A 110631-nucleotide genomic window follows, 5' to 3' on the forward strand; every position below is an offset into this window, starting at 1 on the left:
TCCAATTTATGGGTGTGGATGCTCTAATAGCCTGAATAAATCACCAATCCAAGTATCCTGATTTTTGGGTGATGCACTAGATTGGAAGGTGTAAATTTGAACATTGGACCAATTCTGCAGATTAAGTTGGGAACTCATGGGAAGAAATACAGACGCAAAATTTTCCCAAACAAATGTGGAATTTAAGAATTCCACATCATCAATTAGTTAGCTCCAGACTGAAGGAAAATGGCAATAACACGGAAATGGAACACGAAAATATCATATTGGATCCAAAGAGAATGGGAAATAACAAAAGGAAAATTTGATAAAAGGAGATGCGTGTTCTCTAAAAGGCTTTAAATTCCTACCAAAGAGCAACACCAATATCAATTCTATAGGGAATGCCACCACGAGTTCTCTACAAGAAAGATCAACATCCAATAAAAGTAAGATCGTATGAAACAAGCCAAATATATCGGCAAACAGGGAGGGTCATAAAAGCATGATCCTTTATAATGATCCAAGGTAAAATGACAAGGGTCATATACAACACATAACATGAGGTAAGGTGTCGTCCTAAACCCCCACAACCAACTACATATTAGTTTTTGTTGACATAGAACTACCAAAGCAGCCACTCAAACATATAGGTTCTATAACATAACATATCATAAGATATACGACAAACCAGGGACACTTGTTCAAAACGAATAAGAAACAACGACATAACTTGGAAACTGATGTCATCATTAGCCAAGTCGCCATTCCACAATGTATAAACATTCCACTCAAGTAACATAGGCTGAAAGGAAGAAATCCCAACCAGATATCCTATGTTATATATTTAGCTGGCACGGCTCTTGATGACATCAAGGTGAATCTCAGATGGATCAGTTGCCTGCAACTCGATCTGAATTCCATCAAGCTCTCTCTTGAATCTGTCCTTTGAGCTCGCGTAGATCATCTTGTTCCTCACCCTTGATGTATCGGGAGACCTTCATGAAAAAGCAAATGCCTTAATTAAATGAAACAAAAGAAGTAATAAATACAGCCGAAAGTGATTTACAAGTTAAGAAATGAGATCTACCATGCGATGAAGAATATCCGGCTTTTTGGGACACCCTCTGGTGTAAGAAAATCAAAATCAAAAATTGCATAACGGCATTCATCAGAAGGAAGGCTATCTGTGAAAGCTTCATAGGTTTGTGCAGGATCACCAGTTGCTTCCACAATGACTTGCTTTTGTTTCTCCTCAATCTTGAACACTATTGATCGGTAGGCCCTTTTTGTCTTGAGCTCCAGAAACTTCAACTTGCACTCATCGTGCACAGCCATACCAGATGCTGCATTGGCCTGTGAATTGCAAGAAAGTAACATTGTAAGTCCCACTTGTACAGCAGAACCATATTTAAATAAAAAAACCACTGGACAATTAAAAAAACACAAGACAAGTAAAGAATATTTCAATAATAATCAACATATGAGAGAGAGATTAATTAAACCCGGTCCATGTCCAATTTGCATTACATGTAGGTAAAATTTATATCTGTAGATTTTAATTGGAGAAGATTTTATGCCACAAAATGAAAATTAAAGCTTTCGCCTGTGTTCCTTACAATGCCCTACCCTAAAACGCACTAAAGAAACAATGAATATACCACATCCATATTTGTAGCAACCCCCTCTAACTATATATTACATATACACGCATCAAAATATAACAAGAGAACAAATTAGTGATCTGTGTTATTCATTTTTGATCAGACTTATTCCGTAACCAAAACCCATGGACTAAAACTACATGCATATGCATCCATCATCTAAAATAACAGATCGACGCATAACCTATCTCACTGCCAAGTAAAACCTGGACAATAAAAGCTACCACGAACCATATCAACACCTCTGCTATACACACCAGATCCACAATATAGCCAAACCAGCATAGTATTATAACCTTTGCTCCTAAAACTACCACATACAGTATACAAAACGATAGTCCAGCACGAATCAAGATCAAAACGTTCATCATCAAAAACAATACCACAGTCATAACAGATCTGGAAGCTAAAGACTCATATACAAACAGTAACCGAGCTATCCATTCCATCCAACTCAGTTCTAACCACCAGATCGACCACAGATCGACCTACACCGTCCAAAACTCGAATCCGATCATCCATTTCCAACCTTAGTCATCTCAATCGGAGCACAAAGTTCGAAATCGGAGAGCTATTAGTCTCAGCTTTTCTCAGCAGCTAAAATAGATTAAGAGTCATAAAAAGAAAAACCGATCGGAGAAAAATAGTAGACTCACCATTTTCGGGGTTCAGCCGAGGAGCGACGGAGTAGGAGGTGGAGAGGATATAGGGGTTTCTGTTCTCCGATGACGACGACTTGCAGAAATGGAAAAATGTAAAAGAAGGGGGCTTTATATATGAGGGCTCGGTGAACGCCAGAGGGAGTAATAACGTGGAGGAGGTCGTATGACAGATGAGCGTGTAATAGATGATTGAGCCAATGGCGTGCAGCCACGTCTTGTGCGGCAACCTGTCCCGTGAAAGGCTAGAGCCAGCTGATTGACTCCGATTGCTCATCACGGCTTGAGCCGCTGCACACCACACATATTTTTGATATTTTTTTTCTAGAGAATAACATTTTGATAAGCATTGTCCGAATATCGAAAAAAAAAATAGAACATAAATAGTCTGGTAATAATGACTGAACTGCTCAAGCATGTGAGATATCATCATCTTTACATATTGAAGAGTGATTTGGTTGATTGATTTTGAAATATATATAGTGGAACTGGTTTTTCCAGAGCTCCTCCTTTTATTGTGTAGTCTCGTGGCATGTTAGTCTCGTCTAGTTCCAATGAATGTAATTACAACAAAATTATCACAACTAGTGTTTCTCTTTTCCATTTGATAAAATGGTTATATAGATTTAAACGTCAAATTAATGGGAACATTTTAGAGCTCATGAGTCTGGTTATATGAGAATATCATATAATAACTCAAAGTGGTGTGTAAGAAAACATCACATTTTTTTAGCATCGTGAATTATTATCTTAATGAAGTAAGTCGCTAAAGTCTTTACTCATTCTTTAGAACTTTAACTTTTGATTTAGATATAGTAAATATTTACTTGTTAAGTCATAATTAAAATTTTGTGGTTCATTAAAAACTTTAAGCTTAAGGGATACAATCATTCGCAAGCACGTCTAGAATGAGTCTAGAGATCTTGTTGTGTCCAGATGCTACCAGAAGCGGCCTCATAACCTATTAACCTATAGCCGCAAAATTAGGATTTGTGGATCATAATATTAAGTGATATTTATGCTACTACTTTGAGATTTTACAATAATCTCGCTATCAACATGACATTAAGGTAGCAACACATTACATGGTTGTTTTAAGACAATCCACAAGAGACTGTATTGTGAGACTATATTGTATACATTCAATAACTAAAAGAAAATTAGTTGAGAAATTAGGTTATCATATCTCCTAAAAATGTGTACAAATTATTTGATTTTGTGGTCTTACTTGCTTTTGGAATTCGAATATATATAAAATGTATAATATGATAACCTGTGTGATTGTAAAGTCTTCTTTTGTTGGAAATGTCAGTATTGTACAATAATTTGGATAGAGAGGGTTTGGCTGAGCTGGTAGTAAGCTCAGTAAACAAGTTGCTTGGATATTTTGGTCGTTGATGCACTGTAATTGTTTGATTCAGGCATTATTTCCCTGATATTTTTGAACAATTTGCCAACTCTAATATCGAAGAAATAAAATTAGCATGGAAAAGAAAGGGCGTGTGGTCCAATGAGATTCTTTTAAGCGTCGATACAACGCAACCACTTTTAAGATGTAACTTTGAATTATTAATCGGCTATGTACTAACATTCTACCTTTTAAGAAATAAATTTGAAAGAAAAAGAAAAAAAGGGGGAAATTATGGACCTGCACATAATCACATTCTTCCACATGATCCACTCGTTCTCTAGGTCCTTTTCCTGAGGCGCACAAGTGTTCTCCATTATTCCATTCTATTGCCAAGTCTGGATCTCCTATTTTTCTCTTATTTTGGTTGTCCTATTTATACGAACCTTAATCAAGTACCAACTACTCGTACTATACAAATCCTTATGATCATTAATTGGGGTACAAAATGTTGGTTCTCTGATTCACTGATTTACTCTAGAGTAAATTAGTTGGGCTTTATTTTGTGAACGTTGTTGACTTGTTATATATATGATCGGAAATGTCATTGTTCATGAACATTTTGTAAAGCATATGCATGTTTTGCCGACCATAAATCTTGAGGACCCTCAAGTATGAATGGATATAGACTAATGTAGCTGTTCGTAATCATTATGACGTGTGGATAGGTGGTGTGGCAAGGGCTAGGAGAAGCTTGTCACAAATCTATTAGTGCCACTTATATACTTGCCATCAATATGCAATTGTTGTAGCATGTACGTACATTTTTATAATCGAGTCTTGAGTGTGATTTGTATTTGAAGAAGATATCAATCTCATTAATACGTAGTACATTGTTTGGCTAAGGAGGGAGGGGTTATCATGGAGACCACGGTTTCTTAGCTCGTTGATTTCTCTTATTGTGACCACAATAGGTATTTAATTATGAAGGAGTTGAGTGTACTTCTAAAGTGTAGCAATCATGCTAATTTGAACCAAATAGTGCTCCACGCTTAGTTGTTGACTCAATCGGTATTGATAATTTCGTATGCCGTTCAATTCGTATTTGTTTTCATCGCTCAACGAATTAAACATCAGATCGTGATGAGTTATACGTGAAAACAACTCAGCCTGCTTGCTAACTCGTGTCAATCGATCCTTCCATTTTCAATGAGACTGTTAACCAACTCTTTGGTGATCGACCATCGGGCAATGCCACATTTGTTTGTCAATTATTTGATTCTTAGCAATGGATCAAATTCATTTCCAAAAACAAAATATAGCAATGGATCAAATAATTCGAAAAACAAACAGTTCGATCTTTTAACATTACAACTGTTGGGGTGAGAAGATGATCAATAAAGGATTGAAAGGACTCAAAATAGTGAGTCCAAGAAAACACCAAAGCTTTAATGAAGACTCAGATTGTCCAAGATGCTCCAAGAAACTGGAAAAGCTGGTTTATGTATTTAAGGAAAAGCATGAAGTGAAGAACCCAAGTACGATCTTATTGTGTACGTGTTTCTGAAATGGACCACATATTACTCCATGCTTATCCAACATTATGGGGCCATTCCTCTGCTGGGTCAGGTCGACCAATGCCCAACGGTCGACACAAGGAAGGAGATATTAACATGCACGTACCTTGAGAAATTTTATATACACCTGTTAAACTCTTAATACACACCATTTACTAATATAAGTTAAGAAAAAAGACAATAAAAATGTGTATTAAGATATTAATTGAGTGTATATACAATTTCTCACGTACTATTTATTAAATAAAACACATACACACGTATTACACTCCTATAGTAATTATTTATGCAGTAAAAATTAGTAACCAATTAACAATCAAAACTCATCACACATGAGAAAATTAGTAGGATATCTTTTTTTTGTTAGTAAAATAGTGGCCGAGTGAGCTACCACTTTGGAGTTGTTGAGCAATATAGGTATGAGTGACCCCTCTCCAATGAGAGTTTTTCATAAGCTAAGGTTCGAACGATAGATATTATATTACCAGGAGTATCAATTCAACGTCTGCCCTACTTATAGCTTAGCATGCTTCCATTAGATTGACTCTATTAAGTGCAAGATATATTCGTTTGTTTCAAGTAATATATATTTCAAGCAAAATAATGAGGTGCTTGTTAACGATCTTCAAATTATGTTATTGCTTTGTTTAGATTTATTCGTTAATATTTCATTAAAGTCTTTTAACATACACATAAGTTAACAGCCGAAAACATCATAATGCACACTCAAGGCTATAAATTTTGTGAATATCATTGCATCAAAATTGTGATTAGAAAAAAAAAAGTTCTGAGTTCCAAATAAAAGAATGAAACAGATTTCTAGAAACTAGCACTAATAATTAGGTATTCCAAACCCATCTGCCCATCATCTACCACTACAGAGTCAACCATCACCAATGTAAAAGTCACTACCATGTTCCCAACCCAAATTATAATCCAAAACAGTCGATCACACTGATATCTCAGTCGTAAATTACACCACAACAACTCTCCTTACATTTGCAGCAAAGCCTGCAACTCTCCTTGCATATGCTCATTCCCCAATTCAACCCTCCCCACTCTTTTTAGAGCCCTCACCAGTTAAATTTCTCCTCCTAAATCCCAATTTCCAAATATACAAAGTAGAAGCTTATAGAATATTATCCCTTTTTATAAGAATCAATGTTGTTGGACACGTATATATTGAATTATTACAAAGTTAGATATACAATACAATACAATGTAGTTCACGCAGTTTAATATAGTTGAAATCTTGTCACAATAAATAAAAACATTAGCAATACACATATAAGACAGTTTTTCGACTTCGTTAGAAAAAGAGACCGGTGAAATTAACCATATATTTTTCAACTTTGGATATAACAATTGATTTTGCAATAAATAAGAAAAAAGGTAAAGTGAAAAATCAATCTACCATCAAAGCTGAATCAGAAGAAAGTATTTTCTAGGAGTAAATCGAGCATCTCTAATCTATATTTTGACATACGATCGCCATACGCGACATTGGATCCAACCAAGCCATAATGCCATATTGTAAGCAATAATTTATGGCATACATTGGATCCCAGAGTATCCTTTTAATCAAAAACAAAGCATTAACTCAGATGAATATGAATTATATACGCAGGAACAAGAACCACAAGAACACGTAAATTAAGATCAAAGAAAATATCTTCCCATCAACGATTTTGTTTCCTCAATTTTCCGGATCATGAAAAAATGCTCAATATCTGAGACATCCACATTTTCCATGGCAAACACATAACCAACACCGATTGACATAAAACGAAAACACATAAGATTTTTCCATGACCAAATTACAGTATTTGGTTCTCCTAGTTATTGGCTGCGTCTATCGCTGTTGACTTGCTCTCCTTGGCATTCTCGGACCCTGTTTTCGCTGCCTCCAAGGACGGCGGAAGAGGAGGGGAGATCAGATGGGATGGCGGAGCCTGGTTGGTTGGTGCACCTTCTGCAGCAGCGGCCACCTTGTCTCCAGCCACGACATCTTCGGATAAGAGGAAGTCCGGGGCCATGAACATGCTCTGGGATGGCCTTCTCTGGTGGCGATTTGGCCTCTGAGACATGATTGTTCGGGATAAGAAGCAGAAGGTAACGGAGGAGGAGGAGAGTATTAGTATATAGTGATAGTGGTGTTGTCTGAGCTAGTTAGGTATAAGAAGAGAGCACAAGGTGTTGACTGGTTTATATAGTGAGGGAATGGGTTAAAAGCTGTTAGGTTGGGTTAAATGGGAAGGTTATCCAACTCTTGCAATCACATCATTACCCCCCTCGTCCCAATGAGGAGGTTGGTAGAAATGGAATATCACTAAATTGATTCTTATCTTGGAGGGTTGTAATTGTCTTTGCATCAATTCAGGTTAATTCTTTAAGTGAACATCACGTAAAAAGATAGTAACGTTGCGAGATGACTTGTGTAAAAATAATTACATTGCATGTAGTGTTATTAGTCGAGTACAAGGTTGATAATCGTAAGTAAATTCTCTGATTCTCTAATTTAGAAATTGTATCTATTTTTTATTTTAACAGATCTATTTTTATTACGTACTTATATGACTACTCAGTGTTCGCTTACAAATGAATGAAAAATGTGTAATGATATTTGTAAAGACTAAGGAGTACTAGGTTCCTTGTGATCTCAATCATCTCATTGTGTGGAAAAGCATTGGTGGCTGCAAAAACTTTCCTTCAAAACCGAACATCTCGTCTCATATAAACAATATGAGAAAGATTTTTTTTAATCTTTTAATGTAGGAGTGGTCTTTTAATGTAATGTTTGTATTATCCCTTTGAAAGAAAAATGTTTGTATTAATTGTGAAATAAAGTTATAAAAAGAGAGAAAATTAATAATATTTTGAGATTAAAATCTGTAATTTGTCTAATATAAACATATTTGGTAAGAATTCATGTGATTTGATTTGATGGAACAATAATAATGAGGGTATGAGGCGTGGGTGGGTGCGCGCATAGTACTTGGAACCTTCGGTACGAGTTTCAGATCCACATGAATCTTGTGGATAGACTTTACCTTTTACTTTTGTTTATTTATTTTTTTGTTTTCTGTAGCTAGTTAGTTCGATGAACCTATTGACTTTTTTTTTAAAACTTTGTTTATTTATTTAATAAAGGAGTGAGGCAAAAAATTTGATCTCATATGTCTGATAAACTCCAATAAAGAGGATAAATAAAAGTTCAATCTGACATGTGTACAACCACACATACAAAACCATAGATATAAAAACCTCTAGTAAATAGCAAACTCTAAGCTAATAAACCTTTAATCAAAAGACGGGATGAAGCTGGTAGCATTGGCAAACAGTTGTGAGATACCAAGAATAGAAAAAATAGACATCTCATGATGTTTCTTGTAAGGATAAAAGAATGCATATCAGACTCTCTGAACAATTCCAAAGATGACGTTGGGCTTCAAACACATTAAAAATCTTACATTCGAAACGCACCGGATTCCTAGTGATTCAAATAAACCAAATTAGATTACAGGAGACTAGAAACCAAAGTTGATGTTTAGGTTTTGGGAACGCTTAAATACCAACACCATTAAACACTTCATCAAGGGTATCCCAAGGCGAGAATGAATGAGAAAATAGAAGGCAAACTAATTTCCATAAAGCCACAATTTCAGAACAATGCAAAAGAAGATGTGTACCCGATTCCGCATGACTTTCACAAAAGGAGCAACGAGATAGAAGTGAAAAACATCACTGTTGTAAAACATCATCAGTTAGTAAACGTCCATGAAGAGCCTTCCAAACAACAAGAGTTTTGCGGGGTTGAATTACTTTACTCCATATCACTTTACCCCAATCTTTATGCTCTCCATGATTTGAGTAGAAAACAAAATCTTCTTTTGTCGTCAGAATTCTTGAGGAGGAGTGCGGCCATAAAAGAGAGTCAGATGTGTCTGCATCAGACATAACAATGCGCTCAATTTTTTCTGCTGCTCGAGAGAATGAAGAAATAAAATCTGGTGGGAGAACCCAATGAGAATCAACAATAACATCATTCACCTTAGCATGAAGTAGAATAGAGCCACTTACTCCAACACTAGTAGCAAGAGGCTCACCCAACCAATTATCTTGCCAAAAATATATCATTTTATCATCACCAACACTCAAATGCAAAGAATTTAAAAACATTGGCCAAACTTTTTTGAGACCCAACCAGACTGAAGATCTCTTGTAAGACTTTATAGGTTGGAAATCATCTTTCAAAAAACGAGCTATAAGCAAAATAGAGGCTGTAGAGAAAGAAAAGAGCATCTCCTAACATCTCTTTATTAGAATAACACGATTAGCCTAAATAGATCACGTAACTCCAAGCCTCATTCCTCTTTGAGTTTACAACAATGACGCCAAGCAACAAGAGACATGCCTATTTTCAAAGGGTCTCCAGTTCACAAAAAAAAATTCCTGATCCAAGATTGAAGGTCATGAAGTAAACCAGTCGGCCACTCATAAATTTGAAAACTATAAATCAAAATGCCTTGAATCACTGACTGAATAAGTTATAACCTACCCGCATGCGACAACAGAGAACCTTTCCAAGAGGACAACTTGCATCTCACTCTATATGTAATAACCTGAAAATACACCATCTTGGGACGTCCCTGGAAAATCGGAACCCCAAGGTATGTGAATGGAAGAGACCCCTGCTTGACACCCAAAATTTTCCAGATAATAAAGCATCTACAATGAGCATATGTCCCAAGGAACACAAGCGATTTAGATTTTATTGACTCTTTGCCCTGAATTCAAGCCTTATTCCTCCATAAACTTCATTAGATTATTCAAAGATCTCTTGGTACCCCGCATAAAAACCATAATGTCATATGCAAATAGAACATGTGAGGGTTGAGTAATACCAAGAGGAGCTGACAGTAAATCAATAAGTCCATCCTCAGCCAGCTTAGTGAGACCTCTACTTAAAACCTCTTCCGCAAGACAAAAGAGAATAGGTGACAAAAGATTTCCTTGGCGAGCACCACGAGAACAAGGAAAAAACCATTCAATCTCACCATTAACTAAAATTGATAAGTGTGCAGACCTCAAAATTGCTTTAATCCAGTTACAAAAAAGATCTGAAAAACTAAAAGCCTTCAAAACCCGAAGTAAGAAACCTCAATCAAGCGTGTCAAATGCCTTTTGCACATCAAACTTAATTGCAATGTTACCGCCCTTACAATTATGATCCAGGAGGTTAATGCATTCTGAAGTCAATATAATAGGGCTTGCAATAGTGTGGCCTCTAAGAAAAGCACTTTGGTTAGGTGAAATAATCTGAGTATCAATACTTCCCAAATGGCCAGCTAAAATCTTTGGGATAAGCTTGAAAATAAAATTCGCCATAGCAATAGGACGCAATTGCATTACGGTGTCTGTTCCAAGGACTTTAGGAATCAAGATCATTAAATTGGAATTGAAGTGGGGAAGAATGTATCCAGTATTAAAAAAACTCTGAACAACTTGGACTACTTCTGCACCAACAACTGACCAACACTTCATTAAAAAAATTCCACCAAAACCATCTGGACCAGGAGAACTATTATGATCCATGAAACACATAGTCTGAAATATTTTCTCAGATGTGGGAATGGCTGTTAACATAACATTATCCTCAGTAGTCACGAGATTAGGAATAAAGATGTCGGACTTTAACCATTGCATGAAAGAAATAAGAGTTTTGGTCACTTTCAATAAGCCATTTTATCTTTGATTTATCACATAAAAATTTCTCTTGAAGCAAAAGAGCCTCATGAACTTGAACATTGGCAACACTATCTCTGGAAAGCAAGTCATCAGAAGGACACAAGTTAGCAATTTCCCACTGAATTATATGCAAATCATCAAATGACTTCTCCACCATTATTTTACATCTTGCATAGTTTTAAAACTATTCTGTTTTAATGACCAATTGAGTAGTTTATTTTCACGCAAAGTCTACAACCAGCTTCTCTGCTCCCATGGCAACGTTGTGACGGCTAACGCCGAACGACCACCAATTATGTATGTACTTTGCATGCTGAGTTCGGCAACGGATTTGGGTCTCCTTCTTCACCACTACGCACCCAACAATTTGCTGTTCTGGTCTGCACCTCTCGCTTCTGGTAATTCCAGCTTCATTTTACAATGATCAATCCGTATTTACTGTTCCTTACGTGATAGTGAATTAGTGATGCCCATGTGTTAGATTTTGGATGTGAACGATATACCCTTGTCAAATGTTGCTTGCTTTAATTGTTGAAGATGTAAAATTTCGGTTCATTTGAAACTTGGAAGGTCTTGGTTTCCGGTTCATGTTTAGTTGCTTGTATTCAAGTTCATGTCAACTAGTGCACTATAAACAATGCCAATGCAAAAGAAGAGAAGTGCAAGATATGCTTCATGTGATTTTCTAGTTTTGGGAGCAAAGTTGGTTAGGAACTGTAATTAAATTTGTGCAATTGCCAGCTACTTGGCTGCTGGGCAGTGTTCAATAAAGCCTCTGTATCCACATAAATTCAGTGCTGAGGGAAGTGTCGAATTATCATACTAAGTTGTCACTGCCTCCTTGTACCTTGCAGACAAGGAGGTGGCTCCAACATGGTGTTTGGTGTGTTTAGCTTGATTTAGGGAAAGTTGGTTTGATGTTACTGTTATAATTATTTGAAAAAGATTTTTGGTCTTTTTCAAATTTTGGCTTGAGTTCTGGATGCAATATCCAGCAAGTTTCCTCCTGATGAGTGGAAGAACCACAGTGAGCACACTTCCAATCAGCTTTCTTTCCCTTGAAACCACCATTAGGTCTCTGATTTGCAGCAAAAACTCTAGATTCAGAACTGCTTGCCTTGAATTCAACCTTCATCACTTTTCTGCGTACTTCCTCTCTTCGAATAATGGTGCAGACATTTGAGAAAGTTGGCAAATCAGTATTCATCAGCAGGTGACTTCTCAAATCTTCATGCTGAGAACCAAGGCTTCCAAGCAGCTGAAAAACCTTGTCCTCATCTGCTCTCTTGAGCAAAATAGTGTTGTCAGTGGTCTGAGGTCTATAAAGACTGAGCTCATTCCACTTGACTTAAGACAACCTAGATGCTGAATGAATGAGTTTTCACTTTTCACCTTGTTTAATCTTAGCAATTTCTTGCATCAATTGATAGACACGTGCAGCATTATTTTGATTTTCATACATATGTAGCAATGATTGCCATAAATCTAGAGCAGAAGTGCAATATTGAAAAATTTCTTGGATATGAGGTTCCATAGGGTTGAGAATCCATGCTCTTACCAACAGATCCTTGCTTAACCAACCATCACAATCTGGCTCACTTGCTGCTGGTGCTGTGATGGTTCCCCGGATTAAACAAGCCTTTGTCTGCCTCCTAATGCTAGTGTGACAGCCATTGGACCATCTGAGATAGTTGAATTCATTCAACAAAACAGAAACTAGTTTGCTGCTTGTGTTGGAATCAGCTTCAGACATAACTGGTGACATAGTTCCAGCAGACAGTGTTCCAGCAACAATAGAGAGATTTCCACTGCTTGGATTGCTGCCTGGATTGCTACTGGAACTTGAGGTGGAAGAATCTCTAGCCATAGCTTAAAGAGAAATAGATGCAAATAAAATTTGCGGAATGAAGAATAAAAAAGACGGGCTTAGAAAAGGTCCTGCTCTGATACCATGAAGAAATATGGAGACAGATTCAAGCCAAAATTTAAACTCTTTGTATTGAATTGTGTGATTTACACAGCTTCAATCTACATTATATAGAACCAACAACTAAACTTTACAAGAAAAAAATCCCACTAAATCTGGAGCTAAAGTATGCTCTCCTTGATTTAGCAAAAGTAGCAGCAGTAATATCAAACCAACTTTCTCTAAAATCCTAAATCAAGCTAAACACACCAAACATCATGTTGGAGCCACCTCCTTGTCTGCAAGGTACACAGAGGCAGTGACAACTTAGTATGATAATTCAACAGGAAGTAAACCAGGGATAATTCGTCTTTTGTTCTGCATCAGTACTTTTGCTTAAACATTATTTTAACAAATCAAACTGGTACTAAGACATAGGGTTATTCTATTCCACTCCTATATTAGTTAAGAATTATACTGAGATAGTACAAATAAAGTGAGTTGCAATGTACTCAAGCTTTGATAGTTTTATTGAATGACAATATCTATTCCAATTTTTTTTTCCTTTCAGGTTTAGTTAGCAACATATGGGCAATACTCTATCCTTGTACAGGTATGCACAAGTTCCTCTCCTCCTGGGTGATATTTTTTTCTTTTCACAAGTAGATAGTTACGTACTTTTCCTTTTGATTTAAGGGATGGTTAAGCGACTTGGAATACCTGATGAGAGAATTATTGCTTATGCTGGCAGATGACAAAGCCTGTAATGTTAGAAATAAGTTTTCTGCCTATGTTTATTATAATAAAAACCACAAACTCAACTTGAATGGAGACATTGTTGAGGTGAGATTTATTGTTCCTGGTTAGCTTATTATAGTACTCGGAACATATCAGTTTTCGAATTAGATTTTTATCAAACTCCAACCACACCTGCTCGTTAACATTTCCTCTGACTGTACTTTTCTGTTTCATGGATACAATGTTTGGGTCTGAATACTCGATGTAATTGTGGCACAGATTGAATCATATAGTCAGGGAAAAGTGTATGTGAAAGTTGCATATGTATTTGGCTCTTGCACTATAGTGGCTCATCTCATTGAACAATATATCATACATCAGCTGAGGCCCTTTGTTATTGTTTTGCAGTCTTTGTAATTCATATTACCCAAGTTCTTGATGTCGACTGCATATTACCGAACAGACCTATACCAGCATCACCTTGGGGAGGTACCTAAACATAGACTTGTCTTCTCAATCTTAGCTTCAGGAGTTGCTTGTGTCATGTATGGTAATTGTGTGACCACTTATTACCTGAAACTAGTGGCTAGCTTCTCATGAATCTAGATGAAATTTTTGTTTGATCTTTAGAGTAATATATTTTCTTGATGTTATATCAAACTGCTTTTCGAAGTTCAGAGGCTATAATTACAAACTAGCTTCTCAATTTTTTTTTCCTAAGGCGACTGAGCTAAATTTAGGATTAAAACCAGCTATATGTTTCCTTGATGAATTTTATTGACTTAAACTATACTAGCATTTGCATTTGTGCATTTTCACTTGGAACACGGTGGCACAATATAGCAATATAGGGGGTTGGAATACTTCTACTAAATTTTATACTTGCTTCCAGGTCTTCCAGGTACCTGCCACAAGCATAAGCATACACCTGATTACTTTCAAAATGGAAAAGCAGTGCAACAGTAATATAGAACCTAAAAAGAATGTTGACATGCATGTAGAAACCATTTTCCCAAACAAGGATTTCTAAGTTATGAACTATTCAGGCATTTCTTTTGTGATCACATAGCCTAAACGTTATTAGTTTGAATGATAAGAAGTCACCCCTTTCAGTTTTTGCATTTCTATGTTCTTCTACATTACACACTGGCAAAGGATATATGTTCACACTCAGACTTGTAACCCCTGTTCAGTTCTTGTGCACTGTGTTCCTAGCTACTATATTGTGCTTATTCTAGTTTCTATCATGGACTCGATCTAGTTTTTATTTTATGGTTGAAAGTAAGAATTCTTATGTGCCTATGTTATTTCTGCATCTAGGTTGTCAGAGACGAGGACTACCCTGCTTTGGATTTGCTAGCTTTGCTAACCCTTCAAACCTGGCTGGAGCGCTCAAGGAAATGAATGAAAATATAACATATTTCTTAACTAGTTTTCGATCTGCTTATGTTTTTGTTGTATTGACTGCTTTTACTGTATGCGGATCAATTTATTATCGCGGTGTAGGATCTTTGCAAATATGTGACCTTTAAACTAGCTAGAATAGACTTAGATCTGTGAACCAGAAGTAGAGTCTTTTAAAGAACTTCAGCAGGAAATTGTATCGGTTACCGAATAATAAGACAGCAAATATAACATGTAGGTTGAGATCATACATTGTTTCAATATTACAAAAATTGATTCTTCACTTTTCTTTTTTAACATTGGCCTCGCTTCCTCACGACAAAGGACAAGTACAAGTATGCTACTTCCCACTCATCTTCTGAAATTGTACTCTGACCACCTAATACACCTATAGTCCTCATCTCCTTATACTTCGGTAGCTTCATATAATGGTGCACAAACTCATGAAAGTTCTTCACAAAAACTAACTCCATGTCATACTCTTTTACCAATGACTCGAATACATCGAATGGAACGAGGCTTTCAGGGCAGTCCACAACGCCTTCTAGGTGAAACATGTACTGGATACCAAAGGGGCTTGACGACTTGAATTTCTTTTCAGAAAATTCTTCATCAAATCTCACAGAATAAACACTATTTCCGAAGCACAATCCTCGAGTCTCTCTCAGCTTTCTGATTATCACATTAGCGTCTGGTATAGTTCCAATGCAAGTTCCCCCCGGGCGAAGTGTTGCCGAAATATTAGCTATGGCTCTTCTCGCACGCGCTTCCGTGGTCCATGAATAGTGCAATGCGAACTGGCAACTGCAAATATCGAAGGGTAGCTCATCTGCTAGGGCTTGATCGAGTCGCATTTCTGCAATGTCTCCACATATAAGCCGTGCAGGGAACCGGAACCGTGCATTGGTGTATCGGGCATGGCAATCTTGAATAGAACCTTGAGCAATATCAATGCCAACGTAGTACGTGATTCCGGCCTTGTCCCATTTGTAGAGATCACCCCCCTTGCCACATCCTAGATCAAGAACAACATCCCCACGGTGAGCGTAGAGCTGAATTAAGACGCTCTTGATCCAGTTGTTAAGTTTTCTCAAATGAACGATCGGGCTCACTTCTCGTTCTTCAAAAGTTTGGTTTCTCCTGGCGCTGTAGTGATTTGCAACCGTTCTTGCAGCATCAACAGAGGTTGATGACGAGCCGTACCGTCGGTTCATGGCTAGTTTGCAGAGAAAGAAAGAAAATGGGGTGATCTGATCGGAATGGAATGGTTTACACTTAGATAGAAAGAAAGAGAAGAGGAACTGTTCAAAAGGGTTTGCAGAATCGGATTGGTTCGCCGAGAAAGGAAAGAAATCGGAGGAACTGAAGATTGGATATAGCCATTTGTCGATCAGGGTCCTATTTATAATCAACGCGTATAGAGTCGGTTAGTGATTCCTAAATCCTATTGGATAAAGGAAACGGTGCGTGGTGAATACACCTTCAGCGTAGGGACACTGGAAGCGTGCAAATCACGTGCTTCACCGTACTTTCCCGGCGGCGAATGACAGTTGCGGTTACGAATTCACTCCTGGCGCCACCATCGGTCTCCACAATCCCTGGGATGCCGCCACCTGGACCATCAGGCGGTCCAAAATCAACCCATGATGTAATATCCGAAAACTAATAAAAAAACCGCGGGAGTGGTAACCACGCCACCATCACACGTGTCCTCGAGGTGACAGTTCCCTCCAGCCACTTGGCCTAATGTGGTAGGCCAGGTGTTCGGGCCCATGGACCTGCCTTCTCGTGTCTTCCAAAGTTGTGTGTTTTCCTGAAATAAATAAATAAAAGGAGGGAGAGATAGTCTCTCAGTGTTGTTGTTCCCTCAAAAGTTGAATCTGAGCGCGAGCCAAGCTTTTCGTTTCGCTATTTTGCCGCTCTCGGGCTGGAACAGAATTGAAAAACCCTAACCCTTTCCCTCATCCCGCTTTAAATTTTCACTTCTTCTGATCTCACTCCCTCTATTTCTCTCTCCATCTCAAAATTTCCAGATCTTTCTACTCTCCAGATTCTGTTAGACGGTTAGAATTCCCCTCTGGATCTCTCTCACCTTTTTTTTTTCGCCATCTTCTGATTCGTCGGGCTCGTTCGATTTGATCATCTCTGGACTCAGATTTAGATCAGTAAGCTTCCTCTCTACCTTTTCCTTTCGAATTTCGTTTATATATTTCGGTTTTTTGTTTTAATTTGCGTGGTTTTGGTTGTAGTTGTTGATTCTGTGATCGAATTGATAAGGATTAATTCATTTCTGGGTGTGGATTAGGGTTTGTACATCGGACGATATGGTTTATTGAAATTGAATGCTGTATAAGACGATTGGTGTTTCAAAGGAGTGTGTATTGATTGGGAGTGGTATTGGATTTGGAGTGGAGTTGTATGGGAGAAGAGGACAGATTGGAAAATGGGGGAGTGGAAATTGAGAGCTCTCCGAGAACTGAATTGAAGCGAGACCATCAGTGTCTTGCTGAGGACACCGAGCCGGATTCCTTGCCGAACAAGAAGCAAGCCAAAGAGGTTTCGAATGATGATATACGCTCCGAAGTTTCGAATCCTGTTGTGTCTCCCAAAGAGAATAACTCCAGCTTTCAGGACATTACTAGCCAGCCGGTGGAGTTGGTGAATAGTAATCAAGTAGAGTCTGGAGAGGTTACTTCTTCCAGTTTGGGGGATTCGAGCTCAGAGGAGGAGAGTTTGAGTGTTGGACTGCCTGCTGAGAATGATAATGGCCAGGTTGAGACGGAGACTAGTGATACAACTCGTGTTGTAGTTGAGATTCCTAAGCCGCCTAGCTCATCTGGGATTCGGAAGATTACTTTTAAGTTCAGTAAAAGAAAGGAGGAGGATTACGAGAGCCAGTCGTTTGATGATTCCCCGAGGCAGACACTACATAATGGGTTTGGTTATGATTTGCCGTACAGAGGTGGGCATGAGACTAGCTTTCGAGAAATGGCTAATACAAGTTGGGGTTTTCGAGAGAGGTCATATGCACCCAAGGAGTTGGATTTAAACAAAGTTCCGGAATCCTATCCTAATAATGTTAAAAAGCTACTAGCTACTGGTATTCTTGATGGAGCTCGAGTGAAGTATATCTCCACTGGCTCACAGGTAAATTATATGGTAGACAATTATATAATCTATCGGATATGGTTGTTGTTTGAGTTTTTCTTTTCTTTATAGGCTGAATAGTAATTCTATGCTTGGCAGGTGAAGCTAGATGGAATTATAAGTGGAGGTGGTTATTTATGTGGCTGTTCATCGTGCAATTATACCAATGTAAGATTAATCATTGTGCAACTTGTTTATAGTTTAATTCCAATATGATTATAGCTGATTGGTTCCATTATATGAACAGGTACTCAGTGCGTTTGAGTTTGAGCAGCATGCTGGTGTCACAACTCGCCATCCCAATAATCACATTTTCTTGGAGAATGGGAAGCCAGTTTATAATGTCATCCAAGAGTTGAAGACTGCTCCACTCAACAAGCTGGATGAAGTGATAGAGGCAGTTGCTGGTTCTGCTATTAATGAAGGCTTCTTCAGGATCTGGAAAGGTGAGAAAATCTATACCCAGGAAGTATGCAGGCATATTAGATATCTAAGTGACTTGCTCAAAACTTAAGCAGGATGAAGATCTAAAAATATATATATTTATTTTAATGTGCAGAATCTCTTTACCGATTTGATGGGGATGAAGTGGATATAAGACATTCTGTGAAGCTTCCTAAAGTACCTCGGATTCCTAAGAAGCCCAAGCTCCCTAAATTCCATCATTCACTTCCCAGGTACGAACCATGCAAATCAGGATTTTCTTATTCCTCACTGCATGTTTCACTTTTATTTTTTAATGTGGCATTCTAGGTTCTATTTCACTGATATCGGTTTATTCAGCTCTGTGAAAAGCAGACAAATGTGCCTACTTTTGCATGGGTAAAACTGAAACTGTATCTGTTGTGCAGACCAAGCTTCCATACTCCTTACTCCGTGATGCACCAGAAGAAAACTGCTGGACGTGGCAATAAGAAAAGGTATTATTCTCTGGCTTCTTCTTTTCGTTTTGCACTTGGGATTCTTATAAGTAGCTGTTTCAATATGTTATCATTTTTTTTACCCATTGGGTAATTTGTGTTTTTAGTAGGGATAATGATCTTCATCGGCTACTATTCATGCCAAATGGGCTTCCGGATGGGGCCAAGTTGGCATACTATATGAAAGGACAGGTATTTTGTTGGAAAGATTTTTATTCTTTTTTTTCATTTTGAAGTTGTTTAAGGCTTTAGAACATGCTTTAGAACATGCCATACCCAAATTTTAGTAATCTGGCGATTTGATGATTATTTTCAGAGAATACTTGGAGGCTACAAGCACAGAAATGGTATCGTTTGTAATTGCTGTAACACAGAGGTAAAATTCCGAGCCGCCCATACCATAGTAAATATTTAGACATTTATGGTAGCCTCTCTCTCCTTAATCTCACATGTGCTATTTGTTTTGGAACAGATAAGCCCTTCACAGTTTGAAGCTCATGCTGGAATGTCCGCAAGGCGACAACCGTGAGTATCTTCCAATTAACTGTTGTAGTTTATTTTAGTTTATAATGTCTGATGTGGTGAAAAACCCGTGTGTTTTTGTAGCTACCGTCATATCTATATATCCAATGGATTGACACTTCATGATATAGCCATGTCATTGGCCAATGGACAGAACCTTACTACTGGTGCCAGTGATGTAAGTGATGATATGTGTTCAGTATGTGGACGTGATTCTGGGAAGATGATTCTTTGTGATGGATGTCCTCGTGCTTTTCATGAAGGTTGAGACTCATTCCTGAATAATATTGTTAGACATAGTTTCATTTTTGCTAAAAAATTGCCCATCAGTGATTACTTTTGGGCTTTTGTCACAACATCAAATCTCGAAATTTTATCTTGAATTCTTTTGTCACAAGTAGACAATGTGGTATTCCAAAGGGTCTTTGCAATCCAACCATGTTGGCTGGGCTAGTATCAGTAGCACGCCTTTCATACTTCACCTCTTTTGTCATTCCCTTGTAATAGTATTTAATTGATTTTTTTTCTAGTGGCTTTGTATAGTTTTTGCTACATATGACATTATCATGTTTTCTTACTTATGAAGCACAAAACCCTTGCTTCCTTCTTACTCTCCCTCACTCTTTATCCTTTTGTGGGTCTCATTACTTCAATATTGCAGCTTGCTTGGATTCAGAGTGGATTCCTGAAAGTGATTGGCATTGTCCAAATTGTAGGGATAATTTTGAAAATGCATGTAAAACTGCTGCTGGAGGATCTTCTAGTATTGCAAGACCAATTGTCATACGGCTCACACGGGAATTCAAAGCACCTGAAATTGAAATCGGTGGATGCGTACTCTGCAGGTGTGTTGCTCTAGCTTGTATATTTCTTTAATTTTTCTGTGCATATAAGGTTGTTATAAAGTAAGGATTCTTTTTGGGAAGTGCAAGATTTTTAATGGTTGGGTCAAAAAGGGGCATAAGGGTGGAGGAACTTGATGAGATTAATTAGTCTGACTGCATCACCTCTTTCAACATAATGCTATGGCTACATTCAGTTTCTGGGAATACCACTTTCTTTTTTTGGTTATTTGGTTTGTTACCTTGGAAGTGAAGTATGTAGATTGTAGGCGTGCTCTGGAGAATTGATGTCTTTGATTGATAAACTCATTTTTAGTATAACTGCTAATTGTTTATTCTATTTTTATTAGGAGCAATGACTTCAGTACAGCTATATTTGATGAGCGAACAGTTATAATCTGTGACCAAGTATGACTATGACTTGCATTTCCTTTCTTCTGTTCATATTTACCTTGGATTTATGTCAATTATTTTTACCACTTATGTCATTGTTGATCTCACATATGTTTCTTTTTCAGTGTGAGAAGGAGTTTCATGTTGGTTGTTTACGGGACAATGGATTATGCGACTTAAAAGTGAGTATTCAATAATGCAATGGTTTGTACTGTACTTTTCTGTTATTAGGGTAATAATTAGTTTTCATTCACTCACTGCAGGAACTCCCCAAGGATAAGTGGTTTTGCTGTGGTGACTGTAATAGGATTTTTGATTCTTTAAAGTATTTAGTATTCAAGGAAGCAGAGAGGGTTCCAGCTCCACTGTCGGGTCCAATAGTCAGGAAGCAAGCAGATAGAGGTACATTTATTGATGGAGTGGCAGATGATGTTCAATGGAGAATTTTTAGCGGAAAAAGTCGCTGTCCAGAACATCTACCGTTTTTATCAAGTGCTGCTGCAATTTTTCGAGTAAGTATATGTGATGTATTCCCTGATTATATCTTCTCTTTGTCAAATATCCAAAGCACTCTGTAGATTGATGCTCTTTCACAAACTGGGACTTGGTTTTTTTTTTCTTTTTCTTTTTCTTTTTTTTTCTGTTTTTTCTTTCCTAATGTTAGTTGCAATTACCCAATAAGAGATTCACCTGTGTGCGGATCTCTAAGTTGATGCTTCGTATATGTTCTTTCGTGCTCTCAGATGCAGAGATGCTACTCTTAGATTAAATCTTTGCTATTACAAGGATTGACTCAGCTTTCATATACCGAATTCTACTTCGTATATGTTGTTGCCTCTTGTGTGGTTATCAGAGAAAATCTACTTTAAACAGTTAATAATTTCACTGTTTCCCTAATTATATGTTGGGGTTTTTAATTGTCGGGAGTGCTTTGATCCCATTGTTGCGAAATCTGGTCGTGACTTGATTCCTGTTATGGTATATGGGTAAGTTTTTTTTTCCAATGACATCCTAATTAATCTGCAAAACTTGTATAGCATTCGTTATCCGAGTCCAGATATAAACATTAACTGTTGTGGTTAAGTTTATTCATATAGACTTGTGAGGTTTCAAAAATTTGAGTTGGTGATATAATTTCCAGCACAAATGTTGTAAAAAAATTGAAGTAATATTTTGTCCGTTGGTCCCAAGTATTTCAATTGTTCCAATTGAATTGACAAATTTACAAGATGGTACGTGTATTGATTTTGGTCATTCTAGTGTGTACTATAATCAGCTTTGGTAGCGCAATTTTTTTAATTCTGCTAAAAAACTCTGTAACGATTTTTTTCATGGCATCTTTCAGGAGAAATATTTCAGGTCAAGAGTTTGGAGGAATGTTTTGTGTTGTTTTGACTGTGAGGTATGTTGCAGTTCGGGTATTATTGTTAATTCTGTTCTCACTATCTTGTTTTCTGATAATCTGTATTTTGAACAGGTCTGTTGTTGTATCTGCCGGTCTTCTTAGGATATTTGGTAGGGAAGTTGCTGAGCTTCCGATTGTGGCTACAAGTAGAGAACATCAAGGAAAAGTAAGTACGGATTTCTGTTCTGAAATCCTCACATGTCCGGTTGATGTTAGTATTTAAGAACAAATTGCTTCTTTGTGTTGGACCTCATATGTCTGTTCTTCATATAGGGTTATTTCCAAGCATTATTTTCCTGTATAGAGATGTTACTCCTTTCCCTGAAAGTGGAAAAATTGGTTCTACCAGCTGCTGAGGAAGCTGAGTCAATCTGGACGAGGAAATTTGGATTTCGAAAGATGAGGGACGAGCAAGTAAGTGAATCACGATAGTTGTTTACACGGTTTACCTAGTTGGAATGGCCTGTTGGCCTTTCAATTGTGGAATGGACTCTCTAACAGTTGAATTTGGTTTTGCTGTCTCAGTTATCAAAATACATGAAGGAGGTTCAGCTGACGATTTTCATGGGGACGTCAATGTTAGAAAAGGTGGTCGGGGCGATGGATTGACATCTTGTCAAATTCTTCCGAAGTTCTCGATGATAGATTTTAGAAAAGTGTTGCCTTTTTATTTATTTATTTTTGATAGTGATTCAAGGCTTTGGTATATCTCCTGGAAGTGATTTACCCCTCCTTCGAAGCATTCGATAAGTAGGGAAATGAGGAGAAGATAAATTTGTAAAAAGAAAAGAAAAAGTAGCGCATGCTGACCTTTTATTACGCATGCATCCTGCATTTTTTTTTTGCTTTATTGTTATTTTTACATTTCAGGATAATGTATCACGAAATGTTGTGTGTTTTGGAAATGGAAAAAAAGAAATATCCACTTTTTCTTGTCGTAAGAAAATAAATTTAATGAGCTGTTTATCCTCTCCGGAGAAATGTATTCTTCGATTTCTTTCTTATTCTTTGGCTGTTCTTGCTCTTTGTTCGCAACAGTATAGGCTATAGACGGATTTGCAGAAAATGGCAACTTCACTTGTCAAATGAGGATCCTCAATAGCGAACATGGGCATACGATCATCTCTTCGAGTTAAAAAGAAACGAAGTAACATTCAAAAACAGAAGGGAAGGAAGGAACAGGACTTTGTCTCGTTTTTGCGTCGTGTAGGTAAAAACAATTAATCAACAATCACCTCCGATTCTGAAGGATTTATCAAAGGGTTTTTAACAGCTTTTTCTAGTTGGCCACCCAACCAAACCTTTGCATGGTTAATAAACCCTAACCCCAAAAACCCCCCAACATCGAATTCAGATAATCTGAGATGGCGTTCATGTCTAGCTTCCGTCGCGTTCTCGGCGGATCAGCCTCTGCTCTTCCGTCCCAATTAGCCGCCGTTCGTCACAATACAACCCTCACTTCCCCTAAGCTATTCATCAGCGGTACATTTCTTTCTTCTCCTTCTATCTCTATTCCCTTTTTGCTTAATGATTTATCTTCCTGTGGTTTCCCGCTAAAAATTCGAATGAATTTGCTGGATTGGTTTGCTTATTGGATTGGGTAATCATTGTGATAGGTTTCTTTTACAGAAAATTTCAGTATATAATGCGCGCTGTGTTTAGCCGTGTTTTGTGGTTTATGAGCATTAGGTATCTGTGTGTAATGCAAATCCTTGTGCCTGTCTGTTTAAGTATTTATAGTGCTTGAACCAGGCTGTCCTGAATTTAGAGGCTCGATCAAAGCACAGCGTTTAGTTTTGCATATCTGTGTTCATTTTATGCTGTTTTGGTTTGTCAATTTTGCTTGATTAGAATCTTCATACTAATGGGTTCCAACTTTTTGGTTGATTGATGTAAAGATTTATGCCATCTGTTTACTGAAAAAAAATACTTGTTAACTATGAAATTTGTGGTTTTCAAGCTGTTTTGAATCCTCCGATTCTAGTCCTTATCAATCTGGCATAGTTATTTGGCCACACCAACACTTACTGGATTTGAGACTGCCAAAAGTTAGAGCATTCAACCCAAGTTGTTAGGCATGAACCTTCCCATGTTATCCTAAGATACTGTTATATCATCTTTACTAAAATTGGAAGAGAGATTCTTTTAGAGGGTAATATTTCTAGAGGTCTGCTGAAGATTGTACTCAATTATTCATTGCATTGCTTTTGTATCACATGCAAGAGTCTTGAAACAGAACTGTTCTTTTGCAACGAACAGGACTTTCGAGATTAACAACTGATGAAAAACTTAAACAGACGTTTTCTGAATTTGGGCAGATTGAACACGGTAAGTACTGAAGTCACTTGTTTCTTTTCTCTTACATTGTCTTCCTTTCTTGGATTGCTTCTGTTGTTAATGTGTTGCACTTGCATTAATAAATCTGCAGCAAAAGTGATAACCGATAGGGAGACCGGAAGATCAAAGGGGTTTGCTTTCATTACATACTCATCGATTGAAGAAGCTGAGAAGGCTAAAGAAGGAATGAACGGCAAGTTCCTGGATGGGTGGGTAATTTTCGTTGACCCTGCCAAGCCTAGGGAGTATAGACCCCCACCTCAAGCACAGCAAGAACCCGCTAATAGTGGTTACAAAGTAAACAAGACTATTGGATGGTGTGGATGATTGCATAGATTACTTGGTGAATCTCATTGTGCTGCAAGGAAGGCAGTATAAACACTATACCTCATTGCTGTTCTTGTTAGTGTGAAAAAACTTGTAAGTTTGATTAATTTGAACAGGGAGAGACCTTGGTAACCTTGTTCTGTGGGACTACTACATCCATTCATCCAATGCTTCAATCTATATGCCAACCCTTTCGGCCTTAAGGTCTACTACCACAATCAAAGTCGGCACTATTTTTTGTTCAAATTGAATTCGATTCAGCTACTTTGTTGTTCAACAGATTGAATGTGATGATTAAATCCAATTTATCTTTTTTTTTAAAAAAAAATCACATTCTTCATAAGTTTCGGAACTATTAACCATGGTTTTAGTTTGTAACTTTTTTTTTCTCTAAAAAACAAAACCCATATTTGCATGCGGGTCGGACTTTCTTACCCGGCGGCGTCAGGGTCACGTGCTGCTCCACTATACTATATATAGCTGAGTTTAAAGTTTAAACCCTTTAAAGTCGGTAAACCCAGGAACCGCAGCACGCCGTTTACCAAATTCAACAGTAACTTTCCGACTCCAGTGCAGATAGTCTTCCTCATTGCGTCTCCATCAAATTAATTGCATTCCAGTCTTCACAGGTCGATTTTTACTTTTCACTCCAAAACTTTTTACTATCTGAATCATCTATCACTCTTCTTCATTCTGAGCTCGTTTTGGTTTCGTCTCAGAGGGACTTCAAGCTTCGCGCCGTTTCGATGTCCGCAACTGAAGTCGCCAATTACGTTCCGGCGGCTCCGATTTCGCTCCCTCAAGGGCCTTGGAAGCAGGTGAAGTTCTCTAAACGGCGTCGTTTTGGATTCACTGCCTTTTTTGAGTTGCTAGTCGTTTTTTGATGCATTATAGTATGATTTTGTAGATTCCCGGCGGAGTACAGCGGCGGAGGGGTTCAAAGCGGCGGGTTTATATGGCGGCTTGCGCGCCAAAGGTGACAAGCCTGATCTTGCACTTGTGACCTGTGACGTTGACGCCATTTCTGCTGGTGAGCTATGCCTTCTGATTTTTGTATTTTAATTCAAATTAATAATATTGTGACCTGATTAATATATCGAATCAATAGTCATGGTGTTTTTGTTTTTGTTCTACTTCTAGGAGCATTTACTACAAATGTAGTGGCAGCTGCACCGGTGTTATACTGCAAAAGTGTATTAAACACTTCAAAGACGGTATGCCCGGTGCTTTAAATGCTTCTTTACTCTATTGTTCGATGATGATGATAGTGATCAATTTGTTGTTTGGGGTAATAATTGGTCTCCCTTTTGCTTATACTAACTAATTTGAATGATTTTAACCTTTAGTGGAGTTTAGAACTTTCAGTACCCTGATAAGAGTGCTTTATTATGTGATGAATCATAATCATACTCTCCAGGATCCATCCACCTTGAAGCCTGCGTGATACTCATCAGCTGCATACTAATTTTTTCTGTCATTCTGGCAAATAACTTATTTGTAGAGTCTATGTATTTGTAATGTGTTTAATTATCCTTCGTCTTCCGTTTGTCATATATCTGCTAACGATAAATCTTTACAACTTGTTAGGCGCGAGCAGTTTTGATAAATGCTGGCCAAGCCAATGCAGCAACGGTAAGCTTATCTTTTCTTTTCTCATTGTGTTTCCATTATCAAGCTTTAGGATACCTCTGCTCAGTTTATCCTTTATTCTGTCCTCCATGTATCTGGGATTTGCGTCACTCTCAAATATGCTGTTACAATTGTTCGTACATGGCTGAGAAACCTTCAAATTTTGTCCAGGGTGATGCAGGTTATCAAGATGTATTAGAAAGTGCCAGCAGCCTTGCTAAAGTATGTAACATTTAGGGTGACAGATCTCTTAGAAATTCCTGGAAAGGCTGGTTTGAAAATTTCAATGTAATTCTGAATCTTTGTCGTCTAGCTACTTCAAATAAGGCCAGAGGAAGTACTGATTGAATCAACTGGAGTGATTGGACATAGAATAAAAAAGGTAACATATATTAACTCCATCCCTATTTTCTTATTATGCTAATCAAAATATTGGTAAAAATATCAGTTAAAATATTGTTGAATATTTTGTAGACATATTATTATATTACCTGTTGTGTACAACAATGATTCATTCTCTAGGTCTGATATGCCGGAAGGACTTTTAAAGTCTCTACCCAACCTGGTGAAATCACTATCACCCGAAACTAAGGGGTAAATGTTATTTTATCAACTTATATTATCTTGCATTAATTACCTGTTTGTTTATATTTTCCCCAGTACCTCCCATTTAGTTCTTTAACATACTTCTTTGTTGTGAGGCAAAGGGGATTAATGAGTCAGTTGGTCTTGGTCTGCAGAGCAGATGATGCAGCAGTTGCAATCACGACTACTGACTTGTTAGCAAGAGTGTAGCAATTCAATCTCAGGTCTGTAATAGCTCTGTCTTGAGAAGATTATATCCTGTTCCATTTTAGTTATGACCATCCTAGAAACCAATCAATCATAACAGAAGCTTGTGAACTCATCAGGTTAGAGGGACAAGCATTAGAATTGGGGGAATGGCAAAAGGTTCTGGGATGATCCACCCAAATATGGCTACCATGCTTGGTGTATGTGTCTTCTGATGCTTTGTTGATGTTGTTGAGTAGCATAAAACATCAGCTCAGTAGAATAATAATATCAGCTGGAACAGGTAGTAACAACTGATGCCGTGGTTAGCAGCATTGTATGGAGAAAAATGGTTCAAATTGCTGTGAATAGGAGTTTCAACCAGATAACAGTACGTAGAGAAAGTGCTCCTAACTTGATTGCTTATCATAATTTAGTGAGGCTATACCTAAGATGGTGCAACTATTTCCCACCTTGTTGCAATTTGTTTCTTAGTGTGATAACCCACTTGAGGTATGGTTTGCTGCAGGTAGACGGAGATACCAGTACCAATGATACTGTCATTGCCTTAGCTAGTGGATTATCTGGATCAACCAAGATATCAACCTTTAACAGTAATGAGGCAGTACAACTTCAAGCATGCCTTGATGTGGTGAGATTATCATCATTTGACTGTACCTTGCTTGAAATTAAGTCTTCAGCTTCAATTCTTGTGATTTGGTTTATCTAAATCGTAATCTATTCATTTTTCAGGTTATGCAAGGTCTTGCCAAATCAATAGCTTGGGATGGAGAAGGCGCAACCTGCCTAATTGAGGTTAGCAATCTTTTGAAGGACATTTATAGTAACTGGACATCAATTAATAGTGTAATAACTTTTCTTCTGAGTTTAACTAAAAGCTAAGCAATTAGAACAGAAGTGTGTAGGAGTTGAGATCTGAAGCTAAATTGTGACTTTTTAAATGATCAAACTTAAATATTTTGTGATCCTCTAGGTTTTTATCCATTTCATTTGCAACTTAATCTTAGCCATCAAGATGTTTTCCACATTGCAATTTTCCTAGTTGTTGTAGGTTTGCTGTTCTTTTGAATTTGGTATTTGAAATTTATATCTTGTGAGTTAAGAAGCGCAGTAAGAGTTGCTTGTACGTGAGTACTAGATGTGAAATTATCTGTGCTCTTTTTAGTTGATGTATTCCGTATAAAATTTCATAACTTTCATAAATCATAACACATATTTAGATTTGTAGGTCACAGTGACTGGTGCAGGCAGTGAGGCTGAAGCAGCAAAGATTGCGCGGTCTGTGGCATCTTCTTCACTTGTCAAGGCATGATATCCCAACTCTATCTTTTGATGTTTATATATTCAATATTTACTGACTTTTGAAATGTCAACATGCTGCAGTATATGGAAGAGATCCAAACTGGGGACGCATAGCCGCTGCAGCCGGCTATGCAGGCATTTCTTTTGATCAAACTAGGCTTCGAGTATTGCTAGGGGATACGCTGCTGATGGATGGTGGGGAGCCACAATTGTTTGACAGGTAACGAAAAGAATTCTTGTTCATTTTTTTTCTATCAAATATTTGGACTAGGCAAAGAACTAAGTTCTTTTGGTTACATATTTGTGCCATATTGCTACTTCTCTAACTTATTTGGACTACATACATATAATGCCGGTCACCACATAGAACTTGTGTACCATTCCAATTGGAGATATTTATTTTTGGAACAAATCATGAATATTTTGTACCACAAGTACTTGTGTGATGAAGTTCCAAGTGGACTATTTCACACTTGATTGGAAATGTTTTATCGTTCAATTGGGCTCAATTATGAAGTGTTGGTTGCTGTTTGTGCGACAGCTAATACATCATTCAATTTGGATTTCTTTTCAGGGATGTGGCTAGTGCCTACCTCAGGAAAGCCGGTGAGATCCATGGCACAGTTGTAATCAACGTAGCTGTAGGTAAGTTTCTGATCAGTGTTTAGCTTATGCAAAGTTAATGTCTGGTTGGACCTAGCAAACATAGATGCAATATTTCTTTTATCTGCCTGAGAACTAGTTTGACAGGAACCTCAAACATCAACTCGCTTTGTAGTTCCTTTCATTTTTTCACAACTCTCATCGTTTCTGATATGCCTCTTCCTTCCCAACAGGTGATGGACCGGGACGTGGCCAAGCCTGGGGTTGTGACCTGAGCTGCGATTATGTCAAAATCAATGCCGAGTACACAACATAGATTTACTCATTTTCTAGTTACACTAATCGTTTTCAATCCAAAGCAGTCCATAGACTTGAATGTGGAACACTCGCAGCCTTTTTGCACAGGCATATAGTATTCAGTCTCTTAAGAATTTATGATTAAGAACTTCACCTCTAGTTAAACTTAAATAGCTTAAACCATGTGCATAAATAAATAAATAAATAAGCCTCTGTTTGAAGTCTCAAATTTTAGTAATTATCTTGAATATTAGCCATTGCACAGCTCTTCATACTATGAATAGTAGTGCACACTGGAATGATCAATTGATCATTTACTTAACCTAGAGTTTTTTCATATTCTCTGACAAGGTAAAACCACCCTTACCTGATCTCATCCATAGATTAAACGTGACTCTTTGACGCGGTAAAAACACTCCTTTTATCTTATCCCAATCGTTTTTCTCGGAAATCTGTTCGGCGTAAAAATGGAAAGAACAGTAAAACGTGACTCTTTCACCAGGTAAAATCTTCTTTATCTGGTCTCATTTATCTATTTCCGATTTTCATTCCGCTACAAAAAAAATAGAAGGATTAAACGTCGAGTAAGTGTTCTATCCGTAAATTTTGCCAAGACGAAAAATCTAGACGCAAGTGTGAGTCGAACGTTGACCCGGCCACTCACCTAAAAATCTTCCCTCTTGGACTGACCGGCGGATACAAATCCACGCAGGCAACGTGGACGGCCCCGATTCGATCCCACAAACCGCCATCTGTCTCGGGCATAATAATTGACCCATTGACCCAAATATCCCTCCTTCTTCCTATAAACACCAAACCAAAACCCCCAAAATCCCCCAATTGGATCTCCTCTCATCCATTCCTCCGACCGCCTCAGACTATGCCTCTCTGACCCGGAAACCCGACCCGTCTGTGCTGCTCCCAACTGAACACCACAAAGCTAGCTTCTTTTTAACCTCCCAAATCTTGTAGGCCTATTGCTTTCGAGATCTGGATATCCAACGAGCTTAGGGTTTCGGAGAGCATTAAGAATGCCTTCGGTGCCCAGTCAACTCCTTCTTCGACCCTCGGTCGCTTCTTTGACTTCTCTTCACGGCGGTTCATGCTCTCATCGTCTCAAACGTCTCGAAAAAGGTGATCGGCGCGGCAATCTTAGTTAACATTAGGCTTTCTTATTTCATCTGTTCGGATCTTAGAGTGTTTCGTACTGTTCCCGGGATTCTCCCTTGGATTTTTTAGAAGCTTTTTGCAGAGATATCGTTGCAAGTTTTGAGATCCAAGAATCTCTAAGGCTCTCCGGAAAGCTTTTGGTTTCGGTGTTTTGAGTTGTTGATCTCAAGGGTTTTGTAGCTCTTCAGATTTACGAGGTGAAGTTCTTAGCTTTATGTACTTTGACTCATTGTTTAGGGTTTAGTTACATATCTGTGAACTGTTATGAGCTGATGAACATGTGTTTAGCTTTATGTCAAGTTAATTGCCGGTTTGTGTATATTATGGAATTAGTTTGAGCTAAGTTGGGGTTTTATTTTATTTTATGCAGAATTTGATATTGTAGATGGACATTAGTTCTCTTTGTGGTAAGTCGGTGTTGGAAAATGTAGGCTGCTCTCTGGGTTTGCAGTGCTCCGCGAACCAAACGCAACATCCGAGCAGCTCTTTCTGCCGGGATTTGGTTGCTGCTCTTGACGAGTCTTTGAATCTCAGAGAAGTTGGGGAAAAGTCGTTGAATGGCGGAGGTGTTGGAAAAGAGTCCTCTGCTGTTAAAGCTGATGGAGATGTGGGACGTGGTTGTAGTAGGGGTGATGTTGGAGGTGTGGAGAAGGGTAACATGTGCGCAAATGGGGAAGGACGTGAGGGGAAATGCAAGCCCAAGTGCCTGAACAAGTGTGCAACCTTTCCTAGTAGTCAGGTGCTGCCTCCTGATGGTTCCTCAGATAGGGAAGTGGAGGAACCTGAAACAGCTCTGCTGTGGCTATTTGGGGAGGAACATACTATCCAAGGATACTCACGCTCGGTGTCCTTGCCCGTAAGTTATATATCTGAAGGGCTATCTTTATTTCCTTGATACTATGTTTCATGCTTTGATTCCGATTTTCATTTCTGTTAGCATCTTGAGTTTACATCTTTTTGTTTATGTGAATATGCATATCATGAGCTCTATTTTATTGGTCTTCCTAGTCATATTTAGTAGCCTCTCCCGTTTTGTAATGAAGACATTATTCTTAATATCATGATTTTTCATAAAGCTACTTTCCTTTATTAAATTATTCAGAGAAATTGCAAGATGAATGATACTTGATCTTTAAATAGAGAACACTTATGTAATCAATAACTTTGACGTGGGTAGGAGGTCTGTATGCCATCTAGAGTAGTTTAGATGGCTTCAGGTGGCTATGTTGAAGAAATATTGGTATCAGATTTGCATACGTCTATTGTCCAATCTCTGTAGGAATGCAACGTACAATTATTGAAAAGCTTCCTCAGGTCTCGGGCTGATTGATTGATCTTGTTTTATACTTTGTGTAGTCTCCTTTGAAGCTTCTTTCTGCAATGAAAGGCAGTAGAGAGAAAGAGGGTTTATCTACTGAAAAGCTCACTGTTAAATGGGCCCCTGATGTATATGATCCCCCAGTTACCTTGATGTCGCACACTGTTAATAGAAACAAACAGCAGAAGACTAGAAACAAGAAAAATTGGAAGAGAGATGGAAAGAAGGGGCAAAGGAGCAACAATTCACGAGGAAAGGACAAGAAGCAATATCGCAAAGGTGGGGCATCTGAGAGGAGTCACAGGTCCCTGGATTCCCATGAAATGATAACTGAAACTAACGATGAATATGGTGACCTTGTTGGCAACCGAGAGCCACATTCTTATTGTGGGAGTTCCTTCTTGAAAGATTCCCTTACCAACATGCATTATCCAGTTGCGGAGGCCTTGTGAGCAATAGATTTTCTGGAGCATCTCTCATCTTCGTGCATTGTACATAAATAATTTATCGAACAGGTTTTGTTGATTGGTGATCGAAAAACTTGTAACAATCCACTACTCCATGTGTGTCCATGAAATCTGACTCTGGTGCTCTCTTTCTTGAGTTTATGTATATTGCTCGTGTTGTTGAACAGATTTTTGTTGCCATTTGGATTGGTATTTTTACTGATGATGAAATGCATATATTTTATGTGAACTGTGGGCAGCTTGATTGTGTTCTTCTGGAACTGCAAATTGTTGTTTTTCAAGTGTCATTAGTACTTCTACAGATAATTAAGTGGCTTAAGAAGGTTGGTTTTGATCCGGACAGGTAATGAAAAATGGGTGAAAATTATAGTGTTCTTTCAGGGAAGCTTTCTGTAGTGTCCATTTTCTGGTGGCAGAACAGGGTATTCTGAATCTAATTTTAATAAGAATCTGAAACTCGCAATATAACAGGTTGAATCCAAGTGTAATGTGCGAATATACCAGAGGTTATATAGTGTGAGGATGCAAGTCTAAGCCTTTTGAGCGGTTATCGTATATAGAATTTAAGTTTAAGCTTAATCTAAAGTGATTATTTTTGTAATGTGCGAAAATACTAGAGGTTCTATAGTGTGAGAATGCAAGTTTAAGCCTATTATGCGGTTATCGTATGTTAAACACTTGTGGTACAGCTGATAATGGGTCATGTCGGGTCAATGTGTTTTACGTGTTATAAAATATAACTTAAACCCAATCCATTTAATAATTGTTTCAAAAATTTAAACTCAAACACAATTTATTTATTAAACGAGTTACCTGTTTTTTAATCCGTTTAACCTATTTAATATATATATCGTGCAATTTTACATAAAATAAGCAATTAAAATAAATATTTAAATAAAATAGTAAAATAATTTATCTTATTACTTATATTTTAGTTCAAAATGAGTAAAGAATTATTAAAACTGTATTATAGATGATGCTACTTTCTTAAATTGGTCATGCATATGTTTTTTATATATAATTTTGCTTGCTTTTATATTAATCATATCATGCGGGTTCATTTCGGGTTAACAGGTTGACCCAATTAATAATCAGGTCATGGCGGGTTAATCCTCTGCTGACCCGCTTTCTAATCGTGCGGGTTCATCCCACTTTATTTCGTGCGGATTTCAAGTCGTGTTATCGGGTCGTATCGGAATTAACATAGTTAACTTGTGATACATATAATTTAAGTGTAAGCCTACTTTATTTTAAGATAATTGTTTTTCACAAGCTGTGAGTTCGAACCAGTTCTCTTATTACCACTATACAGGAGTAAAGGAAGTCATTGAAAAGTTGTAAGAGTTCTTTCATTCTTTATTTAATTTTCTTCCTTCATCGATAAAAAATCTTTTCTGATCAGCAATTCCAATTTGTTTTAAAATTAGAAAGGGAAAAAGTAAGTTTTCAGGAAAAATAAAATAAAAGGATGAAGTAAGAAGTAAAAACGACAGTAGAACTGTGAATAAAACGGCCCCTTGGAAAACATGTAAGAAGCACGACCACATGTCACTATTCCGATCCCCCGTTACTCAAAACCTCACCATACTCGTACCTCGCCAAATCAGTTTCATCCACAGCCGTTGATCTCTCCCAATCAAACGGCCCACCGTCCCCGACCCCCAAACCATGGTTGATCCTCTAACCACACACAAGTATATTATATATGATCCACTGACTCCACTCCCCCTCAGATTTTCACTTTATTACTTTTTTTTCGCTGTTGAATTCTAGGGGTTGAGCTATGGAGACCGGAGGCAAGTTCAAGAAGGGTGCCGGAGGGAGGAAGGCCGGCGGTCCCAAGAAGAAGCCGGTGACGCGTTCGACAAAGGCCGGTCTCCAGTTCCCGGTGGGAAGAATCGGCCGGTACTTGAAGAACGGCCGCTATGCTCAGCGGGTCGGATCCGGAGCTCCTGTTTACCTTGCTGCTGTGCTCGAGTACCTTGCTGCTGAGGTAATTTCACTTTTTGAGGTTCTGCTCTGCTTTTGATTGATGTGATCAGTTGGTTTGTAAATTTTAGGGTTTGTGTTTTTGGATTAGGAGTTGAGATCTGTGTGGTTGGTTTGGAAATGTGGGAGAATTTGAGAGGGGGAGTTAGGGGTTTGTGATTGAGGAACTATTCAGGTTGATGAGAGGTGTGTTTAGGTTACTTCAACTGTTAACAGAACATTGTAACCAGGTTTATGGATTTAGAAATGAAGTTAAATATGAATGATTTGAATTTGACATGAAAATAGGCTATATGAGGTGTTTAGCATGCAGCTGAGCTTATACTTAGGTCTGAGTTAGAGGGTTGAAAACCTGCATTAAGATTATTGTGTTGCATGCTTGCATTCCCTCAATTTTTGGAAAGGATGAGTGATCTTGCTAACAACTCTTATGAGTTATGATACGAATAGAAAGGGATTGCATGGCTGGGGCCACGCGGCAATGTGAGTCAAGAATCTGAGCTTCCTGTTGTTATGGATCCCCATTTAGGAATCATTCTGCCCATAGTAAGCAGAAATTGGAAATTAGGTATCCATTTGGTTGTTATCGCAGTTATTTCCGTACTTTTGGAAACTCACCTGGACATAGTTAGATGGCTAGATGATGGCCGATTTGGTAGATTTTTTGTAAGGATGATCCCCAAGTAGAGACGTAACAAATGGATGATATTCGTATCATTGAGTCGCATTCAAATCTGGGCCCACAGGTATACGTTTCTTGTTTTTCTTGAAATAATATCGCTGTGATTGGGGAATGTAAATTTAATACCAGATTGATGAGTAAGTTGCTTTCACTTTTGCATGTCTATGTCATGGAGTTTATGTGTGGCGAAATCGGGTTCTCAATGGGATTTAACATCCAGTACATCTTTGCACAATTGTATATAGCATGAAGCAAGTAATTTAAGTTGGTGATGACTGATGGACTGTTTTGTTTAGGTTTTGGAACTGGCTGGAAATGCTGCAAGAGACAACAAGAAGAATCGCATTATCCCAAGGCATGTGTTGTTGGCTGTGAGGAATGATGAAGAACTTGGAAAGCTGCTTGCTGGTGTGACAATTGCTCATGGTGGTGTGCTTCCCAACATCAACCCTGTGCTTCTCCCAAAGAACACTGGGAAGACGGCTGCTAAGGAGCCCAAGTCACCATCCAAAGCCACCAAGTCCCCGAAGAAGGCGGCTTAGGATCAACATCTCTCAGTACTTTGATCTGATCGGTAGTGTATGTCGTAGTCATGTATCTCTCTGTATGGAATCTGCGTGTCTGTATCTCATTTCTAGGGTCGTCATGCGCTTAGGATTTCATATCGTTGTACAAACTTTGTTTCCATTTCCTGTAGAACTTTGATCCTTCGTTTCAGATCAAATGAAATTTGCCGACTTTCAAGTCAGCGCCTGTGAAATTTGCAGTTATAACTAGTGTTCTTTTAGGTTTGGGGATGATTCTTTCATTGTTGCTCATATTTGCTTCTAGTAAATTAATTGCTGATAACAAAAGAAGAGAGCAGGTTTTCAATTGAAGTTCAAAAATAGCATTCTTGATCGACAATAAAGTGGTAACAAATTTACTTGCTTTTTTTTCTGGGAACAAACAAGATTAATTGAAACCCAAGATAAGATGTTTGGAACAAATGACTACAATGAGAAGCCACTGGAACATGAGGGGCAGTCAGTTCGGAGAAGCCCATTCTTCCAGCGTCTACTATCTATCAGATCACGATACCAATTTGGCGAAGAGCGTCTGCTGTAACGTCAGCTTCAATGGAAAACGTGTTTGAAGGAAATTGTATCGTGTTTAAGACACTACCAAACGGTTTAGGTGCAATCACTTCAACCTCCATGGAGTGCAGCATTAATCAGTAATATCGTAGTTAAGAAGAAGAATCACTTATGGAGTCTCCTTACCTCGAGAATTAGACCAGCAGCAGGAGCATCCTTTAAGGCCTTGCCTTCCCAACTTGACGCACTAGCTAGCTAGTGCCCCCAAGTTTTGGCACAATGGCACTATTGCAGCGCGTTCCATTTCAGTTCACTATCACTAAACCATAAGTTTTATCACTTCCATAAAATGCAGTCAGTCTTAGAAACTTCTGAGGGGGTTTTACAAGGTTTTGCCGATCCAAATTTCAGATTCATATTAAAAGAGTGATTTGACATGCAACTTTTTTTCTGAAACCAAAAGGCTTCGATGCGAATTAAAGTGAGGGCAAGGGTGCATTGCAGTATTTTGATCAGTGATGTTCTTGGCATGATCTCAAAGCATTCAACACCAATGCAGTATAGAATGTCCAACATGTAGATACTCCTTCCCAGTTCAGCCACTCGGGATGGCAAACGAGTTTGAATCGAAAGTGCCTTTCCTTTCATTCATCGTAATACTTTTTTTCCGGCAGAAATATTAAGCTAAGAATTATGAGTTTTCGATTTTCTAGTTTTCTTTAAAAAGTCAATTTAGCCTGATCATCCATACCAAGAGCTAGATATATACACATACCCCTGAATGGCTGAATATTCAATTTATAAAAAGTCTAAGAAACAAAATGTGAGCTCCAACAAATTAGAAATTTCGACGTTATTCTGAAATGAGATTCATTGGAACAAAATGATTAGACGACGAACAATTCCTCCCTATCTTATCAGACTTGAATAGTTTGCATTCTTCATCTTAATCAAAAACGCAATTATTTTTCATCAATTTATTGCATGCATCATTTCCGGTTGCACCCAACCAAAACCAGAATTCCATTTCATTATGTTTCCAGACGTCAATCCCAATCTAGAAAAACAAACAACTCAGAAACTCCATCACTGCTACAATATCAAACGCAAACGCCGAAACAAAAATAAAACAAAAGAAATAATCAACAGCTCGTAAACTTGGTGACCGCTTTGGTTCCCTCAGAAACTGCATGCTTGGCCAGCTCTCCCGGAAGCACCAACCTAACAGCAGTCTGGATCTCCCTCGACGTAATCGTCGGCTTCTTGTTATACCTAGCCAACCTCGACGCCTCCTGCGCCAGCTTCTCAAATATATCATTGATAAAACTGTTCATGATCCCCATTGCCTTGCTCGAGATCCCAATGTCGGGATGCACCTGCTTCAAAACCTTGAAGATGTAGATCTTGTAGGTCTCTACGCTCTTCTTCACCTTCTTCTTCTTCTTAACCTCCACGCCGCCCTCCTTCGGGATCTTCTTCTCGGCCTTCGGCTTCTTCTCCGCCGCCGGGGACTTCTCCGCCACCGGCTTCTTCTCGGCCTTCGTCGGAGCCATTGGTGATGTGATGATGGTGATCGAGAGAGAGAGAGAATGAGAGTGAATGTAGGGGTTTCGGTGGAGAGTGCGGGGAATGTTTATATAGGGAGGGGAGGTGGGTTGTGATTGGAGGAGGGGTTCAGGACGAGGATCAGTGACGTGGCGGATTTGGAAAACCGAGGTTGATTTTGTTGCGGTATTCACTCTCAGCCGCACGATTGCGAGAGAGATATAAATGATTTGATACGGACCAATCTTTGGTAAATGAATTGATTTTCCTATTTCAAGAAATACATGAGAAGCTGAATGGCTAAGTTCATGCTCTAGTAGCGCCAATGAAGAAGGTATATAATAAGCTGTGCTATAGCATGCAAGATATCAGTTTTCCCTGTTAGTTAAATAGTCAAGGAAATGTACCAAATCAGCAAATCTTAGTAGTTTTGTCATTTGTCTTTGCTGTATTTTTAGTTATGTTTAAGACCGTAGACGGCCTCATGTAGCATATTCATAAAGGAGATTGGAAAAAGGTGGTGTCGACATGCTCGTGTTGTTAAAAAGTATCCAGAGGCACCCATGCATATTGCTACAGGTATATAATTTCCTCTCAATTACATTTCCAAAGAAAAAATTTCACTCCAATATATAATAGGCTTTCTTTACCTGTATGTTGAGACGTTGAGTTGCAGACATTTTGATTTAGCACTCATACTTCTGCAATATCATTTTCTCTACTGCAGATGAGAAGTAATATTGCTGAGGCAGGTTATTGGATTGAAGCGCTTGCTATTATTTCTGTGCGTCTGTGCCGAAAGTGGTTAGAGGCTTAGAGCAAGGCATATATTGACCATGATAAATTCAGTACAGTTGATTTTTTTTTTTGTGATAATAGATACTTGTATCACCCAAGAAGAGCAAACATACAGCAAACAACACACAAAAAAATTACAGGGAAAAGCTAAGCAAGGAAAAAAAAAACAAGCAAGTACTAGAAGGAAAAAATCAGATGAAAAGACAGAACTTAAGGAGGAGGGCCTTCTGCATCAAATTGTGAAACTTCTTCAAGTGCTATTTGCCTAGCTAACATGCCGTCAAAGGATGCTAGACTATATGGAATTCTGCACTGCAAGTTTTTGGACAAACCAGGCCTGGGGACTGTTCGTTTAGGTTACAAGTGCTACTATACTGAACCAGGTTTCCTAAATGATGTTTTTGATGTATCACGGTATTGGACTATTGGAATTTCTGCAAGTTTCTTCAGCCAAACTGCTAGGCTCCAAAGTCGGCTGAGAAGGGAAATCCAAGCTCTTATTCAGGAAGATGTTGACATCATCAAGCATCACACACTTGGCGTGATTAAATCCCTAATGAGTGAGAAAAAAGGTCAGACGAAAACATCTGAAGCAAAACAGAGAATTTCAAGAGACAATCAACGAAGCAGCAAGGCCTTTACTAGCTACAAGAAGTCAAGAACTGAACAATTTGTAAATGAGGTGGAACTATTTCTTTCTTCGGATTTAAACGTTGAAGCATATGATACTGTGTGCATGCAGCGCTTAGGAAGCAGTGCTCGTGAAGTAACTACAGAGGCCGCTGCAGGAGAGCTTGCCATTGTGGTACTATTTCTATCACTCTGGAAGACAATGTGAAAGGAAAAACCGTAACACTTCTGGGATATACTATTCCATCAGCATTATGGCAGGTATTGTAAAAGATAGTAAGATATAAGAGATTATGCAGTCGTTTGTCAAAACTGCTAACAAACTACATAAAGAGATTATATGTTTCACAATACATTCTTTCCATTCTTTCCATTCTTTTGTACTGTCCACAAGTATTGGAAATCCCAAGAAAAACTAGAGAAAGCAGCATACAGGCGCCATGTAAACTGATAAACAATCTTGATCCCAAACTTCCAGTACCAAAGGCAACAAGAAGCTCAATGCAGCTCGCTCATTAACATTCCAAACTGCTTATGGGTGACCTAGGCCTTTCGTCTCAACTAAATCCTGTAAGAGAAAAGACAGAAGAGAACATGCAAAAAATATTAGTTTAGTGCAGAATGGCATGATTTGCATGACGCTATATCATAAGCACACCCTTCAATTAAGATCACCATATCAATGCTAAGATACCATGCAAATTTAATGACAAAACAAAGATTCCTAAGCAATTTCTCTGTGGACTGTGTCCCCACTATTCAGAATTGAATCAAAGCACCCAATGATTAAGAGGGAACAATGCAGGTTAGTATAAGTTTGTGAGGAAAAAGTACATGAAGGCCTGAATTTTTTTTGGTGAGGACAGCAGAAAGGATCGCATAATATATATCACAACTACAGCAATCTGTATTTCCGCATTTGATGTCGCGGAACACTTCACGAATCCACTTGACCAGATTGGAGCCAGATCCGATGTTTAAGATAGCAAAAACTGGTGCCAGAATGGTACAAGACATAAAAAGTGTAAACAAAACAATGGTAAACCTGCAAATGAATGTGACAATTCAAGGTACAAGTAGCAGCAGAATCATCAAGGCCTCATACATCGTCAATTCAAGATAACTGGTCTAATGACAATACTTGGTCATACTTCTTTTCCTCAGCCTATTGACAGAACTTGGTGATACTTCTGTGTTCACAATAAACTGTAATCTCATGAGAACAGGTCTGCAGAGCTAAGACAGTAGGTGGTCAACCTTCTTTTACTCAGCCTCTAAAACACCCCTTTAGCTTTGTCATTAATACTTAAAACTTCAAAAGCTGGAACTCCCTGAGCAAATAAGCCTCTTATGGTTAAATTCTAATCCCACTTGCTTATCTCTTCAATGAACTCCTAGTCCAATCATGACCTATATCTGAGGTGTCGACCTGATCTAGATCAGTTAAATCAAGCTTCAACCTCTGACCAGAAGTTATGCATAACAGGTCAAACACAACGCAAAGGAGGGTCCAGTCAGAAACCCTACCTATTAGAAATTCTAACTACAATCTACGCATCATCATGCCACTAATACTTGAATGTAACCTTTCTCCGAATTTAGCTAACTAAATTTTATTGAGCACAAAATTGCAATTGAACTAACACACAAGTAGCATGATCAAATTGCATAGACATTTCTAAACAATTGCAAGCATCTTGAAACTAGTTCGCAAATGCGAGACAGGGCTGATCAGAAGAAACCTTGTAGTAGTTGTAGAACCGGCATTGGCATTGATATTCCGATGAACAATCCTCACCTGACCCGAATCCTCCACACCATCAATCAACTCCCTTAGCCCCATATTCCCCACCACCTCTTTCTCCTCCTCTTCTTCCTCCTCCTTCACCTCCTCACCGCCACCGCCACCGCCGCGCTTCCCAGCCAATCTCTCAAAGTAATTCCCATAAATATACTCAGGCGTGTAACCATTCTCTTCATCAAAGAGCATAATATGACCGTGCCACTCCCAGACCCGATAATCCGAACCCGTTTCCTCGTGGAACCCGACGCAAATGTGGTGCTCGCCGACCGTGACGGCCTGGCCGGAATTGGGCTTGAGGGAGTCGGTGCTGCCGGTGAGGATGACGCGGATGATGTCCCTCTCGAGCTTGGATTCTTCTCGGGCGAGCTGGGTCTTGCTCTCGTCGTCGTCGGGGGAGAAGTTGGCGGCGTCGAAGAGGAGGTCTTCGAGGGTTTGGGAGAGGAAGGCGTGGTTGTGGGCGGCGGTGGAGGTGGTGGTGGAGGTGGTGGTGGGTGGGGGTCGGATTTGGAGGCGGCCCATGAGGGTTTGGAGCATGAGGTTGTCGAAGTTGGTGGTGCTGCTGAAGGAGCTCATGGTCGCGTTTTTTGAGGTTGGGGATTTTGATGTGAAGGGTTTTAGGCTCTAGAGGACATCGCCCACAAAGTGAAAGGGTTTTTTGAGGGTTTATGACTTTTTGATGGCTTTCATCATTTTCGGTATATTCTTTGATTTGGAGTTTGAGACGATAAGCAACACTACAATTTAGTGACGTGGATGGTTATGTTCGCTTTGGATTGTAGGCTCTCTCATAATAGTTACAGTCCACAATTCGCCCACTCTTACCAACTCTCGACTGACCGGTTGAGCAAGAGCTTTCCTATAATTCTGCGCGTTACTGAATGTAAAAGTTGCACATTCAAGAGATTGTGACAGTAGGAAGATTTGATTCCTATTAGCAAATTGTGATACAATGTTTAGCACGTATAACTTCTAAAGGGCACAAAAGATGGTGAAAGTAGTGTCGAAAAATGATTTAACAGTGCTAAGAACCGATTATAAAAATATATATATAGCTTTGAAGCAGTCATGTCCAAATTTTTGAAATTTGATTCGAGTTCTGTGACGTTTTTATAAAAGAACAGTGACAATTGCTTCATTACACAAAGAAATTAAAGAATACATATATAAAGAATACATTCATTTTATGATTAACCGTAACATCTTCGCTTTGTGACTGCCTGAAACCCATGATCGGCTAATACAAAAAAATGGAGAACAGATCTATGCCTTTCAACATTCACCACTCACCACTGTATATAATACTTGATACTTGTTATATAGGCAAATTAACATCTAGAAATCGTAGTATAGGCATATATATATTGCGAACAATGTATGTATGCAAAAACGACTAATTTGTAGAGTTATTTTCATCATCATCACCATTACAAAGATAAGGACAATATAATAGGATAACACTGAGGATTCATTGCTCGCACAAACTACCGCCTGAGGCTCTCCACAATGTAGTCCGCATACAGATCCCTATACATCACAACAACAATGTTGAGAGATTAAGAACATACTCTATGAATGTATCCAAGGATACGCGATGTGCACATTGAGTTTAGATTATGATGCATGCAAATTGAACAATAAGAAACTGAAGAAAACTTGAACCACTAAAACCTCTTTAATGGAAGCATAATTATCTAACCAGTTTATGAGGGTAGAAACATCAAGTCATTAACTTACATTGACTGCTGGATACTTTCAAAGGCAGCAGATGCAGGAAGAAAGTCATCAACTAAAACCTCCTTGTTCTCATTTTTCTTGTCTGTTTTTGTTTTGGTTGAGGAAACATTTTACATTTGTAAATCTTTGGAGAAAGAAAATTGAACATAATTATCAAGATATACTTTAAATCCAAGTAAATTTTCAAGAAGGATACAGTCCTCAAAAAAGCGACGGATCTCAGCCAAACGATGTGGTGGTAAGTCCTTGATGTCATTGTAGTCACGGTATTCAGGATCATCAGCACAAACAGCAATGATCTTGTCGTCTTTCTCACCCTGTTTTTATAAGAATTTAGAAACATGTGAAAAGTATAAGAAGTCAACAATTTCTATCTGAATATGTACCTGATCAATCATGGGCATCAGGCCAATAGCTTTAGCCCGAAGAAAGCATCCAGGAAGAACTGGCTCCTGTCAGATTTTGCAGAATGAATATAGATTAGATAAGAACAAATACTTCCAAATACACAAACAATTCTGATATCATTATTTCACAAGCGCAACTTAAGCATGGGTTAAAGGTGGTATCCCACAAACCCTTTTCTACAAGTGTATATTTATAGGACAAAATTATGATTTTATTCGACGGAATACATAAGATTTAAATAATATACATGTTTACCAACTTGTCAACGAAAATTTCAAAGGATTCCACTGTGTGATGCACAAATAAAAACTCCACAAGCATCTAGAAATGAAGCGTAGATTACCTGCATAATAACCAAGCAATCCAAAGGATCATTGTCCTCACAAAGTGTACGAGGGATGAAGCCATAGTTGTGGGGGTAGACAACAGATGAGTACAGTATACGGTCGACCTGTGCAATACAATCACTGATTAGCAATCTCATATTACCTATACAAGAGAACCAGACGTTAAGTGGCACAGATATTTACCTTGATAAGTCCGGTTTTTTTGTCAAGTTCATATTTCACCTTGCTTCCTTTTCCAATTTCAACAACCTGCATGGATTTTGTTTCCAGGAGGACAATGGTGAGTAGGATCCAAAAGTAATGTAAATCATAATTTGACCATTCTTCTGAACAAGTTCTGTCTAAACTGGGATTTGAACTGTACTGACAATCCATAAATTATTTAGTTAACATGAGTTTATCACAGGCCTGGCAAGTGAAAATTTTGGACAGGCACATCAGCAGATATATAATAACAAAATTATATAAAATATAAGGGATCAGATGATTATGAGTACTTACACAGTTGAAGATCTTTGGAGCTCCAGGGCCTGCACTTGCATAACAGAGGTGTACACATAGGTTAATAACAACTTAAGAAAGACAGCAGGCTCAAATGGTTAACAGAGGTCAATAAGGTAAGCACTTACCAATTTCAAGATCGTGCCAAGGGTGTGCGGCAATAGACCTCCTGGTCATTGAAGACAGTATCCTCTCATTAAGAGGTGGATGCGAGGAATAATGGTTGTTACCCTTCTTAGGAGCATCAGCCACCTTTTGGGGAATTTCCATAACTTTTTGGGGAATCTCAGTAACTGTCTGAGTAGCCTCAGTGGGTGGAGCCATCACTACAAGATCAAACACATTAAGTTCACAAAAGCCAAACTACTTAAATGCTATCAGCAATTCGACAAAGCAAAGTTTGTGAAATTGGTTAAACAAGTATCATGCCTTTCAAGCATTTCATACAACTCCCAAATGTCAAAAGTCAACTAACAAAATTATAGACACAAATGCAACAAATATGTACACTATGTTAGTCTATCTGACAAATTACTCGAATAAGCTTCAATTGACAAGTATCAGTTGTCGAACACATGGCATTGTGGATCAAGCAACAAGATATCTAACTAACTTTTAAGAAACGCTTTACTTCCTATCTTCTTTAGCGTTTCTCCCTCTCTTCCCACGCACAAATTATTACAGCATAGCAACAGTTTCATTGTTCGGGCAACATATAAACACATTCATGATGCACAACAGATAAAGCACTAAAAATCTGAAGATCACATAAAACTAATATATTATGTAAAGGACCTCAGCTATCAGATCCAAAATTATTTTAGGAGATGATAAGCAGAGCAAAAGGTCAAAATTACGCACCGAAAACCACAGATTCCAACCGCCTCAAAATTGTAAAATACTGTTTTCACTTCCAAAATCTAAATTTCAACTTGCAAAATCCAAATTATATCAAAGAAAATTCAGGTAAAAAGTTTCCAGCATAAGCGTGTGTTCAACACTAAACCGAGTCTCCGAGCAAACGCAACAGCACCGACACCTATTTTTTTAATCTAAAATATACAGCGAAAACGAGCCAGATCTGCCTAACCTTAGCTGTGAAATTACGAAAATAGCTTATAATCCACACCAACACAAAGTCTCCGTGAACAGTCGTCACACCAAAAACACTGCCACCTCTCAACACCTCTGATCTCACAAATATCATTTTCAATATTACATATAACATACTAAAGACGCAAACTAAGAGACAAACCGCGCTACAAAAAAAAACGCACTCAACAAAAAAAAACAGATCCACAATCACAGTAAAACGACGCAAGAATCAGCTCAAAATGCAACACAAATTCAACAAAACGACGCTAAAATCAGGCACAAATTCTGTTAAAAACGCGATTGAACAATCAAGCCTCCGGAGAAGAAAAACAAGCAAAAGAAATACACACCTGCAAAACGATCGGAGCAACTCGCCGGAGACGAAGAATAACGCAGATCTCAAAAAGGAGAGAGAGGAAATGGGAGTTATGGGGGAGGCGCTCAAGTAGAGGAGGAAAGCAATAAGGAGAGGAGAGCTGTACGTGTGTGTTTGTTCCCGCTCTCTTTCTTCTCTCCCATTTAAAGGCCCCAAAAATACCCACAACTTAAACAAGCAACTTCGCTGTGTAAAATGCTTTATCGCATCCCGCATATTCCGCCCAACCGAATATAACGTGTATCCAACTGGACCTTTTCCTCCTTACGTGTCACCACCTCATTGGCCCCACGATGGACCCCACCACCGGACAAAGACGGTGTCCTAACGGTCGTGTGGCGCATCTCTTTTCCTCTCGACGGTGAGTGGTGATGCGCTGCAATCAGGTACGCTACGGTGCAGGCCTTATGCGCGGGGTGCCAGGTCGGCAGTGGGCCCGGGAGGCGGGTGGAGATTGGTGGGGGAGGAGTGTCGTAGAAGCAACGTGGAGGAATGAGAGGGGACGGCTTCCCTTATCCTTGGGCATGTGGATTGTGCGGAAGAGGTGTGTGCGTAGGAATGCCTATCCATTACTCCTTCCCCAAAGGAAGATTGACTTTTTTACCTACCGGTCTTTGTTATTTTAGGTAATTCTAGATTCTCTTTGACTTCGGGTATGGCGATTATTTTATTTATTACCGTTCATACTTACGTTGGGATATTTTGATTGACGTGGCCAATGGTCAATTTTCATCTAGAACATATTCAGCATGGTTTTACTGAACGTGACTTGACCTTGTCAATGTACGAGGACTTGTTCTTCATGGCAGCCAGCCAACTACGTACCATTTGTTCTCAACTAGGGTTCATCGAGTCATCTTATTGCTTTCTCACTTAATATAAGCAAAAAATTAGCAAATTAGAATTACCTACTGCGATTATAATTAACGAATACGTGAGTCATATGCATAGATCTCGATTATGTCATGTTAGAATGGTCTCCTCGTTAACTATCACAGTAGTGTCACAAGAGCTTTTGAATAATTGAACAATAAATTACCACGCAAGAAAATGAAGGATGAAATTTATGTTTATGTGTATAAATTTAGTGTCGTCGCATTTATTCAAAAAGTTCGCATTAACATTAATGAAAATAGTTATCAGTATGAGATTTGATAGGATATAATCGAGATTACTGTGTATCAATAGATCACTACACAATTGTTAGATTTTGAAGGAAGATTGGATACGTAATTGACATTCTCAATTAGTGCATATCACGAGTTCGCTATACAATCGTTTGCTTTAGAGGAGCCAAATCAACCGATTAAAAGATAATGGCTTCTTAGGTTGCTATAATACAACCAATGTTTGCATCATTAACTTTAGGGAAGTCGCATTTACATTAATATAGATTTAACAGTTACCATCGCGACTAATTTTCTTCGACCACTTTCACAAATATATGAGAATGATGCAATCAAAAGTGGCCAAAGAGGAAGATATATATGGTATCTTCATCGATTCGTCCTAATAGCATTTGGCATAAGAATCTTAGTAGCACAATTTCACTTGGACTCTTCCTTATCATGCAAGCATCGATACTTCGGGATTCAAACGCCAGTTTTCCTTTTCAGAACCTGTTGCTTCATTTTTATTCTTTTGGCGTTAAAGATGCATCCAAATTTTGAAGTTTCTGCGCTTGATTTTCCTTACCGACAAAACAAGATTCCTCTTAGCACTTTAGCAGGCATCTAAGTAGCATTCTTAGGATCATTCCATGTCCTTTTTAGGAAAAATTAATTTAATTACTTTGAGTTATTAAATTAGATAATGTAATCTTTTTGACACAGACGCAGTTATAACTTATAACCAAATCGTTTGGATCGTTGAATACATTTTTGGGGTCATTTATCTAAGAATGGGGAACTAAAGTCGCGGTTTAATTTTGTTGTTATGATCCAAAGCAATTATGTTCATGAAGCTCTTTGAGTAAAGAAGAATAAAGTTGTAAACTTTGTCCAAAGACCAAAGGAAAAAAGAAATATCATGAGTTAGAAGTGCTCTCAAGGCACTTGTGTAAACTACATGGACGATTTTGTTTGAATACTTAAAATGAAAGTTTGAACCAACTAGATGATGACGGCTGATCAATAGTGATTGAGCAAGCGACAATATGCTAAATTAGGCCATTTCATGGGCAATGTGCTAAGAGTAATGGAGAGTGACGAGTTAATGTATATAACAAGTCATTTATGTGTTATGTACTTATGTTATCTTGTTTATTTTCAATAAAAATACTTTCGTCTGAAATACATAACATTTACTCATCACCCCTAACGTCGCAGCTAATACATATCACAACATTTCATTATATGATGTGTTTGTGCCACATTAGCTCTCACATAAGGTGGAATACATGTACCATGAAAAGATAGTTCAGTAAACTTTACTCGAAACAAAACATGTGAGGTTGTACTTTTTGGGCAAAGATATAATTAATTAGTCAAATTGTACATGTTTAAAGTGTATTTTCCCATTTACAGGTGGAAAATATGAGTGATCGATGTAACTCATGGTTTCTAACTTAGATTTTCTAATTTACAACGTCTTATAAGATAAGTTTCATATCGGAGTATGTGAAATGACTAGGCATTAAATCTACGTAACTATGTGCAGAATAGAACCAAAAGGAAATGTAACATCAATCAAATCCTCCGGAAAGGAAGTGAAAGGAAGAAACAAAGTACGAATGTTAGTTACAATCTCGTGTGGTGCACTTTCATTGCGCAAATGGGCGAATCAAAACTACTAGCAAATCACTCTTCGAATTCTCCTCCTTCAGCGCATCCGTACCCATAAAATGATTTTGCTCAAGCAAAAGGTGGTCCCAGAAGCAAATTTTGCTTCGAGCAAATCGATTTCATATTTTGTTCAAGCAAATCGATTTTTTCACACACCCATTTACAATTTGGTTGAGCAATTCAATATTGTCTTGTTGTGAAATGATTAATTTTTTTTACCAGATATATTTACAACTAATAATAATGTGCCATGTGTCATTACCGACACGATATTATCCAAAATTTCCGATAAGATTTTCGACTAATAGATAATTGACAGGTGTCAATGCCACGTGTCATTGTCGGTAAAATAATTGGAGCAGATTTCCGATAAGATTTCGACTAGTAGAGAATTGACACGTGTCACTGTCGGCAAAATAATTTGACCAAATTTCTGATAAGATTTTCGACCAATTTGCTATAAAACGGCTAATATCACTCATTCTATACTCACACCATTGTGAAGAATCCGAGCATATAACTCATCCTTCAATCTAAACACTTAGCAACATTTCCTTGTTCATCACTCTGATGAATCCTTTCAGCTTCCACAATTTTTTCAAGCGGAGACAACGTCAACAAGAAGAGGATGACGATATGGAGCAATCATTCGTGAATCAGGTGGTCATGGCGGAAGCACAACACGGTGATGAATCAACATGACCAAGAGGTTCACGTCGCGGTAAAAAACCGAATAAGCCACGTCAGAGGCTATCCATGGGACGCAATCTCATGGAAGATTACTTCATCGAACGTCCAATTTTCGACACTCAAGACTTTCGTCAGAGGTACAGGATGAGCAGAGACCGATTCAACATTATCATGACGGACCTCTACAACGACGACATGTCTTGGCATCAAAGAAAAGACGCCACTGGTTTGCTAGGGCTACTTCCCCAACAAAAGATGACCGGGGCTCTACGAATGCTAGCGTACGGGTCAGCCGCAGATCAGTGTACTGAAATTACAAGGATGGGGGAATCGACTACCCTGGAATGTATGAAGGAGTTTTGCAGCCAAGTGGTTCATCTCTATGGTCCAAGATACCTCTGCAGTCCAACACGGACAGACCTCACGCGACTACTAGCTAAAGGCGAACGCCGAGGTTTTCCAAGTATGATTGGAAGCATCGACTGCATGCATTAGGAGTGGAAGAACTGCCCAACCGCCTATCAAGGGGCATACTCGGGGCGAAAGGGTCGCCCAACGGTTATCCTAGAGGCAGTGGCCTCGTATGATACGTAGATATGGCACAGTTTTTTTGGGTGTCTTGGAGCTAAAAATGACATTAATGTGCTCCACCTATCAAATGTGTTCCCACTTCCCAGAGATCCTTGCCAGAAGAGGCCCAACTGTCGTCTACAAAGTCCACGGACAGAGGTACACCACAACTTATTATTTGGCTGACGGAATATATCAAAGGTACTATACATTTGTCAAAACAATTTTCAATCCCCAGACGCCGCAAGATAAACTCTTCACAAAGAAACAAGAGGCATACTGGAAAGATGTGGAGAGGGCATTTGGCATCTTGCAATCTCGATGGGCAATTATACGTCATAGTTGTACATTGCACCACAAATCGGTAATGACTACCATCATGTTAGCTTGCATTATATTGCATAACATGATTGTTAAGGAAAAGTATGTGGATGATGAGGAAGAAGAAGAAGACTTGCAAAACCCATCGAGGGCTTTCCGGGGGTATGATGGGTCGGTGAATGCACAAGGGAATCGAGTTCTTTTTGAGCCAATCAGTAGAGATTGAGCTAATATACAACGGTTTCACGACCGTGTTGCCGATCTCGAATTCGCTTACATCCATCGAGAGCTCTAGAGAGACTTGGTGAAACACATTTGGAGAGTGGAAACCGGTGAAATACTTTAAATATGTTTTATTGTGTGTTTTCATGATGTTTGTGTTTAATTATTAAGCTTGTGTTTGATTTCAGTATGTGTTTTAATTTAATATGTATTTCAATTTCAACTTAATAAATAAATTGCATTTTATTTCTCGAAAAATTTAAATTACATAAAATGACGAGCTAAGCCCATATTTATTCTTAGTACAATACTATAACTACTATGGAAAAAGCACGCGACTTGGGTGATAACAATCCGAATATGTTTCATCGGTATGTTGATCTTGACTAGCTTCTACTTCATTAAGAATTGCTAGTTTCCTCTTGGTAAAATACATTTTCGAGATTGGGGTCATAGCCTCCAAATCCATTGTCATGATCCTTGTGTCATTCTCTTGTTTCTTCAATCATAACTCTTCTTCCACCCTTGCTTCTTTCCGCTTTTGAATGTCTATGTACTTCGCATAATAATTAAGCTCACTTTCATTATGGGCTAGCATCTTGGTATGCCATGATGCTTGGTCACTTGCAATGATATGCAAAACCTCCACCCGTTGCTCAATATGAGTCTTACCATGTTTCTTTTGGCGCCTAGCTTCCTTTGCCGCCTTGGTTCCCATTGGTCTAGGTGGACTCGATGGAGCTGCCGTGTTGCTTTGAGGTGTCTCATTCAATTGGTCGTCATCCAAATTGATGGTTGGAGATGATTCAGTTGCGGAAGGAGTACCGTGGTAACTACTTGCATATGGAGACGGAGTAGTAGGTAGCACCGCAACGAAAGATGGATGATCTTTAACCACTTCCCAACATTCAAAGTGTGTAAACTTTTTCTTCTTGGCATTATAGTAACATGATTGAGCTTGTCGTTCCTGATGTAAAAAACTTATATTAGGTACTTTTTAATTACATAATTTAAATAAATTAGATAAAACAAATAATGTAACAAATTAGATATATTAAAACAAATGATGTAAATAATGCTACATATTTAAACAAATTAGATATATAAATTACATAATTTAATTATATATATAATCGAATAAAAATTATAATATATGATAAAACAATGTAAATTTACTTTGTCCATTAACGAAGTGCCGCTAGCTACACGTTGCTGTGCCGCCGCCAAACATTCGCCCCATTTTTGCAAGAGTAGTTTGAACTTGTTGTAGTGAGAAGCGAACGCGACTCGGGTCCTCGGCTCCTTCGGAGGTTTCTCACCTCGTGCTAGCTCCCAATTTTGAATAAAATCGGCATGAATTGTCTCCCACAATTTGTTCCTTTTTTGTTTGTTACCATCGTATTCATCAACGCTATGACATACAAAAGAGATGGCATTTCTAAATCTTCGGAAGGAAGCCAATGGGTGCCCATTGTTTTGGAAAAAAATGCTAAACGAAATGAGAGAGGAGATGGAGGAAGATGTGAAATTTGTTGTGCACAAATTGGTGTGAGTTCATAACAAATTGAAGTAGTATTTATAGGAATTTTTTTGGGAGAGTTTTGAAATTTTTGGGATTTTTTACAATATTTTGGGGTTTATTTCTGTTTTGGTCAAATAGTAGCCGTTACCAATTAATTATGGCCGTTTGATCAAAATTTCTGATTCAAAATGGAAGGCCCGGATCTATTAAACCGTTGGCCCATTCGGTGAGACACATGTCAGCCATTCATTGGCTCGCAATTTTTTTTAACTGGCGCGTGTAGTGCACGCGCCTAATAGAAAAAAAATCGACCCATGCCTGACGTCACCCACAGGCGGTGGGCTCCGCCAGGCGGACGAGCAAACGCCGGAGCAAAACTTGCTCGAGCGATCGGGCGAGCAAATAAGCTCGGTTGACTGGGCGAGCAGCTCGCCTCCTCCTGCTCGCCGGTGTGAGCTTCACCTCCTCCTGCTCGAGCTCCTCCGGCCGGTCCCTCCTCCTGCTCGAGCAGCTCGCCTGCAGATGCTCGCCTGCATATGCTCTCAGGTAACCACTGTAGTTATTTGATCTGGCATTCTGGCCGACACTTCTAATGAACAGGCTGGTAAGATATACACATGAAAAATCAAAATGGTCTTAGATGGAATCGCCCTAGTAGCTTTGATAATTAGTAACGGTGGGCATGTGCAACCGCCAAGTTTAATTATATTTGGTGCGTACCAAACATTATAATTGACATATGATTGTGATAAAATATGGCCAATTATGTTCTGTTGAAGCAATGAAAGATTTGGGGACCTTGAATGTTGTATCGGAGATCTTAGACAAGTCTTTGATTACACGTATAAGAGCCAACTTACATGAGTTTGATTTCTGGCCTGTTCTTTTAATATTTCTAGTTGGTTGGTATATTAACATACTGTTTAGGTTTGATTTGAAATATTCATCAACATCAATGTGCAGACGCAGCAAAACGTGTTTTTTTTTTGCCATTTGCAGTCATGGTATTTATATTACGTTTCAACTATATGACATGCACTACTCAGTTAATTATAAAGCAGAGGTAAATTATGATCTCGTAAAGATATTCTGTTCACCGATATTGACCGATCAAGATTCAAGGACCTAAACAAACTGGTCTGATCACATCGCTACACAATCATTTTTTGTGCTTACGCTTTTCAGTTTATGCATTTTGCCGATTTGGATATGTTCTTCAACGTAATATGGTTATATGGATGATATTCGAATACTTTTAACTTGAATACCCGGGCCAATGCCACATACATGTTACCAACCGTCATATATTTTGTGCCGCATTTACTGTGTGAGTTTCATGACTATGTAATACAAATAAGGTCATCCCCATAAACTGAAAGTTTCAATTATATCAGAAACTTGTAGCTACGTAGGTACTAGCCGTGCTCATAGTATTTTCAAGAGAGATTACAATAAACGGTACCTTAATTATTGTTCATTCTAACTTTTAATATCTTATATTTGAAAATTATCGCATTAGTCTATTTTAGTTTATTCCGTCAATTAACACCATCAATTTTCAAGGACATTTTCGTCATTTCATTTTATTCCGATTTCATTTTCATTTTCATTTTCTTCCAATTTCAACTTCTATTTTAAAAAAAATTTAATCAATACATATTATTTCATTACAAAATTAATAAGCCTAATTCATTTACCACCACTATTATAAACAAGAAGTTCGCAATTACAAAATAAACCAGCATATATTTCATATTAATATGTTCATTAACCAACAACCATACTATTACAATAATAAGCTCAAAAACTCTATCATAGGCATTTAAATGTTTCAAAAGTAAAAGAAAATACTTATATAACACTTGGTTTAAATGGTAGAAAATGGTGACTATAAACTAATTAAAAGCTAGGATTTTTGCTTCTAGGTGGGGTTGTTTTCTCTAGCAGGAGAGCTTGCACCAGAATCAGAACCATGTGCCTTGTACCTTTTGGAGGTATGAGGTTGTGGATTAGGCTGCAAAACAATGGTAAAAACTTTAAGAGCTATTCCATTAAATTTTGTATATTAGATAAATGAAAATCATCAAAAGAAATGTACCTCTAGTTGGGGAACTGAATTGCTGCAGTTTGTGATTGCATTGCCATTCATCTATGAACACTAATAGCAAGATTTACTATATACATCTCAGAATTGGCTGCTGGTTGTTGATGGATTTCTTGAACAGGAATGCTCTCCACCACAACATGGGGTTCCTCTACATTTCCAACTTGAGGTTCCTCTGCATTTTCTCATTGTAGTTCCTCAGCATTTTCCGCCTACACATGGAATATGTTTTCAACAAGCTAGTTCACAACATGTCAAGACAAAATAATATTACAATTGACAAAGCTTCAGACAAAAACCTTGTACCCATAAACAAACACGATAAACAAACAATATTATACAAGACCACAAACCCTAAAAGATAACAAATTAAAGGCACTAAAAGGGGAAAATTTCCTCACTTAAATACGATCCCCGTCAAGCCTGAAGTACCACCAGTAGTTGGTTGTGCCATGATCAATGGATCTTAGGCCCAGTTTGGGATTGATTCCTGACCTGCTTCTGCTTTCAGACTTAAAGTATGGTGTTTGGTAAAATCTCTTAAAGCAGCTTTTGGTCAGAATTACTTCTTCTAACAGCTGGTTTTGAGAAGCTGCCATTTGGTTGCTTTTGGAGGTGCTTTTGGAAAACAATGAGCACCAGTAACTCATTTAAATGAATTTGAACCCAACTACCAACTATGTCCTCACTCTCTCTAATTCAAGCTTTTCTCTTCGTTGCACTATTGCTCTAATTCTAGATATGCTATGAGTTTTTGTTATTTTCATTGCAATCCCAAAATTTCCATCTTTGGGTTTGATTCTCATTCCTGTGAATTTTTATTTCTTCAATTTATTGGTATTTGAATTTGAATATGTATTTTTTTTATTTAGCCTATTTCTTACCTTTAAAAGAGGTCGTAGAGTTGATTAAATCTTAATTATGCAGATATTTGTTTAACTTAATTATAGTAAATCTAAATATTAATGAAAATTTACGATATATATATATATATATATATTTCATTAATATCAAATAGTTCTTGGAAATCTATGACATCGACATAATTTCTTATAAAATTTTTAGTTAAAGATCATTTTGTTGGTGCATAAAAGGTTGAATAGTGTTTATTCAAAGAAAAAAAAGGTTGGATAGTGTGTAAAGTTGGAATTATCCAAGCTATAATTTGATTCATGTCCAATATGGTAATCATACACAACCACAATACTATTTTTTGGAAGCCCCTTCAAAATAATTCAACCTCAATTCTCAAAACACTTTTCAAAAACAGTTTACCAAACATCTTAGTTGATTCCTCTCGCAGCAGATTTAAAAGCAATTCTGCCCACAGCAGCTTCAAAAACAATTCTGCCCACAGCACAACAATCCCAAACTGGGCCTTACTATCTCAATCGAAAGCTGATTCTAGATTAAGATAAATTTGACTCAACTTAAAACACAAAGAAGCTCTCTTATATTTTGATATGAGATTTTATAAGCACTACTGAAAAGGGTAACATGAGAGGCTATTAGTTTCATTTAGGTTTTATACAAGGGATACGGGTTAGGATTGACATAATTACCCATCATGTACTTTCACCAATTTTACCGCCAAAATCTCACATGGCGGGAAATAAAAGTTAAATTTGGAGGGAAATAAAAACTGAAATCGGTGGAAGATAAAATGACAAAAATGCCTATGAAATTTGGTGGGAAATAAAGTCACTAACGGTGTTAATTGACGAAATGAACTAAAATTATACTAAAATAGTTTTTAAGGTACCAATGCGATAATTTTATAATGTTAGATATTCAAAGTTAAAATGGACAATAGTTTAGTTACTGTTTATTGACATCTCCCTATTTTCAACTATCAAGTAAGATAAACACTGAGAATGATTACGTATATTATTATATTATAAAGATATTGGAGTAAATTGATATTAAAAATTATACGAGTAAAAGTCAATTATAAATCAAATGATAAGATAGTTTATATAGGTAAAGTGCATGGCATTTTTTCTTGTAATGTAAGTTGCCTCAAGAAATCAAGAAACTCATATGATCATTATATTCTAGTGCAAGACAATAATCAACACTAGTGTAATATAATTTTCTTATATGGAATATTTAGAAATACACCTAATTTTTAGGATAAGTTTTAAATAAAATCCACTATATATACATTTCCAGTAGACATCTAAATGTGTCAATTATGATAGATTTTATGTCCTATTTTTTATGAAATTTACATATTACCACCATTTTTATGACAAATTTTATGTTCCAATCAATTTAATTATTATTACAAAAAAAATCATGGATTGTTTCCTATAATTTGTTGTAAAGTTAGAAAAACGTTTCAATGCTCCCGGAGAACCATGTGGCAATGTCCAGTGGTCCTCTTAACCTGTTATATTTTGACACATGAATTTATTACACCAAAATTATAATTTTATATATTTTTATTATTTAGGAAATGACATTCATGAGTATTGATAATTTTAAACTATAATTTTTGAATTTAGGGTTTTAGATTATAGTGTATAGGGTTTAGGGTTTGAACCAGACCTAACGGCGTTCTCCACTGATTCCCCATTATGGAAACCCAATTCACGTTTCAATATAATGAACTCCTCATTGTCACTGATCTTAGTTTCACAAAGAAACAACATTTGAGGCCGATTTTGGGACAACAACAACTTCAACGCTCTCCTAGTTGAATCCCCACATGACCCACGACAATTCCAACTGATAATGTTGACCTCCATTGATACGCCCCAAATCTTTTACCCTTACGATTTTACTTTTAATTTTTTTATCAAGAGTCGTACTAAGTGTAGAGGCTCTAAATATTGCCTTTTCGATGCGTAATTTTTCGGGAAAACCTCATTCATGAAAATTGTAGGGCTCGTCGATACGAATTCGTAGACATGCGGCACGCCCAAGTTCGTATGAAAAAGTTATGAATCAAAAATGGTATGGGGTATTTTTGGAAAATAGTATAAATAGGGGGTGAAAAATAAAGAAAAGGGAGAAAATCCCGAAAATATCTGGTCGGGTACTGTTCACCCGAGAGAAACCCATATTTCTTCCAACCGGCCGATCTCCGCCATCTGGCCACCGTCTCGCCGTCTTCCATCGATCTACATCGGTGTCGCATCCCGCCGACCACCATGCTCGGAGCTGCAACTCCTGGAAGGTGTACTGTCGTCGGTGCCGCCATCTCCGGCGACTTCGGAGCTCGGGGTTGTTTCTATTCGACCTAAAACTTTCATCTGGTCATGATTGCCGTTTGTAGCCCAAATCGAGCTGCAGATGAGAGATCAGAAAGTCAACCCCCGTTGGCATCTTAGTGTTTTTCGGCCACTTTCTGGCCAAACCAAGCCTCGACGTATGTATGAAAGTTGCTTATCTCTTCTTGATTTACAACTTTGATGTTGGAGTCTAGTGGTTTTGGAGTAATTGTAGGCGGTGGTGTGGGGCCCACGTGCAGCCGTTGTGGCGGCGCGTGCGGCGGTGCGTGTGAGAGTTTTTGGAGCAGTGAGTTGCTCCATTAAATAGCATGCGTCGATACGAACTTATCGACATATTAATCGTTGAATTTGATTATTGTATGAAGTTGTTGATCTAGATTATCGTTGGTAGGAATAAAATATTTTTGCCGTAAGCATCGTGTTAATCTAAGGTTGGCTGCTATGTAATTGTATTGATTGATAATATATATGGTGTTGTGTATTGATGAATGATGGTTATGAGGTTTACATTGTTATGGTGAATGTGGTAGGTTTGTGGTAAATGTGTGGGTTTTGTAGTTTCAGTGCGTTAGAGTGTTTGACTTGGTGAACTGTTGAACTACGAATGACTTGATCCATGGAAAATAGTACGTAGGCAGCCTAACTAAGGTTTGAGTGCAGTCACAATTACTTTAAATTATATATTGGTTCGGTTTTATAAATTGGATTTTAACGCGTAAATAAGTAAATTTTAGGACGGGTCGTTTCATCCATCGTGCGATCTAAAGTTTTCGTCAAACCCCTAGGCGGCGCTAGAGAGGAGACGATACATTTTTATCGCTAAACTTGTGGTACTTTGTTTGATAAAAGTTCATTTATAATTGGCTAAGAGTTTTTTTCACCAACAGTCCCTCAACTCTGGTGTACCTACCAATGTGATACCTCAACTCTTAATCGTACCAATGTGATACCCAGACTCTAGTATTGCTATCATTGAAGTACTTCCGTTAGTTTTTTTTAACTTTTCCGTTATCTTGGTGACGTGGCAGTTACGTGAGGCCCACAAAGAGGGTTAAAAGACAAAATTAACCTCATCTGAGAGGAGCAATGTTTTTCCCGCCCTTTACTTTGAGAAAGACACCCAACAATTCCAATTTTGGCGCCAATTTTCCCTCCCTACTCCTTAATTTGTGTCTCTTATCTAAACTAAAGAACTACCGCCAACCAGTCGACCACAATCTGATAAAACCTAGATCAATCTCATTTTCTATTTTTACCCTAGCACTTGTTAAACTAACAGAATAAATATAGAAATTTATATGGAACATCTCATTTCCACAATCTCATAAGAATATAAAAACACATAACTTAACGAAATTCAAATACATGTTTAAGTACCATTAGTTGCCACCTTTTATGTTGATCTGCCATGATTTTTGCTTGTAAGAACTTTTAAGTACCATTAGTACAATGCTTTATCTGCTGGTATTATTCCCTCTGGCTTAACGAAATTCAACTACATGTACCATTAGTTCTTACAAGTAAAAATCATGGCAGATCAACATAAAAGGTGGCAACTAATGGTACTTAAACATGTATTTGAATTTCGTTAAGTTATGTGTTTTTATATTCTTATGAGATTGTGGAAATGAGATGTTCCATATAAATTTCTATATTTATTCTGTTAGTTTAACAAGTGCTAGGGTAAAAATAGAAAATGAGATTGATCTAGGTTTTATCAGATTGTGGTCGACTGGTTGGCGGTAGTTCTTTAGTTTAGATAAGAGACACAAATTAAGGAGTAGGGAGGGAAAATTGGCGCCAAAATTGGAATTGTTGGGTGTCTTTCTCAAGGTAAAGGGCGGGAAAAACATTGCTCCTCTCAGATGAGGTTAATTTTGTCTTTTAACCCTCTTTGTGGGCCTCACGTACCTGCCACGTCACCAAGATAACGGAAAAGTTAAAAAAAACTAACGGAAATACTTCAATGATAGCAATACTAGAGTCTGGGTATCACATTGGTACGATTAAGAGTTGAGGTATCACATTGGTAGGTACACCAGAATTGAGGGACTGTTGGTGAAAAAAACTCATTAGCTAATGGGCTTCCCAGTATTTTGTTATCACTATTTTTTTTATAAGTAATATACGAAGTATAGCCCACTATTAACCTTGGTGTTTCACATTCGAAATCATCAACTTTGATACATGACTTTCAATAATTTGATTAAAATCGGTACACGTTGTGACAGATGCCGTTAGTCAATACAATTTTGGTCAAAATTGAAGGGACAAAACAGTCTATTAAAGAAACTGAAAGTGAACAAATAATTAAAAGGATTTTTGTCGAAGAACCTACCGTAACTGCTGAGGTTGAAAAATCTAGATCGACCAAACTCATTGCTCATCTTCTTGTCTTCACGGGTCGACCTGGTGACCCAGACATTTTTGTTCTTCTTCTTGGTCGACTATTGGAATTCGGGGTGGGTTGTTGTGCCGGGAGGAGAAGAATTTCGCGAGTTTCTGCTATGGGTTCGAGCAATTGGGTCAGATTGGGGTCCGAACTAGTGGGTCGAGTAGTCGTTGTGGCTGTGGCGGTGGGAGTAAGAGAGGAGAGCCGTTGCTTCTGGGTATGCAGGTCTTTGTCTTCGATTGCGGCGGCAGGTTTATATTGTTTATCTTCTTCTCATCAAAGATTCTCCGTAAATTGGGACATAGTGGTGGGCAAAAGAAGATGAGAGGTGTTGATTGCTTAATTGATTACCTACCCTTTCAACAATTATCCATTACGCATTCCCAAACAGAATCAATCTATTGAGGAAGAATAAAAATGCTGAAACAAATATGCTTGCTCATTCAAAGTTTGTGATTTGGATATGGATTATCCAGTGGTTTACAAGCTTATCGTTTATTTAGATTTTCAATCAATCTTTTGTAGTGGATTTTGTTTGTATCTGGGAATTAGCTTGCAGTTGATGCACTAAGAGGTGACATCATGTGGATTGTCAATGGAGGGAGTCACGTAATGGAATTGGGGGTTGATCTTGAAAAATATGGTGATCGTGAAAACCTATAACTAAAGGAAATATGTGGTCAAATAGCCAAATAGCCAAAGGAGAATCCCGCATACCTCGACCATTACAGATTGCAATTTGCAAAATAAGTTAATGAGATATTCCAACAATCTGCAACCAGGTATGGAAATAAGGTTTAGCTTTTGGATGCAATACTAACTGGCAAAAAGGATAAAGATCAAATTATCCCTACAATAATATATATTATCATAGAATTGACGGTGTTCTTAATGTCATGTATATATTTTAATTAGGTTATTGAAGTCATGTACCGAAATTAATGATTTCAAACATGAAATACCAATATTAATAGTGGGTTATATTTCGTGTACTATTGTCAAAATTTTCCCATTTGTTATTACTGATTGGATTGATTGAAATTCACAATATATATAGTTGTTGAATCCAATAATCAAATGCAAAGTCATATTCGCTCCATTTTATATATCAGCCAATTGGGCTTTGGGCATTGTTGGACATACGGTACACTATACTACACACGATACCTTTCCTTTTCCTCCGTACAAAACAAAACAAAAATCAAAGGGGCTATTATGCTGACGTAAGAGAGACTATTCTGCTTCCCCCTCTTTTCTCTCATCTGCCTAGATCTCACTCTCCTCCTCCTCCTTCCTGATCTGGTATTTCTTCTCCCTCATTTTCTTCTCTCTTTTTCTTCATTTTTCCTTCTTTAAATTTTAATTTTAATTCCACCTCTTTCTCTGTTTTGAACTCCTTTCAATCTCTAGGGTTTATTGCGATCAGTGTAATTTTTTCCCTATTTCTGCGGGCTCTGAGATTCTCTCGCCATGGCTGCACCACCTGCCAGAGCTCGAGCTGATTACGACTACCTCATTAAGCTCCTCCTAATCGGCGACAGCGGTACGATTTTACGCTTCTGTCCCCTCCCCTCTCTCTGATATTCTTGATCTGACGCACTCACACGTCACCTGTTGACATTGTTGGATCGTATCTAATCTTCTCTATTGTCTGCGAATTTGGGGCTCTAATTAGGGTTTCAGACTGTTTCGGTTTCTTTTACTGGTTGATTAACTGTTTTGATTTGCTGTAAATTTAAGATGTGATCGGTAAGTGGACACTTTGGAAGTGTGAGTTTTTGGTTCAATTTGTAGGAACTGAGTTATCTTTAATGTAAGGTTTAGCTTTCGTTTGAGTTAGCAGTTTGTGGTGGTATCTGCAGTTCATGGTTATATCATGTGCATTTTCGCTATAATTTGCTTCTGTTCAGTGTCCAAGTGTTGAGTTAGAGCAGAATGCTGCGTTTCTAGGTCTCGGCGTAGCATTACATACTGGTCTGCTTTATTTTGTTTGCCAGTTTTATGTTTACCTAGTGTTGCGAGGTTGCTGTTTACCGATCATTGACTCGTGTAGGGAACTCAAAATCTGTTTGGTATCTCTAGTTCGGGGTTCTTGTTTATTTTCTAAATAATCATCTCCTGTTCAGTATTGAAGTTTTGGACCTATGTTGAGCGACAACATTATGCTCTTTTTCAAGGCTCAGCTTAATATAATGTAGTATCTGCGTTAAGACTGCTGATTTTATCATGTATATGTTAGAATAATATTCAGAAAGTGTTGGTAGATGGCACTTTACCGTTTAGCAACTCATCTTGGGGGTCAGCATACTAAGACACCGTTTCATTATAAAACATAAACTATGGGTTTGAATTCGTGTGCAATGAAATCTGAAGAGTGTTGGCTTATCTTGTGCAAGCAGGAGTGTGCACCATTGAGGTGGTGTGAGACCTTCTCGAGCTGATGGTTGCAATGAACGTTATAATTAAGAAAGTACAACCCATTTGACACTGTTTATCTAAATATTAGGTTCTACAACCAAATCAACTCCAACCAACAAGTTCTATTATTCTAATCAATTGTAGTTAATGCACATTGAACTCCAAAATAGAGCTGTTCTGTTCTATTTTGTCAATTGAGATGATTTCGGCAAACAGTTTCTACAATGTAGTTTAGAACCATCCATTGGAGATGGCCTTAGACAAGTTTTTTTTGGTATTGTTAGATGTTTTCCTCGTTCTTATATTATGTAATTTAAATAATTGTAGTATTTATTAGGTTTCACCCCTCTCTATCTGCTATCATCAGGCTACTAAATAAATGTGTTATACGTGTCAAATTGAATTCTTTGTTGGTTGTGTTAAGCATGTAAAAATAATTCTAATGTTGCTTTAACTCCTTGTACGTAGTAAAGCAAGTGGCAGTGAGTTTAATTCTGTTTTCCTCTGTTGTGTGACTGTGCAGGTGTTGGTAAGAGTTGCCTTCTTTTGCGTTTTTCTGATGGGTCCTTTACAACTAGTTTTATTACAACCATCGGGTACGCATTTTGTATGTATGAACGTATTGGTGGTTTATTCTCTCTTCCTTCTACAACTGCTTCTGAATTTCTCTAGGTTGCCATTTGTTATGACAGTATTGATTTCAAGATAAGGACCATAGAGCTTGATGGGAAAAGAATTAAATTGCAAATTTGGGATACTGCTGGTCAAGAACGATTTCGAACAATTACAACTGGTTAGTTCTATGGCTTTAAAGCGTTTTTTGTTATATTGGAGTGCATATATGTTCAAATTTCTCCTAAATGCAAATTTGAACATATGAGCAGCTGTGAGTGTGTCTTAACCACAGACGTTTATGATTTACAGAAAAAAAAACTGTTATCTTCAAGCTTTACTGGATTTTGGAAGCGTTTATGATCCAATAGTTTTCGGACTCTGTCCTTCATGTCCCAATTTTTTATTTTTTATTTTGGAAACGTTCTTAAACCTCTCGTCTATGCAGCTTACTACCGTGGAGCCATGGGTATCTTGCTCGTGTATGATGTCACTGATGAGTCATCATTTAACAGTAACTTCTTAATTACTTCAATTATTTAATAATTCTTTTCATCATTCATTTATCTAACACAGTATATTTTTTCATTGTTTTTTTTTTATGGTACAACTTGAACTTTGTAGAATCTGTTTACTCTTTCTTCTTAATGCTTATGTATATTTGATGATCAAGCTAATTTTTTATCTGTGTCCAGACATTAGGAATTGGATTCGTAACATAGAACAACATGCTTCTGACAATGTCAACAAGATCCTTGTGGGTAACAAGGCTGACATGGATGAAAGCAAAAGGGTTTGTTTCCCATCCCTTCTCCATCTTATTCTTTTGTTGTGTGTGGGTGTTTCTCTTCATTGAGGTTAAGCAAATTTGTGATTTTCGTTTTGGTCCTGACAAGTGACTTCTTCCAGGCTGTACCGACTTCAAAGGGTCAAGCACTTGCTGATGAATATGGCATCAAATTCTTTGAGACAGTAAGTTTCTGATGGTATCTTCTACCATACAACTTGGTTGCCTTTTTGGGCATTTGCTGAAGATACTGTGTTTACAGAGTGCAAAGACAAATCTGAATGTGGAGGAGGTCTTCTTTTCAATAGCTCGGGATATCAAGCAAAGACTTGCTGATACTGACTCAAAGGCTGAGGTACTACTAAACCCACTTAAATTGCTGCCTAATCCTCCTAAATTCTACATCGGCAACTTGGTATCCTACTATCCTGTGTATTCATAAATTAACATCAATATGATTCGTTTTTGTTTCCATCATACAGTCTCTTATTTCTCTTTTGTTGAGTCCGTTGATACGCACTAATTGCCTCTTCTAGATTAGAAGAGGTGATTCTCTTGGCTGTTGTTCAATTGTATGTGGTGGGGCAAAGCCCAGTTGGTAGAAATTTAGTAATTTATAATTGAACGTGAAATGATATTTATTTCAAAAGTTATCGAGTAGTCAATCTTTACACGTCATCTTCAGATGATAGCAATGTCGTGATTGGAATTGAAGATGCAATGATGTTTATTTGGAAGTTATGTTAACACCAATTGATTGTTCGATTAACTGCAGTTTATTGCCTTGTATTATTGACGGAGCTAAACTTACCTTTGTTGAATTTATGCAGCCTCAAACAATCAAGATTAACCAACCAGATCAGGGAGCCGGGGCTGCTCAATCTGCCCAAAAATCAGCTTGCTGTGGTTCTTAAAAATACCGTGTTGAACTTGATGGGTAAATTCTCAAAGAAAAGCAATCACTCTGCTAGGAAAGAAACTGATTTGTTACAACTTTGTAACTGGTGCTTGTATTGTTTCCTTTATCATTATTTTATAACAAATTTGGGTGTGGATGGTAGATATTTATACTTTGGGAAGTCAATTATATATTAGTAGATTTTCATAAAAAATGTGATCAGCTTATTTCCATGATAATTTATATAATGGATGATACTTGAATTAGGCTGTCAAATTTGAGGTGATAGAGCAGGAATGACTTTTGTGTACAATGATGGATTTTGTGACTAACATCAGTCGCTCATATGTGCCGAGTCTGAATCGTGCTATCCTCTGCAACAGTTACACAGGGATTGACTGAGAGTTACTTGGTCCGTAAAAGAGGTTGGCTAATCCTATCCCTTATGTCTGCATCTCGGCTTTCTAAAGCCTCGCGAACTGTTGTAGATTCTAAAATTAAAAGATGTTGCGTCGCCTTATTGACTAATCCTATCCCTTATGTCTGCATCTCTGCTTTCTTGGCTCCAAGACTGATGTAATGGGGTGGCCTCACTCTTGCTTATGGTCTTGGCTCGGTGGGTTTGGCATGAATCTATGCCCCAGCAATGCCATGGTGCTTCTTTTTGCCTTTTGCCAATGCGTTTTGACAAAATAATTGTACTCTTTTGACTGTTTGGCCAAAATTCTTGTCCAGAAAACTGGTATCAAATCAACTTTCTGGATATGGAGGATTATAGGACGTGGGGTGAGAATCTTGTGTGTAGCCCAATAGAGCTAGATCAGCTAATAAAGCCTCCACTAACCTAAAGCTCATGATAATTCATGGGGCCATAGTTATTGAAATGAATGTAACCAAAAAAAAAAATAGAAAAACATGGAGAAGACGAAAGTTAGGGGCACATAACTCCTATTATTGATTCAGTGATTGCTCACAAAGAAAATGTTTGGTGAAAGTTTTGAGACTCGTTGCTTTCATAAACGTTTGTGATTATAGTATGATCAAAATTCGATGGTATGATCCCCACCAATATCATCTGTTAAGATCACATTGGTTCAGAACATGAGCTTCAGTAGTGAAAACTGGAATATCAACTGCTAACTTCTATGGTTAACATCAATTTTGCTATGTATTTTAGTGTCTTACTGTTCCCAATCGTTGTTATTGAGACCAAATTCTGTCAAATCGTCGTTAAAAATTGCACCGGTTTGAATTGGAACAATCTTCACCAACGAAATTCTGAGACGGATTACAAGGTGGTTATGTCAACATTAATAGTGGGACCTAAGATTTTATATTATCAACTATAAAAACAATGACCGAAGTTGATTTAAACCCCAGTTGATGCTATTTCTTACTCGCATCATGATTTGAAACTGGACTACACCTCATTCATTCCTATCTGAAATTAGTGTTAACTCTGAAGGATTGAATCTTAAGTTTTCAGTGGGATATAAGCCAGGGCAATGATAAGAGCCAGATATCAAATCTGTGGTTGTTTACTCTTACTCAGACTCCACTGCAGCTGTTGTCATTTCCCCTTTTGCCAAAATATGATTCTGAATGTTACCGTAGTGGCATTTCTGATTAATTAAAGCTGTTTCCTGGTCTGGCGACTCTGGTTTTAGGAGCAAGCACCTGGGGATGGACTTAGTGCTTCCTCCTAGTTCTTGTTGCTTACTCAGATGGCACTGCCACCAACAGTGGCGGATCTAGGATAACTAAATTGAGGATGCTTGAAATTTTAAACTAAAAAAGAAGAAAATAGTGAAAATATCGATAGTGCCAAATAATTTTATTAATTAAAATAAAAATGGATATGACAAAAAAGTTAAATTATCTAAATTTAATTCTACGAGTCGATAGTTCCTCAAACTCTCTTATCACCTCATCATTACCTATAGACTCAGCATACTCTTTCTCCTATACAATCGCCAAGAAACTCATTTCCCATCTTATTTCTAAGTTTATTCTTGATCATGTTCATAGCTGAAAATACCCTTTCAGTTGTTGCCGTAGAAATAGGAATAGTCAAAACCAAACAAATCAATCTATAAAGCATAGGAAAAAATTCAGACTTCCTTGTTAGAACCAAAGTGTGGCACAAATCAGCAATGGATTCTAATTTTTGGAACTTTAGATCACGTCGCATATCTTTCTTATAATATGCACACTCTGATTGAAGAGTAAACATTTCACCATCATCAAATTCTTCAAGATAAAACTTCTTCACGAAATGTAGGTTTTTCGAACTCTATCTTGCTCATCCAATGGCCATTTCCAAATCGGACAACGTAATCCAAGATCACGTTGAAGAGCATTAATCCTATTTGGTGGCTCTAAAGGTTGAGAGTTGGGCAATGGAAAATGACTTGAAGGTTGTGGTTCATCATTAAAATTTGGAGAAGTAATGGAAGGAGTAGAATTTAAATTGGAACTTCCGGACTCAACATCCCTTGAAAACCATGAAGTAATTTCTTTTAATCGCTTCGATTTTGACAGAGGGTCTGACATTTTTTAGATCTTAGACTAATAACCTATAACCATTGAATACCAATACATATATTAGACAACTACTAACATTACAGCTACTAAATTGATAAATGCACATAGCACAATTCGAAACAATTCAATATCACAACATCATGCTCATTACTGCCAATACTAGTTTTCAGTTTTCACAATAGATGAAATAACTACAGTTATAAAACGAGCACATCTTCATCACTAAAGACACTAATTTCAAATCAGTAAACATTACTTTAAGAAGAAAACATCAATAAAATTTATTACCTGCTCTGTTGCTCAGTTTGTTAGAATGTTGGATGACGAATTGATGATTCTCTATATATGATCTCTGGAACTGGAAGTAAATTCTGTTAGGAAAATGAAGTAAATGAAGTAATGAATTACTAGATTTCCTATCTTGAATCACCATAAAATTAAAAAATCAGAAAAATTCAATATTTTTACAAACTAAAAGTTGGATTTAGTGAGCTTACAAAGTTACGAGGAGGGACTAGACGAGAGGGAGTGAGAGACGATCTTAATGAGGCCCTGAAACTTCTGGAAGAAGACTTAGAATGATGCAGGAACAACACCCTTGCAAAATCACCACTCACCATCACCAGTCAGTCAGTCACCAGATCAAATTGTTGATGAAGGTCGGCCCCATGCTCCTACAGTGGTGGTCTGGTGGAGGACTAAAGGACTATGTAGGTGGAGATAAGTCAGATTACTGGTTAAATTTATGTTTGGGGATTTTAGGGATTTAAGATTTGGGGTCGGGGACTCGGGGTCCTTCAGGAAGAAGAAGAAGAGTTGAAGAGGGGAATTGGGTGATTTCACTTAAGGTCTATTCTATTTGAATTATTCAGTATATGGTATAATACAATGGGAAATTAAGGGTAATTTGGGGATGCTAAGTCTACACACATCTAAAAAAAATAGTACCGGGTGTTTTTTTTTCCCATTAGCTGGGGATGCTTGAGTCCCCCCACCTAATACATGAGATCCGCCCCTGGCCACCAAGCTGATCATTTATATTTTCCAACCAATGTTTTAAAAAACTCGCCTTTAGACTCACCTCAAGCTTAAAAGACTTATGGCGTGATGAAAAAATAGGGGTCTTTTCAAAAAAGGTGTCGAGACGTGAAAATCTTAATGCAAGGCGTAAAAAACTCAGAAAACTCACATTGGATGGGCGCATAGTTGTGGGATTCGTCTATCATGCAGCTCTGCATATGATGTAGATCAAATCATCACCATTTAATTTTCATAAAGTTGGATCTTGTGGTTCTCATTACATATCTTTCTCCATTTTTTTGTCTGTTTTTTTTTCACACACATAGAAATTGATCCGCATGTTAGAATTTTCCCATAGTTGTGCAGCAAATTTTTTTTACAGTTTTTGTTTTTTTTTAAACCAACAGCGGAAGAGATGAGGATTGGGTTCTAAACTGCTATTAATAGGGATGGAGGTTGTGTGACAATCAAATTCTCTCTTTAAACTAAATTAATTTAAAAAAAGAACAAATACATATAGATTAATTCTACCAAAATAACTATGGAAAACCAAAAATAGGAAATAGATGCGGCTCAAAGAAAACGATTCAAGCCCACGCGCTTTAGAATGAGCTCGCTCAAATACCCAAAACAACAAAAACTCGTCTCCCCTCCTTGCCGTGCACCGCCAGTGCTCCTCACCGTTGCGTTCCAGTCTGGGTAGGGATGGTAGTCTAGGATTTAGTGGCTTTGGCCTTTTGCTCTTGACTCAGTTCTCCGGGTCTTCGGGGAAGGTGTAGTGGTACTACAAGTGGATGGATTGATGGGTGTTGCTGTCGACTTGACCGGCGGGGATGGTCTTCTTCCTAGATAGGTGTAGATCTGTTGTTAGTTGTACGGATCTCGGGTGGGATTTGGTGACGATGGTTCGGCGGCGACAAAGGATGGTGTTGGTGGGTCTCCGTGGATGTAGATTGAGTTTCTTGTTTTGTTTTCTCTTTTCTGTTCTCAGTCTTGCTAAAATGGCACGGTGTTAGTTGGTTGCTTGGCGATACAAGTGCTACTAAGAAGTTTGATTTTGAGTTCCAGGTGTACTCGACACCAATTCTGATCTGGCTTGGGTTTGTCTTCTTGGTGGGTTTCGTATTTGCTCAGGTAATTGATCAACGGTGGCAGATTTTTGGGAGACTGATGGTGTTTTGGTGCACTGATGGGTAATTGGTTGATAGTTGATAGTATTCTCGTCCTCTCGTAAGCAACTTTTGGGTTTTTGAGTTGGTACAAGCGAGAGATTGAGTAGTCGATGGTGATGAGATTTTAGAAAGAGATGATGTACGTTGATAATAAGGATGATTGTAATTTATGTAGTCTCAGGTTTGAGAGGTCTCATCATTTCAAGTTGGTTGGGTTCTATTCACAACTAGCGTTAACTGGATCGATCAAAAACTGGTCATGAGGACTCGAGGTGGGGACTTATTGTTGACACCAGTAAAGTTGAGTTTACAAGGTGCTGGTGCACCAAGGTTGTTGTCTTGTGTCGTCTATAGTTTTTTCTACTATAGTTGTGTCCATTTTAATTCTAGTTAATTTATGTGAGTTTGTAGTCAGTATCTTACCATATTTGAGGGTGATTCTCAATCATCTTTCGATTTGGTATAGATGTCTTGTTAGTTAGTCTTGTCTCAGTTTGAGTCGGGTTGTTGCCCTTTTAGTGTCAGTATGGACTTCAATTTGAAGTTCAGTGTGAATTGAGTATTGGCTCTAAAATCAGTGTAATTTCATTATTAATGAAGTTCTTATTTGGTAAAAAAAAAGGATATAAATCATATCATCAACTAATTTTAGCAGTTTTAAATAGGTTTATTATGTTATATAGTTAGAATATATATGCTTATATTATATATAATTATATATCGTAAGACTTACGTCTTTCACATCTTAAGTTTTAAGGCTTTAGATTCTAAAAAAAGCGCTTTAAAATACGCATTCGTGTTTTAAAACATTGCTGATAACATTGCTTCAGAAAATATGGAAGCCAAGAACTATATGTCGGCACAGTTACGGAGCCAAATTGCCCGAAAAGGTTATATCTGATACGTCGAAAACCATCCTCCATTGTTTTCTGTGCACGTCAGTTTATCAAGAGTTTCATGAACGTAGATGCAAAATCAACTATATATGTGTGCCTTGCGTGTTGTGTTCTGACGAAAAAAGTGTGAGGAGGGAGAGCAATACTTTCCAAATGTTTCAATAAATTCAAAAGTTTTGATTGCCAAAGACAATGATGATTTCCCCAGGTTTTTTGAGTGTAGTGAAACCTGTGATGTGGAATTCATAACAGCAGCCCCATATCCAAACCAACAACTTTCACAACCGGAACCAAATGTGTAAATCGATCACTTGTTTGAGAACTCATGTGGGTAGGCAAACAGTGTGCAAAGTTGGAAGTATTCGAGCCCTATCTAGATCTGCTTTACGGGCAAATCAATGTCCAAAATTTTATGTTCCCTACTTCCCCCAAGGGTGGGAGAGCCAAATGTTGGTCAGAGACTCAGAATGCATAAATAATAAAGCTTACGCATTGCAAAAGAAATTAAGGTCAAGCGCTCGGCTAACTTCCTGCGAGATTTTACTATAACTACAATTATACAAAGACCGTTTAATAAATTTAAGTAAGAATTAATTAGAAGAAATGTTTAGGGTTTAAGGCAATGACTTGGGACATTTGCCAACTCCCTATATGTTTAATGGCATGAAGTAGTGATTAGTGAAGTACCCCTGCTCAACAATGGCAGAACTCCCTAAATATTGCCAGTTAATATTTCTCCCAACTTTCTAAAAAATCTTTGCACCTGAAATTCCCTCATTTAGTGTAGACCAACTGCATATTCTACCATCATCCACAGTATTCCCCATGATTCTTCCGTGGGCCATTTAGCCAAAAATTAACATCTAATGGGTTCCAGATCAGATTCTGATTAGCCAATTTAACCTAAGATCGAGTAGTGACTATATAGATGAATCATGTTAAAGCACAAGATAACAAATCTTTAAAGCCTAGGACTACTAATAGTGGATATTAAGTGCTAAAAAAATTGACTGCAAAACTGGCCTTATTTACCAAATCAATACATTAATTCAACTAGGAAAGCATTGCTGTAATGCTGTTTGTTGAGTAGTGTTATGTGTCACCTTCAACAAATTAAATGCATTATGGTATAGGATTCTATATTTGTATCAGTGAATAAACCCTCTAATCAACTTCAGGGAATGCACGATGCTTATGCATATGAGAATCAATTTTTGTTTAGAGACTTGTAGAGTTGTAGGGAAAATTTTCAAATGAAATGTACGTGTTATACTTTTGAGTCATTTTAATGCAAAAGCAAAAGCAGCAATATTGCTTCAAGTGGGCAACAGTATGTCACTCTAGTCTCTTTTCTGATCTAATAATTCATCTGCAGATAGGGCGGATTTGCGTACACGAGTCTAAAAGAAGTTCATGGAAATGATCTCAAACAACTTTCGGAGACATCGACAAATTAAAAGCCTAGCTAAAGGCACTAACAACCCCATGCAGAAGATACCATATACTTAATTAGAGGCACTAGAGACTTTAAACCATGGTTTATTAAGACCATTTAGTAGTTCTAAACTTCTAATTTCATTAATCAAATGTTTGGTGAAAGGCATTTTCGCCTAATAATTCAATTTTAATAACCTATAGTGGGTTTCTTCTAATTTCAAAGTACGATTTGCATGTATGCTAAGTGCATGTCTGGTGATGTTACAGTTTGTGAGTAACAATCTTCTATAAAAGGGTTATATATAGCTATAGACATTCTCATTGGGGCAGTTGCTTCCTTACATATGTTGGAGAAGTTTTTGCATTTCCAATAGTCAAGTAAGGTTCTTGAAAGGCTTTCCTGTACAAAATGAGCAGCCATGGATTCCTTGAAAGGTTCAAAGCTGCAAAGCCTTTCTTTGCTGTTGTTTTCTTGCAATTCGGGCTTGCGGGGATGGATATTCTTTGCAAGGCTGCACTTAACCAAGGGGTGAGCAACTATGTACTCGTCGTCTACCGCCACGCAGTTGCCACTCTAGTTGTTGCTCCGTTTGCAGTGGTTCTGGACAAGTCTGTAACTGGATCTCTTAAGTTTATGCACACACATATCAGGTAGAGCGGTAGAGACTAAACCAGCGTTTGATTTTGTTGTGCAGAAAAGTAAGGCCAAAGATGACACTTAACATCTTCATCAAGATAACGGTGCTCGGCTTGCTAGAGTAAGATCTTACTTGCTATACAAGGTTTCTCTTAGTCTCATGTTTATTCATCTTTCTTAACTTCTTCTTCTTCTTCTTCTTCTTCTTCTTCTATGATCTCTTTGGCAGGCCAGTTCTTGATCAAAATTTGTATTACTTAGGAATGAAGTACACAACAGCAACCTTTGCAGCAGCTATGTCCAATATTCTTCCAGCTCTTACGTTTGTAATGGCTTGGATTCTTGGGTAATAACATGCTTCTTTCTGAATAAGGACATTAACTATGCACCTACAAAAATTGAACAGAAATGATAACCTTTTCCTTCTTTCTTTCTTTTTGATATTACCTCAAGGCTAACATGTTTTACTGGTGCTTAAAGCTTGTGTTAGGTTTGATAGATGGTGTGAACTCATATTCTGACCGTTTTAATTTTTTGGAGTTTACTGCTTGCTATATCATGCTATTGACGATTTGGTGCCAACAAGTCAGATCGAACTGTTCCAACTCTGATTTCTCTGCCCGATCACTTATCGTGCCTATATTTGTCTTCAGGCTCGAGAAAGTAAAAATGACATGCATCCGGAGCCAGAGTAAGTTGCTCGGAACTGCAGCAACAGTTGCAGGTGCCATGATCATGACACTGGTAAAAGGGCCACTTTTGAAGCTGTTTTGGACCAGAGCAACCACCAGTACCCAACAGCAAACAAATGGTGTAGATATTCATAGTTCGATTAAGGGTGCTCTAATGATCACAGCTGGTTGCTTCTGCTGGGCTTGTTTCATGATTCTGCAGGTGCATATTTCATAAATTTATATCTACAATTCTACATGCTATCTGTGTTGTTAAGAATCGGTAATTGATGGTCCTCATCATAACTGATGCACTTAGTATGTTTCTGCAGTCCATGACACTAAGAACATATCCTGCTGAGCTCTCCCTTTCAGCTTGGATATGCCTGATGGGCACATTGGAAGGAACTGCTGTAGCATTAGTCATGGAAAGGGGAAACGCTGCCGTTTGGGCTATACATTGGGATGGAAAATTACTGGCAGCTGTCTACAGTGTAAGAATATGGAACCATTAGCATCTAAAGCTAAATCGGAGTGAGAATGCCAATGCCTTATACTCGCATAAACTTGATCTGTGCAGGGAATATTCTGTTCAGGACTAGCTTATTACATCCAAGGAGTGGTAATGAAACACAGAGGCCCTGTGTTTGTGACAGCTTTTAGTCCCCTAAGCATGGTTATTGTTGCTGTCATGAGCTCCATCATTTTGCGGGAGCAATTAACTCTTGGAAGGTAAATCTATATGATGTGGAATCCACAACGAAAACACATTTATAGTATACAAGAAAGTAGCTAACTCGATCCTTTTACAGGTTACTTGGTGCTGCTGTCATAATTATCGGCCTGTATCTTGTTGTTTGGGGTAAGAGCAAAGAGAACTCCCTAGAAGAGGAACTAGCAGCAAATAAACAAGTAGGAGAGGAAAAAGATAGATCCAACCTTGAGGTCATCACGATTGCATCATCTTGCAAGTGAATTGTAGAGAGAGATGAGGCGTAACCTGACTAAATGAATCTAATATCCATATAGCTTTAAAAACTTTTTTCACTGCTTTTGGAAAGCATCATTCACAATCTGAAAGAAAACAGCAATAATGAAAATATCCAGATGTGCATCAGTTAATTGAACATGATCCGAGACTAAATTTCCAAATGATGCAAAGGAAACTAAATGAGGAATAGTCTGCTCAATCTACTGTGCTAAACTTTATGACTTAGTATCCATGGTACTATTGCCACACTCATAGTTCATGATCAGCAATAGTGAAAATTAATGGATCAACTGCAGCACTGAATTCTTAAGAAAAAATGTAATTCCATCATTCCTGAAGTAACAAAATTCTTAAAATTTCATTTGTTCAAGAGTTATGCTACAACTACACCATGGCATCAGGCATCGAAGCACCAACAACAGGGGTAAAAGTTTCAGTATAAAGCTTTATGATAATAGTTTGTCCTTCACATGATAACCCCGAGCCCTTGCGAATATGGCGTGTACTCACCATCAATGAGTACATGTTAGAGCCAACAAAAAGGTTACTTGTATGCACAACATGAGCAAGACCCTGCCTTAACAGCAAAGGTGCATGCTTCATGACACTTGTTTCACCTCACCCTTCCCGTATATACGTTGGAGTTCACGTGTTGCTGCCAAAAACGATTCTGGAAAGGTGGAGGTAGTAGCATTAGAAGAAGACATCCATAGTACTTATCAGAAAGAAAGAAAAGAAAAGGAACAGAAAATGTTCAATTTCCAATATATAGGGGCGAGACAGCAGAACTAAGAACTAACTTCACCTTTCCAAAGACAGAAAGATTTCTGATTGATTTGTGAACCCGTGATAGTCTGAATAACGTCAAAGAGCATATTCTGAGGTGTGCTCCTGAGCTCTTGAACAATCCCATAAATGGTCTTCCCATTCTCAAAATAGATATGGTTATTGGGGTGTTTTGTTTTGCAACTAGCATGACGCTCAAATTCATATGCATTGATTACCTGGATATAAAATTCAAACCCAGTTTGTCATTAAATTGTGGTCAACACCAACTTTTTAGATGTTAAAAAGAAAAATTAAAGCCTCACCTTAGAGAAGTTACATGACTGACAGCCACATAGATATCCAGAACCTTTAATTACAGCCTGCAGCTCCTTCTAACATGCGCATGAAATATACATGTCACCAAAGAATGATCTAATCTAAAATATGAATGCATGAGAACTAGAATTTACCTCCCGCGACCAGGCAATATACTTGACAGGAACTCCATCGAGCATACCAGTGGACAGCAAACTTCGGACATTTGAAGGGAAGTTGTTTGAAGTAGCCTTCTTAGACGTTTTCTGGTCATCTTTCTTCCTGGAAACTGTTTCAGCTCCAGCAATTATATGCGGTCGATTTACAAATGCGGTGGCATTTAGTTTACCAAAGTCTTTCTCATTCATAGCTTCTGTTTTTGGAAAAGGTCGGCCCATAAGTTCATAACCAGAAATTGTTGAGGTATTTACATCATCATCATCATCATCACAACCGCCAAAGGATATGATAGTACTCTCTCCGTTATTGTAAGAGTGACCAATCGACAACATGCTACTGTCAACTTTGCTATAGTCATGACCTATCGATATGTCTCCCCCTTTATCATATATATGACCGGTGGACATGGTACTTCCATCCGCCTTGTTGTAAGTTTCACCGATCGAGATGATAGTACTGTCACCCTTGTTCCGTACTCCACTCCTCAATAGGGTATTATTATTCTCCTTGTATGGTTGACAAATTCCTGTGTACTCATCCCCTTTAGTAAAGGGTTGTCCTATTGATCTAAAATTGTTTTCTGCCCTGGTAAAAGAGTCACTCATAGATATGAAGTTCTCATCCTCTTTCTTATAAGTGAGACCCATTGATCCTGAGTTGTCCTCAGCCTTGTAAACATGAGGTGTCAACGTGGCATCATTATCTCCCTGACTATAAGCATGTCCGGCAGAAACACGCATGACATTCTCACAGTCCTTGACCTCACTGACTTTGACTTTTCTAAAACCACCATAGTTAGAACTCAATCCAGGATCTTCCAGTGAATGTGACATAGATAAACCAAATGAGGAATCATTCCCAAATAGATCCTCATTAACTTTTCTCATTTTTTCTGAGCCAAGTGATGTGTTTCTGTCCTCAAAATTCACCGCTCTGTCTCCTTCAGAATCAAATAACCTTTCCGTGAACTGCCCAGAGAACGACTGAAAACTGGGAGCATTTCCCCAGGGAGAAACATTCGCATTCAATAAGCCTGAAAATAGATTGGTGTTTGGAACTTCAATGGCCTGTTTCTTGTTAGGGAATAACTCTACCTCAGGACCATCCATGAACCATTGATGAGAACGCTTAGGCTCAGTTGTAGATGAATTACCACAAAGCCTCTCACCATCGTTTACACCCCCGGTACCCTTTGCCACCCAAAAGCCCTGATTCTGAAAAGACTGATAAATGACACTTCAGAAACAAATTAATGTCAATAAAAGAACAAACTACTACAGTTCATAAAAGAACAAACTAATGTCAATAAGGCGATATAAGTATAGCCAAACATCTTAACCAGTTACCACTTACAACTACTGTTCATTACATAATAAGACAATGATCATAGTAACTGCCCCCACTGCTTGCTGATTTTATCATGAGTGCACCACATTTTACTTGGAACCTAGAATTATCCTCACACGGATTTCAGTTCTAATCACAACTGACAAAAATCTGCAGGCACACCACACGGACAACCAAACCAAATACATTTCTATCCATACATCCTAACATTGGAACCAAAATACAACTATGCAAAACGCACACAATGTCATCATCAAGTGTGTTATAGCCACATTGCTAAAAAAAAATGCATGCGAAAAATAGAAACCAGACATACCATTATTGTTGCTTCACCCCAAACTCTTCTCCGCTGAGGCTATCCCACTTCCTTATCCTATCCAGCGCTCCAGTAACAACACCCTCCGATTCAAATTTCTTTCCACAACAAGGCACATTGATGTTATCTGCAGAGCGAAAAAACAGACGATTACAACAATGATCTAACACAAACATATCACCATGGCTCATTCACAACCGAGAAAATGTAGTAGATTGATGTCAAATTCGATCCCTCATAATCGAAAATCTAGACCAAATGCAACCATGATCCAAGTGTAAATGAGTAAACAAAAACAAAAAAGGTCTCGAATTTACTTATACCAGCAAAACAAAAGATTTACTTATTTACTTATTCACTTCTAGAAATCTCAGAACCCAAAACATCCAATGTATTGAAGTGAAGATACTCTTTAACTAGTTCAGTGTGTAACGAATCGAAGCGACGGTAGTTAGTGCGAACCTGAAGCAGGAAGCTGTCGGCGGCGATCGCGGGGGATCTGTGAGCAGGAACGTAAGAACTCTCCGGCGTCGGGATCACCGGAAAATGCGCCGGCGAATGTACGGAATGGAGATCGTGTAGAAAGATCTATAGAAACACTTTGAGTACTTGGGTTTGGGTTTGGTTTTGTTTTTAAGTTTTTTTGTGTGAAAATGAGAGAGAGATGGGGAAGAGTGGGTTGCACGATCACGATGCGATGGAGGCCGTACACGTGTTGCCGGAGCTTCGGGTTGCAGCGTGCGGTGCGTCACGGACGTCGATGCTCGCGTATCCGAGAAGGTGGCTTAGGTCATGGGGGACGTGGCGTGAGTTGATTTGGTGGGGGAGGGAAAGAGGGTTCCGAATGAGGTACCGAGTCTTATCATTTTTGGCAAAAACAATAAGAGGTGGTTTGGTTACTAGTTAGTGTGCTATGAACAAAGCACCTGAAAAGTGAGAATGGAGCTTTCTGATTTGTTGGGGTTTCTGGTTGTGTCCATTTTCATTTGATAGTAGAGAAAAATTTATAGTCTCAAGTGCTTTTGACAATAATGTCATAACTCATAAATCAGTGGTGTTTGAAGAGTTTGGTATCTAAATGCTGGCCTAAAAAGGGTGGAAAAAAATTACCTCATATTGGGCGTTTATCTGTTATAGAGAAGAATATTTCACTAGATTTTGTGTCTAGTCTAGTAATCCAACTTCAAAGATTGAATTTTAGTAACCACCATAAGTTGTTAGGTGTGGATTCTCAGACCCTCAAAATTTCTTTCCTACGCTAATTGGAGTTAAATTTTACTGCTTATAATAATCATGAGAATTAAGTGTTTCTGACAAAATATGTCAGTAGAAATTAGGTTTTAGGTCTTAAAATGTCTTTTATGATTCCCTAATAGTCTGGGACTAAGCACAACGCTTTGCCTTTATAGGCAATCTAGGTTACTTACTAGTGTGTAGTAAGAGAAGTAACAGAAGTCACGTAAGAGTTATTGGTACTACCATAGTTAGACTACTTACTACTAGACAAGAAATGAGTCTTTAGCCTGGACTCATAAATTGAAGAAAGAATGACCACTCTCCACAGTTGAATTTGAATCTTTAGACAATATACTACATAGCTAAGTAACATGTCCATTAGACTCGTCATTTTTTTGCTCAAATCGCAGAGAATTGAGAGCTGAGTAAAAAATCGATTAGACTAGTCATTTTTGTGCTCATATCTCAGTTAATTGGATTCTTTTGAGAGTTTAGACTTGTACTCACATTACATGGAAAGCTTTTTTTTTTTAATTGGGATTTGATTATTGGCATTTGTTGTAGCGCACAATCCGCCAATTACACTAGTTCAAAGACCACATGGATTGAAATAATTTCATTAATATTTTGTAGAAGGCAACCCAAATGAGTGAAATGACAATCTCCTAGTTCAAACCCCTATCATCCCACTTCCTCTTAAACCCAGCCTTCACTTGAAACTGTCCTACATCCTCTCCTCTATTTAATTCAAAGAAAAGAGAATAAAATTCCTCTGCCATCACCAGCACCAAAATCAACTTGTATCAAAAGCTGGTTCCCCCTTTCAAAATAGCTTTATAAACCCCACGCTTTCACGCATGTCCGAGATGCCCAGAGCTGCAGCCACTTCACTCTCCATGCTAACTCCTCACTAGTCCGCACTCTTGCTTGTAGTTCACTACTCACTATACATCTATATATCATCACCCCACCGTCCCAAACCGTCGAAAATGTCCGGAACGTGTCAGAAACCCAACTGCTGGTGCTTCTGTTCAGTTTCAGAGACCCCATTACAACTGCGCTGCTAGTTGATCTCCAAGTTCTGCATTGGTCCTTAAAAAGGAACCTTATATAGCTTGTGTGACTCAGAACCTGGATGAACTTGTGTCTAAGCAGCTTTTTGCTCTTGTGAGTACTAAAAGCTCTTCGGCTTGCACTTTGGCCACGCATGTTACCGGCAATCGAGAATTCGGACAAACTCTGTTGTTACTTGCTGTGTTTGTGGGAACAGCAGCTTTGGGTCTTTTCTTGCTGGCCAAGTCTATCTGGACCGAAAACAAAGAATAGACCGGTCTGTGGTCCGAGAACTTTGATTCGCCTCTCAAATACCACATCTGTTTAAGGCCTTCTCCTTTCCATAGAATCCTGTCACACCTGCAAATATGCATTGCGACCCACATTAGCTTCTCAACAATGTTGTGCTAGAACTATTCGTACCACATTTAAATGTACGTGTTGTTAATCCTAATCTGATATGATATAAACTTGAAAGTGATTTACAAGAATGCAGATGTTATGAATATTGTTAGGTAGTCCTAATTCCGAAACTTGATTTGAGTTGGTTTACAGATATAAGATACCTGGAGGTCATAAAAATAAAGGCAAGTTGTTTTGAGAGTGACAGTGTTTCTTAGATGATAATGATGCAGTTGAATTGCAGAAATGGCCGGTCTCTGTACATGTCACTTGTATATTTTCTAAGTGGAGGTAGGAAACAGGTCTTACCTGCCAAACTCTACCATTTATATTAAACTGTACTTATCAGAATGCTTCAATTAATGTGCAATGCAAATGATTATGATGCATGTATAAGAATATTGAGTTCATGTGGTCTACAGCAGAAGAACTAATTTTGGAAAGTGATATCTTAATCCCCACCCTCTGCGCTTACTCTAAAGATTAATGCAGAAAGTGTTCAGCTTAACAAAAATGTTAACATCTTATCAACAAACCAAAGACCTGCAGCCTACATTCTATACAGGTATAATAAAAATGATAGAAGTGATCCACAAAACACTATTGAGGTGCTTAAGTACACTACACTATTATTGGTGCTTATCAAAGTGTATAGATGTACAGTACATAGACATAGTAACTAAGTAGCAAAGCTTTAGGTTAAGGTGTAGTCGTAAGATTATTATCAATGAATGTACTGCTATATGTACCACATAGGCATCCACACTCTACAGATATAAATTCCACTTGTTGAATGTGTATATAATTAAAAATTCATGATAAACATTATGAAACATAAGATTGCAAATGTTATTGTGTGTGTGTGATGATGGTGATCACTACTTGGTCCTCAATTCAATAAACTATATGAATGGACCATTCAAAAATGTATGCAATAATTCATGTACAGCTCAAATAATAGGGAAACAGGAATCTTGTTGGAATTCTTACCAGGCGGGAGTGCGTCTCTTCTCTCTAGAATTCGAAGTTTGGGCAACATAATGATTAGAATTTGCAAGGTACTTGTATGTTGGAGCAAAATATATCCTCCCTTCTTCCCACCCTTTGAATACTCTACCAGCTTGTTGTTCCATTCTTAGCTGCCAAGCACAATCGAATCCAAGCATAAGATTGAAATTATCTTTCTCTATACTTGGAATTAAACAAAACAAATATTTACATTACTTATAATCTTACTTGATCTTTCTCTAAAAGTGCTTGCCAATTTTGCTTCTGCAGAAGCTCATGAGTGTCGGCGCAAGCAGCTGCTAGCCGGTAATTTAAATCCCCAAGCCAAATAATCTTGCTGTAACGGAAAGTAGATTTATAAGATACTTGATGCATAAGAGTACACTTCTGTTGGTGATTTGCGGGAAAAAAAATTTCAAGAACGATAATTTACTTTTGCCAGTTATATGTGCTTATTGGTCTGGGAAAAATACACTGTATTTAGTTATACGGGAGAAGAAAGACTCACTCATGGTCCATTATGCTATCAGGAGGAACTGGTCGTGTTCTACAAGAGTTAGAAAACTTTGTCTTCTTCAAAATTTCTATGACATCTGAATTCCTTCTCATCTCATCCCCTTCTTTCTCACCAGAAGTTAAGTGAGCACAGACAAAGCAAAAGGTTGTGTTATGCAATGTCAGGCTTATTGAAACTGAACCCTGTGACAGGAAAAGTAAATAAACAACATTATAAAGGCTAATCTCAATGTAGCCAAGCACTAAGTGTTAACAAAATGTAGCAAACTAGCTAACCTTATTCCCAAGATATCCCATTATGCCTCTACCAACACACGAGACTTTCATGTTGCTAATGTGTCTGCAAAGATCAGCACGAACCCACACACACAAGAAAATTCCCACCATCTGCTTGCTCGCTGCTAAGCAATAACGATGTCGTTGCATTGGACTTACACCCTGCATCCCCTGCCCAAACGGGGTGCACGGTGAGATTTCTCCACTAGAAGTTGATGCGGGATTCAAATTCAGCAGTCTTTCGAAATCTGCAGTACTGAGCTCATCTTCTAAGGAAAGCAAGTCCGAGAAGCTGAGCCTCGGCACCATGTTGCCTTGCTGATCAAGCTGTGCTTGATGATCATTATGGCTGACATTGTTGTGATTAGGACGTCCAGGGTCATTCTTGTTTAAAGCGTCGCGAATAAGGGAAAGCCACTTGTCAGCCGGGCCCTTGTCCTCGGCACCTAATACATTTTCAGCGTTCAAAGGAACAACTTCTTGGAACCTATTAAGAACAATACAAGAAAATACAAATATACAGTCAGACAAGTTATGTCTTTTGATAACGTTGATGTTGTGCTACTAAAAATACGCAGAATAACCGCTGCTCAAGTATAAAAGGAATGCTTGATTGGATCTAATGGTGTCACTATAGGCTGGACCGGTATAACTGGAGACTATTAAACAGACAAAGCTAAAAACAAGAAAGCAGTCTAAGTTGGGATGCAAATGAGGAAATTACCCGAGAACATAGATATCTGCAGGAGTTGGGGTTCTAAGCCATTCCCTTAAGTTCAAGTCCTCGTGTGGTGACTTGCCTCCAACATTCCACGTCCCCACGAACATCCTAAAACCAAACGAGCAAATCCAAAAGCACCATTCTGTTGGTTAAACTCCAAAACAGAACACTTGTCCAAAGAAGCAAATTTCAAAGCAAACCATGGAAATCTAAATTATAGATAGTAACAACTGGAACCCTAAATCCGGAAAGTGTTTTAGAAGCAACTACATCACATCAACAGTTGATAATCGTTCACATTAACTAGAGGTCGTAAACAAAAAGTATGAAACAAGAAAGCTACATGGTCTCTGAAATGTAGAGTTGGGGTTACCTGAGGTTGAGATTGTCGGTGACAGCTGGTGCCTCCGGCGTAAAACTTGGGCCGTAAGTTTCCTCCATCAACCACCCATCTAGAGAAACAATTAACAAAATAAAAATCTGATTAATAAAATACTCAAAGCTCAAAACCCAAAACTGGAAAAGCCTATCAACTTTCACAGAAAGTAGCAAGTAACCTGTAACCCCTAGAGTACATGAACTCAAACCCCCCCCCCTACATCCTCCACCGTCCACGTGGCACAACCCCAATCGCTCGGAGTTGGAAACCCAACTGGACCCAACTAAAACCCAGAAGGACTCGTTTTCCGTCCAACTGGATCATCTCCGGCGGCTCAGAGGTCACAGAATATATGCCACGTGGATGTAATCGAGCCGAAGCTGTACCGGGAAGTATTACAGTAGCGCTACACAGTAGAATTCGTTACCTGCAATATCGTCCGGTACGACGACGTAGTGGTCCTGGTCCGAACAACTCTTCCTCCTACTCTCAGTTGCATCTGACACAGTTCACAAATCACAACAAACAGCAAGTTCAGCAAACCAGTTCCGCCAGACAAAGAAGACCAAGAAAATATTAAAAAAAGAAGAAAACGGAAAACTTACTTTTAACAGAGTAATCGGAATGGAACTCGTCCCCTCCGGTTGGTATGTTAAGCCATTTCCTCACTACTGCTCCCGGCCATGAATTCTGCGACGAATACGTATTGGGTTTTTGGCTTTAGGCACAGCTCGATATCCTCGACCAAAACAGCTTTAATGGAGATAAAGTTCTTACCTTTGGGATCTTTCCTCTGTTGGTCCGCATTGCTTCTAGTGATCGGAATTTTGTGGGCTCTGAAATCTGAAATGAGATGTAAGAGAGTTTAAATAGCTAGTGATGCGGTTATCCGAATCTATTATCGAATAATGGGTCTTATTATTTTCTCTGTAGCAGAGAAAAAATATGATTTTTGGAAGCGAAAGTCGTCGGAAAACAGAGGCGGGGTGTAAATCAAATACCAAGAGGGGTTTAAAGAAGCAATATTAGTTAACAGATTCCGGGTCCGGCTCTGGCCAGAGAAAAGGAAATATCTAACAAAGGAGTTTTATAAGCGTCAAATGGATCATTCAACGGCAATATAAAAGACCCAGTTGCAGGGCAAATGGAGACAGCTTAGGAATCAACGTAATCAAGCTGAAAATGGAAGAATTAAAATTGAAACTGTCTTAATTTGTGGTTAAGATATAATTTATGGGAGAAACTGATTAGGCCAGGTTCATCCTTTTTAGTGAGGAATATATTCTTTACAAGCAACGGTGTTATAGCCTTTACAGAGGGGAAGACAGAGTGGAAGATCGATCATGAATTAAACTAAGAACAATGGCAAGCAAAAAAGGCTTGATTTTTCTCAGATCTTCACCAGAGAACAAAACCAATAAAAACTATGTGAAAAAGGTTCCTTTTCGAGTTTGAGGGCTATGTTGCACCTGTAAAAATCAAAGATCGAAGCTTAAAGAACCAAAACAGAATGGTCCTGGCTTCGGAAACTGAGAATTTGTGTTCTGTAATTGAGGCAAAAAGGTCTCAAGTTCTTGATCATGTGAGAAAACCCAAGTGATCAAATTCTGAAACAGATCAGGAACAGAAGAAGACAGGGCCTCACAAAAATGGCGAGACAGTCAAATGAAACAGAGAGGGTCATAAACACTGTATGACATTGCAGATTAGAAATGGATTGGACTCGTTCGGTCACCAAAATCAATAGTGACGAACAGCAAAACAAAATTTGGTTTTGTGGGTTTGTATAGAGTGAGGACACTCACCAGAATCGACAAGGGAATGAGAAGAAAGAGGGGAGGCTCTCAATCTGGTGCTTATTCTTTTGTGGAGCTTTCGTTTTCGTTCAGGTAAAAGAGACAAGGAAGAAGCTCGATGTGGAGCTTCTTTGCCTCTTTTGGTAGGCTGGAGATGTTTCAAGAGAGAATGCTGCAGAGGAAAATTTGGGGGCGTTCCTCGTAAAAGCAAAAAGGAACCAGTTTGGTTCTCAAACATATAAACATTTAGAGAGAGAAAAAGGTAAGACACGCAGAGATTATTTAGAGAGAGAGAGAGAGAGAGTGTTGAACTTTGAAAGTCCAACTTTACGTCTTTACAAGCATTTCATTAAACATTATCGCTCATTTTAATTTTTGATACACACTTTTAGGAACTATCACATTAGTATATTAAATTTCTATTTTAACTTAATTTTTATTTATTTTGTCAATTAATACTGTTAATGATTTCATTTCATACCAATTTTTAAGAGCATTTTTCTCACTTCATTTTCCTCTGATTTTAATTTTTATTTATCTTCAATTTTAACTTTCATTAAAAAAAATTGATTGATTAATATATATTATTTCATAACAAAATAAATTAACATTTTCTTTTACATTTGAAACATTTAAATGCCTATGAGAAAGCTTTTAAGCATTTTATTATAACAATATAATTATTGGTTGATGGATATATACAATATGAAATATATACTAGTTTATTTTGTAATTGCGAACTTTAGCTTGTTTGTAATCGTTCTGGTAAATGAAGGATGTTAATTTATTTTGTCATGAAATGATATATATTAATCAATCTGTTTTTTTTAATGAAAGTTGAGATCGGAGGAAAATAAAGTGACGAAAATGCCCTTAAAAATTGATGTGAGATGAAACTATTAACGGTGTTAGTTGACGAAATAAACCAAAATTGGACTAAGATTAAGACATGAGGTATCAATGTGATAGTTTCTAAATATGAGATATTAAAAATTAAAATTACCGATAATTTGAATACTATTTAGTGAAATCTCCCTTCAGTAATTAGAGCATTTGACTATATTTTCTTTTAAGGGATTTACCTAATTTGAATCCTTTTTGTGCAATTTTTTGGGATAAAATTGTTATGAAAATGCCGGTTAGTTTGTGTCCATTGGCACATGGAAAACTTAACAGACCAGCCATGTCAGCTAGAGCTGACTACGGCCAACAATTTAACAACACGCGTCATTTTTTTCCAGCTTAAAGAAATGTTCTACTCTTCCCAGCAATCAGATCAGATTTCTTCTCTTCCTCCATGGAAGAAGATCCTCCTCTCCCTCTTCTTACTTCTCAAATTTCAGTCTGAGGAAAGTCCCTAACTGTTATCGAACTAAGACGCAATAGATGAAGGCATGGATTCTAAAAGCTAGCTTCAATCGCGTGAGTAAGAGAAGAGGAATATTTGGGTGAGTATGATTATTTCCCAATGTTTCTTCTCTTTTGATTATTGTTACTTTACCTAAAAACCCTTGTTGTGATCAGAATCATCACTATCACCATTATCTTATTCAGCCATTGATCTTTGATTCATACCTCACGGGGGTTTGAGGGAGAGAGTAAGAAGAAGATATTAAGGTGTTAAGGAACACGTGTCATTAAATTATTGGCTGTCTTTAGCTCTGGCGGACTAAAGCTGGTTTGGCAAGTTTTTTTCCCCATTTTAATTATTTCATTTATCACTTTTTATTTAATATAAATGGCACAATATTTGGTCACTTTGGTACATGATACTAGAGAATCTCTTTGATAATATCATGTGGACTGCCAATTTGTCCACAATTTTTTTTTCTTAGATTTGCCATTTTCAAGATGAAAAGTCAACCGAAGTTTGCACTAGATGGAAATTAAAAAATAGTTCTTGAGGTGTTTTATACTTTTTAAAAATAGAGTTGTGAGATTTAAGTGTGTAGCAATGTCAAGAGCGCATTTAAGAATTTTTTAAAGAAAAATAAACAATAATTTTTAAGATTTCACATGATGAATAGACGAAAACCTTATACACATGACATCCATTACCGGTCTATATAACAAGTACGCAAATCTGAATCTTGAATAAGGTATCAACTTTTATTTTTATTTTTCATATAACTGACATCTCAAGTGCAAACTATCACTTCTAAAAAAAGTGCAAACTATCAGATGAAGGTTAGCACCTATTGTGTTTTGTCGTAGTTATAATAGTTATAGACGTATATGCATACATACATGCAAGCCTATTCATGTAATAATGATGAGTGATAAAAATGACGTCGAGATTTAAAGGCATTGGGCAAAGTATCTTGAGCACTCCATCTCAATTCTACCGAAGAGATCCTGAATTTAAGGTCATCTCCAACCTATATGGCTATTTGTAGTCCCTGAGCTATATTGTGGCACACTAAATCGATATTATTTATCGATGTGACATCAACTGTCTCTAACACAAGTGTGTTATAATGTAGCTCTTTAATATTTTTTTAATGTGTTAGTATCTTTTCATATATATATATATTATCATTTAATTACAACTTTATTTTTATAAAGATAAAATTTATAAATGTATTATGAAAAATATTAAAACTTAACATTTTATTTCATAAAAATTAAAATTACATGAAATTTAACTAAATTAAGTTACATAAATAATAGTTACAAAATACTAGTAATCATAATCATTTGGTGTATCGGTCGGCATTTTCGGATAATAGGCATAATCAGACGGCGGAAATAACTCACGTTGCCTATATTTTTGCATAGTAAAAAACTATTTGTTCTATTTTAAATGATTGCTATATTTGTCACTTTTATTTTATAATTTAGTTAAAAATTATTAGTTTTAATAAATGATTATTGTTTGTTCGTTCATTAAAAAATATTAATATTATATCGGTAGTGTTATTGTATGTTTAAGGAGTTATTACACTATAGAAAATACAAATATAATTCAAATTTAATGTTGTAATATCTATACTCTAATAACCAGAAGAGGGCTTGGTAACCATTTCTAAAAAAATATATCATTTTAACCGTCAATGATTAAAAAAGATTAGTACTCATAAAATTAGGAGGGATACAATAGTAACTTACAAAATAAACAGATAATTCAAAATAAAAATATATATAAACATTTTCCACATATATCTTCAAGTAACCACCAATATCTTTAAATAACCATCTTATATAGTTATTAAACTACACCTAGTGGGTATGTTTGTGTCTAGTATTATTTCAACAAAGAGAAATATAGTTTTTTTTTTCAAATAATGAAATATATATTCACTAAACAATGTTGTTATATATTTATGAAATTATTCATCAAAAAAAAAAATATATATATATATATATATAATTTAACGGGATACACGTGTGCTAGTGTGCCAGAACAATCTGAAAATAGTTATTTTTGACCCTTTTAGGCTACTTGAACACACTCTTCTAACACACTAGCTCATTTGTCGGAGATAAAGTGTGCCACAATTCAATAGCCCATAAGTCAGAGATGGCCTAAGTTCCTTCAATGCTTGTGCATGTTATGGAGAAAAAAACAAATGCATAAGATGCAGCAGAGTTCATGTTGAGGAGCATGATGCTAAACAATTAAGGGAATGGTCAAATCAGTTAAGGGTCTGTGTACCTCTTCCCAGATCCTCAGTCTTGTGCCCTTTGTTTGGGTTGCCTGCAGCAACTAGAACTCAGCTCCAGTAGAGCGTCCTATTGGTCCACCCAAAACTATAGGTCATGAATCATGATATACCAATTGGGTAAATTCCTCTTATGGTACTTGATGTTTGGCTACTTGGACAATTTGGTACCTGATGTATGAAAGCGGACAATTTGGTACCTAAAGTTCTCAAATTTAGGCCATTTTGGTACCTCTATCAATTTTGACCATTTTTTCAGGGTTATTTCCGTCATTCTAGTCCTAAACTCATTAAATTCACATTTTTCTTCATTTCTTCCTATAATTGTCTCTCTTTGGAGATAATTAAATTGATATATCTACTCCACTTAGCATCTACTTCGCATATATCGAAAATAAATATTTTTCTTAATATACTTATTGTATCCTAATTATTTTCTGCAAAGGAAATAAATTGTCTTTATGCAATTGTAATTTTTATCAAATTTTTTTAATTACTTATAATTAAAATTAATTTAGATTGATAACTACATTATGAAAACTTATATACGTAAATCATCACAGATACTAAGTGGATGAGTTATCAAATTTTTAGTGATAACTTAGAGGCAATTTGGAGGTATTATAAAAAAATGAAGTAAAATTGAGATAAGATGACGGAAATAACCCTGAAAATATGGTCAAAATTAACATAAGTACCAAAATGACCTAAATTTGAGAACTTTAGGTACTAAATTGTCCTCTTTCATACATTAGGTACCAAATTGTCCAAGTAGCCAAACATCAGGTACCATAGGAGGAATTTACCCTATACCAATTTGGACTATGAGCACCGTCTGGTAGAAAATTAGTGTTTCTCAACACGTATATGGAGTTTTTGTACTGAATACTCATGCGTTTGGGCAGATTAGTTTTTTTGCTCTGTTGTTCTAATAATACCATCGAAGAATCAAAACCTAACGTACGTTCCACATGAGTGCTATTTGTTAGAGAAGATGAGCATTCCCTATTATTAGAGTTTGGCCAGTTTATTTACTTTTACATCCATATGAGATTGTTATTTTTACATATCTTGATCCATAGACGTGCTAATAATAGACTTCCGCGTGTTAAAGAAAACTCTAGTGTTTGTAAGTTGTAACCAAAAAAAAACTCTAGTGTTTATTCACAACCATCAAGTCCAACGATCTATCCGTTATAAAGTTGTTTGATATTCGTTATACTATTGTTTGATATTTTAGCCGCAACAATACTGTTCACACAGTCACTTAGTAACCAAACTCACGTGCTTTTCATCCATAGGTTTTTGTCCATGACTGACTTATGTATCTGATATACGGTGCCTTTTCTAATAAAGAACATTTTGTGAGGATTGATTCATCCACTTTTCGATCTCAATTCCATATAAAATTTCATCAAAATTAACAATCGTTAAAACATTCTTATATGTAATTTACTCATTATGAACTTGAACGATTTATATTTGGCAATTTTAGTTTGTTTACTCATTTGATCTACTTTGATACTTTAACGATTACTAAATTTACTGAACATATGTATATTTAATCTACATTTATATCCTACTATTTAAACGGTTGAGATTAAAAACTATGACCGAAAAATAGATTTAAACAACAATCAATTAAAAAGTTTTTAACAAGATGGTTCTAATTGAAAAAAAATCTCCCTCTTATATACCACTACTATTGGGAAACAAATAAGGTAGTACGTCGATATAACACTGGAGACTCAAGTTATAATCCAAGAGATTCTTTTCGTGCATAATTGTAATATGAGGTTTATGCATAATATCCGCTTCACTGTATTAAACGGTGTCATTAATCATGGTTTAGGGTAGCACCATTGGTCTTTAATTAAAAAATAAATAAATAATAGAGTGAGGGTATGACTACTTTGTCACATCAGCATTCAGCCCTATTGTCGGTTTATTTTTCTTAACGACGCTTTCCAATATGTCAAAAACCCAAATGCACTAGGGAACTCACATAAATTAACAAGAGAAGTAGAAAACTACGAGCTCGACTCCTATTCAATCCATCGTTAGTGAACCTTCACCATCGTTAGTGACCCGGTTTTTCATGCTCCCCCACACAACCTACGATCATGGAACCGATCTAAAAGAGACCGTCTCATTCCCTTCCGTCTAGCGGCTGCCTGAGTTCGACCATTATTCATAACCAATAGCTGTAAAATTTTAACCAAAAAACTATGACGGTAAATTCCACATCCCTATTTGATTTTTTTAACTGGACTTCAGTTATGAAACTCATGAACATGGTAGAGAGTATAGACGAAAGATTGAAAGCTCAAGCTAAACCTCTAATTATTGGTGAACAATTAAACAACCAGATATGTTACAAAATTAAGATTGAAAGCTCAATCTTAACTTCTCATTGATGAACATGTAAACAACATCCACAGCGGATGTGTAGTTTCAGTGTTATGTCAATGCTCAGAGCCTCAGAGCAGACACTTAATGCTAGGAGAAAAAACACTACGCGTTCATCCTGATTTGATTTCTTGTCCTCTAAAAACTCTAATGTCCATAGATAGAGCCTTCCCCATCGCCAAAATTTGGACCCAGCAGAGATATAAGCTACAACAAAAACGTGAGGAAAATCGATTATTAGAAGAGGGATAAACATAAAGGATCCTGATTTGTCGTTTGTCATCTTCTAGAACACTAGATCGACCAACTGATCGAATTATTTTCTCAATGAACGGAAACGTTGTAATTTAATTCCAAAGAAACAAAAAAAATCCATCAGTAATTGGGAACTTGCAGCTCAAGGATCGAGAGCGAGTAGAAATGTAGAATGATTACACACTGACGTACATGAGTACATCTAATAAATAAAATGGTGGCTACAAGCACTTGTAAAAATAGCCAAATAGGGTTCTGAATGAGAATTGGCTGATTGTGCAGCTTCTTTCAACGAGATGGTACGGGTGAGTGACTATGCTCCTCTTTCATTTTGAGTTCGAGATCGGGGTAAGCTGGAAGGAGAGAAACATTTTTGGTCCAGTAATTTGTTCATATCATGGGATTGATGGTGCAAAAAAAAAAAATCAAGTCTACTTGTCTTCATGTGTATGCTCTAGTTATGTTGTGGCACCACTATGAAGGTAATCAGATAGTTGTTTTAAGCAAAAGTTCTTCCCTGAGCATGAACTTCGAAGGAAATCAATACTGAATGATGTATCAGATATTTTTGACCTTGATAATATATTGTTGTCATAAATACATCCTTTTAAATTTGTTTTAAATATAAAATATTTTATTGGTGTTTTAAATGTGGATCTCTGTAAAATAGAAAAGTTGTTGGAATTGAAGCCAAATTGTTTTTAGAAATTTTGGTTTTTGCTTCTTCTTAATAGAGAAATTTTATTAAAAATGTTGGAGATGCTGTCTTAGTAGTTAATGTGACTCACAGTGAAAGAACCAGTGAATAATGAAGAGATCGGGCAACGTATTAAATTTGTAGTGCAGCAGCTAAAGCCTACTATCCACTAATCTTGTATGTTTGTAGAACAAGATCGAACGTTACCAGGTTTCATGGTTATTGGCATCCAACTATGAACCACCAGCCTGGTCTTTATTCGTATTCTGAAACTTACACCAGCTCGCTGGCAACAATATCAAAGCACATACAACGGAAGCAATTGCAAACAACGTACTGCACATTTCAGTTACGTACAAGTAAAAATGCCTTAAATTGATGAAGTTTGACACGTCCAGGCATAAATGAACTACAATTAGTTCTGGTGGTGTTTGTTAATGGTGAGGCGTCATCTTCGAACTTCTGTGCCGTAAAAGGTGATCAGGACACAGTGGAAAACTATATTAAACTTTCTTCATGAATCTATACATATTGATGTCCTATATATATAATGAGAAAGCATCACCCACTATCCCACAATCCCTTCCGTGATTCACTTCGTGAATTACGGGCCATGATTCACGCCAACACTCTCTCTCAAATTGACGCATACATATCAACCATGCCAAACTTACTAAGTGAATCATAAAAGGCATTTTTAGACACTCTCTTTGTGAGCATATCGGCAAGTTGTTCTTCTGTAGGAACAAAAGGAAAACTGATGTTTTTTGCGTCTAGTTTCTCCTTTATAAAATGACGATCATGTTGCACAGGATTCTTGGAGATATCAATAGTTGCCTTATTGTCATAATACAGCTGCATAGTACACTGAGGCTTAATACCCAAATCTTGTAGCAAACTTATAAGCCATAACAATTCGCACACTCCCTGAGCCATACCTCTGTATTCTGCTTCAGCACTAGATCGAGCTACCACATTTTGTTTCTTACTCCTCCATGTAACAAGATTACCTCCAACAAAGGTAAAGTACCCTGATGTGGATATTCGATCTGTAATATTTCCAGCGCAGTCTGCATCTGTGAAGCCACAAATCTCAAGGATATTGTTGTGATTAGAAAACATTACTCCTCTCCATGTAGCTGACTTCAAGTATCTCAAAATCCTCACAACAGCATCCATGTGATCCACACTTGGATTATGCATAAACTGACTCACCACACTTACTGCATACGCAACATCTGACCTGGTATGTGACAAATAAATCAGGCGTCCAACTAGCATTTGATAACGAGTTTTGTCAGTGGGCACTTGATCTGGGTACTCTGCTAACCGATGGTTCTGCTCAATAAGAGTATCAATTGGAGTGCAATCTAACATACATGTCTCCGTTAGTAGATCAAGGATGTACTTTCTTTGACACATATAGATACAATCACTTCCCCGGGCTACCTCAATGCCCAAGAAGTACTTGAGTGTACCTAAGTCCTTCATCTCAAACTCTGTGGCTAGCTGCTTTTGTAATCTGTCTACTTCAATAGTATCATTACTAGTAACTACCATATCGTTAACATATATGATTAGGGCAGTTACCTTCCCTTGTTGGTGTTTAAGAAATAATGTGTGGTCTGAATTACTCTGCATATAGCCAATTTTCCTCATGAATTGTGAGAATCTTCCAAACCAAGCACGAGGTGACTGTTTAAGACCATACAAAAATTTTCTCAATCTGCATACGGAGTTATTTGGAGAAGCGGGCGCATACCCCGGCGAGAGATCCATGTACACTTCTTCTGTAAGATCTCCATGAAGGAATGCATTCTTAACATCAAACTGTCTAAGTGGCCAGTTTAAGCAAGCAGCACAAGAGAGCAATACCCGAATAGTGTTTATCTTTGCAATAGGTGCAAATGTCTCATCATAGTCTATGTCATATGTCTGGGTGAACCCTTTTGTTACTAGGCGTGCTTTATACCGGCTCACTGACCCATCTGGATTATGCTTCACTGTAAACACCCAACGACATCCCAGAGTCTTCTTGCCGTGTGGTGGAGATACAAGATCCCAAGTATTGTTTTTTTGTAATGCTTCCATCTCTTCTTCCATTGCTTTCCTCCATTTTGGATCTCTTAATGCATCCTGCACTTTGTTAGGTACTGATACAGTAGATATTTGATTCACAAATGATTCATATGACTTAGACAATCTTTTGGTAGACATAAAATTTGCCACAAGATACTTAGTTTTAGCCTGAAGGGTAGGTTCATACTTTTTTGTTGGCTGACCCCGAGTAGACCTATTTGGCAAGACATATTGTCTACTATTAGCCTCACTAGTATTAGTCCCAATAGAATGACTAACCTCAAATGAGTGATCTTCCGTACCAGGAGAGCATTGTTCAGGTGTAGAAACATGAGGGGCAGTTGTGTTGTCATCTGCTGGTACCTGAATTTCTGGAGTGACTTCACTGCCGGAATCATCCGGTGGTGCATGTGTAGCTAACACATTGGTAATCTCAATAGAACCTGTCACCATATCTACTGGCTCACTTATCTCCCCCTCTCCATGATATAGCTCTTCAAAATATGAATTCTCCCCCTGAAAAGCAGTATCAGAAGAGGAAAAATAGCTCATGTCCTCAAAGAAAGTAACATCCATAGTGACATAGTACTTCCCGGTAGGCGGATGATAGCACCGGTACCCTTTCTGATGTCCACCATACCCAACAAACATACATTTAATGGCTCGGGCATCCAACTTAGATCTCTGGTGTTTTGGAAGATGGACAAAAGCAACACAACCGAAAACACGGGCAAGAAGATTATGAAAAGAGGGTAAGGAGACATGAGATGCAAGCACCTCATATGGAACTTTGCCCTCTTTTCATAACCTCATATGGAACTTTGCCCTGAAGGACACGAGAGGGAAGATGATTAATGAGGTGGGCGGAAGTTATGACAGCATCACCCCAAAGGTATTTGGGCATATGGGCACTAAAAGGAATACACCGAGCCATGTCAAGTAAGTGACGATTTTTCCTTTCATAAACTTCATTTTGCTTAGGTGTATAATGATACGTTGTTTGATGAACAATTCCGTGTGTGTTAAGAAACTCCTGAAAGACATAATTCACATATTCCCCCCATTATCAGAACGAAGAACTCTAATGGTGGCATTATATTATGTTTGGACAGTGGTATAGAAGGCTTGAAAAGCGGGAAAAACCTCATCTTTAGTTTTGAGGAGAACAATCCATGAAAGACAGGTGCAATCATCAATAAATGACACATAATAACGCATCCATGACACAGTAGATTCTTTGGAGGGTCCCCAAACATCAGAATGAATTAATTCGAAAGGAAGACGATGGTTATTAGAAGTACTAGAGTAATAAGTAGATCAATGACTCTTACCCAAAACACATGTCTCACAACGTAAAAGTGACTCATCCACGCTAATGACCAAAGTAAGCATAGATTTTTCATAACACTAAAAGATGGATGCCCTAAACGACGATGCCATAACCAAACTTCACTTAACTTGTTAGAAGTGGAGATTAAGGCGGTCCGAGACTGGGCCCCTGGTTTCTCCCCTGCATATGTCTGATCCAGATGAAACAACCGGCCCCTCAGATACCCCTGACCAATTAACTCCCCGGTGAGAAGATCCTGGAATATCACATACATGGGAAAAATGTCACAGAGCATTTAGCATCAGCGTTCAATTGGGGAACATATATCAAATGATGAGATAAAGCAGGTACATAGAGCACATTGTGAAGCTCTATGGTAGGAGTAATACGAACTGACCCTTTCCCTAATACGGGAAATGCCTCACCATTAGCATTAGTAACATATGGTATGGGTGGAGGAGACAACACGGTAAAATAAGATTTGTCATAAGTCATATGATCAGATGCACCCGAATCAATAATCCATGTATAGCAGTCAACAAAGTTAGAAATATTGAAAGCCATACCAATTTTGTCACAACCAACTACGGATGCGGTAGGTATTGTTACCAAAAAACTGATAAAACTTACAGTCGGCACCGGCACCGGCCATAAGACTATCAAATCTGGTCCGGGTCGGGTGCTGCTAGTCCTAGTCGGGTTGGGTGCTGCTGGTCCGGGTCGGGTCGGGTGCTGGTAGGCCGGGTCGGGAAAGGACCCGAAGGAACGAGAAAAAAAGCAGCGCCCAGGAGAATCAACTTTGATGACTGAGTTGAAGGATCAATATCACCGGTAATTACATAAACATGCATGCAATTACAAGAACGTCCTAACTTCGATTCTCCTTCATTAAGGCTCGTCTTGCAAAACCAACACTAGAGATGTCGACGACGATGATGCGAAGCTGTCGACACCGAGGGGTGACGTTGGGGAGCGATCAACGACGAAGAGAGCGAGCTCCACCACTGCAGATCAAGGTGGTCTGGGTCGTTTGGTGCGGCGGCAGCTGAGGGCGATTCGGTGGAGAAGTCGCCGGTTTCGCAGGAGAAGTCGCCGGAGGTGAACGTGGCTGAGGTAGGCGCGGGACTTGTTCCGGACGGTCTGGTAGGTGTAGAGCTGGACGGTCTTCCAGGAGGGGGGCAGGTGAGGCGGTGAGGACCGGGACCAGATTGAGGGAGGTGCGGGACTTGACTTGGAGTTGCAGCCGGGGAAGACGAGGCAACGGCAGAAGTTCACGGGAGGGAAATAAAGCACCTATGAGAGTAGACTTCCCACTGCATGTACGACCCACGATACCAATCTTGTGTCCTCCTTCAAAATGCAACTGATTCCTCGAAGAACAAGTGATGGTATCTGGCCTGTATCTTATCAATAACATAATGTACCAGCAGAGCTCGCACCGAACCCAGAAAAACAAAAACAAAAATCCAAAAAAAAAACAGAGCATGTTCTGATACCAAGTGGAAAACTATATTAAACTTTCTTAATGAATCTATACATATTGATGTCCTATATATATAATGAGAAAGCATCACCAACTTTCCCACAATCCCCTCCGTGAATCACGGGCCATGATTCACGCCAACAGACACATCCAATTGTTGTGTACTTAATTTGTTTTTTCCGTTTGTGAACTGTACTGTTACTTGGTCACTGGTTAATTAGTATTCTTCATTTATACCTGTATCAAAAACAAAATTAATTATCAAACTTCGTTAGACTTAACAAACAGTATTCTTCTTACTGCAGGTTAACATGATAAGGCATGCAATACCAAGCTTACTGAGTTTACTTTGATCAATACTAATGGTATTTCAAACTTAACTACTAGTGCAATACTTAATTACTCAATGATTACAAGTTATTTGTAGGAAATTTTAAAACTGTTCCAGGAGAATTATTATTATACCATTTTGCGTGTTTTAGCCTTAATAGGTTTCATGTTATAGATAGATTCACATCTCTGTAATAAATTAGGACTCTAAATCCTACATGATTGTAGTTATGTAATGCATATATATATATGCTCAATTATCATCAATAAAGTGTTACGTTCTGTTCCATTACATCGTTATTATTATCGTTTCGTTCATCCTTAAAACAAAAACAGGTTAATTTCACATAGTACTTTTAAAAGAGATCTTTCAACGCTACAAGATACTTATATAGTCACCGTCGTTTGATTTTTTAGCAGAAATAAAATAAGGAAACCTTTCAATTAAGTCTTAACCATAGATTTATTCCAAGCTATATCCCCCCATCCCGGCACCAAATCAAACATGTCGAATCTCATCCCAAAGTCCACTATATCGAATGCCTTCATTCTCCAATCCATATGAGTTATGGTTCCATATATAGTGAGTAAACTATAGGTTCCCTAACCTAATTTGTGACTAAATCTTTCAAAAAATGGGTTAGGGAGCCTATAGTTTGACACTGGCTAGATCGATAGTTCCTGTCAAGTGGAGCACGTCTTACTTTTCCACTTAGTCGGGTCATTACACCGATTACCCTAATTCAAAACTAAAGTAAAACCCTTACGTATGTACTAATCGGGTGATTAGACACATTAGTAGACGTTTAGGGTCTTTTACGTACAGTTTAGTATTTTACTAGTAATTACCCGCAATGGACAGGAGCTTCATTAGTAAAAGCGACCAAAATTTAATCGTATTCGAACACGTGCCAGTGCTTAATGACATAGTCAAGGTTAGCTTGACAAAATTGATCATCCAAGATTAGGCGAAAATCCGTAGTAATCCAAGTGAAATAATAATTAATGGTGGATTAAGGGTCCTAATCAAATGTCCCAGATCTGAACAAACATAGGCTAATACCGTATGGTATAGTTTAAGCTCTTAATTATAATAAGATTTAAAGCCAATGCTTGTCAGCAATGTGTCCAGGAAGAGTTAAAAAGTTGGGTCTTTGTGGCCTTCACACAGTGGCTGGGGAGATTTGATAGATCAAGCCTATAAACCTAACCCAACATGCTGGAATGGAATTTAATTTAAAACGATATTGGCTTGGTCAAGTTCACCCTAAGGGAGGCAGAGATGGTGTTTTTAGAGTATGTATATAATAACCAAACCACCATGATTGAGAGGAATTCATAAACAATGGCTTCACAATTAGAAATAAAATCGAGCGAAAGTTTTATTAGAAGAACAAAAGACGAGAGAAGACGATTAAGATGAATAGCACGAGACAACAAAAATAAACTTAAATATATGCATATATTCAAGAAAACAAATGTTAATGCTTAATTAACTGTTCAGTTAACATTAGTCATCAAATGCCAAGTTTTACAGAAGTAGAGAGATGATGAAGAATAAGAGTGCTTTTGGATACAGATAGAGTCATTTGCCATAGAAGAGTACCCACGACACAAATTGGACAAAGATTTTCAATGTAGTGTCAGAAGGGTCTAGAATTAAACCATGATATAATACATATATAACAACCGATCACAACTTGACAACAAACTTGAGAATGATCAACTGACTCTTCTGGCCCCAACGTGGCTACGCTCATGATCGAGAGCACCATGAAATCAACACGAAAATTAACATCTATTGAATAATTTGTTATGTCAGGTGCTAACCGGAATTTATAAAAAAATTTACGTAGGTTTTTAATTGATACATGAAAATTAATAATATTATTTATCATATATTTTAATAATAAAAAAGTAATTGAATCATCTTATTTAATTTATTATTTCAAATTGATATTTTCCTGAAATAAATACATAAATAATGGATTGACGAAAAATAAAAAAACATTTATATTTGCTATTTTAAAATAGGCAAGTTGAGACTTCTCTTGTTTTTTTTCTTTCTTTTTTTCACTCTCGACCAAATAATTTTTCGTGTTTATTTTACTATTTAGTGAGTTTCAAATCAATGAATAAAAAAAGAAACAATATCATTAATTATTAATTTATGAGTGAAAGATAAAATTAATTTGAGAAAATGAATTATGTAATTATTAAGAATTTTTTGAGTTATTTATAATAATTGAATAAAAGTAGAATTGGAAAGATATTAATGGATAATAGATTGACTTGATATGTAATAATGATATATTGATTATGGGCATTTTCGAAAAAGTATAGAAGTCTAAATATCATTTTAAATATCTGTAAAACTAAAAATAAGGTTTACTAAATGAGAATATCCAAATACTGTTTTTGAAAGTATGAATAGAAGCTCATTTAGTGAAAAAGGGAAAAAGGGAGTATAATCAATAGGAACCTGATGCCATCAGCTTGAGCTGTTTCTTTTGGAACTTGTTTATACAATAAGAGAATTTAACGCAAACTGGAAGAGGATGATCGAATGCAGCTAGCTAGTTTAATTAGTTTGTTTGGTTAATTAGATATGACCTGGACCATCCTCATGGTTGATCATGCTTTCATTATTAAGTCATAGAAGAGATTATGTTTTGAATATAGAAAAATAAAGATCAAAATGTAGTTTTTTTAGAATCATATGCACATTAATATATATCTAATGGTTTGTTCATGCAAATGTTCCGTAGTATTGGTAGTAAACTGCTGATGAGGTGAACAGGATTGCACCATCATATTTGTGAAACTAGCTAGTTAAGAATAACTCTTTCTGTACTAATTAATTCATCTAATTGCAGAAGAATAGCTTTGCTCTTTTGTGTTTTCATATATACATTTTCAGACAGAATGATCTCCAAACAAATATATAGAAATATAACAGTAGTCGATCATTCATATTATTTGATAATCTAATTACAAGCATATCTTCTAATATATATGACAAAGTCGTACGTACTATGTCAATCATATAAGTTAAATGTCCACTACAAAAAAAATCCATATAAGGCCATCTGTATGAAACCCTTTGTTCTCAATATGACAAGAGAAGAAGGTAAAAAGAAAAGATGTGTGTATTGTCTTATTAATGAGATTTTCCGGTCATGAGAGTAGCTTGATCCTGTATTTCAACTTGCAACAGCAGTCATTACACATATACACACATCTTTTATAACATATAATTAAGTCGCCATCCAATTTCGACTGTCTGATCTGAAGCAATCTTTTGAGTCCTAAGATATAATATTTCAACCGAAAAATGTGGAAATAAAACTATAATACTGAGGGCCTCTGTATATATACACATATTTAACTGGACACGTTGTCAAAATTTACATGAGAACACCTTTTTGACGAGCGCAATAGCAAGTCCTCGCCATTATGCAGAAAGCTAAAATCATATCTGAGTTGTAGAGTACAGCCAATTAGTCCTGCAGGTGTTTATTCTTAATTAGAACCTTCCATGTCAAAGTGATTCTATTAAGCGACTTTTGGGGGATTTGGGCTCAATGCTTCCAAATTACGTGATGTTAACAAACAATAATGACCAAGATAAACATGATAACAAAGCATATGTCATGAGGTTACATTTTATAGCTAGCTGGTAAATAGCTTAGTTATGCATGCTTACGTTATTATCATGCGCTTGGTACGCTAAGCCAGGTATAAATTAGTTCATCAGATTGCAATTGGAACTGAAAGCAGTCTGATTAATTGTCTCTGTCAAAAACACATTTTCAGATATATAATTTTTTTAACGGAATAGTATATATAGATACTAGTATGTATACTAGAGAAAACGAACCAACAACGAAGTAACTTCTATTAGCTTTAATTACCACTAACATGATAAGAAAAACAACCGAAGGATGCACAATAATAGATAATTTATGAATTCTGAGGGTCGCAATTAATAAATTATAATTAGAATACTCCGGAAGGTGAAAACCAACGAATCAAAACAATATAGCGGTTGCTGAGGAGATAAAATAGACAGCTTGAGTAGTAATCAAAATCTTAAGATCAGAGATGGCAAATACTAAACGCAGTCACACACTGTGACGCACTATATGAGAGCGAGAGAAGAAGAAGCAAGTTAAAGAGGCAGTGTCGGAGCCAGAAATTTGATTTTATTGGTGCACAAAAAAATATTAATACACTAGTTTCTAAAATTAAGAAGTTTATATATATGATCTTTATTTCCTATAATGACATTTTCTCTATTGAAAAGGAAAGAGAAAAATGGTGATTCGATTTCTCCCTTAAGGACAATTTATTTATAGGTCTATCATTTAAAATTTTGTGGCTTATTATTTAAAATTTGATAAACAAAAATCTTGTTAAAAATTGATGTAAAGTTACTGTAAGATAAACTATAATTTTATAAACTCAAGGGGAAATTAATTTTTTATTTATAAATAATAACTTTATTATTGAACCCCAATTGAAACTTGAAAGCATGAAAAGAAGAAAAACACAAAAATGATGTACTTGCTGGGATTTGAACCGTGGAGCTGTAGGAAACTAGATAAGAAAAAAAAACACAAGGCTCTCAACCCACTACAACAAGTTAATAACTGCATGAAGTCCTAACAAATTAGAAAAATATATATACTATTTTCCACCTTAAATTATAAAAAAGTCACCACTTATTTTCTATTTATAAAAAAGTCATCTTAATTAACTAGAAATTATAAAATAGTCACTTTTTCGAACTGTTTTGCCCTTTCTTTTTCATCTTTTTATTTTTTTCCTTCCTCTTCTAGTTCTGGCCATAACTTTGTCGTTCGACGATGGATTTGAGAGTGGTTGGTACCATTGGAAAAATCTCTCTCCCCTCTTTCATTTGATATCATACCCATTCCGAACCGACCACAGTACAAGGCATATCAACCCTCACAGGGGTTATCGCGGTCAATGACGGTGCTCTAAGCAATTTCGGTGAAATTTGAGATCAATGTTCTTTAATTATAGTTATTCTCTTCATTTTGAGCATACTCATACCAATCTCCTTTGATTTTGAATATAATTTCACATATTTAGACATTTCCTCTCGGCATGTCACACATGATGTTACACTACATATCACACCTGCTGTCACACATTTTGTCACACATGTTGTCACACAACCTATCACACTACATGTCACACCCCCGGTCACACTACTTATCACACTACATATCACACTAACTGTCACACCTAATGTCACAATACCTGTCACACCCGATGTCACACTACCTATTACACCCGCTGTCACACTACCTATTACACCCGTTGCCACACTAATTATCACACCCCATGCATACTACCTCTCACACTATCTGTCACACCCGATGTCACACTGTTTTATGTGAGTATATTGTGACAAGATGAAGAAGAAGAAGAATGACTAGAAATAACGAACTTTGTCCACTGTTATGTGATCTTGAATTTCACATATTTTATCATTTATCTCATCATATCACAGTATCTGTCACACTACATGTCACACTACCTATCACACTATCTGTCATAACACAAAATTAGTGTGACAGATAGTATGACATGTAAACTAATTATCACACTACCAACCACACTATTTGTCACACCAACATTGTTTTGTGTCAGGTGGTATGATTTTTAACGATAAAAAGATAGAAATTGTAAACTATCTCGAAAAGCTTCAGCAGTGGGGCGAGAATTAAGACTGGTGGCTAATTAATTTGATTTGGAGATGGAATTCTACTTTGGGCACCTAAGCATTTTCACAATTCTCAGCATCGGCGCCCTCAGAGATGGAGTACCGTTGACGTCTTCCTCTTCTCCAGTCAACTCAACTAGATTTGCCTACACGACCACCTCCAATCACTCACGTCCCTCCTTAACAACGCTAAGATCGTGACTGCTCGCCGGTCGGTGTCTCACCGTCACTACTCTCCTGGCCGATGATGTCGTCTCCCTCAATAACGTCATCCTCGTGGCATCGTCAATTATTAATGGGTCTTTGATCATCTTCAAAAGCAAGAAGTTGGCAGTGAGGCGGTGGAGGTCGATCGTGCGTCCTCACCAAGGCCAGCGCACCTACAGACGAAGTTGATGAGATTTGGTGACAAGGCAGAGGTTGGGCATGGGGCCGATCTCACAGAGGACGGAGAGCTTGTCAGTGTAGAAAAACTCAGCGGTAATCGGGTGAAAACGTCATCGGAGTTGGTGGCACATGTAGAGAGAGAGAGAGTAATGGAAAATTATAATTTTTTAAAATTTTAAGAACAACAGTATAATAAATGTTTTAAACTGACTATTTTCTTATTTCATGTGTTAAAATAGACTATTTTATTAGAAGCCCTTATAATATGTATGAATCTGTGAGAGCCAGGTACGTTCTAACGTGGATCCGCCTTTGCAGATAGGGTTAAGCCGTCATATATAGTACCGGCCACTGAATTAACATGATGAATCTGATCTATGATTATAAGGTTCTAATTAAGTTTGACTGACCAGCAGTAGGTTATAGTAGCCAAAAAGGTGGTGTCAAGTGAGGTACCCGAATGGTCAACACGTACGTTTGATCAATTAGGTTTGAATCACCAAGGTCTAGAGTTTTCTAGATGTCTCAAGTTTTTAAGCTCCATTGTATCTATCCAAATTAGGGCACCCCTAATTAAGTACATGACTCTATCTAATTGGATAAGCCTTTGGCCTACTCTCTGCGCGCATGCTTGCTTACATTGAGTAGAAGATATATTTCTATCTTTCTAATTGGTTAGTCATGATATGGAGTCAGTAAGGAAGATGCAAAACATAGAAAATGGACAACAATGATCGATTATGTTGCAAGTTTTGAGATGATCGAATGAATAGATCGAATGGTGGAATTAGGACGTACACCTTATGTCTGATCGACTAGTTAAAAAAAAAAGAATAACCTAATATAGACGTTTAGTAGCTCCGATGTCAGATTTAATTACTATAATATCAAGCTCTCATGAAGTACACATACAGAGTTGTAAACGTGTAATGACAATATGGGTGGACTCGGTTCCATCAGTTCGGTTTAAAAGCACTAATCGAAAACTGAAACTGAGGTCTCGGTTTTGTATTTCTCAAAATTAAAATCGGAAGAAATATCTATTAACTACAATTTTCGGTTAACTTATACTTCAGTTCAATTTGGTTCGATTTCGGTTACATAACCTATCATTTGTAATAACTTTTCACGCTTAACTTAAAATAAAAGTTAAAATCAAAGTAAAGTAGTAAGCTACAAGTTCAGTTACTTCAAATTAGTAAATAAGTAAACTAAATTGCGATAAATTAGAAACAAAAAATAAAATCAACAAAGTTACGATAGAATATTAACCAAAACGTAATATTTAATGAGTTAAAAATGGTAAATAATTAAGTTAGACATTTCGAGGTCGTACTCATGTAAAATCATAAATATCGTATGTAACTCTTAATTAATAAAAACATGACGTACATTTATTACTATATTAAATATTAATAATTAAATACATATATGTCGATTCGGTTCAATTCGGTTTGATCGGTTTTTTACACAGACGAAACCGCAAACCGAAACCGAACAATTCAGTTTGATGTTAAAACCGGAAGTGATAAATCAGTTTTGTTCATTTCAATTTCTCAGTGTCAGTTCGATACGATTCTAGTCGGTTTACGATTTTTTGGTATCTAAAAGTCCACCGCTAAATGACAATCCAAACCCGTAGTTTTGGTGGAGAGGTTGGTATTATTCAAGAGACAAGTCGGAGAAAAGTTGGCACAATTACTTTAGGTCAAACTAGCTCGGAGAGGATCGAATGATCGACACAAATTGGATTGATGATCATGATCTAAAAGCTAAAGCCAAACGGACGTTATTATTAGAGTTGAGTGGCCTAATCATTAGACTCACAAGCTAGTATACACAAAGGGGGTCACCCTAGTTAACATGCATGTTAGTGTACTCTGAGCTGATTTGATGCTCTTCTTAGAGACTAATAGTATGTAGCATGCAATTGATGCAACTTACAAATCATATAGCATTCTAAGAAAAAAAAGTTGTAAATCATATAGAAGCCGGATTCATGATTAGCTTTATACAAGCATACCGATCATTATTCTTGTCAACAAGTTCATTATTACTCGTATGTATATATTACAGATTCAGTATATCAATATATATAGTAGTCAGTAGACCTAGTTAGTATAAATTAGAGAATTCATTAATTGTACTTGTGTTCAAAACACGTCGACCTTTTGGTCTTTAAGTATTGTTCTGAGTTCATACCTTCATGGCGAGTTTGGTTGCGTTTGGGGGGGCTTATAAGCTCCTTCACTTATAAGCAAAGGTGAATGTGGTGTTTGGTAAACACCTTAATAACCAACTTGTCTTATAAGCCGCGTCTTTTTGTAGGCAAAAAACATAAGTAACTCAGACCCTCCTTTTACTTATAAGTCGTGCGGTACTGTAGCGATAGTTTAATGAACTTTTGGAAATACCAATGGGTACCCCTGTGAGCTTCAAGGAATTACGACCTACCTTGTTTGATCACCACCTCCCTGTCTTTCTCCTTCTCTCTCTCTCCGCACATCACCACCTCCACCTTTGTACTCCACGATGGCCAACGTCAAGTTTGGTAAGTATTTGTTTAATTTCTGTATCAAGAAACCTGAAATCAAATTGTGTGTTGATTTGGGTTGGAGAAGAAGCAAAACAAAGAAGATGAAGAAGAAGAAGAAGAAGAAGAGCAAAGAGAGCAACAATGGAGAAGAAGCAAAACAAAGAAGATGAAGAAGAAGAAGAAGAAGAAGAGCAAAGAGAGCAACAATGGAGAAGAAGCAAAACAAAGAAGACGAAGAAGAAGAAAAGCAGCAGGTTGTGAATCCATGGAAGGTCGAGGCCAAGGAAAGCGGAAAAATCAACTACGACAAGCTCATCGAGTAGTTCGGCTGCCAGAGAATCGATCCATCTCTCGTCGACCGCGTCCGCCGCCTCACCTCACGCCCTCCCCACGTCTTCCTCCGCCGCGACGTCTTCTTCGCCCACCGGTTAGCTTTCTCTCAACAGATTCGGCTCGAAATTCGAAAGCTTCTTAGGGTTTTGGAAATTGAATCTGTCATGTGTTTGATTTACAGGGACTTGAATGAGATTTTGGATGCGTATGAAAGAGGGGAGAAGTTTTATCTCTACACTGGGAAATGGCCTTCCTCTGAGGCCTTGCATTTAGGGTACTTGATTCTGTTCATGTTCACAAAGTAAGGCTCTAATTGAATTTCAACTCCATTATTTTTGAATTTCGATTGGGAGTGTTTGTTTGGGTGATATGCTTTGTCTGATTTTTTGATTGTCGATTTAGGCTGTAGGTGTTAATAGATGGATGGTACTTTCAATCTGTCGAGCACTTTTATGATCCTTGGTGTTATTCTTTTTTGTAATGTTTTGGATTTTCTATGGCCAGCATGTTGTGAAGTGAAGTTTTTTATGGAGAGTTTTAGGTGATTTGATGATAACCGGCTGTGTGATTTTGTTTGCAGATTTTGGTTTGTGGGTTCAGATTGCAGAATTCGACTCTGGTGAGCTACACAGAAATACGTCCAAAGAAGAAGGATGTTAAGCTTAACAAATTTTGGATGACAATTTTTGAAGGTTTGTTTATAGCTATGGATTGGATCGCAGCAGCAACATTTTCTCATACAACTAGTATTCTTGTTTTTGGGTTTGTTAAGTATGTTCATATATTAGAAGGATTCAATATGGAGTTTTTGCCCGAGAACTCTGGAACTAGGTGTTATTGTATTGGTATTTCTTGGTTTATTTTCATATTGACAAGGATTGAAATGCTGTGTTACAGACAGAAGACTCTGGGACATCGTACTCAATGCAGCCAATGCAACAAGATCCATGGATAGTTCTGTGGAGACTGTTTGTACATGAGGTAAATTCTACTCTTTGAAAGCAGGAACAATTTTGTCAAAATTGTTATGATGTTGTCACTACTTTCATTTATATATTTCGCTGCCTCCCTCACTTAAGCACATGCTTGATCATTGATTTTGAAAATTTTATTAGGTACCATTTGACCATCTAGGTTGGTATAGATAAAATCTCCATTTATTTAAATGCATAATAATCTTTAGCATTGCAGCCATAGTTTTTTTGATACAAACCTTATATGCCGTCCTCCAATTTATGTAACATACAAACTATATGAAGCTTATGCTTCAATTTGCAAGATTGACTTCAGTTTAACAAACTCATCATAACATATGGTTAAGCAACTTTTCCAGTAAAGAAGCCAAATTAAGAACTGGTGAACATATTCATATTTTATTTGAGTTGGATGGTTTACAGAATTTCATTTGAGTTTCACATCTGGTAGATAACATATCATGAGTGTATCCCTGATGAAGCAGATATGGGGAGCATGTGCTTGAGGCCATTGAGAATCCAAAGTGGATCTGCCCTGTGTGTCGTGGAATTTGCAATCGTAGTTTCTGTCGAACAGCAAAAGGATGGTCTCCCACTGGCCTTCTCTACAGGAAGGTTGCTTATGAAGATGAGATAAGGATGAAGTTCACAGTAGATTTAGCTGATGCTGCAGGAAACCAAGTTTTTGTGCATGTAACTTGTGGTTTCCAAACATTCTGAATTCTGTCCAAGTTCTATGATGGCCCAGTGAAATTGTAGTACATGATATTTGACACTAGTAGTGATTTAATGAGCATTTACCATATGGTGGTAAATTTCGCATGGTCATGATGCACGGGAAAATGAAGCAATAAGAAATGAAATCACTCAAAGTTTGATGAGTGCGCGTATAACATCAAATTATTTGATGCAAATGAAATATATATTTTGTTATTTAGTTTTGTAATTTAGTTGAATGTGTTAAAGATATTTTTAATATTATTTGTGTCAATGACAAATGTGTTTTGTTATTAAGTATAAGAAAACATAGAACATTTATTAATTTTACTTGAAGTCAATGAGAAAGTAAAAATTAAAATACTAATGAAAAAGGGTATTGATAGATAAAAAAAGAAATTAAAAATTCATATTGTATTTGCAAAGAATCAAGAAAGAAAATATACTCTTGGAAAATAAAATAAAAATTTAAATTATTTGGTGTCCAAAATTGTCATTATACAAACACAAAGCATAAGCCAGTTTAAGTTTACCAAACACTCTGCACAACTTATGTCACTATAAGTCACTTAAAAAAGTCAGTTTACCAAACAGTCAGCTACTTAACTTATCAGAAACTTATTCTCAGAAATAAGTATAAGTCAACTTATCTTATAAGTCACAGCTGCGCCAAACACACCCTTTAGTCACTACTTAATAAGCTCCAAACCGCGGTGTTCGTCATCCACCCTTCTGATTAAAACTACTCCATATAAAAATGACTTAATATATATATATATGCAGAGTAAAACTTCACTATGAAATTACATAGTGAAGTTCCAATTTTGACACATTTTTCGGTCAAATTATTTCACCATAAGCGATTCAATATTTAGATATGTTATTCAATATCATCTCTACAAAGTTTCATCTAATTTGACAATGGTTTGAGCTTTCAAAATTGAGATTTACACGAATGGTTCACGTTGAACATTTTTAATTCATTCATTGATTTAATCTAATTTCAATACCTGAACGATGTCCGAATTAAATGAAATTTTGTAGAAATGATCTTGAATATCATACCTAAATATTGAACCGCTTATGGTGAAAAAATTTAACCGAAAAGTGTGCTAAAACTGGAAATTCACTCTGTAATTTTAGAGTGAAGCTTCACTCTGGATAGAGACTGATATATATATATATATACACACACACCAGATATACGTACGTACAAATGGTGGATCTGGCTTCCACAAGTGAAATTTATGTCCACAAGTGAAATTTATGTCTAGAATTCTTACGAAATACCTTTATTATCACATGGTTTGTAAGGTGAAATATGTATATCTTTCCATTCGAAACTAGCTCCTTTCAACAACTATCGCATTAGCTTATATATATAATTGTGCCTTAAGCAAAGTTAACTAATCAGGCTTATTGTTTCGTACGATCTCTTATTAATCTATAAAGAATTGCGCCGACCACTTAACGAGGGAATTAATACCACACAGTCCCTTCTATTTGTAAACGTCGATCTCATGGTCCGATACAGAACTTTATTTTTTCTTTTCCTCAGGTTGCTTTTGGCTGCTGTTGAAGCTAGAACTGACAGCAAAAACATGATTCATATAATCGCAATACGAATCATAACTTGGAGGCTTGCATTAGTAAATTCGACCACTAATGAAAGTGGCTCCCTCTTGAATCAATAATCACTTCAGATTCAATGGTCCTGCAATATGCTAAAAGAAGAAGAAAGAAGAAGACGATAATCTTAGTTGTTCAAATATTTAGTTAAAGAATATATAAGCAACTCTCGAAGCACTAGAATGTTTCTGCGCGCATATCACAAGCAATAATCTGTCATATAAGATCGATTCAGATGCTAGACTATTCGACTACTGCTACCTCTGCACTTTAATTTCATGGATGACAAAACCAGTGGCTCGATCAGTTAACTATGACTATGACAAATAATTGTATGTATGGCAAGTATACAAGTTAACAAGCGATTTATTGTTAATTGGACTGTTATCAGGATCGATCAGATTTGATACCCTTGGTTTGGTCGACTCTTATAATGATTAATTTGATAGCTTCGATTAGAACATCAACTCTAAATCAGAGTTATAATTCAGTAATTCATGCATGCATATGTACATTTTACTTGTTTATAAATCAAACGTAAATTGTTGGCTTGGTATATACTACGTATACGTACAACTCAACTTATTAATTATGTTTATCAAAATGTGAAGCTAGGTGCTCTAAGGCTATTGCATTCTCGCTGTGCCGATAATATCTAGCTTACGCTGAGCTGGGAATTAGAAGAAGAAAGATTCATCCTCTGTTACATCTGGAACCGCAACATGCATTGATAATTTTAAGAATTTGCTGCTATTTCAGTGATTGAAGTGCGTCACATACAACATTTTGCCTTTTGAATTAGGTTATATATATGCCTCCCAAGAAAATGGACTGCATTAACAACTTCAAACCTAGTTGTTCATTGCATTCGACCACGGTTTGAATTAATAATTATAATCCCCGATTTGAACTACTCCTCAACACTATCGTGAAGTTGCAAAAGTTTTCTGTTTCTATAATGTACTCTAATGGAGATATAATTTATACCTAATTTAAGTAGGGCGGCATATAGCTAGCCAGCTAGGGCTTAAAAGTGAAGATCGATTATAATTTTACAGAAGGCTTGCTTAAATGTATATGTTAAGTTCACATGGTTTGCAAGCTGAAATGGATCTTTTTTCCGAGAACCTCTCACAACAGCAAGCACATTAGCGTTACTAATCAGGATTATTGCTTCGTACGATCTCTAATAATCTCATTAAAAAATTTCTTGTAGCATCACGGACCACTTTACAATGTCTCTTCCATTTGTAAACATCTCTTTGTTCCAAACAAACACAATCACGGTCGTTTTCTATTCTCGGGTTACGTACATATCGTTGGTGTTCAGAAGAGAGACAGCAGTCATGATTCACGTACGTAGTCGCAATATGACTAATAACTTGGAGGCAATGCGTTAGTAAATTCGACCACTAATTAAAGTTCTCATCAATTAATTATCACTTCAGATTCAGTGGTCCTGCACTCCTGCATGCCTGTATATATACTATAAGAATTAGAAGTTAAGTTAGCCAGTTCATATATTTAATCGAAGATTAAGTAGCTCGACCTCCGAACACTGCAAGACCTTACTATTAAAATGCAGCAGGTTAATTTACCATAGTTGAGGTTTGGTCAGCCATGAGTTCACAACAGCAGTACTCCAGTATGTTTGAATCGAATGCAAAATCATTGGGGGCTTTGTTATTGCTAATAAAATATACGAAGTTTCTAATTGCTATATATTGATCATCATTCATCAGTATGTAGATCGAATAGTGGTTTTTATTGGCTCGATCCACCTCATCGTTCTAATTGCAATCACAGTATCAGCTTTTGGTGCATGACATCTTCCCAAACAAGTACGTACTTCAAGTCATCCACTACAGGCATCAGGTTTAAATCCATGTCAAAGAAAATTACCACTTGCCATTCGACGTACCTCATTGCCATCAGAATTTTGTAGCACTAGAAATTGCAGCAGCTACCGGAACTGGAGAAGTGGAGAGCTAATTGCCTTATGACCCCGACCCCCCCCCCCCCCCCCCCCCCCAACGCTTGCCCCGTACGAAACTCCAGCTCGCATATGCTTTGTTTCTCTTGCTTTCCCCGATTCAGTCTCACATTTAATTAGGGTCTTGATCGACCATGTACTACTTGATCGTTAACGTACGTTCTCGGCCGCTATTATAATTAGGCTTTAGCTATTTCTTATATATGTTTTATATTCGCTTTTATAAGAAGATTAAGAAAACCAATCGAAGTTCTCTTAACGTGATTTTCACGTGCTTATTGTTAAGATTTAAAGTTTTAACTTTGAAGATTATGTTGTTAACACAGGCCGGAGCAGCGGCTATGTAC

The 110631-nt window shown here is 37.4% G+C and overlaps 15 protein-coding genes across 23 annotated transcripts; 8 read left to right on the forward strand and 7 right to left on the reverse strand.

Moving 5' to 3' along the window:
- Positions 1 to 472: 472 nt before the first annotated feature.
- On the reverse strand, positions 473 to 2400 carry LOC126801043 (actin-depolymerizing factor 3-like). Its single transcript, XM_050528496.1, has 3 exons — positions 2300 to 2400; positions 1070 to 1335; positions 473 to 977 (listed from the first exon to the last, which is right to left on the reverse strand). Exons 1-3 carry the CDS (start codon positions 2300 to 2302, stop codon positions 827 to 829), a joined length of 420 nt encoding a protein of 139 aa, XP_050384453.1. The 5' UTR covers positions 2303 to 2400; the 3' UTR covers positions 473 to 826.
- Positions 2401 to 15316: 12916 nt separating this feature from the next.
- LOC126796789 (mRNA cap guanine-N7 methyltransferase 1-like) lies at positions 15317 to 16237 on the reverse strand. The gene has a single exon (XM_050523515.1). It carries the CDS (start codon positions 16235 to 16237, stop codon positions 15317 to 15319), a length of 921 nt encoding a protein of 306 aa, XP_050379472.1.
- Positions 16238 to 16897: 660 nt separating this feature from the next.
- LOC126797523 (uncharacterized) lies at positions 16898 to 23172 on the forward strand. 4 transcript variants are annotated; one of them, XM_050524157.1, is made up of 19 exons: positions 16898 to 17188; positions 17273 to 18170; positions 18270 to 18338; positions 18418 to 18616; positions 18730 to 18847; positions 19022 to 19090; positions 19198 to 19282; positions 19407 to 19466; positions 19563 to 19615; positions 19697 to 19875; positions 20274 to 20457; positions 20805 to 20862; positions 20973 to 21029; positions 21111 to 21359; positions 21772 to 21833; positions 22193 to 22249; positions 22325 to 22418; positions 22526 to 22666; positions 22778 to 23172. In XM_050524157.1, exons 2-19 carry the CDS (start codon positions 17442 to 17444, stop codon positions 22859 to 22861), a joined length of 2547 nt encoding a protein of 848 aa, XP_050380114.1. In that variant the 5' UTR covers positions 16898 to 17188; positions 17273 to 17441; the 3' UTR covers positions 22862 to 23172. The 4 variants fall into 4 exon arrangements, 3 of the variants coding, with proteins under 3 accessions (XP_050380114.1, XP_050380113.1, XP_050380115.1); XM_050524156.1 differs by having other exon boundaries at positions 17329 to 18170; XM_050524158.1 differs by having other exon boundaries at positions 17329 to 18170; positions 19201 to 19282.
- Positions 23173 to 23550: 378 nt separating this feature from the next.
- Positions 23551 to 25180, forward strand: LOC126799614 (organelle RRM domain-containing protein 2, mitochondrial). The gene is made up of 3 exons (XM_050526852.1): positions 23551 to 23734; positions 24512 to 24580; positions 24681 to 25180. The coding sequence occupies exons 1-3, from the start codon at positions 23617 to 23619 to the stop codon at positions 24914 to 24916; spliced, it is 423 nt and encodes a 140-aa protein (XP_050382809.1). The 5' UTR covers positions 23551 to 23616; the 3' UTR covers positions 24917 to 25180.
- A 97-nt stretch (positions 25181 to 25277) lies between these two features.
- On the forward strand, positions 25278 to 29625 carry LOC126796790 (arginine biosynthesis bifunctional protein ArgJ, chloroplastic). Its single transcript, XM_050523516.1, is given in 20 exon segments — positions 25278 to 25290; positions 25493 to 25545; positions 25636 to 25734; positions 25824 to 25833; positions 25836 to 25946; positions 26057 to 26130; positions 26504 to 26548; positions 26717 to 26767; positions 26859 to 26926; positions 27080 to 27139; positions 27286 to 27320; positions 27323 to 27354; positions 27457 to 27537; positions 27621 to 27707; positions 27846 to 27968; positions 28070 to 28132; positions 28566 to 28643; positions 28714 to 28859; positions 29214 to 29284; positions 29476 to 29625. Coding segments are annotated over 20 exon segments (1383 nt in total). The 3' UTR covers positions 29559 to 29625.
- A 1079-nt stretch (positions 29626 to 30704) lies between these two features.
- LOC126797321 (uncharacterized) lies at positions 30705 to 32723 on the forward strand. Its single transcript, XM_050523964.1, has 3 exons — positions 30705 to 30906; positions 31080 to 31565; positions 32066 to 32723. The coding sequence occupies exons 2-3, from the start codon at positions 31095 to 31097 to the stop codon at positions 32477 to 32479; spliced, it is 885 nt and encodes a 294-aa protein (XP_050379921.1). The 5' UTR covers positions 30705 to 30906; positions 31080 to 31094; the 3' UTR covers positions 32480 to 32723.
- A 1514-nt stretch (positions 32724 to 34237) lies between these two features.
- Positions 34238 to 35913, forward strand: LOC126797322 (histone H2A). The gene is made up of 2 exons (XM_050523967.1): positions 34238 to 34487; positions 35462 to 35913. The coding sequence occupies exons 1-2, from the start codon at positions 34278 to 34280 to the stop codon at positions 35705 to 35707; spliced, it is 456 nt and encodes a 151-aa protein (XP_050379924.1). The 5' UTR covers positions 34238 to 34277; the 3' UTR covers positions 35708 to 35913.
- A 1364-nt stretch (positions 35914 to 37277) lies between these two features.
- On the reverse strand, positions 37278 to 37821 carry LOC126797582 (probable histone H2B.3). The gene has a single exon (XM_050524234.1). It carries the CDS (start codon positions 37792 to 37794, stop codon positions 37384 to 37386), a length of 411 nt encoding a protein of 136 aa, XP_050380191.1. The 5' UTR covers positions 37795 to 37821; the 3' UTR covers positions 37278 to 37383.
- Positions 37822 to 38677: 856 nt separating this feature from the next.
- LOC126797581 (uncharacterized) lies at positions 38678 to 39432 on the forward strand. The gene has a single exon (XM_050524233.1). It carries the CDS (start codon positions 38859 to 38861, stop codon positions 39420 to 39422), a length of 564 nt encoding a protein of 187 aa, XP_050380190.1. The 5' UTR covers positions 38678 to 38858; the 3' UTR covers positions 39423 to 39432.
- Positions 39368 to 41687, reverse strand: LOC126797580 (uncharacterized). Its single transcript, XM_050524232.1, has 2 exons — positions 40957 to 41687; positions 39368 to 39782 (listed from the first exon to the last, which is right to left on the reverse strand). The coding sequence occupies exons 1-2, from the start codon at positions 41589 to 41591 to the stop codon at positions 39776 to 39778; spliced, it is 642 nt and encodes a 213-aa protein (XP_050380189.1). The 5' UTR covers positions 41592 to 41687; the 3' UTR covers positions 39368 to 39775.
- A 662-nt stretch (positions 41688 to 42349) lies between these two features.
- Positions 42350 to 45653, reverse strand: LOC126801222 (soluble inorganic pyrophosphatase 4). Of its 3 annotated transcripts, none has more exons than XM_050528701.1 (9): positions 45454 to 45653; positions 44137 to 44334; positions 44009 to 44037; positions 43691 to 43756; positions 43504 to 43611; positions 43139 to 43204; positions 42949 to 43069; positions 42753 to 42834; positions 42350 to 42542 (listed from the first exon to the last, which is right to left on the reverse strand). In XM_050528701.1, exons 2-9 carry the CDS (start codon positions 44330 to 44332, stop codon positions 42500 to 42502), a joined length of 711 nt encoding a protein of 236 aa, XP_050384658.1. In that variant the 5' UTR covers positions 44333 to 44334; positions 45454 to 45653; the 3' UTR covers positions 42350 to 42499. The 3 variants fall into 3 exon arrangements, with proteins under 3 accessions (XP_050384658.1, XP_050384660.1, XP_050384659.1); XM_050528703.1 differs by lacking the exon at positions 45454 to 45653 and adding an exon at positions 45099 to 45198; XM_050528702.1 differs by lacking the exon at positions 45454 to 45653 and adding an exon at positions 44870 to 45033.
- A 14821-nt stretch (positions 45654 to 60474) lies between these two features.
- On the forward strand, positions 60475 to 64273 carry LOC126801154 (ras-related protein RABE1a). Its single transcript, XM_050528622.1, has 9 exons — positions 60475 to 60621; positions 60730 to 60862; positions 62261 to 62333; positions 62430 to 62530; positions 62798 to 62863; positions 63045 to 63142; positions 63259 to 63321; positions 63399 to 63491; positions 63967 to 64273. Exons 2-9 carry the CDS (start codon positions 60790 to 60792, stop codon positions 64048 to 64050), a joined length of 651 nt encoding a protein of 216 aa, XP_050384579.1. The 5' UTR covers positions 60475 to 60621; positions 60730 to 60789; the 3' UTR covers positions 64051 to 64273.
- A 7153-nt stretch (positions 64274 to 71426) lies between these two features.
- On the forward strand, positions 71427 to 73538 carry LOC126801151 (WAT1-related protein At2g37460). Its single transcript, XM_050528619.1, has 7 exons — positions 71427 to 71712; positions 71799 to 71861; positions 71970 to 72086; positions 72394 to 72634; positions 72744 to 72905; positions 72992 to 73143; positions 73224 to 73538. The coding sequence occupies exons 1-7, from the start codon at positions 71513 to 71515 to the stop codon at positions 73384 to 73386; spliced, it is 1098 nt and encodes a 365-aa protein (XP_050384576.1). The 5' UTR covers positions 71427 to 71512; the 3' UTR covers positions 73387 to 73538.
- A 141-nt stretch (positions 73539 to 73679) lies between these two features.
- On the reverse strand, positions 73680 to 76946 carry LOC126801142 (uncharacterized). 3 transcript variants are annotated; one of them, XM_050528611.1, is made up of 6 exons: positions 76791 to 76946; positions 76329 to 76455; positions 74641 to 75879; positions 74494 to 74562; positions 74208 to 74406; positions 73680 to 74072 (listed from the first exon to the last, which is right to left on the reverse strand). In XM_050528611.1, exons 2-6 carry the CDS (start codon positions 76329 to 76331, stop codon positions 74002 to 74004), a joined length of 1581 nt encoding a protein of 526 aa, XP_050384568.1. In that variant the 5' UTR covers positions 76332 to 76455; positions 76791 to 76946; the 3' UTR covers positions 73680 to 74001. The 3 variants fall into 3 exon arrangements, with proteins under 3 accessions (XP_050384568.1, XP_050384567.1, XP_050384566.1); XM_050528610.1 differs by having other exon boundaries at positions 74494 to 74559; positions 74641 to 75888; XM_050528609.1 differs by having other exon boundaries at positions 74641 to 75888.
- Positions 76947 to 78149: 1203 nt separating this feature from the next.
- On the reverse strand, positions 78150 to 83904 carry LOC126801141 (type I inositol polyphosphate 5-phosphatase 8). Of its 2 annotated transcripts, none has more exons than XM_050528607.1 (11): positions 83725 to 83904; positions 82697 to 82762; positions 82525 to 82609; positions 82347 to 82418; positions 81914 to 81992; positions 81544 to 81648; positions 80820 to 81306; positions 80536 to 80726; positions 80256 to 80364; positions 80010 to 80158; positions 78150 to 78977 (listed from the first exon to the last, which is right to left on the reverse strand). In XM_050528607.1, the coding sequence occupies exons 2-11, from the start codon at positions 82724 to 82726 to the stop codon at positions 78689 to 78691; spliced, it is 1596 nt and encodes a 531-aa protein (XP_050384564.1). In that variant the 5' UTR covers positions 82727 to 82762; positions 83725 to 83904; the 3' UTR covers positions 78150 to 78688. The 2 variants fall into 2 exon arrangements, with proteins under 2 accessions (XP_050384564.1, XP_050384565.1); XM_050528608.1 differs by lacking the exon at positions 83725 to 83904 and adding an exon at positions 83389 to 83457.
- Positions 83905 to 110631: the final 26727 nt, after the last annotated feature.

Source organism: Argentina anserina, chromosome 6 (genome assembly GCF_933775445.1).
Source record: "Argentina anserina chromosome 6, drPotAnse1.1, whole genome shotgun sequence".
Lineage (NCBI taxonomy): Eukaryota > Viridiplantae > Streptophyta > Magnoliopsida > Rosales > Rosaceae > Argentina > Argentina anserina.

Excerpts from the sequence above, each read along its gene's own strand:
- LOC126801043 (XM_050528496.1), bottom strand. Across the intron at positions 978-1,069 it reads CGGATATTCTTCATCGCATG|GTCTCCCGATACATCAAGGG; the intron begins GTAGATCTCATT and ends TTTTTCATGAAG.
- LOC126796789 (XM_050523515.1), bottom strand. The coding sequence starts at position 16,237 with ATGAACCGACGGTACGGCTCGTCATCAACCTCTGTTGATGCTGCAAGA.
- LOC126797523 (XM_050524157.1), top strand. The coding sequence starts at position 17,442 with ATGGGAGAAGAGGACAGATTGGAAAATGGGGGAGTGGAAATTGAGAGC. Across the intron at positions 21,834-22,192 it reads ATTCCTGTTATGGTATATGG|GAGAAATATTTCAGGTCAAG; the intron begins GTAAGTTTTTTT and ends GGCATCTTTCAG. Across the intron at positions 22,667-22,777 it reads GAAAGATGAGGGACGAGCAA|TTATCAAAATACATGAAGGA; the intron begins GTAAGTGAATCA and ends TTGCTGTCTCAG.
- LOC126799614 (XM_050526852.1), top strand. The coding sequence starts at position 23,617 with ATGGCGTTCATGTCTAGCTTCCGTCGCGTTCTCGGCGGATCAGCCTCT. Across the intron at positions 23,735-24,511 it reads CCCTAAGCTATTCATCAGCG|GACTTTCGAGATTAACAACT; the intron begins GTACATTTCTTT and ends TGCAACGAACAG. Across the intron at positions 24,581-24,680 it reads ATTTGGGCAGATTGAACACG|CAAAAGTGATAACCGATAGG; the intron begins GTAAGTACTGAA and ends ATAAATCTGCAG.
- LOC126797321 (XM_050523964.1), top strand. The coding sequence starts at position 31,095 with ATGGACATTAGTTCTCTTTGTGGTAAGTCGGTGTTGGAAAATGTAGGC. Across the intron at positions 31,566-32,065 it reads CACGCTCGGTGTCCTTGCCC|TCTCCTTTGAAGCTTCTTTC; the intron begins GTAAGTTATATA and ends TACTTTGTGTAG.
- LOC126797322 (XM_050523967.1), top strand. The coding sequence starts at position 34,278 with ATGGAGACCGGAGGCAAGTTCAAGAAGGGTGCCGGAGGGAGGAAGGCC. Across the intron at positions 34,488-35,461 it reads TCGAGTACCTTGCTGCTGAG|GTTTTGGAACTGGCTGGAAA; the intron begins GTAATTTCACTT and ends TGTTTTGTTTAG.
- LOC126797582 (XM_050524234.1), bottom strand. The coding sequence starts at position 37,794 with ATGGCTCCGACGAAGGCCGAGAAGAAGCCGGTGGCGGAGAAGTCCCCG.
- LOC126797581 (XM_050524233.1), top strand. The coding sequence starts at position 38,859 with ATGCCGTCAAAGGATGCTAGACTATATGGAATTCTGCACTGCAAGTTT.
- LOC126797580 (XM_050524232.1), bottom strand. The coding sequence starts at position 41,591 with ATGAGCTCCTTCAGCAGCACCACCAACTTCGACAACCTCATGCTCCAA.
- LOC126801222 (XM_050528701.1), bottom strand. The coding sequence starts at position 44,332 with ATGGCTCCACCCACTGAGGCTACTCAGACAGTTACTGAGATTCCCCAA. Across the intron at positions 43,612-43,690 it reads AAAAAACCGGACTTATCAAG|GTCGACCGTATACTGTACTC; the intron begins GTAAATATCTGT and ends TGTATTGCACAG. Across the intron at positions 42,835-42,948 it reads CCGTCGCTTTTTTGAGGACT|ACAAGAAAAATGAGAACAAG; the intron begins GTATCCTTCTTG and ends AAACAAAAACAG.
- LOC126801154 (XM_050528622.1), top strand. The coding sequence starts at position 60,790 with ATGGCTGCACCACCTGCCAGAGCTCGAGCTGATTACGACTACCTCATT. Across the intron at positions 60,863-62,260 it reads CCTCCTAATCGGCGACAGCG|GTGTTGGTAAGAGTTGCCTT; the intron begins GTACGATTTTAC and ends GTGACTGTGCAG. Across the intron at positions 62,531-62,797 it reads ATTTCGAACAATTACAACTG|CTTACTACCGTGGAGCCATG; the intron begins GTTAGTTCTATG and ends TCGTCTATGCAG.
- LOC126801151 (XM_050528619.1), top strand. The coding sequence starts at position 71,513 with ATGAGCAGCCATGGATTCCTTGAAAGGTTCAAAGCTGCAAAGCCTTTC. Across the intron at positions 71,713-71,798 it reads TTTGCAGTGGTTCTGGACAA|AAAAGTAAGGCCAAAGATGA; the intron begins GTCTGTAACTGG and ends TTTGTTGTGCAG. Across the intron at positions 73,144-73,223 it reads GAGCAATTAACTCTTGGAAG|GTTACTTGGTGCTGCTGTCA; the intron begins GTAAATCTATAT and ends ATCCTTTTACAG.
- LOC126801142 (XM_050528609.1), bottom strand. Across the intron at positions 74,563-74,640 it reads ATATTGCCTGGTCGCGGGAG|AAGGAGCTGCAGGCTGTAAT; the intron begins GTAAATTCTAGT and ends TGCGCATGTTAG. Across the intron at positions 74,073-74,207 it reads ATCTTTCTGTCTTTGGAAAG|AATCGTTTTTGGCAGCAACA; the intron begins GTGAAGTTAGTT and ends CCACCTTTCCAG.
- LOC126801141 (XM_050528607.1), bottom strand. The coding sequence starts at position 82,726 with ATGCGGACCAACAGAGGAAAGATCCCAAAG. Across the intron at positions 80,365-80,535 it reads GATAGCATAATGGACCATGA|CAAGATTATTTGGCTTGGGG; the intron begins GTGAGTCTTTCT and ends TTTCCGTTACAG. Across the intron at positions 80,159-80,255 it reads CACTTTTAGAGAAAGATCAA|CTAAGAATGGAACAACAAGC; the intron begins GTAAGATTATAA and ends TGTGCTTGGCAG.